This window comes from Phallusia mammillata, chromosome 6, assembly GCF_965637545.1.
Source record: "Phallusia mammillata chromosome 6, kaPhaMamm4.hap1.1, whole genome shotgun sequence".
NCBI classification, from domain to species: Eukaryota; Metazoa; Chordata; class Ascidiacea; order Phlebobranchia; family Ascidiidae; genus Phallusia; species Phallusia mammillata.
In genome coordinates this window covers 21,350,895-21,463,804 of record NC_137257.1, presented here as the reverse complement: position 1 = coordinate 21,463,804, position 112,910 = coordinate 21,350,895, and the positions used below count along the sequence as shown (strand labels likewise).

General features: G+C 37.2%; 16 protein-coding genes across 22 annotated transcripts; 10 read left to right on the top strand and 6 right to left on the bottom strand.

Annotated features, from left to right (window-relative positions):
- Nucleotides 1-2,644: 2,644 nt before the first annotated feature.
- On the bottom strand, nucleotides 2,645-15,089 carry LOC145233905 (uncharacterized). The gene is made up of 15 exons (XM_080098676.1): nucleotides 14,629-15,089; nucleotides 12,882-14,186; nucleotides 8,205-8,290; nucleotides 7,677-7,790; nucleotides 7,328-7,434; nucleotides 6,635-6,784; nucleotides 6,197-6,277; nucleotides 6,029-6,128; nucleotides 5,415-5,645; nucleotides 4,763-4,863; nucleotides 4,181-4,349; nucleotides 3,689-3,817; nucleotides 3,375-3,481; nucleotides 3,197-3,260; nucleotides 2,645-3,033 (listed from the first exon to the last, which is right to left on the bottom strand). The coding sequence occupies exons 1-15, from the start codon at nucleotides 15,087-15,089 to the stop codon at nucleotides 2,993-2,995; spliced, it is 3,246 nt and encodes a 1,081-aa protein (XP_079954802.1). The 3' UTR covers nucleotides 2,645-2,992.
- Nucleotides 15,090-16,347: 1,258 nt separating this feature from the next.
- On the bottom strand, nucleotides 16,348-43,558 carry LOC145233730 (uncharacterized). The gene is made up of 17 exons (XM_080098504.1): nucleotides 43,404-43,558; nucleotides 37,770-37,886; nucleotides 36,995-37,102; nucleotides 35,882-35,981; nucleotides 35,141-35,297; nucleotides 34,258-34,459; nucleotides 33,965-34,155; nucleotides 33,372-33,558; nucleotides 31,813-32,092; nucleotides 31,263-31,412; nucleotides 29,376-29,551; nucleotides 21,643-21,735; nucleotides 21,365-21,567; nucleotides 19,752-19,901; nucleotides 18,463-18,617; nucleotides 18,235-18,372; nucleotides 16,348-18,110 (listed from the first exon to the last, which is right to left on the bottom strand). Exons 1-17 carry the CDS (start codon nucleotides 43,489-43,491, stop codon nucleotides 17,690-17,692), a joined length of 2,916 nt encoding a protein of 971 aa, XP_079954630.1. The 5' UTR covers nucleotides 43,492-43,558; the 3' UTR covers nucleotides 16,348-17,689.
- A 5,810-nt stretch (nucleotides 43,559-49,368) lies between these two features.
- On the bottom strand, nucleotides 49,369-51,510 carry LOC145234018 (uncharacterized). Its single transcript, XM_080098791.1, has 5 exons — nucleotides 50,592-51,510; nucleotides 50,400-50,535; nucleotides 50,007-50,223; nucleotides 49,662-49,842; nucleotides 49,369-49,565 (listed from the first exon to the last, which is right to left on the bottom strand). The coding sequence occupies exons 1-5, from the start codon at nucleotides 50,776-50,778 to the stop codon at nucleotides 49,393-49,395; spliced, it is 894 nt and encodes a 297-aa protein (XP_079954917.1). The 5' UTR covers nucleotides 50,779-51,510; the 3' UTR covers nucleotides 49,369-49,392.
- Nucleotides 51,511-52,654: 1,144 nt separating this feature from the next.
- On the top strand, nucleotides 52,655-56,175 carry LOC145234492 (uncharacterized). The gene is made up of 8 exons (XM_080099220.1): nucleotides 52,655-52,824; nucleotides 53,392-53,505; nucleotides 53,771-53,833; nucleotides 53,991-54,009; nucleotides 54,131-54,311; nucleotides 54,623-54,827; nucleotides 55,617-55,810; nucleotides 56,104-56,175. The coding sequence occupies exons 1-8, from the start codon at nucleotides 52,716-52,718 to the stop codon at nucleotides 56,173-56,175; spliced, it is 957 nt and encodes a 318-aa protein (XP_079955346.1). The 5' UTR covers nucleotides 52,655-52,715.
- Nucleotides 56,176-56,243: 68 nt separating this feature from the next.
- Nucleotides 56,244-58,243, top strand: LOC145232530 (uncharacterized). Its single transcript, XM_080097162.1, has 4 exons — nucleotides 56,244-56,411; nucleotides 56,622-56,883; nucleotides 57,249-57,389; nucleotides 57,815-58,243. Exons 1-4 carry the CDS (start codon nucleotides 56,264-56,266, stop codon nucleotides 57,870-57,872), a joined length of 609 nt encoding a protein of 202 aa, XP_079953288.1. The 5' UTR covers nucleotides 56,244-56,263; the 3' UTR covers nucleotides 57,873-58,243.
- Nucleotides 58,244-60,474: 2,231 nt separating this feature from the next.
- Nucleotides 60,475-73,856, top strand: LOC145232527 (uncharacterized). Of its 5 annotated transcripts, none has more exons than XM_080097157.1 (17): nucleotides 60,480-60,596; nucleotides 61,578-61,691; nucleotides 62,578-62,640; nucleotides 62,798-62,816; nucleotides 62,945-63,125; nucleotides 63,605-63,809; nucleotides 64,253-64,446; nucleotides 64,837-65,008; nucleotides 65,331-65,592; nucleotides 66,867-67,007; nucleotides 67,448-67,608; nucleotides 68,675-68,734; nucleotides 69,464-69,666; nucleotides 70,913-71,062; nucleotides 71,606-71,760; nucleotides 72,119-72,256; nucleotides 72,729-73,856. In XM_080097157.1, exons 1-17 carry the CDS (start codon nucleotides 60,503-60,505, stop codon nucleotides 73,045-73,047), a joined length of 2,631 nt encoding a protein of 876 aa, XP_079953283.1. In that variant the 5' UTR covers nucleotides 60,480-60,502; the 3' UTR covers nucleotides 73,048-73,856. The 5 variants fall into 5 exon arrangements, with proteins under 5 accessions (XP_079953286.1, XP_079953283.1, XP_079953282.1 ...); XM_080097156.1 differs by having other exon boundaries at nucleotides 60,481-60,596; nucleotides 68,675-68,767; XM_080097160.1 differs by lacking the exons at nucleotides 72,119-72,256; nucleotides 72,729-73,856 and having other exon boundaries at nucleotides 60,475-60,596; nucleotides 68,675-68,767; nucleotides 71,594-71,655.
- Nucleotides 73,857-73,920: 64 nt separating this feature from the next.
- On the top strand, nucleotides 73,921-76,402 carry LOC145232529 (uncharacterized). Its single transcript, XM_080097161.1, has 3 exons — nucleotides 73,921-74,936; nucleotides 75,335-75,447; nucleotides 75,756-76,402. The coding sequence occupies exons 1-3, from the start codon at nucleotides 74,601-74,603 to the stop codon at nucleotides 76,339-76,341; spliced, it is 1,035 nt and encodes a 344-aa protein (XP_079953287.1). The 5' UTR covers nucleotides 73,921-74,600; the 3' UTR covers nucleotides 76,342-76,402.
- An 811-nt stretch (nucleotides 76,403-77,213) lies between these two features.
- Nucleotides 77,214-79,619, top strand: LOC145232400 (uncharacterized). Its single transcript, XM_080097010.1, has 3 exons — nucleotides 77,214-77,597; nucleotides 77,844-77,956; nucleotides 78,430-79,619. The coding sequence occupies exons 1-3, from the start codon at nucleotides 77,274-77,276 to the stop codon at nucleotides 79,031-79,033; spliced, it is 1,041 nt and encodes a 346-aa protein (XP_079953136.1). The 5' UTR covers nucleotides 77,214-77,273; the 3' UTR covers nucleotides 79,034-79,619.
- Nucleotides 79,523-80,750, top strand: LOC145232403 (thiamine pyrophosphokinase 1-like). Its single transcript, XM_080097014.1, has one exon. The coding sequence runs from the start codon at nucleotides 79,586-79,588 to the stop codon at nucleotides 80,303-80,305; it is 720 nt and encodes a 239-aa protein (XP_079953140.1). The 5' UTR covers nucleotides 79,523-79,585; the 3' UTR covers nucleotides 80,306-80,750.
- A 25-nt stretch (nucleotides 80,751-80,775) lies between these two features.
- LOC145232402 (thiamine pyrophosphokinase 1-like) lies at nucleotides 80,776-82,049 on the top strand. Its single transcript, XM_080097013.1, has one exon. The coding sequence runs from the start codon at nucleotides 80,789-80,791 to the stop codon at nucleotides 81,563-81,565; it is 777 nt and encodes a 258-aa protein (XP_079953139.1). The 5' UTR covers nucleotides 80,776-80,788; the 3' UTR covers nucleotides 81,566-82,049.
- Nucleotides 81,632-88,870, bottom strand: LOC145232398 (uncharacterized). Of its 3 annotated transcripts, none has more exons than XM_080097009.1 (14): nucleotides 88,563-88,870; nucleotides 88,339-88,394; nucleotides 87,494-87,535; nucleotides 87,318-87,379; nucleotides 87,046-87,123; nucleotides 86,776-86,922; nucleotides 86,577-86,642; nucleotides 86,043-86,444; nucleotides 85,347-85,495; nucleotides 85,121-85,197; nucleotides 84,633-84,779; nucleotides 82,465-82,590; nucleotides 81,894-81,998; nucleotides 81,632-81,817 (listed from the first exon to the last, which is right to left on the bottom strand). In XM_080097009.1, exons 1-14 carry the CDS (start codon nucleotides 88,633-88,635, stop codon nucleotides 81,710-81,712), a joined length of 1,638 nt encoding a protein of 545 aa, XP_079953135.1. In that variant the 5' UTR covers nucleotides 88,636-88,870; the 3' UTR covers nucleotides 81,632-81,709. The 3 variants fall into 3 exon arrangements, with proteins under 3 accessions (XP_079953135.1, XP_079953133.1, XP_079953134.1); XM_080097007.1 differs by having other exon boundaries at nucleotides 85,347-85,528; nucleotides 88,563-88,869; XM_080097008.1 differs by having other exon boundaries at nucleotides 81,894-81,995; nucleotides 85,347-85,528; nucleotides 88,563-88,868.
- A 434-nt stretch (nucleotides 88,871-89,304) lies between these two features.
- Nucleotides 89,305-92,327, top strand: LOC145232401 (trimeric intracellular cation channel type A-like). Its single transcript, XM_080097011.1, has 6 exons — nucleotides 89,305-89,747; nucleotides 89,867-89,994; nucleotides 90,359-90,500; nucleotides 90,780-90,936; nucleotides 91,065-91,182; nucleotides 91,411-92,327. The coding sequence occupies exons 1-6, from the start codon at nucleotides 89,630-89,632 to the stop codon at nucleotides 91,597-91,599; spliced, it is 852 nt and encodes a 283-aa protein (XP_079953137.1). The 5' UTR covers nucleotides 89,305-89,629; the 3' UTR covers nucleotides 91,600-92,327.
- Nucleotides 92,328-100,587: 8,260 nt separating this feature from the next.
- LOC145232409 (transmembrane protein 248-like) lies at nucleotides 100,588-103,586 on the top strand. The gene is made up of 5 exons (XM_080097021.1): nucleotides 100,588-101,040; nucleotides 101,418-101,646; nucleotides 101,826-101,970; nucleotides 102,261-102,426; nucleotides 102,737-103,586. The coding sequence occupies exons 1-5, from the start codon at nucleotides 100,885-100,887 to the stop codon at nucleotides 102,914-102,916; spliced, it is 876 nt and encodes a 291-aa protein (XP_079953147.1). The 5' UTR covers nucleotides 100,588-100,884; the 3' UTR covers nucleotides 102,917-103,586.
- Nucleotides 103,587-103,679: 93 nt separating this feature from the next.
- LOC145232408 (ubiquitin-associated domain-containing protein 1-like) lies at nucleotides 103,680-105,939 on the bottom strand. The gene has a single exon (XM_080097020.1). It carries the CDS (start codon nucleotides 105,867-105,869, stop codon nucleotides 104,718-104,720), a length of 1,152 nt encoding a protein of 383 aa, XP_079953146.1. The 5' UTR covers nucleotides 105,870-105,939; the 3' UTR covers nucleotides 103,680-104,717.
- Nucleotides 105,940-107,555: 1,616 nt separating this feature from the next.
- Nucleotides 107,556-109,284, bottom strand: LOC145232410 (replication protein A 14 kDa subunit-like). Its single transcript, XM_080097022.1, has 4 exons — nucleotides 109,051-109,284; nucleotides 108,461-108,535; nucleotides 108,292-108,397; nucleotides 107,556-107,946 (listed from the first exon to the last, which is right to left on the bottom strand). The coding sequence occupies exons 1-4, from the start codon at nucleotides 109,153-109,155 to the stop codon at nucleotides 107,879-107,881; spliced, it is 354 nt and encodes a 117-aa protein (XP_079953148.1). The 5' UTR covers nucleotides 109,156-109,284; the 3' UTR covers nucleotides 107,556-107,878.
- A 1,468-nt stretch (nucleotides 109,285-110,752) lies between these two features.
- LOC145232411 (selenoprotein W-like) lies at nucleotides 110,753-112,051 on the top strand. Its single transcript, XM_080097024.1, has one exon. The coding sequence runs from the start codon at nucleotides 111,250-111,252 to the stop codon at nucleotides 111,511-111,513; it is 264 nt and encodes an 87-aa protein (XP_079953150.1). The 5' UTR covers nucleotides 110,753-111,249; the 3' UTR covers nucleotides 111,514-112,051.
- Nucleotides 112,052-112,910: the final 859 nt, after the last annotated feature.

Below are 112,910 nucleotides of genomic sequence, written 5' to 3'. Positions count from 1 at the left end.
ACACTTTGGTACCTGTTTAATTGGTAGTGACGCGGTTATAGCCAGAGAAGAACCGAATACTCGGTTTGCCGAATTTATTCGGCCGAATCGACCATTTTTACAAAGATTCAGTTTCGGTCGATTAATTTGTTGTGTGGCGACCGAAACTGAATCTTTTACGAAAAGCGAAAAACGTTTCTTTTCAGCCTTGTAAGGCTTACTACACAATTGTTCACCTATGCCATAACTTAAATCGCGTCAAGTATTACATATTTCAATGCATTATTGTTTTTCGAACTTCAGACAACAAACCAGAAATTCATTGACAGGTTGGCTATCATGCCTGAAGCAATGTTAAACCCCACAGAACTAAAATTATGACAAAACACAAGTATTCTGATCTGTTTGCCTGGTTGGAAAAGTTATGTTTTCATATCAGAATTTATTCGGCAAAACTGCCAAATATTCGGTTTCGGCCAAACCGAAAATTAGCCGATTTGGTACATCTCTAGTTATAACCTTGAAACTCATTAGCGAACATTAACATAAACCACGCTCTCTCTCTCTCGATCAGCCAGCACCAGGAGCAGCTTGTGCTGCGGAGCTGCAGCACCCCCTAGATATTTTTACCTAATATTCCTACCACAATATTACAGATAACTTTCAGTTTCATAAACACAAAAAAAGATAACAGGAAAAAATGTAAAAATACATTTAAGCGTTGCAGATATTACAATCATAGCAGCCACTGGACATTATGTAATATTAGGTTGGTGTTGTGTCTAAATTAATACAGCGGGTATAGGGACAAAACACACAAATTGTCTGATTTTTACAAACTGGTGGGCTTTAACACGAAATTGATAGGCAAAATCGAATAAAATTTTGGGTTCTAACATTTGAGCGTGATAATGCAAATATTTAAAGTTTACATGAAATATAAGCGGCAAAGTTTACATGAAAAAAGACAATTTAGCTTTTAATATTACAGTGAAATGTTAGAACCGGAAAGTTTCATTCAAAGTTTAAGCTCTCCAGTTTGTAAAAAACAGACAATTTATGTGTTATTTTCCCCTACCCACTGTACCCACTCATTTTGGATAGTGATGTACCGAATCGGCTAAATTTCGATTCGGCCGAAACCGAATATTCGGCGGTTTTGCCGAATAAATTCGGCCGAATCAACCGAATCATTTATGACGTCACGCGAAGTCGTACGCTACGCGTTTGACGTGAAAAATGTTTATCTACCAGGCAACCAGTGCAAAACAGTTGTGCTTCGTCCTCATTTCAGTCCTGTGGGGTTAAAATTGCCTCAAGCATGATTGGCAATCTGCCAATGAATTACGAATTTTTTTGTCCACAGTGGGAAAAACGATAATGTGTTGAAAAAGACAAAAATTGACGCGATTTTCGTTATGTTTGGGCTTTTGAAAATTGCATTGTACCTTAATAAGCAGAAAAGACACGTTTAACGCTTTAAATTTGTGTTCGTCAAAGATTCGGTTTCGGTCGAAACCGAATCTTTGCAAAAATGACCGATTCGGCCGAATATTCGGTAAATTTAATTTTGGACACAAAATGGCTCCATAGGCTTTATTGCGTAACAATAGGTTGGACAACTTGTGCTTTATATAGACTTTGTAGAACACAAACTCATTGATGAAGGTAGAGCTACTAACACGATACCTCCTGGGTAATCCAAAAGTTCTTAATTTTTGATAGGTGGCGTAAAGAGCTGAATTATTTATTTAGCGGCTAAAGAGGGGTTGGTTTAGGATGCAAATGTTTGAAAATTTTACATTAGTAACTATTTTTTTGGGTTAGTTTTATTGAATTTTAAATGCTAATACCTTACCCGACCCTAATAGCCCCAACCGTTAGCATTTTTTTGAGATATACCGTTTTAAAAAGTAGGCACCTTTGGATCACCCAGGAGGTATCGTGTTAGTAGCTCTACCATTGATGAATGTAATTTGGAATCAAATCCAATTAGCGAACTGTTTCCCTACGCAAAATTAATTTGGGTACGGTTAGTTAATTGTTGTTTGTCTTGTGTGTAAGTTTACCGGAACAGAGTTAGTTCACTACAGCAGAAAAACATTTGGCTTGACATTGCAATTTTTAAAACATTAATCTACTCTAAATGATTTTGAATTTTTGTTTGTCAGAAAAAGTTTAATTTTGTTCACATACATTTCACTCCCGAATTTCACCAAATACTTCTACCTTTATTACGCTCAGTTTGTATGGTAAAAGAGATTGGTACCAAAGACCATGTAGCCAAGTAACAAACTTGCTTTATTTGCTTCGAAACCACTAAGATATCAAAATGCATTGCATAAAACCGGATTTTGATAATTTCACGATTTAAACCCAATCAGCGAACTGTTTTGTTTTTTTCTTTTATAACTAGCTTTCATAACTGTTTTGTTTTTACCTTGTCTGAATGTTTAAACATTTTACGCATTTGCGAAGAGATCCATTTCGTATGTTAACTGGGAAAATATGCTTTAAGCACATAAGCCAAGTCGATTCTCAAAAACGCCTGGCCGTAACATATCTTCGTTATAACCGAGTATTGCTCATTCAGCAATTTTATACTGCTGGATGAGCAATGCTTGGTTACATTATGCCTGGCAGCAATAGCTTATTTAGTTTCTTCGTTATGTTTTTTCTTTATTGCCGCTAAAATCGATTTTAAATTTCACAAACAAAAATGCAAAGATCAGAGAAATAAGAACATTCAGAAGTTAAAACAACATGTCGTGAATTTTAATTTGATTACAGCTAGGTTAGTTTGGAGACTAAAAAACAATTTCGAATTACGTCGCAAAACCAATATTTAAAGCACAGAACCACGACAAACAACAGCTCCAGTCGCATTACTTAGTAAGACAAATGAAAACGGTAATGAATTGCCTTGCACAAAACGCAATAATGTAAAAAAATTAACATTCAAGTTTGACATCACGCAGATGAAGGAACTTATCACGCTGAGATACAGACCATGTTAAACTGATTGTTGTTGATAGGAGGCGATAACTGGCGAACCTGAAATCAAATTGTAGTTTGAGACTCTAATAAAGAAGTAGCATTACCTAAAACAAGAGATTAATGTATCAACAAACTAGTATTAGATTTTATATGACTTTTAAATGCTTAACAAAAAAAATGAATACTAAAAAATCGGAACAGTTTTTGGGCTTAAACTTACTGGTTATTCCATGGTTACTTGGTTCTGCTTCATTGCTTCCAGGATTGTTGACGTCACCCAGCCTCTTAACACGAAACAATTAGCAATTTTTTTAAACAAACATAAGTTATGACACACATTACGGTAAAAGATTTATTTAACTATTTCTGCAACTTCTTTTTTAAACTCAAGTGTATACCTCCTGTAGACCATTTAGTGCGTAAGCAACTGCTCCTTGCTGGAAGGAGGGAAACTCTGGTTTGAGTTGAGTGGCCGCGTGAAAACTTTGGGTGGAAAGGTAAGGACCTGGAAGGAAAATAGTGCATGGTAAACAAATTTTGGACATAAAATTCTGCTTGTAAATCTTAACACGTTGATTGCACCATACACCCGAGACATAAACATATTATTTTACAATTACAATTATTTTGAAGTTAATAACTTAAATAAAGCTTAAGCTACTTATTTGGGGTTAAACACACATTAATGTTTTTAGGAATAAATCTTTTATACCTGATGTGTGGGGTTGCATATGAGCGTTAATCTGTTCGTGCACAACATGGGCTTGACCCTGGGGTTGTTTGATGGTTGTCAGTGGCGTGAACACTGGCATATGGTGCTGCGAAGTGGTCACGGTGGAAGCTGAACAGAAAGCCAAAAAAACGAATAAACTATAAATATTAAAGCTGTTACAAACAAGCTATAGCGAATAACTAAAGATTTACATCATATTATATATTGTGTTTAAAATACTACTACGGTTTCAACAAAATACACTTTGCCAGATTTGCATGGGCATTTATACCGATTGAACCAGTTTTTAATTTGTTTCTGTTTTGTAAGTAGCTATAACAAGAAAGGGAATCGGCTATGATTGAGTATACAGTTAGCACGTATAAGTGTAAGGAGGCACTTATCACTGGAATCATACCGGAATGGTTTTGAGTAACTTTTAAATCCAGTAAGAAACAAAACGCCAATTGCGAACAGTGTGAAATAACTCACGTATTAATCCAGCCGACAGTAACAGGCCTTGGGGCAAAGTTGTGTTCATCTGAACAGTTTCAAGCACGTTTCCTTCACCGTTCTGTATTACCGGGTGTTGGTGGAGCAGGGAAGTATTAACAATGGGTGAAAGGGTATTCACCGAAGGGAGACCCCCGTAGTTGGTAGCCTGAAAAACAAAACACCACTGAAACTTGCGCAACTTTTCTTTGTTTTCTACATACTGTCTCTCATAAAAGATTATGTAAGTTGCCCAAAGGCCAGCATATGATAGAAGCAAATTGAGGGTAATGAATTGTGGAAACAGTTACTAGACGACGTGGTACGTTTTGAAAAAAATTGATAGAGAAAAACTTACCATGCCTGGAACAGTTTATAAATGAAAAAAGTTTGTTCAAGGAGATTGCCTCTTGATAAAGCAATTTTAAACGATCGTGTACAGCGGGATTCAAACCGTTTTTGTTTGTGCTTTCAGTCGTAAATATGTTGTTTTATACAAAAAGAGTTTAAATACACGTGTGCATGTGGGCACTGTTTAGGTTACGATAAAACTTATGAGCAAACGAGGTGCTTATTACGCACCTTCACAGATTGAGCATTGCTTAGTCGAGTAAACATGTAAGCGTCACGTGATCTCGATTCCTCTAAGCCGGGATGAAGATTAGTAAATGAGGACGATGAAACTGAAATATATAAAGGACAGATTTACATGAGGTCTGGGCAATATACATTCTTATCTGTGTTTAAGTGTTTGATTACATAGTGTTTGTTGTTCTTGTGATGCACACTTTGTTTACTATTTTTTACCATGTATATGAACGATTGGTATATCTAGTGGAGTATTGAATTCGTAAGGGTGATGAAATTCAGACATCTTTACAATTTGTTTTAGACTACTAACCATGGGATCATTTTCGGGATTTTTTTAACAACTGGTTCTTGCAACTTATTTTTTCGACATGTTTTTCAAACACCTGTGCAAGCGGACTAAACTATATACAGTTGCATGCAGTTATTATGCATTAACTGCATGGGTTGTAATGTTGACCGGTTTAGGCTTTACACAAAAAACAAACGTTTGGGTCATGCAAGATGTTTACAATTTGTTCTATTTGTAACAGTCATCATGGCCCGAAAGTATAGAACCTTGTGGTTTTACAAAATATAGCGCTTCTTAACGCAAGGACGCCTGGAGTTCTTTGTCTTTGTTTTCCGCTGTCTGTAAGGTTCATACCTGGTAAATTTTGCATGTGACCTGCTGATGTTGGCAGACGCGTTTCGTCACGTGAATAGGGGCGTGGCCGATGACGTTTACCCTCCTTCGCACCATTCGAAGCTATGCGAGTGTTGTCGGATGTGCGGACGGCGATTGCCAAGTTGTGTTGATCGGGAATAGTGTGAGTTACGTGGATTTTAGCTGTGCTGCTGCTGTCACCGGATATATTGCGTGGCTTCATGTACTCCGCTGAAAAAACACAAATATTTAAGTTTTGACTAACCAGTGACTTCGTAAACCAACTATTTTTACAGCAGCAGAATGTCAAAAAACTCAAAAGTTGTTGAAAGAAAGTTGCTTACAGTTTACCACCCTGATGGATGAGACTCCTTTTGCTTTTGATTACGCATTTAAGGAACATAATTAAACATGCAAGTTTCCCTAATCAAAACCGCTTCACACTGCTGGTGTCAGACCTGGACATAATTAAGATCATACAATCAAACCACATTAAGATTATCGACACAAAATAAATGCATTCAACCATAGGTTGCAGAGTTCAATTAATCCTTGGTCCTTCCATTGAAAACAAAATTTAAATGCAAAACAAGCTTTTCTTGGTTTTTACTTACTTTTTGGAAAATCGTCTCCAATCACCTTGACTTTGGGTGGGGGAGGTCCCTGAGTTGAATCCGGCGACATTCGGCTGCTCTGAGACGACAAGTCGATGTCCTTGGCAAAAAATTTCAAAGTTCTAGTCAAAAATTATCGGTAATTTCTTGGGTGACAAAAGTTCTTACTTGGTATGTTGAATCTAAAGCAAGTTTGTGCTTGAAAGCATCTTCTTTACGGCGGTTTGCAAACCAATTGTACACGCGGACCTGCAGACAATAGTTTCATCACTTTTAAATGCTTTGTAAGATTAAAAAAGCATTCCAGCCAAAAACATTACACAATTTGACATTTAAACTCAACTATGTCATATGTATGTTTGGGCAAATACAACAAAACATTCTATCGTATTGACAGATTGGGTTTCTCACATACATAATACATTCTACCGAATCAGGCGGTCACCAAGCATTCACCATATGACAGGGTGTATGCTAGAAAAATCTAGACTGCGGTGGGATTCGAACCCACGACAGGAGTCTTTCCTGGACTATACCAACTGAGCTACACAGGTTCCTAAAAAATATTGTGTCACAACACATGTAGCAGATATGTGCCTCAGTTACCTCTGTCACTAGATTTGACCCCAGTCCGCTTGCATGTGACGGTGATACACCTCTCTGGCGACACTCAGCGGTGTTGCATTCTTGTACGAGGGATTCACGTTCCTCTTTGGTTGGGTTTCGTTGCCGTTGATAAGCGTCGTACAGGATTGTCTGGAAATTAGTTCACATTTTTGGTACAGCTTACTTAAAAAAAGAGGTAAATACGAAAATTGCCAATGAAACGTAGACATTTTACTGCTCAGACGTTTCGAAAAAAACTATTGTCATATTCCTAAAATAGTGCACATTCATCTGCTCAAAAGAAAAGTGGTTTACGGGTCAAGTTGTAAATTTAAACTAGATATTGCCTATCAGGAAAGACCTTAAAAAGGCTTCACTAAAAACGAATTGCCAACAATGTAGAACATACGTAGCCATTTTACGACAAAAACGATTGTCATATCACTGAAATGGTGCACAAGCAAACACAAACGAATTTCTATTTTCGGAAATAAAAGTGATGTACGAATTTAAACCAGATATTGCCTAAAAGCCCCTAAAAACAGTGAAAGAAAAAAACGTTACTTTTGTATAAGAAACACATTGACAAGTTGACAAATGGGTTTATACATATCAATGCAGATGGACATCACATAAAAACGCGTGTATGTAAAAGCAATTTGCACCGTACGGTTTCTGTGTGACAATTTTTACCTGTGAAGCTGGGCCCCATTTGAACCTATTTCTTCTTGCTCTCGGGCCCACTCTAGCGGCCTCTTCAACTTGTTCAGCTCCCATTCCAGTTTCAGCAATTCGAAATTCTAAATGAAAAGTTTTTTTTTAATATTAGCAACTACACACGCAATAAAATTTGAAAATTACAAAATGACAGGGTTTTTATTATCTGAAAAGCAATTTTTGTTCTACAGTCTTTGTTATATTTAAGAGACGAACTAAGCATACAATAGTTAAATGTTAGTGTCGAGCTGCGAACTAATTGTGTTAAAACTTATATAGAAGACAAAAAATATCACAAAGAATCAAATTTAAGTCCTATTCTCACGAGTGTTGACTTCGTCTTGTTTTTTCGTCCACCAAGCGTAAAGTAAACATCTCTTTTGGTTTTTCATCGGAGTTCCTTTGTTTAAATGCTGAGACAAATGACTCTGATTCAACCCTAAAAAAACAGTTTCATTTAAAACTCAGAAATAAGTAATTGCGCATTGCTAAAGCGCTGATGTACGTAATTTCGATACTAATGGCATTTTATTTACAAAAAGGGCTACTTCTTTTCTGTTAATAATTGGCTGTAAAATATTAAAACTCATGAACACGTTTCCAAATTATGGCGGCAATAGGGTGGTAAGTAAAGTAAAAATTTTCCGAAAACAATTCAAACGAACGTGCCACTGTATAAAACACGTATTTGTGTAAAAATGGAGCAACAGTGTTCGTAACACTGTATGCTGTGCCAGTTTGGCTGCAGGATGCAATTTGTACTTGGTAAAACTAGCGTTTTTGACTTCAAATATTATTTGTATATTTTGATCGCACTGCGTCACTTGTTTAAAATATAAGTTTTAATCCGTACCAGTGCAGTCGACCACCTCTCTCTGTGGGATGTTGTGTTGTCCCATGTATTTCTTGATGTGCTTTGCAGCCTTCCATGGGTCAGCTCTAATAAAAAAACGTACTTGAATTAAAGTAAATTTATTTTCAAATCAAATTTACACAATTCTCTAGGTTTATGTTTAGGCGATGTGTTGTTCAGTTATGTGTGAAAGCACGTTTCTGCGTGTAATCGCAATAACTTGGCACGAAAGGGCACATTTTGCAAAAAGTAAAAATTTTCCTAAATATGTTACTGATGTTATAGGTCACCCGCCACCCTAGTTGTAAAAACACAAAGTCATGTAAAAGATTCCAAAAGAATTTTAACGAAACCTACAAACTAAGCGTAATATCGTTGTCTCAAATTAATTATTTTTTCTTATGATGAAGTCACACATCTACTTACATTGTAAGAAAGTGTTGCACGCCCCAAGTGGTTTGAGATAAAAAGAAAAGAAAAAATGCTTCTTTGTGACAGAAATATTTTTTCAGTCAGGTTTATTAGATTTACCAGAGATTTTAAATTGCATTTTGGCACTTTGATCTTGCACAACCTTGAAGCAAATAGTAGTGCTATAATAAAATAAAGCAAGTACAATTGTATTGGTGTTGTAAAATGGTCGTCTTGTAAATCCTATTGATGGTTTTATTAGTACTGCAAAAACTGTCAGTTTTATTCTATGTACTATGGCAGGTCAAATTGCAAGCTATGCGAAACGCCAATAGCAAATAAATTTCAAACAGAGTATTTTACGCGCAAAACCGAACGAAAGTTTATGGCTTGAAACGTCTACAGTTGCGATGCGATAGAAAGGGAAGAGTTACATTTCATATCCCTGGTACGCGAACACATGTTTGTTTCCAGGTAAATGATTAATCGGACTGCGTCCGTGTTTGCTGTGTCATGAAGTGACACGACATCAAGTCACCAAATATTCAATGTGCTCTAAAACAGGCAAGAACCCACTTCGAACGCTGGCTCTTAGAACACTAAGAAATATGACCTGTTGCTGCTCTTAACTGTAAAATCTTAAGAACTAAATAACCTGTTACAATTATATCGTCTCTTGTGTCTTATGGTTTCAATACATCAGTAAAACCGCCATTATAAAAATGGCGACTTTTTAAGATTTTTCAGTGAAACGGTAGTCCACAAAAAAAATTTAAAACATAGGCGCGCTTAGTCGAATTTTCTACAAATTTAGACTTTCATGTCTATCAGAAAGGACTACCAAAATGTTATGCGAAACAGGGATTTTTTGTTGTTGACTTTACAAAGCTTGTTGCACAAATTTCCATAAAATAACTAATTTGACAATTTCCTAAATTTGGTGACAAAAAACAACAACAATTCATTTTAATCAGCGTACTTTGACGGAAGTTTCGCCTACGATAAATTTGCAGACAAAATGGAACCGCGAAAAACAACGACTTCGGACATCATTGCAATAATATTATCCGACATTCAGAACCTTCCTATAGCTCGTCTGCACTGCTAATGCGTGGATGTGGCGTCGACTCCACAAGGAAACTAAACGGAATTTTCAGCAAATCATTTACTATTTTGTTTTACAGTTTGGACAGACTCGCTTCTACGTATCGTTAATATTTCACTGAAGCCGGATTCGCGATTGGGATCTTCTGGTAAATTTTAACAGAACGACAACGATAGGACTTCTGCGGTCGAACCAAGACCCAATCGTATTTACATTTCCAAACGATAAGAAGTCCATACAAATAACCAACGTTGGAAGCGAATTGTGGATCTAGGTATTGCAATCAACGTCTTATAATTTTGTCTTATAGTTAATAACCGTTTAAAGTATTGCAAACGACTAAAAGATTGCGAACGCCGGTAAAATAAATGACTTATAAACTGGCGTAAATTGTTAACCGATTTTGTAAACAAGGTGCCCTTAAAATATCTTCAAGATGTCATTTTGGAAACCTTTAAATATTAAAAAAAAAATCTTGTTATAATTTGTCTACAATTGAAGTGGCGGACTTTCGGCTGAAAATGACAAACGGTGCAACTAAAGACAAGTTGCCGAAAAATACAGGCATTTCTCATCACTAAATTATAAACGGAGACACCAAAATTGTCAAAGTAAACTTACTTTTATATTTCATTGTGTGTTGTTTGTGTCACAAAGTGTCGAATGAATGTTTCATTGCATCATGACTTTCCACCAGAGAAAAATATTTAAACACGTGAACGGAAGGGGCGTGGTGGGAAATTTTGAGTTGCTCAAATTAAAAATAGCGACGTGACTTGAACTTTGTGCGCAATGGTTGGGCGAAGACCCGGTCTACGAACGAACGGCGGTTGTTCGGCAAACCTCCACTAAAGTTAATGGGGCAGAGCAAACACAAGCCGGAACAACGGCCTTGTTTGCCGAAGTCTACCCCTTTAGGACGGTAAACACCGGCGTTATCGGAAAACGTAGGTTAGACGCTGCAACGAGGTAAGCTATCACATTGGTACACAAACCCGAGTGTTGGATTTATATGCTTCGAAGGGTTTGCACGCAAGCATATAATGCATGGCAAACATATTTGTGCGCTGATGTTATAACACTTGCAAATAGTTGCAAGGCCTTATTAGGGCTGAATAACTTTGCCCGAAATCCTCTAATCTGTAATGTTTTGGAGTAAACATACATTAAACTGATTAGTCATGCAACAACACGTTTATAGCACATAGATATTCTAATAAACCATACTTTATAGATACTTGTTTATTTTCGCTGTATTGTTCACCTGGCGTAATAAATATGGAAAAAAATGAAGTTTTAACCAATATTTTGCCTTAATAAAAATTGGAAGACTTATCGTTAAAAAACTTTTATATTTGCAGGTTTATTGTTTGTGTAAAGTTTTACAGATCGACTCTTGTTAGCCCTGAAGAAATGCAACATAGTTGATTTATAAAGGGTTTTACCCATGACTTTAACCAAGTTTGCCTTCAATAAAACCATTGGCAAGTTGTAAGTTATAAGCTTATATGTGACTTAAAACTTGTATTCGTTTAAAACAGCGGTCATAACCCGGGCTAAAATTCTCGCTTGCTTTGGATTTCGTAAGCCATATGGACTAAAATGTTTTCCCGAAGCAACGATGTTCAGTTTGCGGCATTAAATATCGGCGTTGGCAATTTACTATGCAATCAGTAATCGAACCGGAGGTCGTGTACCTTTTACGAACGCCCACGAAGCGATAACAACGAAAATCGAGGCAAACGCGCTATTCTGTTTGCCCTTCGAAGTGCAAACAACGTTCCCAGATATTTTGTTTGACAGCATGACGAAAGCGTTACCGACAAAAGGCTAAAAATCTGATAAAGCGAGCTATTGCCTCAATACAAAAGCCCAATGTGACCCGCCGGCCTTTAGCTTTAGCTTTGGTATTACGTAATACGATCAACTAAACAGTTTAGATTTGGGTGTGCCCTACCCTTACGCAAACCTTTAAGTACAATTTTGGAAAATAAAACCTTCTTCAAGCACTAGAAATGCTAGAATGCGGAAAAGATCAAACACCAACATAAATGTATTACTTATGTTAAGCTGTCAAATGGGTCAACACGTTTTTATTACAATGCCTTCAATTTCTAGCCGTCAAACATGACATTTCCTTTACCTTTTTGAGACCAGAGCAGTATCCTAAAGCTTCTTGAATCACGCCTTCATACTGGTTTGGCATATAATACACGACTTCTACATCACGCGATCTTGTCTGTAGTTGCAACACTTACATCTCTCATTTAACAAAATGTTTTACTTTATCCTAATCGTTTAGGTCCAAAACATATTGATATTTTAGGCACTCGTTCAGGAGGCATAATCAAAATTTCTGTTCATAAGAATCAGTTTTCATTTCCACAAACGCTTCAAGCAACTCCAACCATCAACTAAACCATTCCAAAGGTGCCTGAATTCGAAAAGTCAGTTAGTCATTAATATGATTTCCTTTGTTGCTAAAACGGAGGTGGTCCTAGTAGCGTTGTAAGGCGTAATAGCGGGTTAATTTTTAGCCGGGAAACGTATTCTATTGTGAAGTCGTGAACACCGAGACGAGGACGACGCCATTCATTCACAAGCGTCAGTCCGTTAATACTTAACATATCAAGTCTGAAGACGCCGGAGCCCTTATCATTGCCTTGTGACCATTTGAAAGCCTGATGCCGCATGTGATGAATGAATAGACCGACGTGGAATAGTCAAAGATTTACGTGAGAGGATACGGGCTAATGATCTACTGGGAGTTGTACACGCATTACTACGATGAATGAATGAGTGAGTGAATGAATGAAGACGGCTGGCGAAAGTTAAAGATGCGATTCAGATTCGTTCAAATACAGCTGAGGGAGGTGCGGGTTAAAAATTACCTTACCAGGCGGACACAACCAGACTGACAACAAAACTAAAGGCGCGTCGAATCAAAACAGGGAAAGACCCCCAGTGATTGTCACGCGTTTCCTTCTGATTTTGTGGTTTAAATTACAAACAAAAAGTTTTGACCACAATTTAAGAATCAAATCATTGTATGGCAATGTCAGATTGTTGATTAGTTTGGTTTTAAGTAAAATTAACGATTTTAAAGTATTAAATTTAATCATTTCTATTTGCATAAATAAATTAGAACTCTTAACACTTACTTCAGTAACTCATCAATCTTCTTTCTTCTGTGTTCATTCCCTGGAGTTCCGTTGATAATATCTTCAATGCATTTTTCCGGAGCGTGCTGGACACCATCAAATCCGTCCTGCTCCATTTCATCTCTCTTCTCCGTCTCTCTCTTCCTTTCCCGCATATGTGTTCCTCCTCCCGTCCCTCTTCTCATGTGATGCTGCTGATCGGGATGCGGACGTCCACCAGATCCTCCAGAAGGAGCGTAAGGATCGCTTGGTACCTCAGTTTTTGGGATTTGCGGAAGAGTCATTTGATGAACGGGTCCGTGCATTCCTTGCATTTGACTTGGGTCTTGTTGGGCATCAATAGACCCGTTTGGGTAAATGAACAAGCCTCTCGTATGTTGATCGTACTGCTGGATCACCTCTTGTGATACGTCGATGCCTTGCGACTGCGCTTGAGCAAGAAGATCTGTGTCGAGTGTCTGCAGCTGGATGTGTTGGTACTGGTCGATGCCGTTAGGTCTATGGTGCACAACGTGAGATTGTTGAACTATTCCACGTTCGACGCTGTTCACTAAAGTATGATCATGTGGGAAATGAGAGATATAAGCTTGTGACTGTGTGGTTGTAGCGGTAGATACAGATTCACGGTTGTCGGTTGATGGCATTCCTGAATCGTTATCAGTCACAGATGCAGTGTAGCCGTTTAGCACCGAAGTGGCGAGCGAGTTATTGTTCACAGACGAATAATATTGCGACAAATCCTGGCTGTTGTACTCAGTTGCGCTGGTCTGGCTGTTACTTGTAATCACAGGGGGCGGTGGTAACACACCAAGGTTGAAACCATTTTCGTTTGTTTGCTGATCACTGTGCATCATCTGTCCGTGATATTGCTCCTCAGTAAGTTGCTGTTTTACATCGCTGTATTGCGTGTTACTTTGTAAAGCTGCTTCAGCCTCGTTGGACGTCGCCACTTCGACGCGTGACATCGAGTCCATGTTTTGAATTCTGCCCATGGCGGCTTCTGCGTTCTCTTGACCGAAGAATACCGATTCCTGTTGGCAATGCTGACTATCTGTTCCATCTTGGTTGTAGCTATTTGTGGAAAGTTTACGTTGTTGTAAGTTTCCATCCTCATAGCTCTGAGCTTGGTTGTAAATATTCTGTTCGTGTATGGGCTGTGGTAAGGCTGCAAAAGAGCCGCCAGACAAGTTTGTTTCCGACAGTTTATTCTCACTTGATGATGTTTCCCCACCGCTGACAAATGACGACTGTGGATTGCTTTCATTTTGAAATTGCTTTGAATCGTTGTTGTTCAACGGAGAAGCTCTACAGAAACAAAAATTTATACTGATGTTGTCTTGCAGTGATATTAGGCTTTCGTATTTTGTTTATTTATTTTTTACTTTACTCTCCAGAAACACCAACACCAACGTTAAAATTAAACAAACCGTCAATAGAAAACCAGCTTTGCACGAAAAGCACATTTAGTAGCGGCTTAAGCACCTTCTTTGCAGCAAGTGCGTTCTAATCCTGAAAGCAAAGCGCACTATGCTGCAAGCGTTTTTTTGAAAAAAACGCCGCGTTTTTACCCGAGGTTCGCTAAAACAGTGGCTTGCTACTTGAGGCAGATTATTTTGTAAGCCGTATTTGATTGTCAAGCATGTGTACCTTATGCAGGGCTTTTAACCCATTTTTCGCTGACATCTTTCAATATATTTATCATTTAGTTGCAAGCAGAACTGCCTATAGCAGAGGACCAAAATCTTACCTTAAAGTATCAACATTCAAAGTCTGGGTGCTTCTAGATTTTGTCTCAGGTTTTACATTGATTCCAACACTGGTATTGTTTAGGCCTTTCTTGCGTTCTACTTCACCGCACACTGGCTCCGTGCTCCGTTCCTTAACCTCATTGGATTTGCTTGTCAAGTCCTTTCTCTCACCCAGTTTGGAAGAGGGATCGGCTGCAAGTTCCTTAGAGCGAAGAAATCTTATAACAAGCGCTTGGGAAAGTCCGCTATCAAAAACTTCTTGCAGCAATTTCCGTTGTTGAATTGTAACTTCACTTCGCATTCGGCCAGGAGGCTTGCTTGTAGGAATGTTATTATTGTTATTGTTGTTGTTTTTGTTATTGTTGTTTTCGTCTGTAGCTGGTTTGTTAGGCATTGTTTCCATCCCAAGATTGGGTTGACTGTAATCTAAAGCCCTTTCCCCGTTGAGTTTACATTCCATTTCTGAAAAACCTAAAATCTTGCGATCTAAGGTTACCTGATAATTTTTAACATATTTTGGTCAATAGAATTCGCTGATTTTGCGTTAAGACCCAATACAGCTGTAGTCTTTTATGCAAAATGGCGGCAATTCGAAACTGCTAACCGAAATTTAATTTTACAGTTGAAACATCATATTTAAGCTATTAAAGACAAAAACAACGTTGTTTTATTTTTCTACAATCATTTTACACAGCTACGTAATGGAATTCACTTCGTTACGAACGCGTTAAACTTTCTGATGATCAATACCACAGAAAAATCACAAAAGATGGCATCACACCATACACACACTACTACAGTATAATCTTTAGATCTTTCTCTACATATGTAATGTGCTTCCTTACAGGTAGCTTTTTCCGCTAAGGTTAAGTTCGTAACACCTTTTGCTGTCTCACTATTACCATAGCCAAAGTAAGTTAGTTTACACAATTTCATATTCCAGTACAAATTGTTATTAGTTATATCAAATGCACATAGGCTTTGAAACAAACAACATAACTGAATAGACACCTCGAACGTTCCGCTGGTACGTATATCAACATTCAACACTTGCTACATTCGAAGGTAATCGCCCGCCAAAGCTGGTGACGCTTTTTCGACGCTTATCAGTTCCACGCATGCGATTAGCGTCGCGAAAACGGCCTACCTAGGTCCACCAGCAGCACATAGACGGTGCCAGGTGGGACATGTTTGCCAAGGGTACACACACCAAACAGCCTGAGCAGAAGAGGCAATAAACAGGTCCCGACACACGACGATATATTGGCCGGTTACAACCTTGTTTGCTGTTGCCTGCTCTTACTGTGAGGATTGACTGTGTTGCAGGTATTTATTTGTAAAAGGGTAAAAATGTAAAACTAAACTGCATTTGACATGTTTTTACACCAAAAGAATTCTCTTTTAAAAAATGAGTTAATGTAAATGAGTATATGCTATGTTTCTAATATTATCATGATTCGCAGTCCAAAACCAAGCTAAAACTTATATTCACTACAATATACTGACAAACAATAAAAATAATTTAAAATGAAAATTCTGTTATGTTCAGTAAACACGGATTGTAAGTGGAGCCTTACTACACACAAAATTGCCAACTAAGTAGCATCAAAACCGTAGTCATTTTATCAGTTAAATAATCAAATCAATGCATTGCTTTAAAAATTTTCCTTGCGAATTTCAAAAGCTGAATATAGCCTCACTAACAAACGACTCCAGCGCCACATATGAGGTATCGTATATTTTCCAGCAAATAATTACATCCTCCGAAACAGAGCGCGAGGTAGGGGCGATGACGTCACACTCGATGACGTCATGCCGCGAGAGAAAGCACGTGACACGAGGAGTGGTTGGCACAGCAAGAAAAGAAAGAAAAACAAGGCGCTACAAGATCATATACAAACAGACTACAGACAGATTGCTCATATTTCAAAAACAAATTATTTCGTGAGGAAAAGTGACATGCTCTCGTGCGCCATGTGGCGGTTTCCCATTAACAGATATTATTTGCTCAATTTGTGAGCTTTTTGCTCTTGGATTTCGTTTTGCAAACACCTTTTTGTGCAGAAGAAAGTGATTGTGAGGTATATCAGGAAAAGTGTACTGATGAAAAAATCATTAACGTCGCTAATGTAGGATCATTTTAATATTTGTTTGTATTTCAAAAAAATATGTATCCCAGTAGGACGCACTGGTGAAACGTGCAATGAGAATATTTGATTGTTAAAGCAAAAGCACCTTGCACAAGATACACTTTGGAGCAATAAAACTGTTTGTTAAACCATTGTGCTACAAAAAGTAAAAAGAATTAAACAAAAATCTTAGAGTAAAAGTCTGTGCTGCCAATATCAGCCACTAAATTTGTGCAACATGATTCAGATCATTGTGACATAACCATGTGTGGTAAGTTTGCGCTAAATTGGAAAATAGTTACCACAACCATGCCTATTTAAAATATTTTAAACAAAAAAGAGTTAAACAAAATAATTGCCACAATTTGCCATCAAAACCTGATAACTTATGAGGTCAAAAACGGGTGTTTAGGACATTGCGTTGTAACTTCAACACCGCGTTAGGAGCAATTCATACACAAACTTAACATTTCCGCGGATAATAGGGGGAGTGGAATGAATGTTACTTCCCTGAAAAAATACGACGCTAAACAATGACGCAAGATAAAGTCGTCTCATATTCAAACGCACAAAAGGAACAACATCGTAAAATCGAGCACTAAAACGTGCTGAACGTTTGTATGTTTGCAGTTAGTTGAAATTGTTGAAAGTGATTTTATTAGTTCCCTGAGTAAGTGTATTGCTTTTTGTTTTCAATAAACATAGTTCGTGTTACAGAACAAGCCCAGCTGTATTGGTTTGTTAGATTTCGAGTGTTTAATTCAAGAGGCATGACCAGTATCTTTTGCCAATGTATTCCCTGATTGTATTCTTGCAGGAGCAATATGTTTGAGTGAAAATGTACCGTTAAAAAGTACTTCTTTAAGGAATATGCCTCCAAGCAACGAGGGTCATATGGCTCTTCATTCCTACTTGTAACCATGACAACACTTCACACTGGTTCCGTGCCTGGGACAAAACCATTTGATCTTGCATCTGGTTCGCTTTGGACAATAATATTTCCAGCAAAAAACTCTACACCACCATTTGCTAGTGAACCATTTCCAATGCTGGTTTCGGATGTGTGGACCACATCCCCATTTTGGCCAGAGTGTGCAATACCGCCGTTAGTGGTGACACTGCCGTTTTCTAAACAACCGTTAGGTGGCTTTGTTGTCTGATCGTCCCGACGACCGATGTCGGCTTCGTATTGTTGAATGTCGAGGTCATCAGATGCATGAATTGATCGTTTCAAGGTCAAGTCTTCTGGGTCGGTGTGTTGGGACAAAGGCTTTGCCAATTTGGTTTTGAGATCTGTGAAGCTCGGCCGCTGGATAGCGCTCCACTTCCAACAGTCCATCATTATTTCATAGCTACAAAAACATCAGTTTCAAATTATTTATTTAAAAAAAAAAAAAAAAACTCCATTTACGGGTGATTATTCAACAAAATCGAAACAAATGTTTTTTTTTGCGCAAAATAATTAATTTCACTTACAGATATTCGTTGCACGATTCTGGCCTTGGCATCCTGTATCCGCTTTTTAGGGAGTTGAAAATCATTCTGGGGTCCATCGAGGGGTAGGGGGCAGCGCCTAAGGTCACCATTTCGTACAAAAGGATTCCAAACGACCAACTGTTATAAAAACAAGATTTGTTTAAAAAAACGTTTATAAGTACAGAAATTTTAAGCAACAAAATTTTTTTGCACTACTTGTAAACTTACACGTCACTGCGCCACGTAATAGGGACTTTCCCGCCCATCATGCGTTCAGGACTGACCCATTTGAACGGCACTCGTCGCTCGGTGGCGCCCTTGATCATGCCGTATCTGTAAACGTCATTTGCTAATCCGAAATCGGAGATCTTGCATTGTAGATTCTGCGAAAAGGGCGGTTCCAGTTTTACTCGAATTGTTAAAGGTTAAAAGTTTCATTTGCAAACGCTAAAGCTGTAAATAATTGCCGACAACAAGTAAACAACTGATCACTGAGCTGATGTTGAGGCTATGATTTCTCACATACTTCTTTGTTGAAATGTCACTAATAGTAAATAACACAAAGTGAAATAATTTGACCAAAAGAAAAAAAGTGCTGAAGAGTAGGAATGGGCCGAGCCGAGCCAGAACCCGAGTACTCGGTGCCGAGCATCGCTGTTTTTAATGCTCGGTGCTCGACCGAGCAGTTGTACAAACTGACCCGAGCGTTAAATTTGCATATTCACGCCCTGCTAACATACGTAACTGGTGTTCTAAAGGGTGTCTATGAACAAAAACGAATGATTTTTCAAATGTATTAGATAGTGGAAAAACGCGTACTTAAAAGGGCATGTACAGCTTAATAAAACACCGCCGGTGACGTAAGAGACCTTGTAGAGCTAAAACGTGGAAAGGGGATTGTTTGTGACGTCATAATGCACCGAGCGTGCTCGGCCGAGCACCGAGCGTTAAAGTTAGATGCTCGATGCTCGACCAAACAGAACATTTGCAGTTTTGGCACATCCCTACTGAAGAGCTTACGTGTAGTGAACATATACATTGGAATGTGGGTGTTTCGATAACTTCTATTGCTTGCATCGTAAGTGCAAAGTGAACTATAGCGATTATGGAAACGCCTTCATTGACGGTTTTGTTTTTGATCAGGTTACTTTCTAAGACCCTATATCGAGTTTTTTGAGAAATAGCTGTTCTTAATCGTTTGTATGTGACAATTGTAAAATCTGCAAGCAATTTTTGACATGTTTGCATGGCCGAAGTCACAAGTAAGTTTTATGAAGTTAAAACCAATCCAGGTAAACCCAACCATTTTATTTCTACTTCGATGCTGTAGTAACTTATTTCTGCTTTTACTTGATCATTTTCAAATTTAACAAAAATGTAAAATAAAATAAAAATAGAACAGCGGTCAAAAATAATTCAAAAGTACGTTTTTTTTTTCAAGGACTCGTACTGATACTTGCTAGGAAATAAAGCTATAAATATTTGCGTTTTTTAGACATATTTTCGGGGTAACTCACCTCGTCGACTAGAATGTTTCTCGCCGCTACGTCACCATGTATGATCTTCGAGCTGGAAAGAAACTGGAGCCCGCTCGCCACCTGGTGGCCAATATTGTACAAACTGTTTTCGGTGAAATCGTAAGCAGCGTCAGCTTCGCGTTTTGCAGGCTGCAAACACATTAACAATAGGGTTTTAGATAAAACGTTTTGGACAGTATAAATGCTTATTTGTGCAATACAGTATGACAAACAGTTGTTCCTTCGAAATGACGATGAGTTTTGTCAATTTTTGCTTTTAGTTTTAAAAACGCACATCGGTTTTATTTTTTTTGCGTCATAAGCACTGGCAATGTTTTAAAAAAACGTTACACACTAAAATGTTAGAGAACTATTTGGTTAACTGATATCAATTTGGTCATTTGAACCCGTCATGTACCAATTTCAAATCTTCTGCACGGAATTTCTGCGACTTAATGGTTAAATATTATTCCATTTAATATATACTTTAGACCGCGACTGCGTTTTTTGGCCAAGTTAGATCAGTATCGGTAAACAAAGAATTCAAAGAATCGAGCTTCAGGCAATTATAGAAACATTTTGAAGGTCAAATGCGTTTTTTCGCCGAGTTCTGCAAACCGACGCTTTGCACATAGACCGCAGCGAAACGATGGCAACGCATTTTACTGAGAAGCGAGTGGTGATAGAATTCCATGAAAAGGGAGGTGACCGCCTCCGCCGGTGTCAGGAAGAAAATCGAAATATTTACATTTCGGTCCAGAAAACGCGATCAAGCACTTCACTTTCCGCTTACTGGATTAGCAAGGTATGACGCAGAAAAAAATCATTTTTCTAATCTCTCCATTGCAGCGCTTTTGATGCTTAAAACGCCTTTCCTTTGTTCAACGACAAGCGACTTGTTGTAAAGTGGTATTTGTGTCAAAACTAAAGTACAGGCTTTTGTTCTTTTGATGACTGTTCGGGTCAAATCGCTTACGAATTTGTCGATTTTACATATCACATGCATTGCTTGCTTTAATTCGCTTGATCTGCAGGTTTTTTCCGCCAATCGGATTACTTGTTGTTGTAGCAACGATCACGTGTTTGGGAAATTCCCGAGCGCTTGCAAATTCTCAGTCATTTGTATTTGGCTGAACATGAAAGACTGTGTGTTGGTGATCCGTGTTAGATGGCTCCATAAAAGGAGAATACAAAAGCCGACAAGTTTTTAATTTTAATCGACTCTTAAACTCGGACGTTAAATACAACATACTTTACCCATTTTATATGTTTTTCCTATTTTGCACAGATCTTGTATATCGCGTAAAATACATTGTTTAGGAATTCAGCTAAGGTAGACATACACACGTACTGGATCAGCCCTGAAACGCCACTGCGGATTAGAGATCACGGCATACTCTTTCATAAATCATATTTGATTCAGTATAACGCCTTCAATAGACCAGGGGTACTATGATTGTTTAGGGATTCTTAGCTTTTTACAATAATACTTGAAGGCAATGTACGACCTGACCTCAAAAGAGATTTTTTTTTAACTTGAGCTAAACAATGTAATTTAATGTGAATAATTTATGTTAGCCGCCTTTGAAATATCAAACATCCGTGACACTTACCTCCCTGGCATCCCAGAGAAAATGCAGGAGATCTCCGTACGTCATGTATTCCGTCACAAGCAGGGGTGACATGTTTTCTTCGTCCGCCCCCATCTGTGAGGTGCAAGCCCCGATCATACCCAACACGTTGTCATGGTGACCGAGCGATATTAGAAGCGCCATCTCGGCAAGAAAGTCGTCACGGTAGCAGGTCGCATATGCGCCTGTTGGGAGAGAAAATTACTTTTAGCTTTTCCAAAAAAATGGAATCTTTACAAATCGAATATTACAATACTGACCTGTGAGGGATTTCACTGCTACATTTTTTTGTGTTCCGTCTTTGGTCAAAGTTGCCTTGTGAACAACGCCAAAGTTTCCTCGGCCGATTATATCTGTGAATAAGATGAAAACCGGTTACCAATTTTTCTAAAAGTTTCCTTTAATATACTGTAGTATATAGGCTTCCTTAAATTTGGTGCAAAGAGTTTCGGCTTAAAACAGGGTAAAATGACATGAAATTATTCCTTAAAAATAACCTTATTTAAAGGCTGAAACAGGATCACAAATCTTTTTATATGTATTTAGACACAAAAAACACGTATGCAACAACACTATTTACATGTGTTTTCCACTTTAAAGTTTGCGTGAGTTTTGTTTTGCGATGTAACCATACATTTTCCTAACACTCTTTTCCTTGACAAAGCGCCAATTATTCAATGCACAAACGACTGAACGGCCGGGGCAGCAATTACCTCCAGCTTGTGATCATTATCAAAGCAAATTCTTTCGAGAAAAACTGTGGTTTAAGATCGGGCAAACGATTTCATGGACAGAGCTTAAGAACAACAGCAAGGCAACGATTCTCCTCAGCAAAATGTCGCTTTGAACGGATAAAACCTTTTCCACCTGCTAATCATGCCTAAATCTTTTCTACGGTAATTATGAGCTCTAGCGAAAGTCATTGTGGCTGCCGACCTAATTCATCAGAAGCAAACTTGAACTATAATGATAAACCTCTAATTTCAGCAAACGCTTTTGTAAAAAATAAACGCACTCATCAAGAAAAATATAAAGCAGGAACCTGAATGTCTAAAGACTCACTGCAGTTGCCTGGCTTTTTCAATGTGTAAGATAAGTGGTATCTGGTCTCAACCGATTTTAAAATTTAAAAACTTTTCGCGAGGTTTGTGACCTGTTCGTACTGTATAATAGTTGTTGTATGGATTTTGTTCATAGATAAGCCTTTCTACAGAGATACAGAGACCTAATGGCAGAAACAAAAGCTGTTATTTTGTTATATCATAACCTTTCAATCTGAATTTGCCAACCATCGTTAGTCGTTTTATGGAATGTAAGAGGGCGAAACACATTTTAAATTTGTAGGTAAAACCGTTTCTTTGTTTAAAACACATAAAAGTAGAAATTCAAAGTGGACTCTACAGGAAAAGTTTGAAATATATAATCAACACTCTTGTGACAAGGAATTGCCAATGCAGTATAAAAATACTTAATTTAGAGCAGCGCTTTTCAGAATAACTTAAAAAGGTCAAGTCAAAATTCGAACCCACAAACTTGCGGTTTCATCGTCTCAAACCAAAACAGGTTTATAATAACAGCATTCAAACACAGAAAGGTTGCTATTTCTAAAATAATTAAATTGTCAAAATAATTCAAGTTCTGAACAAACTCGTACGTAACTTTGAAGCTTGCCGTACAACATATACCCGATTTATTTGCGGCAGATTTTCCAGACAAAACAAACAATACTTTTGCGTCTTTAATGTGAGTTTGGTATTACTAAGCACCGGTATAGTGCCAGCGGTTAATGATTTCAATACCAATCAATGAAAAGTCATAATAAATAGAATTGGAAAGCTATTTCTGATTCCTTATGTAGATTTTCATGATACTTCCAGAGCTGGTATAACCCCTACCACAAAATCGTGTCCAAAGTTGCTGAATCATATAACAATAGAACAAGAAAGCGATATACATATCAAGAGATGTTATGCACGATGTTCTTTGCTTAGTGGAGTTACTGCAATATGCATTGAGTGCGTCAAGGTATACAACCCCGTAACATCACGTTTTTTTCCGAGAACATTTCACGAAGATGCAAATAAATGAAGAGGATCGGATTTAAGCATCACGTTTGTCCCATTTGACTCCACAGTTTCGGCCGTCTACTTAAAAGATTGCTTAGTGCACATATGTTGATGTGCTCTGATGATATTTCAAAAAAAAAATGCCGCTGTGTTATTTGAACATCGATGTAAACAATGTGGTTTTTAATATATGCTGACAACAAGACACATATGTCTTAGCTCAGGGCTTCCCAAACTGGGGGTCGTGACCCCGAAAGGGGTCGCTTAATAAACTTGAGGGGTCGCAGAGAGCTGACCCAATTTTGCAGAAGATACTCCATACACTGGCGTAGAGTACGGGGTGCCCCACACACCCGGCCTTGACCTTTGTATAACGTCACAATGTCATTTTTGTTCAAGTTGCAACATGAAGATGATATGTTGAGTTATAGACTAACGTTTAAGTACTGTATGGCGCAATAACTTTCTCTAATAAAAATAGGTAATAAATTTACGAATTTTTGGCAGTGTTTAATGTCCGTTTGCAAAGCACTGCAACGGCCTAAACTTGGTCCAAGGTGATAAAAGTGCCAATTTGAAAAACAATGTGACAGAAACTAAAGGCGAAAGCACGTAAGAGGTATCGGGGATAAAGTAGTAGACTCCGAGTACCGGTAGGATGTTTTTAGTTTTCGCTGGAATAAGTCGTTTCAATAAATACAATAAACGTTTATCATATTATCCGCGAACGGTCGCGGAAAATTTAAAGAGATTAAAAGGGGTCGCTATCAAAAAAGTTTGGGAAGCCCTGTCTTAGCTGATGCTAGAAGCGGGTTAACGGCCGAACTTTAGCGGTAAAGTAAATAATATGGTTTATTCTATAAATTTATTCTAACTAACCTTTTTCCTAGCCTTTACAATAGTGCTAAAATCACATGGACTACGAAACAAAGACATATAACCGTCTGAAGGTAGGTTGTAGACTGTAAAGACAGCCAACGAGCTTTTTTTTACAAACTATTTGATTAACCATATTTTTTTGTCTGTGCAGAATATCTTGCACAACAACTTGACATGTTTCGTTTGTATGATTGTTAGACTTACACACCCTTTTGCTCCAATTTAAACCAAATCGTACGTCCACTAAAGGGCGCTATTGGTTTTATGTCAACTACAGTCGTATATGCAAAAAAGTTTTCCGACAGAGTCAAGCGCCGTAAGCAACAAATACATCCTTGGTTCTTGCTTAGTCGGGCAGGTCATTTGTCATCAAAGGAATTTTATCGTTCGTTGACGCGTTCGCTATCATTGAGTTGAATCAAAACTCGAGGTCATAAGTGCAAGTTGGGGGTGTACCGTTGCCAAAAAGTTGAAAATGTGAAACCCGAGGTGAAATAGATTGATAAAAATGGAATAAAATTCGAAATATTTACACCCGAAAAACTTGAGAAGCGTAATAAAGCTAGCGATATTTTTATTTAGAAAAAGAAAAATGAAAATTCATTCATTGTGTATGGGGCCATTGATTGCAAACAAAAAGCCAAACCGTCTAAATTGATGGCCTTGTGATTTTAATGGTGGTTCCAAAAAAATTAAAAACACAATATATGTTTGAAAATATTTCAAACATAAATCGGCTTAAAAACACACCAAGAGTGTAATATTCGTACGAACGGCATTGAAAACACTTGTGTAACAGTAAACCGACGAGAGGCCGACCAAACCGGCCCGCGATTGCCAAAAAGGCTTTGGGCGACATCATCAGCAAGCGATAAGCATAAGCAACACTGCACTTGCGGTCGCATTGTGACTACACATTTCCACTGTGTGACGTCACAGAGCGATCCGTGACGTCGCCGGCAAGTGCTCATCAAGGAGATTACAAGTGAAGACTCGGTCGGTATCAGTTGCGGCCGCACGCGACAGGCGACATGTTTTTTTGCGGTCTGATCAAAGCGACACGCCACATAATTCATGGAATGAATAAGTGTGTCATGCTGTTTAGGGAAACACGTTCTGATAGCGTGCGAAAATCTACAGTTTCGAGTCTGTGTTTATGAAATGCCCTGAAAGCAAAATGCTTCTGGCCTTTACACGTTCAAAAATGCACAAACTTCACCATGTTTCACACTTTGTAATAAGCTTCATTTCATTTGATCCTTATGCAAACAATTATTCATTTTTTGCAGTTTAATGCATTTGGTTGTCTTGGTCAGTTAAAACGAGTAAACCAAGTTAAGGGGACCTGATTTTGGCGAAACATTATTTACTTAAAAACACTTACAAATAGTGGCGTTTTTACTAGCGAAAGAAAATACCGCAAACTTGGAGGGACACTATAGAAAAAAAAACTTGAAAGGATTTGCGACCAACGATCTGTACTTATAACAATATTAGTTTTGCTTCACAAATTTATACCTCAATTTACACCAAGAGACCATTTCTGCTCATTAGGGTTATAAACTTAAGGACCCTAAGGCGTAAAAATCACCCGGAATTTGGATGTGTGGTGGGTTTCACTTGTCAGTTATCAAGGCTCATCTATGTGCTAATGCAAGACGCAGATCTTAACATCAACGACTCAAATAACTGCAAAAGATTTTTAAATGCATTTGCCCGTCAACAAGCTAAGCTTCGGTGCGTAGGTTGCAGTTACTTGTATACAACGTTCGGGAATCGAACACTTAAAGTACTATGGGCAGATAGCTAATGCGTTTTCGTGGTTAAAAAGGGGCGTGGCTTAGGAAAAGCGTAAAGTCACTACCGCTGTTATGCAAGCATGGAAGTTAGGGTACTTGGGTTTCATAACGAGCATTTAAAGCGAAAAATACCCAAATAAAGACATGTTGGCAACCAAGGTGTTTCAACTTCTTCGGAAAATATTTTTGGTGTTAATAAGGCATATGTATTAAATTCTATCCGCCATGAAGTTACACAGGGTCAGAAACCATATTTATTAGGGAAACGTCGTTGGTTGTTCAATTCTTTAGTCATTTGACAGCATTTGAAGATGGCGCTGAGTAGCTGTAGCGTTAAACATCTGTCCACGGTTTGTCCTTTACGCCATTTCCCATTTTTTAACGTCCATACGTTGTGCAGCAATTTCCAACTTGGTAACTGTTCTAGCGCAATTATACTGCTATACGTTCCTTTATCAAGCAAAATGAGCTTAATTAAAGAAACAAAAATTATAAATTACCAAAGTGAGTTTGATTTCATGTCTACGTGCACAATTTAAAGATATTTGGTGACTACTAATTTTACTGAAGTTTTAGTCAGCAAACAACCTTATAGGTTCAGCGAGTATCCGCTTAAAGTTAGATTAACGTCACTCACACCAATATGAGAAAATCTCATCCGAGACGGTCGTGCACGTAAACTTATCAGATTTTTTAACGGCGCTGATGTAAACACACAGAAATACTAAAAGATAACTCAGCCATGCATATACACAGACTTCGTTGTAAACTCTACACACATACTGACTTTTGCCTTCCACGTAATAAAATGCATCACTTGCATAATTGTATATTTCAATCGAAAAATATAATAGTAAACAATTTCGTACATCTCACGCATATTTTTTGTGCAAACTTTTAACTAAATGTGAGTTATACACAGGTTTTATACACATATTTGCTACAAAACAGCCAACAATTTATAAAAATTATTGTGTTCGCTTCGATGCACGATGCGCCGGAAATGCACGTCATCATGTGACGTCACAAATAAACACCCCAAGCAACAAAATAAACCGAGTCGCGTATTTTGCTTGACTAGAAAAAATTATCGGCGTGCTCACAAACAATAGAAGATCGGGCGATTAAAGCGATAAGCTCGGCGCTTCAGTCGTTGTTTGTGTGTGGTGTAAGCGAAGGCGTTTACTGCGCGGAGCCCGTACACCGATGCACTGTTTGTTTCTGCTCACAACAAGATGATGGCCAGCACACTTCTGCGAATAGCCGAACTGCTTCGAACCGGTTTGAACTGGTTTTTAATCAACCTAACGTGTTGGTATATTTGTTGTTTGGTCATGACTGTTAAGTAAAAGCGTTAAACAGGTCGGATACAAATTAAGTTTAAAGTTGAGAAAAATAGGCATTTCGTAAAAAGCCTCAACTTGTGAAGCCCCGATGACTGTGATCTTATGGCAGTGTAACGCTTTGAAAAATCAGGATCCTGTGTTAAATAAATTTAAAAATTTGTCAAATCAAAAAATGTTTCACAGGCAATTTGGAATGTTTTGTGTAAGGTTTTGAAGTGGTAACGGATGTTTGCACTCAAAAACCTTTGTGAGTGAGAAAAAAAAATATCCCATGGAAACGCCATTAAAATGTTGTTGCTCATTATTCCACAATCTATCAAAACGATTGATTTATGACTGAACTCTACTTCGAGCCAGAGTATGAGTTTTACAAACGACTGCAATCAATAAGCTTGTGATGTGAAATAAACAGTTGGCTGTTTCATGATATGAGATGGGTGTGCTGACGTTGTAACAGTAAACTACGTGGATCGTGGTCCCGTGGGCTTCTGATCTAGAGCAACGATATAAAAACCAAACTATTAACTTGTTTGTTCGGCGTAATTATCTCTAGTTCAACGGTTAAAGAAACCACTGCAAATTAAACGAAATGCAAATAGATGCATTCTCGTGATTTGCTGCTTTTCCCAGTTTTACCAGCTTTCGTGAGTTAACCTATCATATTAAATGACAAAATATTGTCGAAACGTAATGTCACATTGAAATAAGTGATTTTGTATTGTATGTTTCTTGTTTGGGTTTATTTTAATTTCCACAAGTATGCACAATAAACGGACGAAAAAGTGAATGCCTTTTGACGCAAAAAAATATTGGATAACACGTGTGTAATTTTACTTTTTTATCAATTTTATGCAAAAACTTTAAGCGTATTATGTAGCAGTCTACCACACCAATGTGCTTTGTATGTAGTCTTAGATTTTTGGATTAAATGACACCGCATTCCCCGACAACCAAACAAGGCATAGAAATCGTATGCAACAGCGTTTGAAATCGGATCAGCGCAAAAACCGCACCTCAGGAGGGACGCCTTTAGAGTCAAAGCCACAAACAACTATACGAAAATCTCTTACATGCTAATTTTACCACAGAAAAAATTAAAACAAGTCAGTTGGGAATGCTTAAGAAGTAGAAAATGCCCACAATTTGCATAAATTTGCCTTTGTGGGGTAATTTTTTACCGATAAACAACCACATATGCAAATTTTTACTTGGTACTAAGAAACAAAAACAAGAAAAACAGCATTTCCTGACTCATACAGTCACCACTAGTTTTGTTATATTCAAACTTAGATGACTTTCGCAATGCAGTGGCCAACATTCCGCATTAGCCGCAAGTTCACGTTCAAGTGTTCGCAGTAGATGAATGCTGCCGTTCTCAAATAACAAGGTTTGCGAACAAAAAACGAATTATGGTGTATTGAGTTCGACCATAGGTGCTTCACCCAATACTTGGGTGATCTACTGTAAACCTGCTTTTCAAACCAAATATCACCTTAATTAAATCGTTAGTGTTAAGTGGTTTAAATTTCTTACGATTGGTTGGTCGGAATGGCAGATTTATAAAAGTGAATTGGTTTGACACAAATACAACCAACAAAAGCTTTGCGACAGTTTTCGTAACTTTGGAGAATTTGGAAGATAAATTAGCAATGCTTGTTCTGCGAAAACTCCTTGTTTTTGTTTGCGCCTTTCTCTCGTTATGAAAATAAAATTAGATTTCTTAACGCGTTCAATCCACATGCCCTAAATAGGTTTGGCTCACTAAAATACGACCCCAGAGTCAGATTTAGTCCCGATGAAAAACCTTTTTAAATGCATTTGTAGTTGTTGTTTACATCCAGACGGATTCCTTTTCAAATTCTATTTTAAAATCCCTGTTGCAACAGAATGTTAGTAACTGTACCTTCTTGCACAATGTCTTTTCTCTGGAGTTCCCACTTTGCTCCAAACACTGCTCCGTTCTTTGGTAGCTGACGTTGTTCTTCCCTGTTAGCCACGTGATCGTTCCGCATCACTAACGGCGCTGTGTACGGGTTGGTTCGCATCGGGACGAATTTCGAAAGTTTTAAATCAAGCGATCTGAAATAAAGTAATAAAGAAGTTTATTTGGCGCAAACGTATTTTATATGAAATTACAGTACGGTGCATAATATGTCAAGGGGTATCTAGTAATAGGTGATTAAAATGGTGCCAACTATTTTGAGGCTGTAACACAACATTCAAAAAGCGCAAAACTAAATTTAAAACAAGACGCGTAAAGGTTGCTTTCTTATCTCGCTAGAAAAGCCATCACGAGACCCTGCGAACCGATCAACGATCGCCAACTGGACATGTCAATCCCAATCGCAAAGTTTGAAACGTATTTGTCACAAAAATAAGTATGGAAAGACATTTGAAATGGGTTAAATTAAAATTAAAAACAAACGTTTGACAAAACGGATGCACAGCTTTTAGCAAAATGCAGAAATCAGCCATGAAAATAAAAACGGGCAAGGGTGAATGCTATAACAGTTTGAGTTTATTTGCGCACTAATGTATGGTTAAAGGTTTGGTGGCCCACAGCAGTTTGTGACCTTTGTGTTGTTGATCTCAACAGCCACCACAAAATTAAAAATGCGGTGCAGTGTGTTTCAGCCAAGCAACCGCTTAAAGCTGTTTGTACCTAAAATACGCTTTCGGAATGTCATTTATTCGCAGTATTTGAAACTAAGACATTTAGAACAGAATTAAAATGTAAGACCTTAGAACAGATAAGGTAAATATGTTAGCTACATCAACCAAACATTTTAATGCTTTCAAAATTGTTTTATTCCAATCCCAACATAAAAGATTTGATAGATTCATTTATATATGTAAGTCTATGTCTAAAAGTTTCACTTTTTCTTGAATAGGCTTTCAAACCTTTTATTCCGAAAAAAATCACAGAAAGTGTTTTGATTTTAAATAATTCTTTTCTTTTAAATTTTTTAGTACGAAAATATAAAATATAAATCTTTCTTATACTGGGTACAGATATGCACACTGCAGTATAAAATTAAGAATTTGTTAGTAGTGGACATATAAAGCCACATACAATCATGTCGGTTTAAACGATTTAAATCCCACAGACCCACTGCATGTGCCACTATGACAAGTGTGATTGCGTGACAAACCATAAAAGCCATTTAGCCCTAATGTGAGGATTATAATATCAACCGTTTCCGCAAGCCATCAATTGTAATTACACTGAACAAATGTTGCTATTGATATTTTAAGCGAAAACTAATTCAGAAGCAATAAAAATATTTTTTTAAACATCTAAAATTGTTCCATGCAGTTGTTCACTCTTCCGTGCACAAACCATTTAAAACTAGCATATCTGTTTAATTGCTAATTTCTAAGAATTATAACTTTAAAAAAGATCACGCCACACCGAGCAAAGAAAAGGCGCATCACAGCATATTGTCACGCATTGACGTCATCAAGCGTGCAAAGTCAACGACTTAATCGTTTCGTGCGTGTAATAAGCACACGCCCCCCTGGCACACATTAGCAGCTTTCTTGAAATACATGTGCGGTGTACTTCGAAATTCAACTTTGCTCTGCCCTTTACAGCCACTTTGCACCACGATGACGTCACCCCATTGTTATTATTTTAATGACGTCATTTCGACCCGTTTTGGACAAACACCGCTATTTTAAAAACGCCAAAATTTTGTCGTGTTGGAGTAAAAAATGCCGTGATGATGTCACAGTCTTATGTAGATGACGTCACGTGCTGTAAGCAAACAAATCAACAAGAGATGCCTACCTTCGTCGACTGACTCTGCATCTTCTTAAAAGCAAGAAGGCTCCGATGATGAAGAGAAGAGATATAGGGATCCCGACAGCCACTCCAATCACCAGCGATTTGCTCGCACAACCAAAATCGCCCTTAAAACCATCACCGAAGAAGCCGTCCCTGTTAAAATATATGTTTTAAGTTATAACTCAATCGTGGTACAACATTGCTAAACCACTTTTTAACGAGAGATAAAATTGGCTTAACACAAAAGTTTGTTTAAAGGATAAAATTGGGTTAAAACCCATGTTAACTTTGAAAGAATAAATTAGGTTAACATTAACGCTTTTAAGAGGATAAAATTGGAACAAAATCAACGTTTTATTGAAAGGAAAATAGTTTTAACATCAATGTTTTTTGAAAGGATATTATTGGATTAATACTATCGCAATGTGTTTCGCAAATGTGATTTTAACCGTGGTTCAGGATAAATTAACAGTGAATCTGGACACACAAGATTTCTAAAGCCAAAGAAACAATTAAAACCAGGGAAAGTTTGTTTTTGCAATTAGCAACTTACTGGCATCGACAAGTGAATCCGGTTTCAGGCGCTTTACGGTCCACGCAGAAAGCATCCTGATGACAAATGGTCATTGTTTTGTTATAATCCAAACACGCGTCGGTGTCATAGCAACCGGTGCCGCCCGGCCAGATCTCCGCGATCCCGTTGCCGTGGTAACCGGTTCCGCATGAGCAGTTGGCGGGAAGCTCGCTCTCTGGCGGCAAATCGACACACGATGCTTGGTGGTCGCAATAACTTCGTTCATCCGACCAAAGGAGATTCACACAAGCGTCTACATCTAATTCAGAACAATAGAATTTGAAAGGTCTGTCCCAAAAATAAAATACTTATATTTCGCAACTATATTACTATTGCCTTGTAAAAAGCATAAATTTAGACCCACAATTGTCACCTTTATTCACAAGCAAACCTTTTTTCAATTATACATGTACAGAATGCGCATCTTTCATAAATAATTGTAAACATTTCACAATCAAACTTGTGGTGGTTACACAAACTCACCAAACGCAAATACGCAATTAAAAAAGCCGGACCAAGTGCTACTACAATCATTTTACGTTCCAGGAACCCACTTAACATAAGTAGGTGAGACCAGGACAACACGTTAACGCACTCAGTTGCACTTTTACCTCATTTGCATACAACCAAACTCATCACATTCACCTAATGGTGTTTGTGCGCCAGTGCGAATACATTTTTGGCAATTAGTGGAATTTGAATGTGCTGCAAACCATGTACACTGATCAAAACTAAAACGGTCAGAGGGTTGACTCCAGAGTTGCAAGCGGGCCCGAAATCTGAGCCCGAACCCGGCCCGAACCCGAAAGTATGAGCCCGAAGCCCGGCCCGAACCCGAAACGTTTTTGCGAAGCCCGTTTAGGCCCGAAATTTTGATTGACAGGATGAGAAAGAAAAAAGAGATAGACAACAAACACAATGATCAATAGTAGACCATGGGGTAAACAATACGTTTTAGAGTAGAGTGGGCATTAGGTCAAAGCCAGAGTTTCTTAGCCGAGTGATTTTATTTTGTTTGTTAAATGGCGGACACGGAACGTAAAGTCAGGCCCGTTTTAAGCCCGTTTTCTCACAAATACCTAAGCCCGAACCCGGCCCGAACCCGGCCCGAACCCGAACCCGGCCCGAAAAGCCCGGCCCGACTTGCAACTCTGGTTGACTCTATTTGTCATTTACAAGCGACAATAATGGCTTTGATTAAAATATATTTTCTGGGTGTAATGTTGCAAAGTCTTAAAGTAACGACACTTATTGCAATTTTGGGGAGTGATTGTGGGCCCTTTTGTCTAAGCTAAATGTCAAACTATTGCACTGAATCAGGATTTAAAAACATAAAATAATGTACCTAACCGTTATCACGATAAAGGTTATGCAATTTTAACCAATCAACACAGTCATGATCAATATGTCAAAGTTGATTGCCGCAATTTTCACATAAGGCATTTGGCCGTGAAAAATCTTCATTTTTGGACACCCATGACAAAACGGATAACGTTTTTATTCAGCTTCCGATAAATGATAATGATTTTCGTGCTAACCTGACACAGCGATGTTGATGGTGGCCCTCATACCATATTCTGAACAGTCTCCGGGAAATATACAGACATCATTCCCGCGCGGCACGTAAGGCATTACTCCCATCGTATAAGTCTGATTGAAATTGAGATTGAGCAAAGTGATGTTGTACCAAGGATTAATCGCAGCTTCTTCAGGAGTCTTGGCTTTCTGCAAAAACACAATGTAGGCTTTTCACCATATAAGTTGAGGTTGGCAAGACGTTGCACCTATGTCAATTTTGTTCATTTGTTTGACGTCTTTCACGCGTTGGAACCTAGGACGCTTCTAAGTAAGGAGACTGTATTTTGTTCAAGCGCCTGGGCCCTGCGTCAAAAGTGGGCCAAATTTGGGCCTAGACCTGAATATACCATCCGGAAACCCGTCCTGAACTTGAAGCCCGAATTAGAACGAGACATTTATTTACAAAAACTGTGGCACAACTGTGGCCTTGTTTGGAGTCAGGTCCGAATCAAACGCGTTTTGTTCAAACTGAATCTAGAAACCGGCCAGAAATGCGCGGCTCAAATTATAACTCTGCCTTAGCTACTCAGCGCACCATTGTTTTTAGGCTTACCAGCGCGTAACCACCGTTTTCTATCTCGATCCCTGCTGGAGGCCCTATTTCGTATTCCTCGATTGTTGCTCCTTTCACTACGTCATGTGGGGCTTTCCATCTTACAATGGCGGCTGTTTTATGGTTCACATAATCGGGCATAAAAGCGAAGACCTCCAAGTCTGCTACTGGACTCGAAGCAGTGTGCATTTCTGAAACAATAATTAAAGATTAAATAGATGTAAAACGTTGGTAATAGTTTGACTAAATTGAAGACACGGTCTCTGCCCACAAGCAATACAACTTAAACTTACCACTTATATTTTGCGCTTGATCACAAAACTGGTAAGCAAGTAAGTCGTTTACTCCTTTCTCGTTGATGAGATGTTCTCCGCAAAAGATGTAAAAGTTTTTCGTCGTGTACAGAGCTGGTGTCGTCTTATGGCCCACGTACGCTGCGATCTCAAATGTGTAATGTCGGCCGAAAGCAATGTCAAATGTCAATTCACGTGCGTCCTGAAATTCAATTGATTTGTGTTTCAAAAAATGAAAAACGTTTTACAGAACGCATTGAAGTTTAAAAATGTCTTAAAATAGACTATGAACATTTTTTTTTAACTATGAACAGTTGGGTCAATTTTTAGAAAGTTTAAACTGAAAAAGTTATCCAACTTGTTAGGAAAAATTGAACAAAAAAATAATTCTTTGAAAAACGAAAATTTTAGTAGTGGATCAATACCATCAACAACATGGCTTAAACTGACGATCACTATATGCATCACCTTTACACGTGCTTATCCTACTTTTTACGCCATGTCTTGTTTTTTGCTCCCTTGATTCGTTGCCCAGAGCTGCGCTTGTTTTGGTAGGGTTTTCAGATCGTTTCGGGCAGCTTTGGCAATTAGTAACGGCAATCCTTCGTTTTATTGTTATACTTTTTTGCTGCGTTTATTTATTTTACCGTATTTGATTTCGCACTCGTTTTTATATCGATTTGTTTATCGATTTCCAGGAACACATGATCCCACATGAGCGAAACAAATATCCCTTTATATGAACCAACTGGTTTCTGTTAAGGACTTTATCTTCCATTGGTTTTACAGTATTTCCATGATAAAAACGTTCAAAACTTTTTTTGCAATTTTAACAAAAAGCAACATATTTTGCAAGGTTTTACTGCCAAAATCTTGACTTTACCCGTTTCAGCCACTGGTGTCCATCCTTAAGCATGTTGCACAATCCAGTACCGGTCACACAAGGTAATCCAAAGTGGTCAAGGCAGGGAAACTTGCATTGCACGTAAGATCCGTTCTTGGCCACCGTCCATACAGACTCATTGAAATAGTTTTTGCATCTGAGAAAGCACGAATATATGAAATAATGGTTATGATCGAATACAAAATCAGTCAAAGCTCTTTAATATTTCTACTGGGTGTTCGGAAAGTCACTGTGCACTTACATATTTATTAACAGACTGTTTCAGTACAGAATCTAGGAGGTAAATACGAATAACGATTTTAAATTATGTTGAAAGTGACCCCCGTTAGCATCAATACAGCCTTAGATCCTTCTTTTTTTTGTTTAAACAAATTATGAGAACAGTGCAAATTGACTTTCAAAACACCCTATATATTAAGGTTAATTGTCAAGTCAACTTGATAAAAAAACAAATTTGCCATTAAATTAGCATTAGCTGTCTTGTGGATACGAACCGCCCAGGATTAGGCTCATGTCATGGGTTCGAATCTCACCGCAGACCTGATTTTCGAGCATATTCTTTGCTTTTGTTAGCTATTACGACAACGAATATAATCAGTCGTGATTCTGTTAACGGAAGCTTCAATCAATCGCCCGTTTCGTTGTCATTCATGCAATGCTTTTATCATGATATTGTTGAAAAAGTAGGTGTATGTGAAAAATCATTTGCACATAACTTACTCTGCTAGTCGGACATTAATATCTGTTGACGAGATATCGCTGCTAAAAGATGAAAATCCTGATGTACTGGGAAGTTCCAAAGGCGATAATGGGTTATCACCTGCAAAAAGACTTTTAGTAACAACGAAGTGAAACATAACTTTCAACTGAATGAAAAGGCAGTACACAGAAAAGTTGTTAGGGTAAATGAAGGTCAATGTTCATCAATTGCTTAAAAACTAGGCACAGTATACATGGACCTAAAAGGCAGCCCAACCAACAACAAAACTTCTTTGTACATAGTGGATACATTGTAACGGTCTATGGCACTTTCGTTTTTTCAAGTCTCACATTTTTGGTGTACAAATAATGGCAAACTACACACCGATACCGCTTTGAAGAAATTAACTGAACAAAACGCAGCAGTATAGGAAGAGTTACGGTCTTGCCCGGGGTCTTAATAAAATCGCATAGTTTATCTCCACATCGGCCAAAATCTGGTGCTTTCCGCAGCAAGATGGTAGATAACATAACAACGAGTCAAACAAAATGGCAGTGCTTCTGCTTTGAGACTAATCCGCCCACCGGCGTTCTGTTTTCGACGAAACGAAACGATTAAGGTAAGCAGAGATGCTGTCGCGTTCAGAGAATCGGTTGCGATTAAAAAGCTTGACTTGAAAGAGTCAAGAATTCGTCACATAGTTTTGGGAGCGATTTTGCGCGTTACTGACAAAGCCAAGACAATTGAAAATCTTCGGCAGAATTTCAACTATTCCTTGTTTAGTTTTTGTTCAGGATTATTTTAAAGAATATATATATTTAGTTGGCAAATCGCAACTTAAGTTATACATGCATTACTGGTATTAATACCTTATAACTATTCATCTTTTCAACAACATTTTTTAACCTACATGTAAACAAATTCGACACTATTTCATCTAATTAAGACATCAATTGAAAAGTATTATTGACTTTATAAATTAGGCCACCCATATAATGTTAACAACACGTTAGGTTAGTAGCTTTTCTATATTTTCTTCAATAATTTTGCTTCTGTTTGTTTGATTTTCTAAGTATGTGTAAATTAAAAAAGAGTTAAACAGCAAGAAAACGTGTCAGCATGATAAGACTTACTTAAAAATCGAAAAATAGGGTTCAAAGAAAGACTTCTTTTTCCCACGTTGGCGTACGAGTGTTGGTCGGTGTCATAAAATTTGTAGAGAAACCCGTCAAAGTGGTGGCCTGAAACAATCAACAAGCAAATTAATTGGGTGTCAATATTAAAAATGTTTCTCCGAAAACCTCGATCGCTTCTGCGGCAATAAGTTCGCAACATGGAACTTTAATTACAAGTTTTCAATTCCTTGTCCTGTAATTGCTGGAAGCTGAAGGCCATGAAAAGGCAGGCGCAATGTGATTGGTTAAACGACAAGGCAGGAAATTGGAATTGTAAGCTGATGTTCTCAATTGTTTTGACGTAATTGGTCTCATTACCTTATTCATTGCAAAATTTGAACATTGCATCAGTCGTGTTTTGAAGCATAATTGAACACAATATGCAGGCAAGTTTCGTTTGCATGATCAACAAAGTTGTTTTGAATGTACTATTGATAAGAATTGTTAATTGATTTTAGACACGTAAAGGCCACTTTTTTGACGAAACATCCTGTTTATTGGGTAGTTAAAACTACACAAAGTTAAGTTGTCAATTGAGACTACCTCTAGTGTGCACTGTTGCCAAAACAAAACGTGCAATATTTACCTTATAATATATTATTTTTTACAACTATTTAATAACTGAATACAAAAATACGTCGCAACAAGCAGAATCATTCGAGATTTTACCTAGATGACATCGTCATTTCCTTATTCAAATAGAAAGTGAACACACAGTATTTTGACAACTTACCTCCCTTTACTGACACATCCCACGAATAGGTAACGGTGATTTGGTGCGAGGACAGGTCGCTGGCGTTCGGAAGTTTAAACGAAACATGTTCGGTGACGTTTCTCACTGTGACGTCAGCTGTGGATACAACAAATACAATTTGGAAACAAGGAAACCATGCGGTTGAGACGATCAAAAAGGGGGTTTTGCGTCAGTATGAAAAAACATTTCTCCTTAGTTTTCGGCGAATGTTTTTGCCACATCTGTGTTGTGTTTTAAAAAGAGGTGAAGAGGTTTCACAACAACATCAACGTAATAGTTCTTTTTTAAGAGTTACATAGAAAATTGTTAAAGTAATAAAAGTCGAACTAATGTCAAAGATAACCAAAACGTAAGCATCAAAAATTTTCCACTAATCACACCGAAATTAACCAACGTTTGTGTTTAAATTCGTTTTTTTTAACTAGTTATATGTAGAATATTACGTAGACAGTCCTAGTGGAAGTTGTTTACAACAATGTTTAAAATAGAAACTGACTCGCAACTAATATACAGACCCATTACGCAGTGCGGTAAATTTTAAACATACGTTTCTTGATTTAAGATGTTAATAACTGCGTATTTGTTGAAGTTTCAAAGTGCTTGTTTAACAAATTCAATTTTCAGATAATTGAGCTTAGGAAAGTACCGCAGTCGCATTCACAGAATCGCGCGGGAACTCTCTGTAAGCAACTTTTCCGCAACTAATCGATCTGGACATCGATTGGCGCCCACACGTCAAGAGCTGGACATGTTTATGTGCGGGAGGTCATACTCCAAATCTTGCTCTTTGTTCTTCCAAGAAAAGTTCGCCTAAACGCCCGGACAAGCCGAGAAAGAGAGATATTATCGCATTAAGGCAACGTCATACCGCCAGCGCAGCGTAGTAAATCGCTCGGCGTGCAAGAATTTTTGCGCGAAAATATTTACTGTCGATAATCAATTGTGACGGGACTGAGACCATTGTTTACAGCTCGGTCAAACAAAGGAAGCCAAATCTCATCAGGAAGTGAATAAATTAAAAGTCATGTCTAGCAGTGGTAAAAAAACGAGAACCGTTTTTGCCTTATATCGACGATTAGGTACGTTTTCTCATTTCACAGTGTTGATTTATACTATAACATGAACATCTATCTTTTATCAATTTAAATCTGTGTACATTATACCATACATCTATAGTGAAAAATACAATTTAAATTACATAAACAAAACGTGATAACGAGCCAATAAAGTAACACGCGAATGAAATTCCTAATATACAACCAAAGTAATTACTGAGACACGTTCCACATTTTAAAACCCTAGCACCTAAAATAAAAATACATTTGGTTCGTGAGCCAATACTTCAGAGGCCCAATTTCGGCCCCAACGCATGCGTTTCTGACGTAAACGCTCTAATTGTTCCTTGAAACGCAAGAGTTGATTGGGGAAGCTTAGCCAATTTTTTAACGAGCCTTGCGGAAGCACCAAATCCCGTTGTTGCGTCATAATGCTCCCACGTAATTAGTATGATTGACAAAAACCTTGCAAAAAACGCAAACCGCAAAACCGTTGAAAAATCATCTAGATGATATTATTAAGTACATTTTCGTTTTTTCTCATTTTATTTAAATATTTAGTAATGTCGAACACATTTTGATTAACTCTTACATTAAAACATGTTTTTTACTTTGACTAAAAACCATAAAAAACTTCCCTCATAATATTGATAAATAAATAAAACTTCCCTCTTAATATTGATGACATTGAAAAAGACTGTTATCCAAACAGCGAAAAAACACTATATTAATGTTTGCAGATTATGTTGAGCAATATATTGAAACGTGAAGCAAAATGTCTCCAAAGAATCTGTAAAAATGCGTGACTACAAGACATTAACAGGTTTTCGCCAGAAAAGTACGCTAATAAAAACTGGGCATTGGCAGCATCGAAACACGATGTAGGGCTGTCGCTTCACGTATGCCTAATCACTACTATCAAAAAGAATCGCAAACAACTGCCAAACAGCAGGAAATCGTGTTGAAAACACCCACGGGAACCCAAACAACGCCTGGGTTGCCACACGGCCCAGACTGGGAGACTGTATTTAAGGATTTTTCAGTCTCGCTTTGTCTGTCCGAAAGCTATGGGTGAAACAAATTACAAAAGGTTGAACGATTTTTTGTGGCCGCTTCCACGCAGCGACGAGTCCGATGGCGCACGTTTTGATTACGTCAGAAAAAAGAGTCGCGACCTGTGACGTAAGCGTTTCCGGACCTTCAGAAAAGCGCCAGTCATGACAAGGAAGCGAGAATGAAAATCGACCTGCTATTATAGCGATTCGTAATATCCTTGCAAGTCATCCTTATTAAATGTGCTTCAGCGATTTCCAAATAAGTACAAACGCCGCAAACAAAAATGTTATCTGCCGTAAGCATTTTAAACGCCCTTTGACCCCGCCACAAACGTGCATGCTAAAGGGCAGTAACGTTAACACATTTACTTTAATTCAGAAAGGTTTGTTTTCAGCATTACGGCAGTTGTTTGCATATTGCGCAATCTTACGCTTTAAAAATCTAAAAAATAACAACTGCTTGCCACAAATGTTGCTAGAAAGTCGTGATGCATTGTCTCCGAGAACCCGAACCACGTTTCCGATGCTACAAATGCTGCGACCCATTGTTACAAATATCGCAACCTTTTAATGGTATTTGGTGACATACGACTGCAAGCGGCTGAGGTGGTAAAAATTGTTTTGTGCAGTTTCATCCGCGTCGAATAAACACGTGAACTCACCTGCACCGGTTACGTAAAAGTTGACCAGTGTGAAAACGCCCAACAACGTGTAAATCGCGTATTGGGCGAACTGATTCAAGTCTGTTGCCTTTAAAACCAAATCGATTCGGGCCTGACTTCACACTGGGTACCTTTAGTGCCACAAATTTAGAGATTTTAACCCAATTTGTTTGTTTTGAAAAAAAAAGTTGTTTAGGTCGGTTCCTGGCTTGTACTTTCGAATTTAGGCCACAATTTCGCCACTGCTTACAATTGTGGACCACAACAACAACACTTGGCAATTACAATACTTATTTAATGTCATTAATAGCTTAGTAGACATACCAAGTATGGGGCCACAACTAGATGCGTTATGCTTGTTATAAATACACCATCGATATTTTGGGATCTTAGGACTTTTTCAAAACATATAGCGCCCAAATTACTTGGTCTAAAAATTGAAAGAGGTCTGGTAGGGATTTAAACCAGTAGCTTTCAAAACATACGAGTTGTAAAAATAAGAGTTGTTTTTAGCGAAATGACTTCATAAACCAAGCAAAAAAGAACGGTCCGTGATAAACTATCCCTTATACTACAGGCAAGTCATGAACGCTGACATCCAAGCAATGTGCACAGATAAATATCTTGTTTACGCATTCCAAGCACTTTATCCTATTTGTCGCGGGTCAAGCAAGGGTTCAGGGTACAGGATTTGGAATGTGAAGACGATTTTGAGATAAAAAAAATCACCAGCAAAACGTTTGTTTTTGTTTTTTCCACAGATAATGTAACCTTTCTCCGGCAAAATTGTAGTAAACAAACAAGATTTGAAACTATTGACCCAACCAGGTGCTACTACAATTTAGCATATGTCCTAAAATTACGTTTATAATTCACTAACATTGGATAAGCAACACTGCTAGCCTGAGTTGGTTTATAACGTGGGGCTTTATCAAGTTTAGCTGGTTTTAAACAAAGATAGCACAAGGTTTATCTATTTTGCAATCACCGATCTCCACTGTTTGGTTTTAATTAGAAGATATGAGTAATTTCGGCAAGTTTTCCTAGAAGGACGTTACGCAACGTAAACTTCAGAAAAATCTAAAAGAAAATGGCCTCCACATTTTTTCTTCGGTTATGTTTTTACACCATATACAGTCATTGTTCGATCGCAAAACATTAAATACTGACAGAAAGTCGATTTTAAAGAAGAAAAAAGTTGCATATTTTTTGGCCACGCAATGTATATGTTCCAAATGAAGTCCAACATTAAGACTTTTTTGTCATTCCAGACAAAAGATAATACCACAACAGCGCCAACTTTCAAACGCAACGCAAAATTTTATTCTGGACATTTAGCTTGAAATGATGGCCAACACCAAGAAGCAAACCAGCATCGTGAATGCAATGGCCTTGGCACATGTTATCATTTCACACATTGGTTGCACACATGCTTGCGACAATGTGTCCCTCGACACGACCTAAGAGCACGCGCCTCTTAAGTTTGACGGCGTTTTTGTTGTTAGATGCTTATCCTATGACTTGAGCCGGAAAACCACGATAACAAAGAAAACACCTGAGGAAGAACGATTATGGACTTGTGGTTGGCAAAAATCGTGCTCGGATTATAATCGTGTTATAACCGTCAAAATTGCCTAGCAATTCAATCGGTTGTGTCAAACAAAGTTCAATAAATTCTTGTAAAACATTTACATTTATATGTTGTTTGAAACTAGTGAAATAATTACTCATGAGATAGCAAAACCGTGGTGCTTATAAATAGATCGAAAAGATAAGATTTTTAACCACCAACCATAACGTTTAGTTTTTGATCACAATTAAATGTAATATAATATATCTTAATATAACAAAGCAGAATTTTGATTTTAGCACATATGTTTTTTGAAACAAAAACTATCTACCAAAACTTATTTGTATTGTATCTCGATTTAAGAGAGGACGTTCTTATACTTAATGAGCGTGCGGTCTATATAAATGGCCTATGTTGCTGAATTTGTTATGCGGCGCAACTCGACGAAAATGGTTCATAAATCGGCGTTACAACCTTGTTACAATATCACAGCTGGCCATTTAAGAATGCATGTCACAACTCATGACACAGAATATTAAGAACGGTGCTTGGTTCCACCTAGAACTGCGGTACCAAGTAACCGATAATCTGGATTAGAACCTCAAGTTTTTTACTTCAAAGTTCAACGTCTTAACCGACGGGACGTTAACGCGGATTCAGAATATCGCCGAACTGGCCAAAAGTAAAAAAAAGAATAAACAACCAGTAACTTTAATTTGGCCTAAAAATTCAGTGACTAATTTGGTCCCAGGTTTTACCACAAACAGTAAAGTCAAATCCACGGAATCAATCAAGCTAGATTGTGGTTTTTCGGCGCACTGTCACATTTATCATTAAATACAGTGAATTCGTAGACACGGCACAGCCGCAAATAAGACATTAAAACGTATTGGCTAAAGTTACATAAGCATTATCTGCAGCTTTGGCTGCTTGACATCATATTGAAAAGTTAAATCCAATCGAACGTCATTTTTAAACAAATATGCAAATATTACAAAATTGTTAGTTTTATATTGCATTCCAAATCTTAAATTCAACAACTTGTGCTACACAACACTCCACGAGTGGCAAGTTTGAACTAGGCCTTAAGTTTGTTTTAGTTTTAACGCAAAGTCTCAAACGCAAAGAAAAAAGGATATATTGTTGAACATCCATATACAAGTTCTGAGTCTATGCTAAATGTATCCCTGTATTAAACACGGTTCGAAGCATTTTAGTACTGTACGTGACTTTACGTTTTAAACCCAGCAACAAAATAAAGTCAAACTTACCTTTTGTACTGGCACATGGATGGTCTTGGCCCCACGCCGAAGCAAATACGATTGTCAAGAATACAATTGAAACGCGCAAGGTATCCATAAATGCAAAACAATGTACAAATTGCAGAATAAGAATTTTTGGTCCCCAGAGTCTAATTTAGCAAGAACATTCTGTAAAACATAAAACAAGTCAAATGAAAAAAGTGAAACTAAATAGTAGGTCGTACAATATAACAATCATAATCAACTAAAAACATGAACGACTTCTGACTTACGCAAACACAAATTTTGTTTTTCAAGTTTGTACACTGGAACTAATTGATGAAATACTCCTTATTAGTTTAGTTCCCTGTCGCACCTTTCTTATTGAATAGTTGTGGTTATCGTTTTTCCTTAACCTAGATATTATTCCAGACGCGTTGTAACTTTACATGCATGACTTCGAAAAGCATCATGTACTGATGATAACATGCCAAGTCCAAGCATGAAAGTGCAAGGCTATGAGTAATATATTATTGCTAATCTCAAGAAAACAGGTTCGCGTCGAGTTACAGCTGCAAATTGTAACGCTTCTAAGCCTGATGATGTTCGTTTTATATACATCCGAGTTCAAAACATTTTCAAACAAACAAAAAAATCTTCACTTTTTCTCTCAATTCAGTAATAAAGATTCAAACTACAAAAAACCTGGAAACTAACGTGATCTGTTTGTATGCAAAGTACGCGTGCTTAGAAAACACAACAGCAACAGAACTTCTTTCGTAAGGCAGCTGGTCGCATTCCAACTTGCCAAAGTACCCGCCCAGCAACACACGTAAGTACAGTGTGTTTAGGAATCACAAAAAGCAGCGCAAAGCTGGAAAAACGCGAAACATGTTTGTCAGATCAATCAATGCCTCTCAATTAAGATTAAAGACTGACACGAAATGTCGCGAACCTGTTACGTCATAACGACAAGCGTTTGTTCACGCGCGCGTTTGAAGGCAGTTTAGGGAGATTCTTTAATTGCTGCTCACGCAAGTTTTAACATCACCGTTGTAGTATTTCGGCCGCATTACGGGCGCGAAAAACACAGCTTACAAAATATACATACTGGAAAGTGAATTAAAAAAATTGATTTGCGTTGCGACAAAATCAAATTACCTACAAATTTATCCGTCACAATACTTCATATATCACAGGTACATATGGTATCGTACAAACTTTACTTATAATTAAAAAAAAAACGAGAAACCGAAACATTCATGGTTGGGTGACAAGCACCAAAGATTTTTACTTTATATTCATAATCGAAGTCACAAACTTACATGGAAATAACAAACACTGCACTAAGATGTTTGTACTTAACAGTAAGCTTCTCCATGTAACTGCTGCAGTTTTTAGGGAACTTTCTGTTTGTGAAGTTTGAAAAACCGTTTTTCGCCCGCAAAACGCACTTCTTTTTAACTTACTTCTAACGTAGAAATGAAATAGCACAATGTTTGTTACATGACAGGCTAGTCCAAACGAGACTTGCTGAAAAATAATCCAATGAAACCAGCTACTTCATCAAAACAATTCAAAACACGAACCGAACTTTGATTGGTGCCGGAATATACTTTCGGTCACCACAGCATGCACTTGTTTTAAAACACTCAGTGACTGCCGGTGTTAGGTCAAATCGGAGCTGCCACATAAAAGCCCCAATTCAAACATTTAGTTTATCCAACAAACACGACAACAAATATGCTTTCAACAAATTTTGGCTGTGTTTATGTCTCCTGGGAGAAAGTAGTTTGTTTAGCCAACCACTAATAAACACAGAACTGGATTTGTGTGTTTAAAACCTCTTATTTGTCCGGCTTGAGACATCGTATGTTAAGTTTTAGCACCTCTCACACTACAGAGCTTTTTTGGTAAAGCTAAAAGGAAGGTGATAGGTAAACTGTTTTAACAGTAATTAAAAAGCATACTCTTGCGAACCAAGTATGCGATAAAGTGAAAAATATTACTTAAGACATCTGTGAGATGTTTTATGCTACTTATATGCATTACAACAAACACTTCCCTATTTGTACCTACATGTAAAACAGCTAAAACACAAAACAAAATCATTTAGCATCACAAAAGAGTCTTAACCTCCGTGCTGGTTTAATTTCCAGCTTTACATTTCTATGCTCAACTAACACAATCCATCTTTCCTCATTAAACTCACTAACAATTAAACTCGTTTACCAGCACTTCAACTTTTACTGCTGAAAATTTTAATGTTCTTTTTGCTGATATTGCTGATAATTTTAAGTACTCCGAAGTGGCTGTGTATGCTTTAAATGCAAGCAAGGCCGCGCACCCAAAGCTGTTTACCACTGAATGATCACTAATAATGCAGCACGTTTGTGGTACGGTCATTATCTTCTCAACCGCATTCAGACCAAACTGCGCCAATTCTTGAATTCCACTCGTATTGTTGCGTCATAAGCGGCTTAATAACGAGCATTGTTTCTTGTCAGTGCCTCGGAATGTCGCCTAGGCTGTTTTAACTTGCGAGATGGTTCGCTGAGATTAAACCAAGCAGGGCGCATAGGTTCATTACAGCAAATAGCCGGAGGCTTATTAAGCAACTCAATGCCTGGCTTGGAAGTCTCTCTGTCCAGAATGCGATTTTTGCGGCATTTTTAACAACGAATGTCAAATTACAATCTTCGATCAGTGGGCAGACAAAATTGCTTACCTGATGTGGCCCTACCAATATTATCACCGTTGGTGGTTTTTTCGCTATTCCCCGTAGCAAACTACATTCATTACCTCGTTTTGTAATCCTACAAATTGCGAGGCGATGATATCACAATTGGGCACGAAAACATGGCTGAACTGACATCAAACAAGCAAAAGTTTGTTAATGCTTAAAATATCATGTACGCCTCTTTAATCGAAAGCTGTTCACCCAACCATTTAAAAAGCAATTAAAATTCGAAACTACGGCGCAAACTATTTTTTTGGAAATTAGGAACAACAGTTTGTAAGTTAGGCTAAATAATTACAACTTTGAATGTTATATTTTTTCACAAGTACACAAAGAAGTGCTGTCGTCAACACAGAATCACAATTTATGTGGTAGTAGTCGGAGACAACGTTTTGCTCTTCAATCAACGCAATTAAGAATATTTTAGTTGACAAAAAGTTCAAAAATGACAAAAAGGTTTCGGATGGTAGCTGTACTTTAGATGATTTCATTAGATCAGGGGTTCTTAACCTGGGGTGCACGCACCCCCAAGGGGTGCGAGAACTGTTCCTAAGGGGTGCGGGGATGCTGAATCATTAAGGTTGGTTAGGTCTATTCTATTTAAGCAATTACAGAAGGGGGAGCGAAAATTGGTTAGTGATTTGTAAGGGGTGCGAAAATTGGTTGGTGATTTGAAAGGGGTGCAGCAAGGAAAAAAGGTTAAGAACCACTGCATTAGATGATTTATTTGAAACCTGTTTTCATGTTGAAGATTTTGATAAAACGCCTCGACCCAGTTCTATGGCACCATTTCAGCATGCATTCACCCAATTTACTCTGCGGCGTAGCTCTGCGTCAACAGTTCTAAATCTTGGTCAAAGCTCACCAGAGAGTTTTATGTGACATGCTGTGCGGGTAAATAAAAGCAAACACCTTTAGTTATGCTGAATTATTGCTTTAAAGAAACTTTGAGGAGGTATCTTCAAATTTTGCCAAAGGGGCATACCAATGCGAAAGGGTAATATTCTTCGCACTATGACGTTACAGCGCCACTGAGTGTACAACATCAATTTGTTTACCGCTAGAAATTGCAATAGAAAACTCCCTTTGATAAAAGGGTTTTTAAGGGTTTTTAATCTTCTAAAACTGGGCAAGAACTAGGCCGAATGGTCCAGGGCGCCAGACCCATGTACAGACATAAAAAAGAAGGATTCGTCCCAGGGAGTGTCCTGGGTTCGAACCTCGTGAAAAATAATAATTATCTAAAAAAATATTGGGGTAATTACTCACAAGTTAAAAACAGGAGTAGTAGCCTATCATATTTTTGCACCTAAAACGCCCTTGTACTTTTGTAAATGGTAGTGGCCAAAACTCATTGGGATCTCACTTTATAAACCTTAGACACAAATTGACTTTTTTAAAACAAGATACATTTTCCGACAACTCGCAAACGACGCTTGCTTACGAACTACATATTTCTTTGTCTTTAGATTATTTCCAAACTGTAAAAACAGTTTATTTTAAAGCTGTTAAAAATAAATTTGGTTTTATGTTTTACCATGCTGTCGCGAAAAAATACAAAGAAAAGTTATTCAAATTAAAATGTGGATCGTAACCAAATGCAGCGTTGTACAAATTGCAAGTTGCAATACGACTGAATCGTAGGACTGAAGGTTGCCCAAAACCGGAAATAATAATGATGTAGGAGCTATTAGAGCCAATGCAAGAGGTGAGTAAAGGTAATTGGAGATTGTTGACCTTCCAAGCAGGAAGCAAGCAGAACTTTATGAGGGAAGTTTCAGTTGACATTTGGCTTCCCACAGTTAAATATTTAACTTGTAATCTTTGCAAACAACCTTGCGCTGATTTGGAGTAAAACTTAACAAATACAGATGTCGCTACAAGGAATCTTTCCTTGATTTAAAGGATGTGTGATAAAATTAAATTTCTGCCTATAAAGATTCAAAATTGATTTAAAAAAAAATCCAACATGTAAGAAGGAAAGTGAAGTTTCATCAGCACAGTGCTATTCGAAAGAATATTTTCTGGTCCCTCAAATGTAAAAACACAAAGTTGGTTAGTTTAAACTAAGCTAATTAGCGCAGTAATTAGTTGCTGTGTTTTAAACCTATTTTTAAGAAGTTGTATCCCAGTCAAAAATTTATGTCCGGGCCAAGCATAATTATGTTTGGTAACGCTTGGCAGCCTCACATGGGCGGCACCTGGGTGCCTTGCTTAAGTTGGCATATATGTGTGGCGTATGTTCAACAATGAAACACTTCGAGCTTGGCGCCGAACGTTCCAGTTATGTTTGGTTCATACACGACGCCGTACGCTCGGCCTAAGATAATAACCACGTATGACGGCCCGGTTTTCCGCCATACTAGGTCCTCATTTAAGTATTGTTTGTACCACACATAACCAATCATATATTATCCTTGGCACTGCCAAACTTTGCCGCCTTTCAATATGACACTTCCAATAATATTTCCTGACAATGTATTAAAAAGAAGTACAAAACGAAATATAAAGGACGCCTGGATTTGATGGATGGCCTGGGCAAAGCATAAGACACACAGTTTGAATGCCCTGCGAAAAGCATAAGACACACAGTTTGGATGGCCTGCGAAAAGCATAAGACACACAGTTTGGATGGCTGATGCAAAGCATAAGAGTGATAAGACACACAGTTTAGATGGCCTGTGCAAAGTATAACACACACAGTTAGGATGGCCTGTGCAAAGCATAAGCCACACAGTTTAGATGGCCTGTGCAAAGCATAAGACACACAGTTTAGATGGCCTGTGCAAAGCATAAGACACACAGTTAAGATGGCCTGTGCAAAGCATAAGACACACAGTTAAGATGGCCTGTGCAAAGCATAAGACACACAGTTTGGATGGCCTGTGCAAAGTATGACACACACAGCTAGGATGGCTGATGCAAAGAATAAGACACACAGTTTAGATGTCCTGTGCAAAGCATAAGCCACACAGTTTAGATGGCCTGTGCAAAGTATAACACACACAGTTAGGATGGCTGATGCAAAGCATAAGAGTGATAAGACACACAGTTTAGATGGCCTGTGCAAAGCATAAGACACACAGTTTGGATGGCCTTTGCTAAGCATAAGACACACAGTTTAGATGGCCTTTGCAAAGCATAAGACACACAGTTAGGAGGGCCGGTACAAAGCATTAGACAAACAGTTTAGATGGCCAGCACATAGCATAGAACACACAATTTGGATGTCTCGGCCAAAAGCAATTATAAGTCACATGGCAGGCATAAAGACAATACTTATGCATCATCGCAAGAGTCAGTGTCAACACCTGGGTTTTCATTTGGCTGTTGGATTTTTACCCTTTTCACATGACCGCCATCCCAGTCACCAACCCCTGGAAGGACCCTTTTTACTGCAGTAGCAATTTCCTGGTGACTGGCACCATTATGTCTGGTGTATGGCAGCACATCTAAAAAAAGAAAAAAAACCCTAAAATTCATTGACCTGAATTTTAAAATCCACATCATTGCAATGTTAATTACAACAAAACATAATCATGTCTTACCTATAAAAAAGGCAAACAAAGGATGAGTTTTAAAAGAAATTTTTGTCTGTTTTCTTCCACAACCCAATCCACTCCAGGAAAATTTAAGTGCCAGATTTTTCGTCATGAACAACTTGATGAAGTTGCGTAATGTGCCTTGCAGGCCGTCCATATCAATTACTTTTCCGATTCTTTTCTTGTCCTTCAAGTATGTAAACATGCAATTATAATCAATCATATAAAAATGTTTAAATTGTCATTATTTGGTAGGGCTGGCATAGGTACAAAAACAGATTTTGTTAACACACAACCTGACAATTAAGAGTATTAAATTTTATTTCCATTTTAGGTGAAAATGCAGCTTACATTAATTTGAGTGATCAATTCTACCAGATCTTTTTCATTGTCAGCTGGCTCTGGAAAGATGGTTTCTGTCACAGCTGCACACACTACTTTTTGTTTCAGTATCTCCACAATAGTCTCCAGTTTGTCATCCATCCTTTCCATCTTGGCTATTAGGGATTTATATTCATTACCATTTAAAGGTCTTTGGTTTGGTGGTAATGGCCGTTTAAATGTATTTCTAAACACAAAAGAAATCATTTAAACCATTTGATTTGATTTTTCACAACAACAATTATGATAAAGAAATAATATGTTAAAACAAATGGAATTTTGTACACAACAAAATGCAGTCAACATTAATCCACCAATTAGATGTAACTTAGCAATATTGAGGAGCTAGTGATATATACATACATTTTTTGTGATGAGTCTGTTCTTATTAATGGTGAAATCTTCAATTGATGTGGTTCTTCTTCAATGGATATATCTGAATCAGAGTCCTCCAAATTACTTTGGGTGTATCCTTTTTTGATACATCGGTCATAAATACCTGCAAAGAAAAAATCAAGTAAACCATGCTTGTAACAAATATCTTAATACACTTACTAGCTTGGAAGAGAACAATACAAGGGCATGTGCACCATTCTTCTTCTGCCACAACTTCTTTTTTGGTTAAATCCTGCACATTACAAATCTCTGGTGGCCATTTACATGCATCTGTGCCAACCAACCATCCTTTAGGCACAACATCATTTGTGCCATCAGCATATTTTACGCACACAAAGTTTTTCATTTCGTAGCTTTGTAAAATCCTTTGAAACCGTACATAATTTTAATTTTGCAGTAAATTAATAGCAACAAATTTTTCTTTGTATGGCAACATAACACGCTTTCTTATTTCTTGGTTATCTTTTAGCAATTCAAAATCATTTTCATTTATATTCTGGGTCTTTTCAGCAATTATTATAGCTGCTGCTTGTAGTTTTCTTTTCTTCGAAGATTGCTTCCTTCTCCATTTCGAGTTCTTTTTAAGTTGCTGAATGTTTTGTGCGCTGTACCCTTTTCGGGTGGCATCATTAACCTACGTTTTTTAGTCAGATCCAAAATAAACAATATAGTCGTCGTACACTCGTAAACCTCCTTGATTAAAACTTTCCCGCCGCCAAGCAACACGTGATCGCTCTTAGTCCGGATTCAAAACGTTCAAGATTAGCATTAACCAATCACGACAAACAACGTTTCGTAAAGTTCATAGGTCAAATGATTGCGCAAGTATTGTGCAATTTGGGTTCGACTGCGTTTACTTAACAGTTGACATGATTTGTGATATGTGTAATATTTATGTTATTGAAGCCCTGAGTTGTCAAAGATTAGGCGCTAACGAACCGTCACGTCAACTTTAGGCTCGCTAAAGGTACAAAAAGATAATGATCACACATTAATTGCATTACTTTTAATTTTTTAATGTTCACCAATTCAAGTCGTCGTACGAATTGCTTTAAAACTATCGTTTGAAAATGGTGTCAATAATAACATTTGTCAAAAGCTTAATATTCTCTCACATACAGCATTTCGCCAGACCCGAACAGGTTTGGCGCCTCACTCTCGGCACCCAAGTATGGCAATTTCTTGCTTAATCTTTTTAACGCCAAGTGTAATTATACCACATTTGCCATTTTAGGCCCTAGTATGGCGAAACCATGTAAGACCCATAGATATAAATATGGCGTATGTTTTGTTAAGTATGAATCGGCCGATCCTGGCATAAACGATAGATAAACGAGTGTTGGTCGGGTATGGCCCGGGCGTTAGGTGTAGAAAATTTTTGACTGGGTACAACACTATATAGTACAACAAGTTCAGAAGCCAGGAATGGTTAAAGACAGTGGTTTTTGTTTTGTATGTGTCGATCTGGTTAATCTTGAGGTATTTAACAGATATTTTGTGCAATGAATAAGGACTAGACCAGGGGTGGGGAACCTGCGACCTAAAGGCCACATTTTAGGCCCCTAAGTGCGGCCTTCGATGTCAAAAATCATTTGAGGATGTTGATATTACAGCGCTAAAAAATAGACAAAAACGATTATTTTGACCTTTATTCTATATTACTACTTGATTAGTTCTAGGGCAGCGGTTTCCAAACTAGAGCCGAATGGTCCCGTATTGAAAAACGAAGCGATTTCCGTAAGACTACCAAGAGCCCAAGCTTCTGCAATCTTACTTGTGTTGCAAAAGGACAATTGTTTGCGCATAATCAAATGTCTTAAACTCGTCTGTGATGTCACAAGTTGCTCTTAGATCATTGATATTAGTAAACAAGCGAGTTTCCAGGTTAAATAAACCGATGTTGTAGTTAAGGTTGGGATGTGAGAGGAACTTTATTCAGCTTGGACCTTAAGTGCTACAACTCTACGAGGAAATACCAAAACAACCATTCTGTACGTCAAAAAGTTTGAACACCACTGTCCTTGGCCTGGGAAATAGTCTATGCGGCCTAAACGAGTGCCGATAAACGGTTTGGTGGCCTTTATAAACAAAAAGGTTCCCCGCCTCTGGACTAGACAATGCAAGTCTTTTCTGTTTCAAATTGTTCTGTGATTATTTAGTACACGAAAACTCGATAAAATTTTCAATGAGTTAACGTGACAGATTCTTTGCAGTTTTACAAAATCCCGCTTTAAAAGTTTGGTTGTTGCTGTAACAAAGACTAAAAAGTGTGGGTAGGCCAGGATGGAAAGACGATTATTGTTTCAATTGTTGCTGATTGTTGTTGTTGTTTCGACTTTGGCAGAATTTTCAAAAGCCCAGAAGAACAAAACCGAATGTATTGGACAAGCTGGTAAGTCGGTCGTTTAAAGTTTAAACATGTAATACCCCCCATCATGCATTTTGTAAACAAGACTATGGGTTAGAAAACCAAAAACCGTAACGTAAAATAATAAGTGATGCAAGTTACAAAATTGCTGAATATACGCAAGGTTCTCAAACACACGGCTAACCAAACACTATTGTGCGGACAGAAATTGCAAGTTATGTGTTTGACTTGAGGCCGAATGGCAGGATGGCAGTGATATTTGGAATAGGAACTGTTTTTGTGGAAAGAGGCCAAACTGCCACATTCTTGTCAAATTTACTTGCAGTGATTGTTGCGTCATATTTTTCCATTGTTTCGTCACTGTATGCAAATATCTTAAAATAAAATAATATAGCGCGGGTAGTTCTTTTTTTTGCTGTACTGTTTTTCTGTTTGTATATATAATACATGAGTTAGATTTTACTATACATTATTTTCGTCATGTCAATTAAGACCTTTAACTAATTGAACTAATTTTTTGGCCATCAAAGAAGTTTAAAACCCATTTGAACATATCTTAGTATTGCTGGGTATTTTACTTTTTGTGAATAGAAAACAACGTTGTTATAAACGTGGACGTTTATCATTATCCTGATCTTCGCCTGCCAGATCGGAACAATCTATCATCAGCAGTTTTGACTGTAACTTATGAATGGAAAGCTTCGGGTAAGTTACACCGTTACTTATCTGTGTAGTATTTCATACTCTCGGCTACATTTGCGAAAATCATTGATTTCATTTTATTATTTTGCTGAACAATATTTGCCCGTTTTCAGTATCAATGAGTTGTCTCATTGTTCTGTAAAATGTGTGATTCACTTTTGTATTATTGTTTAATTCAACTTTCCGATTTACTCTAAAGTACATGAAAGACCAACATACCTTAATAAAAGACAAACTATATCGTTTGCTCAACAAACTTGTTTTTCAGGGGAAGATTTCGACGGATTTCTTTATTGTTTTTACGACGGCGACACTGACTGGGTCAAAAAAGGTAAGTGACGTTTTTTATTGAACGAATTTTGACATTTTCTCCCTTGTTTCCTATCGTTCTTCCTTACCTAGTTAAGTATTTTCGCGAATGTGTTTAAGGTTGTGTTGACATTTCGGTAGAAGTGCAATCATCCTAATCGTTCTTGTTCTGTTTTTAGGAGAACTGTCCGACAAACAGTGAGTCATTAAACAAACCATGTTTTCTAAAATTTTGTCCAAGTAAACAAAATTTGTTGTGGTTCTCATAACTTCCAATCAGTCATCATTACAATATTTTGCAACCATGTTTTTTTTTCAGGATTTATAGGACGCATTGCGAATCCCTTACAAATCTGACCCTCTTCGTAATTAACAGTAGAGGTGAATATGTCCAGTCCAACTACCCATGTCAATCTGAGTTGGCTACTCAATGTGCAAAAGCTAACATGTGCAATGTAACCACTGATTGCCCAACCGGAGATTTGGCTTTTGCTCCAAAGGTATGTTTGTCATTTTCTATTTGTCCATGTTATTGTTGTCATTTTGTCTTGTTATTTAGTTTGTCTGTCTGGTTAGCAGTTTGTATGCTTTCCTGTCTGTCTGGCTTGTTGCATAGATTGTTTGCTAGTCTGTTGTTTCTGTCTAACGTTTGTCTGATTTGTTTGTGGTGGTTTATTGGCATCGGGTGCTTTGCAGGGGCGCATATGCCTGCCTGTTTTATCAGTTTTTTTAAGAATTTATCTTGCTGCTTGTAACTTCTTTGCCTACAAAATTTGTAGTTGTATGTCCAAAATAATTTTTTTGTTTCTAGAACCAAACCACTGCGACATTTTCTATCCGTTTTGGAAGACAATATACTTTCAATGTCTTTGCTTATCGTGGAACTCGCGTCCTGGGTTCTGCCTCCACTGTAAACCACGATGTGTATTTGTTCTGCGGTTATCACCTCATCAAAAATCACTCAATAGACAAACAAGTTGCTTACGAGTTTTGTCGTGATGAACAAGTCATAAGTAGTAAGTGCTTTTCTTAATGGCGAAAATAATCTGCCATAGGCAGGGTTGCCACACCGTCCTTATTTCTAAGATTTGTCCTTATTTTGAAAGGCAATGTCTTAGAAAAGTGACTTATTTTCAACAATTACAAGTCAAATCCCTGCTACAATTAAAAGTAAACCTGGACTCGAGTTGTCGTAAGATACACGAAGTATTTTCTACGAACAAGGAGTTGCTGGAACAGATTGTTTCTGGGGGAAAAATACGCATGTAATATGTCATCACTCGTATAACTGTAAAAATTATTTTTTTGCAAACGTTTAATTCCTTGTGGATGGAAACTTAATTTTTCGGTTGTCCTTATTTTCGGCTCCTTGTCGATGGCAAACCTGCCTATAGGTAATGTGGTGAACGGACGTGCAGCTGTTGTTGCTTGCAGTGGGCCTCAAAATAGTAGGAATGTATGTGTGTACGTCGGGATCAAACTTGTTGGTTGGCCCAAAAATTGGGGCCCGAACCCTCTTTTTGACAAAGCCGGAAAGTGATATTACGAAACAAGTGTAACCGGGCGTCAAGTAAGGCGCGAGTAAGGCCTGTTTGATTCAAACTCAAGCCCGACCGTGAAGCATGACCGGACCTACAACTCTGGTCATGACACATGAAACATTCAAAGAAACACTGCACACTATTTGTTTTGTACGGCTAATGGGTACATGTTAGGTTTTACACAATCGAGGTAACATATCGATATGGAATCAGAAAATAGAAGTATTTACCTAACGTTTGAAATGTGTCCGATCAATAAATCAGATCTTTCTTCTTCATCCGGACCACCAAGGAACTTCAGTATCGCTTCATATGAGAGAAACCACACAGACCACTCAGTTACAGTGACACTTCAATGGATGCCACCACATCTTATTGACAACATCGATCACAAGTATCCGGATTCTTACCGGATCTGGTACATAAGAAATGACGAGGATCCATCTGTAGCTAGCAAGGTGATGAAGCGTTTTTTATGTTAATATTGTAGTTCAACACTTGCCAGTAAAGTATCCACAAGAGTTGTTTTTTTTACTGAAGGGGGGAATTGTGTGTGGCTTTATACCAGTTGGTTTACCATAGTATGGTACTCGATGTGCCTTTTCGGGAGATATACGGTAATATCAAACAAAACAAATATTTTCTTTAAGCCTTGACCATATTTCTTAAATCAGGCCTAAACTTCTTTATTCCACTAACCACTTATAGAAAATCCATTTCACATTCTTGAATAATGTCTTTTTATTTTTAGCTGTATTTGATAACGTTGCAGGATAAAGCAAATGTTACTTGTGCTATAGCTCTAATGTTACTTGTGCTATAGCTCTGCAAATGTTACTTGTGCTATAGCTCACTTATTTGCCTTCTTATAACGCTCTTGTCTACAGGTAACATCAAAGAAACGAGACACAATGCATTACTACACTTACCGTAGACTGGCGGCCGGAAATCAATACATTTTCTATGTTTCCGCTTACATGTTATTGGATAGAATATGTGTTTCCGGACATTGGTGTCAAAACTACGGGACAGCAACTCATTACGAACTCTATGCTGAAGGTATGATGTTTAAAATTCTAGTCAAACTATTTTTTGTGTTTTCAAATTAATGACCGGCTCATTTGGTACTCATTAGTAATGTGAGTTGAAATGACTCGTAAAATGCACCTAATAAAGTCTGAAATTGTTAAATAACTTCAAACGGTAGATACCATGCAGCAGATAAAAACGTTAACTGAGTTTCCAAACTAACTAAAAACGTGTATGCAGATTGGAACCCTTGCCGGGGTGACAACATGACAGGTGACCGTCACTGTCACCCAGATGCCAATTGTGAGCTCATATCAAAGGACAGCTTTAATGTCAGCTGCTCATGCAAGCCGGTTTTTAAGGGGGACGGGTTGTCGCAAGTTGTTGGGGGGCGAGGGTGCTGGGACTTTAACCCCTGTTACGAAACCGTGACATACTGCGCCCCAACTGCCCAGTGTGTGGACCGTGCCCCACCAGATGAGGGATACGACTGTGTCTGTCCGTAAGTTGTGCGAAATTTAAGGGTAATCTAAATACTAAATAGTCTTTGTGAAGGATAATCTCTGTTTGCAATCACTTTGCTGTACCGTCGGCAGCAATCAGTTTGGACTTAGTGTAGACCTAAGCTCAACAATGACCATATTGGTATCCTGGTAACGCCTGTAGTAGAGCTGGTGCACTATGAAATCTAAGCTAAATTTGCGAAGTCATCTTAACAAACTAAGGATCCAATGGGGTTATTCAAGCTCAATACATTAAAGCTAAATAGGGTTCGAGCTTTATTTAATTTGTATGTATTGTCAACCTTTAATATAACAGTATGGTGACATTTGAAAGCCAACATCCATCAAATGTTGTTCTTTGCAGACAAGGTTACATCGGCAATCCGCGAAATACTTGCATCAGCATAAAGACCCTGATCCTAGCGTTGGTTTGTCCAATTATGTTTGTTATCGTGTCTTCGATTGTATGCTACTGTTGCTGCAAAAGAAGCGAACGTGTTAAAAGGTGAGTGACTTCCCAAAGAATTCACCGAGCGTTTGAGAATGCTTTGACAAATAATAAAATGCTATAATTTATGTGTTGCTATAGAATGTAAACCAGGAACATTTGCCTTTTGATATTACTTTAAAGAAGAAAAAAACGATTGAAGTAATTTAAACCAGTTTTTGTTCACTTTTTCATGTACAAACGGTCAGGACCAGCCTCTAACAAGGCCACTTACAAGAAACTGAGCGGGCTTATATTTGCAGTTTGCATAGTCTTGGTTTTTGTGGGTAGATTGTTGAAATAATGAGTGATTTTAAATTGGGGCAAACATCACACACAGTTTGCCTTTAGCGTTGAGAACCTTAGACTAAAACAACAAACAATAACCCAATTTTTAAATGTCGTTTTTAGAATCATAGTTTAATATAAAGCATTTTTTGTAGAAGACTCATTTCCAAGCAATCGATATGTTTGTGCCGGGCGAAACAGGATCTGATGTAATACCAGTTCTAAACCACACCCAGTTTGAGAATGACGTCAAAACAGAATCACAATTTGTTTCCTAGTCGTGGACAACGCTTTGCTCTTCATGTACCCCAAGAATGTTTTGGTTAAAAGTTCAAAAATTACTAATACGTTCCGGGTGGTAGCTGTACTTAGATAATTTCATTACATGATTCATTTCTAAACATATTTATATTGGAGTTTTTGATTAAATATATCGGCCAAGTAACCTAGCACCATTTCACCATGTATTCACCCAATTTACTCAGCGGCATAGATCTGCGACAAAAGTTCCAAATCTTGAGCAAAATGTACCCAGTGGATTATATTTCACATGCTGTTCGAGTAAATAAAAGTAATACACTGGGTTTTTCATTATAAGAAACTTTGGGGTGGGTATCTTTAAATTTTGCCAAAGGGCAAAACAAGAGATCAAAGGGTAAAAACATTTGCACAATGGCCTTACGGCGCCTCTGAGTGTACAACAACATTTTTTACGCATTACCGCTAGAAATTGCAACAGAATAAATAACAGTACTCTGGAATTCAAATATACAATGGTACGCATCACAAATACACATTTTACACATCTTTTCAAAAAACTTATATAAAGTCACAAAACAGTACTAAAAAATGATGATATAATTATACGTTCTGAAATATAGTTTACAAATTTTACACACAACTGCTTCGCTGGATTTGCCTATTTTTTTCTTTTCCCCGAAAAAGTTTATTCTGTACGCGAGTTAACTAGTAGTGGCTAAAGCTTAGCATTGGATCTCACTTTATGAACCTTGGACAAAAATTGACCATTTTAAAGTAAGATACAGTTTCCGGTATCTCAAAACGGAAGCTTGCTTACGAAATAGACATTTCGCTGCATTTAGATCAGCGGTTCTCAGGGGTCGGCTGCGCGATTTCGGAGGGACCGCGAGAAGCTTGAAGTATTTCAAACGTATGTAACTTTAGTTCTTGCGAGTATATTAGCAAAAATCAGACAGACAAATGAGTCTTTTGTGACAAGACATAGTTCTTCACTGCATTTTCAAGTAACACTAAAAAACGATTGTTCGCGCACAACTTAATCAGTGTTTTAGTCCTGTTTGTGACGTAATAAACTGCCATTAAAACATTCCCACACCACGTAATCTGGTACAAGCAAACTGAATTCAGCATGTTGTTGTGGGAATAGTTTCGCAAGGAATAAATTAGCTTCTAGTTGTTGCTGCAGCTTTTGTTTCGCTAATTTATACACTTTTTAAAGTTTTATAAATACATTTAGCTTGGACCGCGAGTGCTTGAGGAAATTGCTAAGGGGCCGTTATGAAAAAAAATTAAAAGTTTGAGAACCACTGATTTTGATTATTTCAAAACTGTTGTAAACAAATATGGTCTCATTTTTTACCATACTGTGGGGAAAAATACAAAGAAAAGTTAGTTATTCAAATGAAAATGTGGATCGTAACCAAATGCAGCGTTGTACAAGTTACAATAGGATTTTGAACTGTAGAAACAAAGGTTACGAGGCTGTATTGCGCAAAAACCGTAGGAAATAAATGTGTAGGAGCTGTTGAAGCCAAAGTTGAACAACTTTAACCATAAATGCAGCACTTTACGAGGAAAGTTTCAGTTGGCACTTGGTTTCCAACAGTTAAATATTTAACTTGTAATCTTTGCAAACAACCTTGCGCTGATTCTGAGTAAAACTTAACAAATACAGATGTCGCTACAAGGAATCTTTCCTCGATGTACAGGATGTGTGATATATACTGTAGGATGAATTTCTGCCTTTAAAGTCTTAAATTAAAAAAATCTGTAAGAAGGAAAGTGAAGTTTCATCAGCACAGTGCTGTTTAAAAAAGCAGAACATTTTCTAAAAGCAGGGTTTTTGTTAACTTGGGCAGGTCTGTAGATGTGTTCAAATAAATGCGAACATCGTTTAGGAATACTTACATTTCTGCTCTAAATTAGTACCGGTGACAAACTTTGGTTCTGGTAATAATGCACAACGCCTTTTCATCAAACAAGTGGTGTTACTTTTTGTTAAATAGTGTCTAAAACCAATACATTGGTCTCTGAATTTTGAACACAAAGTTGGGTAGTTTAGCTTAGTAATTAGTTACAGTGTTTTCGGCATGTTTTTAAGATGTATGGGTACAACAAGCTCAAAAGCCAGAAATGGTTAAGGAAAGTGGTATTGGTTTTGTTTGTGTCGATCTGGCTAATCTTGAGACTCAAATATACAACATATCAACATCGGTTACCATTGGATAAAAACAATGCACCCTATAAAACAGAGTGACATTTTAATGACATGAATTCTAACGCTGTGGTTTGGATTCATAGCGGTCTATGCTCACATCCTTTTTACAACATGACATATTATATACATACGACACTGATATAGTTGGGTATTTGATAGATATGTTGTGCAATGAATGAAGACTAGACGACGCAAGTCATTTGTATTTCAATCAGTTTTGTTAATAGTTAGTACACGAAAGCTCTATACAGTTTTTAATGACTTAATGTGACAAATTGTTTGCAGTTTTGCATAATCTACCCTTAAATTTGAACTGACATAACTGGTTGTTGCTGCAACAGAGGCTAAAAGGGTGTAGGTCAAAATGGAAAGCCTAATTTTGATTATTGTTGTTGTTTCGACTTTGGCAGAATTTTCAAAGGCACAGATGAACAAAACCGAATGCATTGGACAAACTGGTAAGTCGGTCGTTCAAACATCAACTGTGTAATAATCCCATTAACCGTAACGAAAAAAAGAGAAAAGATGCAAGTTAAACGCTAATTAAAATGCTAAGCAGACGCGAGGTTGTCAAACACCAGGCCATCCAAGGACTTTTTTGCGGCCACAAATTACAAGTTTAGTGTTTGACTTGGGGTCGAATAACGTGTCTTACCAGGAAGTTAACATGGCACAGTGAATGAATATCAGTGATATTTGGAATAGATTATGTTTCTGCGGCAAGAGGCTGAACTGTCTCATATTTATTTAAATTTACTTGCAGTGATTGTTGCGTCATATTTTCCCATTGTTTCGTCACTGTATGCAAATATCTCAAACTACAATGATATAGCACTGGTAGTCCATTCATGTTTGCTGTACCGTATTTATGTTTGTTATCACAGTTTTTTACCGGCTTAAATAGTTCAGAAGATAGATTTCTATTACCGTATTATACGGACCATAAGGCGCAATTTAAATCCTTTTTTCCTCATAAATTGATCGTGCGCCTTATAAGCCGGTGCGCCTAATGTATCAAGCAGTGCTTTATTGCCTACACTCAAAACCAGTACCGATACTATTATTATATAAATAAACCACCGTCTTACACACTAAACTACGGTAAAAGCAACTAGCAACTGTGATATTCACTAGGCTCATTTTTTCTTTTGCTCATTGTACTATTGTGACTTGTTTAATGAGCTTCATACGGTAACCCATACTCCTTAAAATACGTTGCGTTCTATAGCCCGGTGCGCCTTATGTATGAACAAAAAACTAATAAAAGCAATTTATTGACAGTGCGCCTTATAATCGGGTGGGCTTTATGGTCCGTAAAATACGGTATATATTATCCTGAAACTACTAACGAAGTATTTTCTCGCCATCAAAGAAGTTAAAGAAGCATTTGAACATATTTTGGTATTGTTGTGTATTTTACTTACAATTCTTGTGAATAGAAAACAACGTTGTGACAAACGTGGAGGTTGAATATTATCCTGATCTTCGCCTGCCAGATCGGAACAATTTATCATCAGCAGTTTTGACTGTAACTTATGAATGGGAAGCTGCGGGTAAGTCCCACCGTTACTTATCTGTGTAGTATTTCATAAAATGCGTTACATCCAGTGGTGGTATTCAAATTTTTTCTGTCAGTCGGTTCTATCACAAAAGTCATATTTTTCAGTCGGTTCTGTTACAAAGAGTCCAGTAACAGTAACAAGTAATGCTAACTGGTTCGCTGATCTTATAAAATTTCGTGAGACGGTTCTATAGAACCGGTGCGAATCGGCTGAATCTCACTACTGGTTACATCTCCAAAAATCGTAGATTTTGATTTAATATTTTATTTAAAAAGTTAAATGGTGAAAGTAACAGCCCTAATAGAGACGTTAAAGGCGACATGCTTTACTTTTCAAACGTTTCGGCAAATGTAAATAAAGCATGTCGCCTTTAACGTCTTTTTTGGTTAATTTCACCATTGAACTTAAGAACAGATTCGTATATAGCGTTACTGAAAAATATTTGCACGCATTCAGTTTCAATGTGTTGTCCCATAAACTTTTTGCTATTGTTCTGTACAATATATGATTCACTTTTGTATTATTGTTCAATTCAACGTTTTGTTTTTTTCAAACTCAAATGTACTCTAAAGCAGTGGTCGGCAACCGCCGGTCCGCGGCCCGGTACCGGTCCGCGAGGAGTTCGTTACCGATCCGTATAATTTTTCAGGTTAAATGCTATAAAGCATTTTGCCTATGTATCCCGGGGATGATAAACTAATTTAAGCGTTTTTATTGCTAAATATTTGTAGTCCGCGATAAAATTTCACTTTCAAAAACGGTCCGCAGTGAAAAAAAGGTTGCCGACCCCTGCTCTAAAGTGCATGAAAGACCAACATACGTTAATAAATGACAAACTATATTGTTTGCTCAACAAAACGAGACAACATGTTTTCAGGGGAAGATTTCGACGGATTTCTTTATTGTTTTTACGACGGCGACACTGAATGGATCAAAAAAGGCAAGTGAGGTTGTTTATTTCACGAATTTTGGCATTTTCTCCCTTATTTCCTATCGTTCTTCCTTACCTAGTTAAGTATTTTTGCGAATGTGTTTAAGGTTGTGTTGACATTTCGGTAGAAGTGCAATCATCCTAATCGTTATTGTTCTGTTTTCAGGAGAACTGTCCGACAAACAGTGAGTCATTAAACAAATCATGTTTTTCTAAAATTTTGTCCAAGTAAACAAAACTTGTTGTGGTTCTCATAACTTCCAGTCAGTCATCACGAAAAGATTTTGCAACTATGTGTTTTTTCATTTTTCAGGATTTATATAAAGCATTGCGAATCCCTCACTAATCTGACACTCTTCGTAAATAACAGTAGAAGAGAATATGTCCAGTGCAACTACCCATGTCAATCTGAGTTGGCTACTCAATGTGCAAAAGCTAACATGTGCAATGTAACCACTGATTGCCCAACCGGAGATTTGACTTTTGCTCCAAAGGTCCGCCTGTGATTTTTTTATTTGTCTATGGCAGGGGTCACCAAACTTTTTTCACTGCGGGCCGGATAAGTTGAATAATGATTGGCGTAGGCCGCATAGTTTCATGCCCCCGCGCCGTCTTTCCAAACTTAACCCGTAAGGCGATTTTTATAGGGACGCTAAGATATGGTCTTTGCACAATCCCAAAAGTCTGGTGATGCGGCCGAATCCGGCCCGCGGGCCGTAGTTTGGTGACCCCTGTGGTCTTGTTTGTAGTTTGTCTGTCTGCCTGTCTATCTGTCTGTCTGACTTTTTTGCTGGTATGTTGTTTCCGTCTGACGTTTGTTTGATTTGTTTGTGGTGGTTTATTGGCATCGGGTGCTTTGCAGGGGCACATACGCCTGCCAGTCTTACCATTTTTTTAAGAATTTATCTTGTTGTTTGTAACTTATATGTTAACAAAATTTGTAGTTGCATGTCCAAAAAGTTTTTTTTTCTAGAACCAAACCACTGCAACATTTCCTATCCGTTTTGGTAGACAATATACTTTCAACGTCTTTGCTTATCGTGGAGCCCGCGTCCTAGGTTCTGCCTCCACTGTAAACCACGATGTGTATTTGTTCTGCGGTTATCACCTCATCAAAAATCACTCAATAGACAAACAAGTTGCTTACGAGTTTTGTCGTGATGAACAAGTCATAAGTAGTAAGTGATTTTCTTTGTGGCGAAAATAATCTGCTATAGGTAATGTGGTAAAAGAAGTGGGCCTCAAAATACTAGGAATGTTAGTGTGTATGTCGGGATCTAAGTTGTTGTTTGAACCTTTTTTTTCATTGAGCTTGGAAGTGATATTACGCAACAAGTGTGACCGGGCGTAAAGTTAAGCCCGAATCAGGCCTGTTTTATTCAAACTAACGCTCAAGCCCGACCGTGAAACATGACCGGACTTACAACTCTTGTCAGGACACATGAAACATTCAAAAAAACATTAATTGCACATTATTTGTTTTGTAAGGTTAGAGAGTACGTGTTAGGTTTTACACAATCGAGGTAACATATCGATATGGAATCAGAAAAAAACGTATTTGTTGTGTCATTACACATCCTTTGCTAACTAAGGTTAACAATGTTTCAAATCGATAAATTAGATCTTTCTTCTTCATCCGGACCACCAAGGAACTTCAGTATCGCTTCATACGAGAGAAACCACACCGACCACTCAGTTACAGTGACAATTCAATGGATGCCACCACATCTTGTTGACAACATCCATCACAAGTACCCAGATTCTTACCGGATCTGGTACATAAAAAATAACGAGGATCCATCCGTAGCTAGAAAGGTAACCAAGCGTTTGTTTTTATCTTAGTTTTGTCGTTCAAAATTTGCCATAATGGACGGAAGAGTTTTTTTTTTCGCTGGAGAAGTCTAATTGTGTAAATTCATACCAGTTTTTACTTATCATCTGCTCCGTTTGAATGAAAGAGAGTTGGTTCAAAACAATAAGCCTTTAGGAATGTGTACGTTAATATCAAACAAGACAAGTATTATCTTAAAGCCTGGACAATATTTTGTTAAATCAGGCTGGTTTAGGCTTTTTATTCCACTACTCACTTATAGAAAAGTCATTTCACAATCTTGAATAATGTCTTTTTTATTTAAACCGTTAATTAACGCTCTTTCTGTGTACGGTCTTTTTAGAAAAGCCTATTTGTAACGCTCTTTTCTGCAGGCAAAATCGAAGAAACGAGACGCAATGCATTACTACACTTACCGTAAACTAAGGGCCGGAAATCAATACATTTTCTTTGTTTCCGCTTACATGTTATTGGATAGAATATGTGTTTCCGGACATTGGTGTCAAAATTACGGGACAGCAACTCGTTTGGAACTCTATGCTGAAGGTATGAAAATTCTAGTCAAACTAATTTTTATTTTATTTTTCGCTATTTTATTAAATAACCGGCTTATTTGGTACTCGTCGATAATGTAAGTTGAAAAATGGATCGTAAAACGCAACTAACAAAATTTATTAACCAGATAGACATCCAAATTTAGTGAAGTTTTCAGTTATACTTTCGTTTTAGGTTAAGCCAAAAACTACACTATTATTGGGTTCGAAATTGTTAACTAATTTCAAAACGGTTTAGCACCAACAAGGTTTCTACCTTGTAGTAGATAAAAACGTAAGCTGACTTTGCAAACTAACCAAAAACGTGAATGCAGATTGGAACCCTTGTAGGCATGACAACGTGACAGGTGACCGTCACTGTGACCCAAATGCAACTTGTGAGGTCATATCCAATGACCGTTCCATTGTCAACTGCTCATGCAAGCCGGGTTTCAAGGGGGACGGGTTGTCCCAAGTTGTTGGTGGCAGAGGGTGCTGGGACTTTAACCCCTGTTACGAAACCGTGACATACTGCGCCCCAACGGCCGATTGTGTGGACCTAGCCCCACCAAGTGAGGGCTACGATTGTGTCTGTCCGTAAGTTGTGTGAAACTTATAGCTAATCTAAATGGTAATTAGAATTTGTGAAGGATATGATCTCTTTATGCAATCACTTTGCTGTAATGTAGGCATCACTCAGTTTGGGCTTAGTGTGGACCTAAACAATGAACATGTTGGAATCCTTGTAACGCCTGTAGTAGGGCTGATGCATTATGAAACCCAGTATTGTAAAAAAGTATTGTAATTTATGTTTTTGATACTATGCTACATGAAACACAGATTATTTAAATTTTTGAAAAAAACATAGACAAAATTAACATAAGACTTGGGGAAGTTAAATAGTTGTTAGAATGAAACTGCATGAATAACTGCGCTTTCTCTACGGTTTGTTATAAATTCATGCAAGATGTTGTTTTCCACTGCACTAATATTTCCATAGCTAAGCGGGCTGCTTGCGGTTTTATCAATACGGCCCATGCTTTTGTGGTTGACACGCGTCATTCTTGATCTATTTGTAATTTCCTGAGGAATTATTGTAATCATAACCATCAATTTATGCTGATTGGTGTAGTTCAGTGGTTCTCAACCTTTCGTTGACCATGGCCCCCGAAAGTAACTTTTGGGCCTCGTGGCCCCTTCATACTACCATGTAAGACCTGTGGCCCCCTTAAAAATGTATATGACAAACTCGTGTTAGAATTCGGTACTAATTTCGGCTTTGAGCAGGTCGAATAGAGTAAAAAAGAGTCCGTATTCGTGAAAAACCTCAATATTGACAAATGGTATGTGAAAAGCCGAAAAATGAACGTATACCCGCGGCCCCCCGAAACACAGCTCGTGGCCCCCCTGGGGGCCATGGGCCCTGTTGAGAACCACTGGTGTAGGTGTTAACGATCGTGTTGTCTGCGACAGAACTTCGAAAATTTAAAACGTTTTCAATTGGTCTATGACATATCCTAAAAACAAGTTTTCTATAAAGCAAATCTTTTTGTCTCCAATATTCATAACATTTACAACAACAAAATTTTGCAATTTTTGGACTGAGTATAGCACGCACAAAAATTCGACTGCATTGTGCTACGGATTTAAGGTTTTATTTATAATCCTTTAAAACGTAGAATATTTCCGTCTTACACAAATATATTTGTCAACATACATATATAAACTGTTGCTACCGGGCACAACATACAAACTAAATATATGTACAATTGCCAGAAGAGGTTTATTTAGTTTGTATGTATTGTCAACCTTTAATATAACAGTATGGTGACATTTGAAAGCCAACATCCATCAAATGTTGTTCTTTGCAGACAAGGTTACATCGGCAATCCGCGAAATACTTGCATCAGCATAAAGACCCTGGTTCTAGCATTGGTTTGTCCGGTTATGTTTGTTCTTGTGTCTGCGATCGTATGCTACTGTTGCCGCAAAAGAAGCGAACGCGTTGAAAGGTGAGTGACTTCCCAAAGAATTCACCGAGCGTTTGAGAATGCTTTAACAAATAAAAAAAAACAATAATTCATGTTTCGCTGGAATGTAAACCAGAAACATTTGTCTTTTGATATCACTTAAAAGTGGAAAAATGATTGAACTAATTTGGTACATTTTTTGTTCACAATTTCACGAATAAACGATCAGGATCAGCCTCTAACAAGGCCACTAACTAGAAACTGAGGCTATTTGGGATTGGTGTTTGCAGTTTGCATAGGCTTGATTTTTGCAGTTACATTGTTTGAAATAATGTAAGAGTTATTTTACCTTGGGACAATCATCACAAACTTTTCGCTTTTGAGATGCTGAGATTTAAACAACAAACAACAACCTAAATTAAAAATGTAAATAAAAACGTTTTAAGAATACATAGTTGAAACTTGAAAGTATATTTTTGTAGAAGACTCATTTTCAAGCAATCGAAGTTTGTACCGGGCGAAACAGGATCTGACATTATGCCGTTTTTGAATTACACCCAGTTTGAGAATCATCTCAAGACGAATGTTGGTCCGGTATTTGGGAAAAAGTGGGAAATTGAACGTGACAGTTTACTTTTACAGGGTAGGTAATGACTGAAGGAACCTTTTGTCTGTTTTGAGTGATAATTCATGCAAATCATGACATTATTTTGACGACAAAAAATTCGGTCATTACCAATTTTTTTAGTGCTTAATTAATGAACTTTTTAGTGCTTAGTTAATTTACCTTATATATTCTGTTAAACAAGTTAAACTAGGCCCACATGTAAAAAGCCATTTTCTTTTACTGGGCAACTGTTATGTTGGAAGTGGGTGTAGTAATAACTCTGTCCTTCTATGTTGTTTGCGCGTAATTTTTCCTCAAAAATCCCCAATCTTTATTTCTTTATCTCGCCGATATAATAAATATATATATTGTGTCAGTTGCACCGTTATTGGCAAAACAACAGTTCCATAATATTGTCAGAAATGTTGATTTAACCATAAATCCTTGAACAGCTATATATTGGCATTTCCTTCTGACGCAAGCGTTTCAAATTACATCATCAAGGAATTTATATCCAGGAAATTTGCTGACAAGAGCACAACTGGATCCCCGTTTGATATATTTAGTTTAATTTCCAAACAATAGGTTCGGAATCAGCGCCGATATTGTTACAATGCATTGATTGTGGAACGTTTTCAAGTTAAAACATTTCAGCCAGATTGTGTTACGCCCCCCTTCCGAGCCCTTCATGTCCCACCTCGGGGGCGCACTCCCAGTTTAAGAACCTCTGTTTTATCTGGGGATGCATTTATGATTAAGTCAAATGAAAACGGCTTCCTAGTTAAAAATTAGTACGTTATGCAGCTGGAAACAGAAAAAATCTAATGCACAAAATGTTTATCAACTTTTAGATGCAAATATTTGAATCGGTAAGTTATTCATTGATGATATCATGACTGTGCAAATCAACATTTAACCTTCTTAACTAACATGACAAATTCACTCACAAAAGTTTGAAAAGATCTAAAGATCTAAAAATCATCCCATCGACTGAAAATTCGCATTTTATTTTCCACTGCTTGTTTATCTTCAAATCCAATTTTTGAGTATTTTGTCGGTAGCGATGGCAATTAAACTCACACAGGTTCATTTCTATTTTTAGATGTATTAGGGAGAGGAAATTTTGGAGTTGTTCACAAAGCTTTCTGGCAAAGTGACAATGGTGAGAAAGTAGTTGCAGTGAAGTCTCTTACAGGTAAATGCATTGATCTCAATAATATTATCAACTTGATAGTTTAACTGTATGCAGCTTCATTCTAACAACTGTAGCCACCAACAGATCGGATTTTCAATTTTTTTACCCCAACATCGTGCAAACTTTACTTGAGGGGTATAAACACCCTTGTTGACCAGACATTACTTACATTTTCATGATAACGTTTAAGTTTGAAATAAGGTTTTGGCCAAGTTCCTACCAAGCACACTTTGGATTTTATAAACTGGTTCACATTCTTACATAGATTGTGGCCCATAATTTGCCCTCAAAGCGCGTGGCCCCCACTAAGTACACTATAGTATCAGTACTCACTGCAAGTATAAATATCGAGGTGCAATTGAACTATTAAGTATTCGATAATGTTCTCATTTTAAAATCAGATTGAATTGATCGCTTCCAAGTCTGTCGGCACAATTATGCCGCAATTTGTTTTTGTCGGATGTTTTTTTTTTAATTGTTAAAAGTCACAAAGTATTTGCCTTCCCCCCAAAAATAAAAAAAATTCTGCTGCATAGGTCACTGCTTTCGACCCTGTCTTTTTTACTTTAAACGGTCTATATAGTTGTGGTCTACACATGTGGCTCCTTAAAAATCACCAGTCTTGCAATGATAGTTTTCAAATGTACACTTAAACATAAACTTACAAAACCTATACCAAACAAAACCTATTTGTAGCCATGTACGCCGTGTCGTTTCGTGAAGATTTCTTGGCCGAGATGGCTTTACTTATGACGCTCGGGCAGCATGAAGCCATTCTGGGCATCATAGGAGTTTGTACAGCCCAGTCGGCTCACAGTGACGGTTGTGAGTCTCCATTACTTGTCACCGAGTTCATGAAATACGGAGACCTGTTGCATTATTTGTGGGATTGCCGAGAGGTAAGTTGAATTGGATGTGGATAGATATCGTATATTGGGTTGTATTTTATTGTCTCTTCGGTGTATGGTAATGCAGTTGTTTCCTAATTGAGTTCACACTTTACTTTAGTATGTTACTTCCGTATTTGATTAAAAGCTTTTTTACATAAAGCACCTATCAAAAGTTAAAAAGGCCTTTCGCAATTATACGGCCATGTGGGCAGTTACATTCATATTCCGATTACTAATTTACATATAACGGTAAATCCCAGTACGCCAGACACGTCGTTGTCGTTTTACCGACACAGCCGGTCACCAAGCATCCATTCAGTTACATTTATATATGAGTGTACCGTGATCACTGGACTGCATAGACGCTTCAGGGATGATCCCAGTGGTGAATTTATGTTCCTCTTACACATAACGGGTTTGATTTCATTCGATACATAAAAGCGCAAAAACAGGTAGGCTCTCGGTGTGTTTAGCCATAAAATTAGTAATTAAATAAAAATTACTGTTGTGACAAATACGTTTAACATTTGAATATAGTTCGATATTAAATTTGGTTGCACATTTGCAGCTTTGTGACTATACAAAATCCCTGCTATCCACGGTTGTAGTGCATCCGATTTAAATTCCATTAAAACAAACTAAATATTGTTTCGTTGGGGATGGGCTTAAAATAAAAAGCGTGCAAAAACAAAACGTCTAATATGAGAGGATAAAATTCATTTTTAAATAAACGCGTTTTAAAGACAACAACAGGAAACACATACGCTCTTTAGAATCAAATTGCAAGAAAATATACAAGCCAAACCGCTCAACCGCATTAGGTTGTTTTAAATTTAGATTCATTTCCTCTCTAGCTTGTCTGTGGTTGCGTTTTGAGGGGGTGTTTGTCAACGTCGACAGAAAAAAAATTGAATAATGGGAAATTGGTTATGGCTAACCGTCGAGAAATGCACAGAAATTGCGGGTGCAACCACCAAATCTTAGATAAAGCGTTTTACTGCGGACCTTTCGCGCTCTTGTCTAACCTGCAATAATTACCAGAATCCGTTTGAATTGGAGATTTACCTAATCTACTCGGTCGAATCAGCTATATATTTACACAGATTTTATAACAAATCTTTTACGAACTACTCATTCTACTTTAGGGTTTGTTCACCAGTCTCAGGATGTAGTCTAAAACGTTTAACCGTATATGCTTTTTACGTCTGTTTGGGTCATTAAATATCTCTAAATTGTAATGTTGATTTTTTTGCAGCCTGACAAACGAAATCAAAATCCGATTTACAACTTTAGCGAGAGAGATTTGTATCAGATCGGACAACAGATTGCCGGAGGTTTGCACTTTCTCTCATCTTCTAAGATCATTCACGGAGATGTGGCTGCACGGAACATTTTGGTCGGCGAGGTATGTATTAATTTTCAAAGTGCAACTGCATTTCCAACATATAAAACTTGTATGAAACTAACTTATCTTGTCAACTCGAGTTGTAAGTAGGGCCGGGATTTTCGTGCAGGGTCCGGGCTTTGTTTTGTTAGCAAACGGGCATGATTCGGGCCTGACTTCACATTTTGTGTGGGCAATATTTTGCAATATTGGTTACCTAGCTAAGTAGTTGCTGGACTTAACCGAATGTCCAAAAGCCTTAAAACGTCTTGATTAGGCAACGATTATTGTCCATTGTGTAGGCTATGCCTTCTTTATTATATACCTGTCAAAAAATGTTTGAGCCTAAACGGGCTTCTCAAAAACGAGTTCAGGCTTGACTTTGGGCTTATACTTTCGGGTTCGTGCCAGGTTCAGGCTCGAATTTCGGGCCCGCTTACAACTCTGTGCTAACTACATAATAAAAGGATTGTACAGTTGGTTCTGATTTAAATTTAGGGTGTTTTCCTGCTTTTCTAAACTTGTACATTTTTATTACACTTTTTACCATAGTAGTATACGCAGAATCTTCGATGTAAGATCTCCGACTTCGGATTAGCAAATGACGTTTATAGATACGGCATGATCAAGGGCGCCACCGAGCGACGAGTTCCGTTCAAGTGGGTCAGTCCTGAACGCATGATGGGCGGGAAAGTTCCTATTACATGGCGCAGTGACGTGTAAGTAGTCAGTTTCCAATATATATTGTTAAAAAACGATTCTATTCTGCTCGGGGCCGAATTGAAACCTAAATATACTGCAACAGCAGCATTTAATCATAAAAACAATATAAAGTAGGTACACAATTCACGGTTTTAAAGATTCTGACAAGAAAGAGACAAGTCCTTAGCATAAAGGAACACAGCCCCGAGCTAAATGTGGATCAAAATTGAACCGTTCTCTACTTATTAAACACCTGGCCTTTTAACATTTATCGTTTTTTACTGCTTTTACTTGCTGCTTCTGTTTTAACAAAAAGAAACTTTTTTTCTGATAAGGTTTTCTTGCCATCTGAAGTATTGCTTGGTTTGTTTGTAGATGGTCGTTCGGCATTTTGTTGTACGAAATGGTGACGGTTGGCTCGACTCCTTACCCAACGCTGGAACAAAGTGTACTTTTTGAAACACTGGAAAGTGGATTTAGAATGCCAAAGCCATCGACATGTAATGAACAACTGTAAGTAACATTGACTGTAAGAATTATTGCAAAAAAACACAGACAAGATATATTGTTAATGCGCAAATCAAAGTGACATAAAAAGTCGCAATTGATACCTAAAAACAACCGCAAACAAACCTACGCAACAAACGTTGGCAGCTATTGAAGATTTTATCAAAATGTTTATCTAACACCGCAATTTTTAAACTGTGTATCGCAGCACACCCATGTTCCGTGGGAGTTTTCCAAGAGTGCCACGAAATATTCGCAATTTTATGGTACAAACAATCTCTAGTGAGGTTTTAGAACTTGAGGTTTAAAGGGCTATTTTCCAAATTTGTCATAAAAAGCAATCTTATCCACCACAATAAAGCTGCAAATGACTCGTTTTACAGCTGGCCGCGGAAAGAAAAGTTAATTTGTCAATGCGCCACGTGTTTGGAAAGTTTGAAAACCAATGATCTAACAAACCCCAAAACAACGCTTATAGGTATCAACTGATGCTGAGATGCTGGCAATGGAATCCCATGAATCGACCAAACTTTGCGAGCCTTGAGGAGCAGCTCAGCGGAGGAGAGAAGGGATTATGGGAAAACGGGAGAACCCTAAACGACGAGATCATGCCGGTCAACGAATCAGACCGAAATTGCTACGATAAAAATATAGGAATGCGCGCTAGTGCTCAGGATATTACGATACAAAACGGGAACACCGATATGCAACCGATTTCCCCGTTTGTTGAAACCGAATTCGGAAGCCGTCTGGTGGAAGGGGACTTGCTTGTTAGCTTCGAAATGGATGAAGTTTAATGTTCGGTATTCAGGGTTGAGTTACCGAACCAAATGCAAACACAAGTTTGGGAGGGGACAGAATAAACATTTCCTCGCCGAATTTGCAGTGGAGTATAAGAAACGGACTTTTTCGCCGGTACTGCTCTAGCCTGTATAAATGTAAATATCGTAATAATGTTACATTAGTTACAGCTGTCGCTTCGACCATTACTTATACTGTCTAGTCAAGGCCCACCACTGGTTCGAAGTTTTATTGCGTATGGCCACCGTTTAATTACCACCCTGATTCCGACTGCAGTGTTCTACTTTCAATCGGCTCCTTCTTCTCACAAATACTCTCGGTCACCTTTCCAAAGTGTAATATTTTTCATTTAAAATAGCATTATATGTTTTGGAGATTTCTTGTGGTGGATAGTTTATTGAAAACCAATTTGAAAAACATACATGTTGAAAGAAGACATTTTCATCCAAAATTAAAAAGAAATCGGTGAGCTAAAGCCTTAATAATGCCTCCACCAGAGCATCGAAATTCCGTTATTAAGCATTGTTCTGCATACCACACCATATTCTAAATCCATTTTCTCGTTGTATTTTCCAATCACACACACCACACATTTACCTTGTTGACGCGAAGTTTTTGCGCCCGTTTATGCCTGTATTAATTCCTCCTACGGCGTTTCTGGGTGTTGTTTTAGCAGCCGTAACCTAGTAACCCTTGTCGCTGATTTCTGGTACTCTCAGTGCGCCACTATTAGCAATGTTAACTTGTATCTAAATTTCCAAATTGTAGTTTCTAAAGTGTAAATACAAATCTCGGCCATGTTTAACATCCAACCAATGCAGATAAACGCAGATATAATGGAAATCTACATCTTCAATTCCGTGCTAAATAGTAGCTCTCAGATAACATACAGTACGATATGGAACAATAGGAGCCTGTCTCGAATGGACGAATACGAACAATAGAATACTTCGATCAAAAACACGCTCTTTGTGTGTGAATTGACTTGTTAAAACGCGGTCGGTTATCACAACTGGCATTGGTGTTTGCCTAAGTTTAGGTTCAGTTTCTGGAATGGGCTAGATATTCAGAAATATTTCTTGTCTACTTTTTAGAATGGCCTGATTTGATAAACTTAGAAACATCATTTATTGGCTTGATGCTTTTATATTGATTTAGTGACACTGAGTCGACATTACTTTGATTTACAAGCAGATGCTTGGCCGTTTTGAATCTGTTTCTTCTGTGGTTTGTGTCCAGTTGTGGCATCGAACAGACGTAGTCGAGGCTTTTCTGTCAGTTATTTTCAGCAAACTGGAGTGCTGTTAGATTGCTTTAGCCGTTAGATTTGCTTTGCAGATTACTATCATATAGTAGTTTGGTGCTTTTATATTTTGAAACATTGTTTAAAACTACTTAAAGACAGAGCAGTAACAAAACGCAATGTAGTGATAGCAGGGCCCTTCACGATTTGTTGTTGTTGTTTTTCTGCAGAAAAAACACTATGTTTTGTTGCTGACATGTTGGTTTAACTAAACAAACGTAATTATTTGTAATTTAAAAATGTGTGATGGAATCAAGAAACGAAATTCCAGCTGTGTTTAACCCTCAACCTCGCAATACTCAACACCGCCAATTAGTGGATGTAGCGACTGTAGAAAACCGGGCCACTGACGATGTTCAACTCAATAAGGAATTACAGCATAAAGTTTTCATCAATATTGTGTCAAAGTTTATCTGCAAAACAAAACAAGACAGATTGCATAGCGGAATTTTTGTTTTCTTCTTTGCTTTGTGGTTAACCGGTGTGCTCCGGCTGATATTAGGTGGGTGGTCCATTGCGAACGGAAATCTTGCGGCTGATTTGTCGCGAAACAGGCAAATGTACTACGCTGGTTTGTCGGAGGTAAGTGAGCATCATTGTATAAAGGGTCCGATACTGTTTGGTTTAAGCACTCTCAGTTTTATTGTATTTTATTGTAGTTTTATCGTTTCTGGCAATTATGTGACACTGATGGCCATATCTGTTTAAACCAAAGTTGTGAAACTTTTTGACCCAAATGCGCATCTACAGAAACCCAAAGTTTGAAGGCGCGCCACTGATAGTAATATGGAAAAATCAGTCATTAACTTTAAGGATCCTATCATATACTGGGCACTTCGGATTTTGTTTAAAACACGTTTTAAAGAAGTAAAAACGAAGCATCAAAGTAACACTTGCCAATCCTTTCCTTTCTCAACTTCCTCATGCTTAAGTAGTTCATTTTAACCCAAGATACATATACCAATGCATGTTTTTTTCAGGTCGTGAATGGCATCCTTAACCAGCTAATTTGCTTTTCTACGATCAAGTCGGCTTTGAAAACATTAAAGCATGCAGCGTTGACATCTACTGGCGTTAAAGCTGCGTCATTTGGGTAAGGTTTAAAATGTTCGCAATTTTTCTGCCTGGCGTCCTTTGGCTAACTTGGGCTTTATTTTTGAAAAAAAATCATTTAATGTATTGAAATATGCCTTGCTAAATCATTGTTCCTTTAGCAATAAAAAATGGTATCAATAAATAAGCTATTTCAGCTGTTAACTAAAGAAAAGTAAATTTATGTTCTATGTAGGTGCTACTGATCATTTTACTTGTATTGGGCCTAGTGATAAAATTTGCACACCCCTGCTTAAAAAATCCAGCGAATGACACTCTTTCTATTTCGCAACATACATTGTAACGCAGATTCATGCTTCTACTTATGATTGACATCGCGGCTATTATTTACATCAAAGATGTGCGAGATGCCGCATTTCATTCAAGAATCCAATTTGGAATGTTGAGAACACTTCAAAGAAATTACGGAACCAGCAATGACATCACTTTGGCGTGGGACAACCTTCAGACGAACAAAGGCTGCTGCGGGGCTATTAATTACTCAGATTGGTTTAATAGCACGTGGGCGTCTCCAGTAGCAACTGCGAGGGGCGATGGTGTTCTCCCCATTTCGTGCCTTATGGGACCCACCGGGGGTGCCTGCGAAGCTTTTGGGGGCGCAATTGTTACGTCACAACCGAACTACATTGTTACGTCAGAAGTGACGATGGTGGAAATATGTGACTCAGTACAAATGGTTTATATATTCTCTCGCGGGTGCGGAGAATTGTTCATACCGATCCTGGTTGACAATATGGAAGTCGTATTATTGTGTGTGATTGGGCTGTTGGTCGTAACTTTAATTGCGTCGATTTTCATGTTTGCCTTGGCGCGGTTATTGCCACGTCATCAGCGCGTGACGTCAGCGTACAGTCCTGACGAGTCTACTGTGTAGGATGAATCAAATTTCATCTAAAAATACGCAAATAAATTCTACCGACATTGCTGTGACCGAATTTTTTTGTATTTGGGGTTTGTTAGCTGTCTTTCATACTATAAAACAATGTTAGGTAAATAAATGTAGGAAGTTAGGCTACTACACCGTGAACCAAAACAATATATTTAATTGTTATAATCGAAAGCTATGATCAGGTAAAATTCCACAACTCGGCCATAAAGACACCAGGTTTGTTTTGTACGAGTAACTTGATCCTGAGAACAGAACAATACACCAAGGAAGTGATTTCATACAATAGAATGTTAGGAACAAAACATATCCTAGACAAGATGTCTTTTTATAGTCAGTGCAGATTTGACAGTTGTGTACATAAGCTAAAAAATGATATCTTACTAAAAACTGTCGCAAATCAGAAAATTGTAATTGAACTAACAATTTTGTGACATAATGTAATAAAAAATATAACTGACTGAGACTTTTGTAAGTAGAATACATCATGCAGACGTTTTAACATTCTGTTGTCGTCATCAGTGCAGGTTGTGGTGGGATTCAGCCGGTTCGTACCGGTTCTATAGAACCGTCTCACGAAATTTTATGAAATCAGCGAACCGGTTAGCATTACTGGTTACTGTCAATGGACTTTTTGTTACAGAACCGGCTGAAAAATATGACTTTTGTGATAGAACCGGCTGACAAAAAATTCGAATCCCACCACTGAGTGCAGGGTTCGAGGAAAAAAGGGTTTATAAAAACAAAAGGTGAATGCAAGGTGTGTAGACACGGAACTTGCGATTAGAAGGTAGCGTCGATGAAAAGAACAAAATGTTTATCAGCAGTGTCTACAATTTTGTTTGTTTCCTGAGGTCCAACTTAAGTATTTTACAAAAAATGAGTAAAATATAGTTGAACTGTCGGAACCAGGTAGTAAAATGGATTCAACCAAACAAATCCCTACTGTTACAAATCAACGACAAAATAGAGAGTTTTGTGACATCACAACTGTCGAGCAAAGAAGGCCAAACACTAACCAACCAGTAACAAACAAAAGACAAAACTCGATTCACAAATTCTTGTCTGAGTTTGACTGGAAAAAGAAGCAAGACCGTGAACATGCTGAAATATTTCTTGTTTTATTCGCAATTTGGCTATCAGCTTTATTGCGAATGTCTTTCGGGGTTTGGGCATTGTCAAATAAAAATAATGTGGTAGTTCTGACCGAAAATAACAAATTGTTCGTGTCTGGGATAATACAGGTAAAAAATTTGTTTGTGTTTGCATGTTTTATATTTTGTCTCCTTTTTTGTTTAGTTTTTTTAGTTTAAGAAGTAACACACTGTGGTAATAACTAAGCTTAGTTTGTACATGTCTTTGATTTGAGAACAAAACAGTATTTGCTACTTTGCGGCTATAGCAGTAGTGCCTTTTAGTCTTGTTGGACATATACAAAAAGAAAATTTGGTGTTTTACACTTGCAACTAAGCAAAAAAAACTTTTTTTAGATTGTTGGTGGTGCTCTGCTATTATTTGCAGTGAGCTTGATTCTTCGCTTCACTTTTAAAGCTGTCGCGTACCGTTCATTAAGAGCTCAACAAGTCAAAGGCTTGTGCATGGGGTGAGTTGTAAGTACCTGTGGAAACGCAAACAACAAAATGTGGAAAATATTTCAACGTTACACCTTCCACATGCCATGGAATGGGCTCCAACAGAGTAAAAGTGATACCACTTTGAAAGCAAATGTGCTAAACACCGCTGCCGAATTCCTATCCAGCTTATTTGTTGGACTCACTTGAATTTCGTGTCAACTAAAGTGTTAACCAATGCGGATAGTTTTTCTTGTGTGGCTAAGCCCTAAAACGGCATTTTGTTTGGTCGAACATTTTTCTTTTATATTTTCCATGAGTCACCACGCATAAGCGGGTTTTTGGTGTCATATACATGTGACAAAAACTAGTCACTGTTTTGTGTTTCCAAATTAAACATACTCGGTTAAACAACAGGCATCAATAATTTCGATGCAATGGGTAGTTCTATAGGTTTGCTATCCATTTTTTACTAACGCTATTAAGCACATTTGTGTTCTTACAGATTGCTGTACTATCTCATTCTCGACATCGTTGTGATAACGTCATCATTTCAAGTTCGGGACTTGACATTCGAATCCAAAGTTCGTTCTGGACTGTCTGGAACCCTGCAGACGAAATACGGCATCGAAAATGACGTCACTAACGCATGGAATGACCTTCTAACAAACCAAGGCTGCTGCGGGGCTAATAACCACACGGACTGGTTCAACAGCACATGGGCGTTGCCAATAGCAACCGAAGACGGCGAACGTGCCCTCCCAATATCGTGTTTTCTGGCAGCAACAGGGGGTGCATGTGAGGCTTTTGGGGGGGAAAGAGTTAGGTCCGAGACGAACTTCATTGTGACGTCAGAACTTGTACCAGTGAAAAAATGCGACTCAGCAGAATTGGTTTATATTCACTCGAATCCGTGCAGCGAAAAAATCTTGCCAGAACTTGTTAGTAACATGGAAGTCATGTTGCAGTCTGTAATTGTAATTACAGCCAGTTATTTAGCAATGCTTTATACCCTGTATTACTTGGCCACCTGTTTGCAAAACCGCCGTCGTGTGCCTACGGTACATTCTGATGCACGAAATGGGGCTGATATTTTTTACATTGTTTAACAATTTTATTATGTGGAAACGACGTGTTTTTTTCTCAATGGGTGTTATAGGAGTAACCTGGTGACAGGAACTCGGGCAAGAAAATACTGTACTTTGCTCTATGTATTGTTGAAAGCCTAATTAATTTTCTATTGAGCTTGGAAAATTCCCCAAATGTAACATTACATTCCAATGGCATACTGATTGTTTATTGGTCCGTTTTAGGGGCGTTGGTTGGGCGGAAAAGTTTCAAGTGAAAATATCGTGGCGGGTGGACCGTGGAATGATGAAAGGTGATGAAATACCGGACATTGTAAATCGTAATACATTACTCAGTTGTGTTACGTGTGTAGTAACTGACGAATCCAGTATAGCAGCAACAGACAGAGAAAGCTATATACACAGCACCATGCTGACAAAACAAGCTAAAAACAGATATGAGATAACAGAGCAGACATACGTTTTAGTTACATAATCAAAATGTGCAACTTTAATGCGACAGTTTTAATGCTTTTGTGTGTGTGTTTTTTTACATTTTTTTCATACTTTTTTCTGCAAAAAAAATTAAACTGAATGTCTGTAATAATATATACTGTATCTGATTTTAAGTGGTTTGATGTCAAGTACCATATACCAGATGACTATAGCTGCTTGTTGCTTGATTTTCTAAAAATGGGTTCGAAACCAGACACCATTCCTTGTCTTTGTACAAGCAAACAGAAGATTGCAGTTTTGTATTTGGATGATTGTATTGACAAAAAATCCCAATATGTTCAACAACTTAACAACAATGCCTGTGTTGCTGTAAAAATTGAGCAACTAAATGGAACATCATCAAAGAAAACTAATCATGCAATCAAGAATGGGTCAACAGAAACTGCCCTAAAAGACTATTTAGTACAACTCAAGCGCCAGGAAAATATTTCTAAACTTGTTTTGCTTTCAAACAAACCAGCCTCATTTGTTGACACAATGTATTATGTGTCTGTTATGTGGAGGCTCAAAAGCACAACTAACATTGAGATATGTGCAGCTCTGGGTTCTTCTTATATACAAGTTTTGCCTGCTGGTCATACAGAACTTGAAGCTAACACTGGAAATGAGGGCAAATATTGTGGCTTGATTCCATTGGGTCAGCCATGCAAAGTAACTACCACTGGTTTAAAGTGGAATTTAGATGAAACTGTCATGGAGTTCTCTGGCCTTGTAAGCACATCAAATGCTTTGGATGGTAGCGGAAAAGTTACTGTGCATACGGATAACCCTCTAGTGTGGTATCTTGATATTAAATAGTTAATCAAACAAATGTAGTCATGTTGCAATTTCTACTCATAAAAATTAAATCTTGCCCTTTATTAGGAAATTACACTTTACTTTGAATAAAATATTTTAAAGCCTCAATTTGCCGGCTAAATATAAATGCAAAAACATACACAACAAATAGTGGTAAACCAAATTATCTGTTTTGAGTTTGTTGTTAATGTCATAGGTAACTGGTGTAAACAAAACAGGATTGTATATATTTAAAACTGCTTCCATTTTAAGTTATTGTCCTGAACGTTTTTGTTTATACTGGTATGGAGTTCTGATTATATTTGTAACCTTTTGTTATGCAAACACTATCCTCAGTTTCTAGATAAATTTGTGAACAATGTTCAGTGGGTTTTGTGTCGCAAAACTGTTATTGTGTAAATTTATGAAGTTTTATGCACTTAAACTTTGTTTTTTACATAAACAGGATCATACCCTATTTAAGTTTTATTGCCTTGTTCAACAATGAAGACAGAAAGTTGTGTGCTGGAACCGCTGAAATTTTTGAACGACATCAACTCTAAATTTGTCATTGTTGTTCTTAACCACGATGACAGCCCAACACAAACAACTGATGACAGATTTAAGCAACTGTGGAACAAAGCACTGTTTCGAGCTTGTGTTGATGGTGGCACCAATTTTGTTAATGAACTGAATAAAAAAATGCTGCCTGAAACTGATGAAAAATTAATTCCGAATCTAATTTCTGGTGATTTTGATTCGGTCAATGCTGAAATATTGGAAGAGTTTCGGACTTTAGGTGTTGAGGTCATTCCAACCCCTGATCAAGATCACACAGATTTTACAAAGTGTCTTACAATACTTGAACAAAAGTTTCAAAACAAAGAGATTCCCACAGAAGCCGATGTGATTGTTACTGTGCCAGACTGTACACAAAGGTTTGATCATGCCATGGCAAATGTTAACACTTTACACAATGCCAGAGAAATTCTGTCTGGAGGAAATAAAGTGTTTTTACTCTCTAACACAACACTTCAGTTTGTGATCTTTGAGGGAGAGACAAATATTAATCTTGGCAACAATTTGCAATGCAATTCGTTTTTGCTTCTTCCTGTGCATAGACCTGCTTTGGTGTCAACATCGGGTCTGGAAAAGGATTTAAACAATGCCAGCTTGGAATTTGGTTTACCTTTTTGCACTTTTCAGTTTGTTCCGAACAGAACAACATTCAAAATCAACACAAACAATAGTTTGCTTGTGGTTTCAAACATGATTGCCTAGCATATATATGCATGCTTTTTTGTTTAACCCTGTTAAAAATGAATTGTTCACAATGTAACACAAACATTCATCTTAAAACGAGTTTATTTGCACAAAAAATTGACTGTACATTCGGTAAAAAATCACAAGAATTTTAAATGTAAATCATTTGGCAACTGGACTGGTTGATGTCCCAAGTTGTTGGCTGGCTTGCTGGACAGCTGCAGTGTTTGGATTTACCATTGTAGATGAAAAACCAAGACCCACACCACGCTACAATGAGAAGTTTTTATAAAGCAACAGTGTTAACATCCTATGTTGTGTATCATAACAGATTTATTTATATTACCTGTGTATGTGTCGTAACTCTAGCTTGCTGGTACTGCATGTCAAGGTTGGTAAAGAGTTCCTGTTGTTTTTTAATTGTTTCATCAGCAGAAACAGTGGCAGCCTGCTTTGCAAAACAACCGGTAAAATAAAATAATCTAGTAAAGTTTACAGACAACATTGCATACAAATTGCAAACAACGCATGTAATTATTTAATCATTTCTGTTGCACTTTCGGCAAAATACCAACAGGAAGTCAATGACACAACATGATGTATTGAAAAGCCTCAAGCCATTAAATGATAAGCTGCAGACAGTGCACACTATGGGCTACACTAGCCAATACAGCCTATCTCTCGTCACCAGTTAAACTGATGAGACCTTATAGGTCAAAACAATGTGCACTCTCTGCAGCTTATGATATATATATTGTGTTAGTTGATGTGCCAATACATGATAACTGAAAGGTGGCTACATTAGCTGGTACGGCCAATCTCTTGTCACCAGCTGCATTGATGAGACTTTATAGGTCGAAACGGTGTGCACTTGTCTGCAGCTTATCAACTAAAATATGATTTGACTATTGTAATACCTGCTCTGTCGGTTTAATGCCCATGAGTTTTGCAAACTTTTCGTCATTTTTCTTGTCACCCAAAGACATTTGACTCCACAAGGCCGAGTTGTCACTTTCTGGTTTTGCTGTTTCTTCTTCACCCTCCTAAAAGAATAGGAAAATTAAATAGAGTGAACTATTCACAACATTTTCATACGCACTTGTTCTAAGCAGCATGTACAAAAACATAACGTGATAATGCACAATCTTACAATAATCTTGATAATCCTAAAATTGTAACTAAATTGAAACTAGAAGGGTGGCTTAGCACATATTGCCCTTGCATATACACTATAACCTATTTTAAAACATAAATATATTTCCTATGCTTATTTGGTATTGGGTCCCATATTAGCCATCGTCTTTTATAACCTTGGTCATTTCTGCAGGCAAAAACTCATGGGTTGAAAATGCAAAGTTGAAAATAATGCAATTCAAGATAACCATGAGAAAAGTTTTTCAAGATAACCATGAGAAAGTCGGGTGTTGTAAGGTAAAACACAGTGATCGGCACTGGGATTAAATAATAATACTATGTAGAATACAAACTATAAAATTAGATTCACCCCAGATATTGTTTGAAGTATGTCCTATTTAACGTTTTAAAAAACTGACCCATTTTAGGGGGCTAGTAGGGCAACTAATTGGGTTCGACACACAAACTAAAAAATATATAAAACCACAATGACTCAATCAATAGTACTGCAAAATTTCAGCCCAATCCGCCAATGTTTAAAATTTTGACCACTAGAGGTGTTTTGACCAACAACCGTTAATGTTTCTGACGTCATAAGGCTGTTAACAAGCCCCTAACTGCCATGGCGCAAAAACGACCACCAAGCAACCCACCAACGAGCAACATACAACTGGTTGCCCTTGTAACACTATTGCTCCAAAGAAATCTTTCGTTTGTGGTGCCCAGTAACATACAAATACGTTTTACACTTTAGGGCAGTGGTTCTCAACTGGTGGTCCATGGACCACTAGTGGTCCATCATGACATTTTGGGTGGTCCACAAGACGTCCACTAAATTAAGTATTAAACTAGAGATGATTGCATATTACATGTTGAAAAGAGCATCAAAATGTTAGCTGTTAATAATTGTATCTCACTTCTCGAAAATCGGTTTAAAAGAATTATGTTTCAAGTTCAAATGGTTGTTTCGTATGCGTACTTCAAACTTGCTCAAAAATGAAATGGTCCACGATTTTATTTTAACTGGGCCGGTGGTCCATGGCCTAAAACGAGTTGAGAAGCACTGCTTGTGGGGTAAATGTTAGGACTACAGGGTTGAACACAACAATCGACACCTATAAATGGCATACTATACAAGAAATCCAAATTTCAGCCAATTCTGACACTGTTTCAAACCTCACCCATTTTAGGGGGCTAGCGGGGTAAATACTGGGGTTATCAACAAAAACAAAGTGGGATGCACATCTACATAAATATATCTACCATCTGTGTAAATTTTAGCCAAATCCATAAAACATTTGATGGAAAAACGAGTCGGACAAACTTTGGGTAAAAACACACATTTTAGGGGGCGAGCGGGGTAAATACTGGGGTTATCAACAAAAACAAAGTGGGATGCACATCTACATCACTATATCTACCATCTGTGTAAATTTCAGCCAAATCCATCAAACATTTGATGGAAAAACGAGTCGGACAAACTTCGGGGTAAAAATACCCATTTTAGGGGGCTAGCGGGGTAAATACTGGGGTTATCAACAAAAACAAAGTGGGATGCACATCTACATAACTATATCTACCATCTGTGTAAATTTCAGCCAAATCCATCAAACATTTGATGGAAAAACGAGTCGGACAAACTTTGGGAAGAAAACAAAACAATTCGAGTAAAATCAATATGTGTCCCCTTCAGGAAAGGGGACCCATAATTACCAATTCACAGCAAAAGCAAACAAACTAGACAGTGGCATCGGCCTAAACTAGAAATTTAAATTAAACAAACAACAAGTTTTAATCAATGCACAAACAACATTTTTAAAAATCAGTTGTGTTTGTCAATAACTTGTTCAACATAAGTACATGTATCTTCAAGACAAAAGCCTTAACTGAACAACATGTCATTGTTCTGCTTGCTACAGTACTGAATGAAGCAGTTTAGCTGCAAACTTACATTTGCTTTGGACCAAAGCTTTTTTCTCTTTGCCTGTTGCTGTGCATAAGTCATTGGATTCACAACTAGTGGGTTGTAGTAAGTTGGAACAGATATCCCAGTTTCTGCTTTAGCTTTGGCACGAAGTTCTTCCATCTGGGCAGTTGCCTACACATATTTTGAAGTTTACAGATACAAGTATAAGAGCAGTCACATATAAGGGTTTAAATGTTGAAAAAAGCATTTTATAAGAGCTATGTCATGGTTGCGTCCAGTTAAAAAGCTTAAATTAAACAGTCAATATGTTGAGTTAGAGAAAGTTAACAATGGTATAATGTATTTTTTTTATCTTGCATACTGTTGACTTTATACTCTGAAAGTATATGTACAAATATTGATTTAAGTTTTGCATTTTGGAGACAGACTATTGGGGAAAATATTTTGCTTTATGTTAAGCCAACAAACATATTTATGTCCCAAACACACTCAGACAGTTCTTTTGTACTTACTGCTGCACTCATAGCAGAATGGTCTGTTAGTGGTTGCGCGGATTGCACCAACATCTTTGCAGCTTTCTCAATTGCCTCTGAAACACAACTATTTGTTATCGTGCATTTATAAATATAAAGTTAGAAGTCAACACATGCTTTTAAAAACTACTTGTTTCAACATAAATCAAATCATCCAAAGAGAAAAAAACTGAAAATTTAGTTTACCAAAAATTTTGATCACTACCTTTTAGCTGGTCATCTTTTAACCCAAGCAGTCCATTTTCTTGCAATTTCTTTTTCTCTTCCTCGTGTTTTATTTTAGTGAGCTCCTTGGCTCGTTCCAATCTTCTTGCAAGACGCTCTTGTGCGTCCATTGCTTTGTCATAACCAAATCTGTAAGGTGAAGTTGAAGATGAACGACGTGATCTAAAAACAACTCAATTTTATTTTCTGTTTTCTTTAAAACCATGGTTCCCAACCTGGGGTTCATGGACCCCTTAGGGAGATGTTTTCAGGGGGTCCATGGAGGCAAATATGTTTAGTATCATTACCCAGCAGAAAAAAATATCCCAAGTTTGTATACTGTTTTTACAATCCTGCATACAAGTCCAAACCGTTTATCACACTTCAATTGTGCCAAGAACAATTACATTTTGTGATTGTTTTCCCTATTGTGACATCATAACGCAAACAGACAATATAGTTTATGTGATAAACGTTGTGTCTAGTTATATATATTAGAAAATTTCATTTATTGATTTATTATCTTGACCGCTACAATACAGAAACTTCATTGAAATTAAAGGACCGTGCAGGTGAATGGGAAAGCTTCAAAAGCGCAAGAACTTATAATACATGAAACATCTTACGGTAAATTACGTTGGGGTTCCTACAAAAAGGTTGGGAACCACTGCTTTAAAACCACATGAGGTTAACAAACCTTCGAGGTCGCCGTTCTCCTCTAGAGCGAGATCTAGATCTTCTTTTCGAGCTTGTCTTTCTGCTCCTTGATCCCTGTCTTCTACTTCGAGACCGGGATCTTTTGCGACTACGGGAGCTCCTTTTTCTGCTTCGTGATCTGGATCTCTTCGGAGTTCTTGATCTCCTTTTTTTGCTTCTTGATCGGGAGCGCCGCTTTCTACTTCTGGATCTTGATCTGCGTTTTCTGCTTCTCGATCGTGACCTCCTCTTCCTGCTGCGCGATGTTGATCGTCGTTTGCGATCTCTTGAATGAGAGCGACGCTTTCTGCTTCTTGATCTAGATCTGCGCTTTTTGCTCTTTGAGCGTGATCTTTTGCGTTCCGGACTTTTTGATTTGTTTTTAGTTACTTCTTTATTGTTACTGCAAAATCAAAAAAATTTTTTTATTATTTTTTTATTTAAAACTTGTTGAACACTTCTAATTCATTCGAATACAATGAAGTATGAGCAACATCAATGTTACTGTCAAGTTGCAGCATTTAATGTTACCAACCTGGTTTTAGTTTCATTGTCATCCTTTTGTTTTTTAGTTGGAGACGATTTACTTCTTGAAGTTGATCTGCAAACAATACAGGACAGCATCATGGTAAATGTAACTGTAATGGGATCCATAATTCAAGGTGCATATGGCATGTACTTTACATACCTCATGTACTCATATACATGCATCACATATACTTCAATTTTCTTACCTTGATTTTGATCGTTTATGGCTTTCACTTTTACGTCTCTGGGATCTGAGATGTCGGTCTCTGCTACGACTGCGTGTTCGGCGTTTATGGCGACTTCTGTCACGATGGCGACTGTCACTTCGGCTGCGGCGCCGACGCTTGGGAGATCTTAGAAGTGCATATTTCAATTAAACCATTGTCCATAGCCCAGTATATTATACATGACCAGAAGAGAGAAATAAGCCGGTGCTAAAGAAAAATCACATTGTTTGCATTTCAATATTTATTCACCTTGATCTTTTTCTATCTGTCCTTGACTTTTTGTTTTTTTCATCCGATTCCTTATCAGAATCATCATCAGAACTTCTCCTAGAAAAAAATGCACGTTTTTTACTTTGGTGATCATATTCCTCGCACACATAAAAATTATTACACAAGTCTTCTCCCAGTTATTATGACAACTATACAGTAGCTTTCCATAATCACAGTAATTATCTTACAAAAACAAAATGTAACACACACAATTTAAAACAAATTAAATTTGAAATGTTTGGAAATCATACTTTCTTAAATTTTCTCTCTTGACTCTTTTTGTTTTGGTGATTGCTGCAGGTCTGTCATTGTCCTGAAATGTATAATATTACAAGAATTTAACAACACAGTTAAAAATGATGAAATCACACATGCAGTAAAAAATATTTATAATTTTTAGGCATAAATTTCAATTTAAAGGCATTACCTCGGAGTTGTTGGAATCACTATTTTCCTCACTTTCTTCAACCTAAAAAATTAACCATCTTGAAGGATTTGTAACCACTGTCCAAAAGAAAACAACAGACAACATTTGACATTACTATTACTGAGAAACTTAATATTTGCAGTAACTTAAAATTGGGATTAGGTAACTGTGGACTAACATACGAAGTTTAGGACAAGAAAAGTTCAGAGAATAAATCCAATCCTATGAATTATCAAAGTTTCAAGAGGTTGCATCAGTTAAGTGTTGATAGAGCGGAACAGGCATTTATGACTTAAGCAATGAGTGAAAAATCTCTGATCTTCTACACTTACCAGCAGGCCTTTCACAAATTACTCGGGACAGCCAACAAGTGAACAGTATTATTACACCAAGCTTTTGGTACTGCAACCAAATGTACTGATACACTGTAACTGTCTCTAAATTTGTGAAAATCCTGAAACAGCCGTAAACCGCATAGGCCGATGAGCAAGCACGCTCACTAACGCTGTCTTCACCTGAGGCCAATATTAGTTCCGTGTTTCCTCTTGTCATTTGTTTGGTACGCAGACGGAGAACGTCAAAAGCTGAGTTTTTAATTTTGTTCACACAATAAAGTGTTACCAAGGGTTGCAAAAACAGTTGGCAGAAAGCAAAAAAAAAACTTACACAAGCTAGCACGCTTTTAATGTTTTATAGTAGCTGTATGATATTGGAGTAAATTCATGAATGGTGCATTGCTTTATCTTTTTTATACTTACCTTTAAGCTATATTAATCAGGGACAGTTTAACATGCAAATGAGGGGTTTTAAAGCACACAAAATCAATTCAATCTTAAAGCACATACCACTTTATCTGGTTCTTTCACAATTTCTTCTTCTGGACTTTCATTGTTGTCTTTTTCTGAAAAAAAATTTTTTTTTTGTCACAATACTTAATCGAAGTGTCATTGCAAATTAAACATTGCTATGTCTGTTTGTGTAATTTTCACTTTTACAAAAAAACATTCACAACATTTTTATTTCTTGTCATAATGATTATAAGCATAAAAATTGTGTTTATTTAGTGTACCTGTGTCATTATCTTTAGACTCCCAATCGTTTTTCGCCGTCCAACCATCCGGTCTTGTGTTGTTGTTTGACATCTCTCATAAGAGCTTAAAATAATGCAATTTGGTGACTAAACTATATCCAGAGTCCAGACAAATCAACCAACTGCTCACTTATCTCGAGCAATTAAACCAAGCAAATCTACTACAAACATAATGTATTATAATGAAAACAGCATGGGTAACATTTATATCACCATCTGCAAGCAACGGGTTCAAATTGCACATGATATTAGGCGGAATTTGTCGCGCATCTTCAAAATGGCGAAGACAAACCAAACTTTTATGGAAGTGACGTAAAATGTCGATATTCGCTGCAGCGAAAAAACTTGGCTGAAGCAAAAATGTGTTTGAAAACAGATTTAAACTGATGAGGCAAAATGGCAAATGTGAATTCACCAAAGAACAAACACAGTTTTTGCGTGTTGGCAAAGGAAACATTCGGCTAAATTTCTGCATATTATCTACTAATGTTTTTAGTTAAGTCAAAAAGCAGATTGCAAGATCAGAGAAAATTAGCACCTTAACTTGCTAAATTTCGACCGGAACTTCTCAGTTTGCATGCAAATTGCAACAGCTGCTTGTTGTTGTCTAGAAATTAGACACATATCGCTCCTTCTTCAATGCTTTGACCTTGACGTATATAAACACAGTGAACAATTACATTACGTAAAAGAAAGAGACAGAGTCGACAAACAGGAAATGTCTATGACTGTGCAAACAAATCAGCGATTTTGCAATGTTCGTGGGTTAGAGCGCTTGAAGATGTATAAACTGGGTTTCAGGTTCAGCACCCGGGATGCGGTTGGTAACATTTCTGCTGCAATAATATTTCGTATTTTAATTTTTAACCATTTGGTTTTGATTTCTGTGTTTTTGTTAAGTTAAGGGTGTGTGATGGGCGTGACTAAAATTATTTTGTAAATCAACTCTTTTAACTAAAACAATTTGGCAACATCTGACATCAAGTTGGTTATTTTACTGTTTTAGGAGACTTTGTATAGCTGTTTGTAAAAATATAGAATACGTAATGGAGTCTTTAGAAATTGTTGCAAATCAGATGGACACTTTATTGTCTACAACTTTAGCAATTCCATGTGAAATCGCTCATTATATTGTGGTTATTTCAGCACTAAAGAAAATTTGGGGTAAGTTTGTATAATATATTTAGTTATTTGTTAAGTAACATATTTAATGTCATCAGTATTTTATGTATCCTGAGAAAAATAAGTTTTACATTTTGTTCATTGGGATTTTTTTGTTATAGATGCAAAGAAATCGAGATCCCAACCAATGACAACATGGGCAATGACAATGTTATGTTGTTTTGGCGGAACCGCAGTTGTCAATTTTTTGTGTGGCAATCCTGTTTTAAGTTCTTTTACAAACAACAGGGTAAGTTGTTTATATCTGTGTATAGTTCAACCTTTAAGATATTTAATGCACTCTGTACATCTTAATATTTTAGCTGGTAATTTTGGTGAACTTTTACTGCATTAATGAAATACTACATCTATACATTTCTAACAGTAGTGTCAGGGGTGGGATTCAGCCAGTTCGCACCGGTTCGATAGAATCTATAGACCAGCGAACTGGTTAGCATTACTGGTTACTGTCAATGGACTTTTTGTAACAGAACCGGCTGAAAAATTAGACTTTTGTGATAGAACCGGCTGACAAAAAATTTGAATCCCACCACTGAGTATTACAGATATGATTTATTTAAAAATTGAAACCTTACATTTATCATTTGTTCCAGTCACTTCTACTAGCATCAACTATCTGGTGGTTGACCTTCTACTGTCCAAAAGCCCTATTTTCTTCTGTCACTGAATGGATGCCAGTGTCAGTAGTGCTACTCGTTATGAAAGAAATTATTCGCACCAGGAAAATTCAGAAAGGTGACATTAACTTAAAGCTTATATTTTTTGTGTTATGTCATTTTGCTACAACAAAACATTGGGGTAAGACAAACTTAGTCTTATTATTAACTGACTAAAATTGAGTATACATATGTAAAACTAGGTTCAAAGGTCAAGAGTACAATACAATTAAAAAATTGCAATGAGCTTAAGAGCAAATCATTGCTAGATTAAAAACAGGCTTTTTCTGTTTAGTTTTAGATGAAGTAAAAAAGGTGTTTTGGTAAAACACTGTTTCAACTCTATTTCATCTATAAGGTATTGCGCTGAGTCGACCGATCTATCCATCATCCTTCATACTCTGCAGCATACTTGGCATGATTGGGGCTTGTGGAGGTGGCTTTATTAAAACTGGGGCTTTGGTTTTAGCCTCACCATGGGATAAGGAAACTATCAAGACATTCTCCTTTTCAACGTATGCACCCTTATCATTCTTTTGTTTAATACATGTGATTTTCATAGTTCTTAACCAGGCACCCTTATATTTGTTCAAAAAAATATGACATTTGGATTTTTATACCCATTGCTTTTTTGTCTTTGCAGTGTCACTAAAACTTGTTTACTGTTCTCTGTGGCTTACAACCTTCAAATTGATGAACTACTGCAAACAAACTTCAAAATCATAGCTCTGTGCCAAGCCTCATTTCTCTCAGCAATTGTGGTAGGATATTTTGCAGAACAAACACTATACATTATAATGCATTACAAACTAATGGTAAAACAATAATTAAAGTACAAAACATTTCGAGATTTTTTTCTATTAGTATAAAATTTGTTTTGTTAATGCCTCAAGATTACCTTAAACTATTAAAACAGCTTATAGCTAATCTAACTATTCTGTTATTTTGGTTATAACAGAATATATGTGTAACAGAGTGTTACTTTACAGCTTAGTGCAAAGTTTGGAATGCCATTCAACCCCTATGCAGCAATAGAAAAGTTGATTTGTAGCATTTTCGTTGACTACGAGGCATTTTCTGGTGGAGAAGTCGCACCGAAAGAAAAATCAAAGTCAAAAGAAAAGAAGGCAACCTCAAATGTTGTTGAAAAGTCCACCAAGGATAAGAAGAAAGAATAAGTCCATCACTGTTGATTAGATATTAAATATGACAAAACATTAACAAATACCATTTGCGCACAGAACAAAGTTTACCAATGTAGCATGCTGATGTGTATAGTTTAAATCTTCCAATAGTACATTTTTGTTAATTGCCTTATTATTCGATAATTGAAAATCTTCCAGCTTTGTGAGTATTAGAACATTTTAAATCAGGGCTTCTTAATCTTTTACCACTAACTTTTACATTATTATTTTTTGAAACCACGTCACTTGTTGTATTTTATAAAATGCTTTCAGGGGTATGGTGCAAAAAAGTTAAAGAAGCTCTGTTTTAGATCAATGTTAAATAAATTTGTGTTGCTATATTTTGTTTTAGCAGTAAGAGTTTTTCTAATTGCAATAATGCTGATGAGGCGTTTTACTGGTCGCAATGGATGGTTGTTTTAAAGATGTGTAATTATTATTGTATTGTGTTGCACTATGCAATTTCACTTCATCACTGTCAATTAAAGCAGTAGAATAAGTTATAGGAACTTAATTATTGTAGACCTCTATATTTTTGTGTCTGATGGTGTTGTCAATTCAAATTTGGACTATTTGTTTGTGGTATTGGCGCAAATTGGGTACAAATGTTTGTCTGCAATTATTTATGTGAAACAGCCTACCTATGGTGTTTATTTCTTCATGAAATTGTACTAAACCTTCACATAATAATTTGTGCTAAAAAAATACACAAAGCTTGGCAACTGTTGGTGGTCAGAATGGTTTAGTTTTGTTGATTTCAGAAAACGGTAGAAAGTGAAGCGAAATCTAAATTTTAGGTTCTAAGACAAAACGACCCGATTTTCGTTGTCCTGATTTAAAATAAAATTAAGGGCAAAAGTTTAGTACCTTTGACGTCATCGCGAGGTGAAGTGAACCGTGAAGTTTGTGACGCATCAACAATCAAGATTGTTTTCAACATGGTGGACGCCGGACGGACGGGTAGAGCTACTAACACCATAACTCACTTGACACCCAAAGTCGATTTGGTTATATCTCCAAAAATGCTTACGGTTAGGGCTATTAGGGTCGGGGTAAGGTATTAGCACTTAAAATTCAATAAAACTAACCCAAAAAATGAGTTACTAATGTAAAAAAATTAAAAACTTATTTCCCAACCCAACCCATTTATAGCCGCTAAATAAAAAATTCAGCTCTTTACGCCCCCTAATCGACTTTGGGTGTCAAGTGAGTTATGGTGTTAGTAGCTCTACCGGACGGACGGAGGGTCACACTAAAAACACCATTATCATTTCGCCGAAATGCGAAGTACAAAAATTGTTAATGAGCGTTACGCATCACTGCGTGTAATTTCCAAAAAAATTTTTAATTTTTTTTGAACAAAACGCAAACGTGGTCCAGGTAAGTACTAATAACGACATTGTGAGGTATGGGAGAAAACGTCCCATACACAAACGTGTAGATAGGGTATATTCAACGAACACTATAACCAGGAAGGCCGACTCAGTGTTCTCGTCACGCATGAGTGACACTGGATTAAATGCATAGTGTCCAATGTTTAGAACAAAATAAAAATACATTCCGCGCCTAATATTTTTCTATAAATTGGCACAGATGTGTGTTAGAGCAAGTAGTTTCGACTCGTAAAGCCCAATTTATGGTCTCTTTTCGTATTTGCCAACGAAATGACTTTTACCGATGTATGGTCGCAAAAGTCGCTCACACCTAAACGCATGTACAGTATAGGGTCCAATGTTCAGAACAAAATAAAAATACATTCCGCGCCTAATATTTTTCTATAAATTGGCACAAATGTGCGTTAGAGCAAGTAGTTTCGACTCGTAAAGCCCAATTTGTGGTCTCTTTTCGTATTTGACAACGAAATGACTTTTACCGATGTATGGTCACACTCGAAAATGTCGCTCACACCTAAACGCATATACAGTATAGTGCATAATGTTCAGAACAAAATAAAACTACATTCCGCGCCTAATATTTTTCTATAAATTGGCACAGATGTGTGTTAGAGCAAGTAGTTTCGACTCGTAAAGCCCAATTTGTGGTCTCTTTTCGTATTTGCCAACGAAATTACTTTTACCGATGTATGGTCGCAAAAGTCGCTCACACCTAAACGCATGTACAGTATAGGGTCCAATGTTCAGAACAAAATAAAATACATTCCGCGCCTAATATTTTTCTATAAATTGGCACAGATGTGTGTTAGAGCAAGTAGTTTCGACTCGTAAAGCCCAATTTGTGGTCTCTTTTCGTATTTGCCAACGAAATGACTTTTACCGATGTATGGTCGCACTCGAAAATGTCGCTCACACTTAAACGCATGTACAGTATATAGTGCATAATGTTCAGAACAAAATAAAAATACATTCCGCGCCTAATATTTTTCTATAAATTGGCACAGATGTGTGTTAGAGCAAGTAGTTTCGACTCGTAAAGCCCAATTTATGGTCTCTTTTCGTATTTGCCAACGAAATTACTTTTACCGATGTATGGTCACACTCGCAAATGTCGCTCACACCTAAACGCATATACAGTATAGTGCATAATGTTCAGAACAAAATAAAAATACATTCCGCGCCTAATATTTTTCTATAAATTGGCACAGATGTGTGTTAGAGCAAGTAGTTTCGACTCGTAAAGCCCAATTTGTGGTCTCACATATTGCATCCGCTTCCGACATTTTATGTATTGTGTTGCACAGAAACTTAGGTGGTTCGAAGAGTTGCAAGCGTGTAATACTCGATCGATTGTTGTCATTTTGCTCTGATACTAAAAAAGTCACGTATACTTTAGCGTCAGTTGTGGTTCATGTTGGTTTGGATGTTGATTCTGGTCACTACGTTGCCTACAAATTTAATGAATGCGGTGCAATGGAGTTTGATGACGATACAGTGAGACAAAGGACGTGGGCAGATATACAGAATAGCGTTTTAACTGGAAGTTGTATTTTTTACTACAAAAAAACTAAAACCGATATTATTACCACCCCTGTTGCTAAACACCAACCAGTGAAGGTAGTTCGCAGAAAGCGCCGCCGAATTGACCAAAATGCCATTAAATCTTCGGAACGAATTATTTACAAAGACACTGATTTGGAGCTAAATGGTGTTCAAATTTCTGGTCTTCACAGTTTTTCTGGGCAACAAAAAGTAGTTTATGAATATATTACCAACAATATATCAGATCTAATTTCCACAACACCCGAACAGGCCTGAAGCAGACCTGATTGTTATCGTTTGTGTTTATTTAGTAAGGGATACAGACAGCGTTTGAGAGGTTACAATGCACAATTTACAATAGATAAAACCAGTTTGACTCCAAATTGCATGACAGATCTATTGCGATTTATTGACTATTACTTTTGCGACCTTCGTCTGCGACAACAACTGATTGGAGATCAAGTCATTCGGCAAACGTTCCAGGGAAGACGCATAAGACCTCAGTTTGTTGTTAAGCACTCCGTACTTGACAAGTTATTATTGTACACTAAAACCTTAGATATACCTTTTTTCTTCACCCATGTTTTAAACATGGAAGCAATCACATATTTTGTGATGAAAACTGACAGTTTAACACACCACGATGCAAGCAGTAAAATTGGATGCGATCAAGATCAAATTTAATATACCCCACCTAAGTCCAGAAAAGGTTAAAACTGATTGTACAAAAGTCATTTGCATCACTAACAAACGAGTAATGTTTAATTATTGTAATTATTGGGTTTATTCTGTTCGTAATAACAGTTTTTTTGCCTCGTTTTGTTTTGGCCAAAATGAGGATTTTATCTGTAAAATAAAACCACTACAATTGCCGGAACCTTGACGTGGTGTAGTGGCTTGCAACCAATACCGGCTAATTAAATGTAGCAGATAAAGGACTCTGAAGGCAATCTTGTCTGGTACAATTCTAGCGAGCAGGGTCGTCGCTCAGAATTTTACAACATTTGGGCTTTACGAGTTGAAACTACTTGCTCTAACACACATCTGTGCCAATTTATAGAAAAATATTAGGCGCGGAATGTAGTTTTATTTTGTTCTGAACATTATGCACTATACTGTACATGTGTTTAGGTGTGAGCGACATTTTCGAGTGCGACCATACATCGGTAAAGGTCTTTTCGTTGTCAAATACGAAAAGAGACCACAAATTGGGCTTTACGAGTCGAAACCACTTGCTCTAACACACATCTGTGCCAATTTATAGAAAAATATTAGGCGCGGAATGTATTTTTTTTTGTTCTGAACATTATGCACTATACTGTACATGCGTTTAGGTGTGAGCGACATTTGCGAGTGCGACCATACATCGGTAAAAGTCATTTCGTTGTCAAATACGAAAAGAGACCACAAATTGGGCTTTACGAGTCGAAACTACTTGTCTAACACACATCTGTGCCAATTTATAGAAAAATATTAGGCGCGGAATGTATTTTTATTTTGTTCTGAACATTATGCACTATACTGTATATGCGTTTAGGTGTGAGCGACTTTTGCGACCATACATCGGTAAAAGTAATTTCGTTGGCAAATACGAAAAGAGACCACAAATTGGGCTTTACGAGTCGAAACTACTTGCTCTAACACACATCTGTGCCAATTTATAGAAAAGTATTAGGCGCGGAATGTATTCTTATTTTGTTCTGAACATTATGCACTATACTGTACATGTGTTTAGGTGTGAGCGACATTTTCGAGTGCGACCATACATCGGTAAAGGTCTTTTCGTTGTCAAATACGAAAAGAGACCACAAATTGGGCTTTACGAGTCGAAACCACTTGCTCTAACACACATCTGTGCCAATTTATAGAAAAATATTAGGCGCGGAATGTATTTTTTTTGTTCTGAACATTATGCACTATACTGTACATGCGTTTAGGTGTGAGCGACATTTTCGAGTGCGACCATACATCGGTAAAAGTCATTTCGTTGTCAAATACGAAAAGAGACCACAAATTGGGCTTTACGAGTCGAAACTACTTGTCTAACACACATCTGTGCCAATTTATAGAAAAATATTAGGCGCGGAATGTATTTTTATTTTGTTCTGAACATTATGCACTATACTGTATATGCGTTTAGGTGTGAGCGACTTTTGCGACCATACATCGGTAAAAGTAATTTCGTTGGCAAATACGAAAAGAGACCACAAATTGGGCTTTACGAGTCGAAACTACTTGCTCTAACACACATCTGTGCCAATTTATAGAAAAGTATTAGGCGCGGAATGTATTCTTATTTTGTTCTGAACATTATGCACTATACTGTACATGTGTTTAGGTGTGAGCGACATTTTCGAGTGCGACCATACATCGGTAAAGGTCTTTTCGTTGTCAAATACGAAAAGAGACCACAAATTGGGCTTTACGAGTCGAAACCACTTGCTCTAACACACATCTGTGCCAATTTATAGAAAAATATTAGGCGCGGAATGTATTTTTTTTGTTCTGAACATTATGCACTATACTGTACATGCGTTTAGGTGTGAGCGACATTTTCGAGTGCGACCATACATCGGTAAAAGTCATTTCGTTGGCAAATACGAAAAGAGACCACAAATTGGGCTTTACGAGTCGAAACTACTTGCTCTAACACACATCTGTGCCAATTTATAGAAAAATATTAGGCGCGGAATGTATTTTGTTTTGTTCTGAACATTATGCACTATAGTACTGTACATGCGTTTAGGTGTGAGCGACATTTTCGAGTGCGACCATACATCGGTAAAAGTAATTTCGTTGGCAAATACGAAAAGAGACTACAAATTGGGCTTTACGAGTCGAAACTACTTGCTCTAACACACATCTGTGCCAATTTATAGAAAAATATTAGGCGCGGAATGTATTTTTTTTTGTTCTGAACATTATGCACTATACTGTACATGCGTTTAGGTGTGAGCGACATTTGCGAGTGCGACCATACATCGGTAAAAGTCATTTCGTTGGCAAATACGAAAAGAGACCACAAATTGGGCTTTACGAGTCGAAACTACTTGTCTAACACACATCTGTGCCAATTTATAGAAAAATATTAGGCGCGGAATGTATTTTTATTTTGTTCTGAACATTATGCACTATACTGCACATGCGTTTAGGTGTGAGCGACATTTGCGAGTGCGACCATACATCGGTAAAAGTCATTTCGTTGGCAAATACGAAAAGAGACCACAAATTGGGCTTTACGAGTCGAAACTACTTGCTCTAACACACATCTGTGCCAATTTATAGAAAAGTATTAGGCGCGGAATGTATTCTTATTTTGTTCTGAACATTATGCACTATACTGTACATGTGTTTAGGTGTGAGCGACATTTTCGAGTGCGACCATACATCGGTAAAGGTCTTTTCGTTGTCAAATACGAAAAGAGACCACAAATTGGGCTTTACGAGTCGAAACCACTTGCTCTAACACACATCTGTGCCAATTTATAGAAAAATATTAGGCGCGGAATGTATTCTTATTTTGTTCTGAACATTATGCACTATACTGTACATGCGTTTAAGTGTGAGCAACATTTTCGAGTGCGACCATACATCGGTAAAAGTCATTTCGTTGTCAAACACGAAAAGAGACCACAAATTGGGCTTTACGAGTCGAAACTACTTGCTCTAACGCACATTTGTGCCAATTTATAGAAAAATATTAGGCGCGGAATGTATTTTTATTTTGTTCTGAACATTATGCACTATACTGTATATGCGTTTAGGTGTGAGCGACATTTTCGAGTGCGACCATACATCGGTAAAAGTCATTTCGTTGGCAAATACGAAAAGAGACCACAAATTGGGCTTTACGAGTCGAAACTACTTGCTCTAACACACATCTGTGCCAATTTATAGAAAAATATTAGGCGCGGAATGTATTCTTATTTTGTTCTGAACATTATGCACTATACTGTACATGCGTTTAAGTGTGAGCAACATTTGCGAGTGCGACCATACATCGGTAAAAGTCATTTCGTTGGCAAACACGAAAAGAGACCACAAATTGGGCTTTACGAGTCGAAACTACTTGCTCTAACGCACATTTGTGCCAATTTATAGAAAAATATTAGGCGCGGAATGTATTTTTATTTTGTTCTGAACATTGGACCCTATACTCTACATGCGTTTAGGTGTGAGCGACTTTTGCGACCATTCATCGGTAAAAGTCATTTCGTTGTCAAATACGAAAAGAGACCACAAATTGGGCTTTACGAGTCGAAACTACTTGCTCTAACACACATCTGTGCCAATTTATAGAAAAATATTAGGCGCGGAATGTATTTTTTTTTGTTCTGAACATTGGACCCTATACTGTACATGCGTTTAGGTGTGAGCGACATTTGCGAGCATATCGGTAAAAGTCATTTCGTTGCCAAATGCTGTTTGAAACCTGAAATGTGATTTTACAAGCTGATCGTTTTTCTCCCAGACCTCAAAATGTCGATTTGTACCTACATTGACCACGTTTTATGGTTTTAAAAAAAATGAAAATAAAAAAAATTTTGGAAACTACACGCAGTGGTGCGTAACGCTTATTAACAATTCTTGCACTTTTCATTTCGGCGAAATGATGATGGTCTAAAAACAGAAAAGAGGGAAAAGCAGGAAATCAGCACTAAAAGCAGAAAAGAAAGGAAAAGCAGAAAAAAGGGAAATTGGAGTTTTCTAAAACAGGGAAAAAATAATTCCAGAAAAACAGGAGAAGAGTAAAATTTCTTGTTTCATTGCGAAAAGCAGAAAAACGGGAAATGTTTCTTTATTTGTTTTTTTATACCTTTCTAATGGGCTACTCTAAAATACGCAATCTACGGTTATAAGGGTCAAGGTGAGGGATTGTAATACAAATAACTTTATAATTTAATTTAGATACCTTTTGGACCTAATTTTCTTAGTGTTAACATGTGGTACCATACAGTGCTTAGTACCACTTTCAACACATATGAGAATATTAAGTCCAAACTGGGAATCTAAAACTAAATTATAGTGTTATTTTTATTATAAACCTTTACCTAAAAGCCCTAACCATCAACATTTTATAGATTGCGTATTTTGGAGGAGCCCCTTTCTAACTCGTAAAAACCATTTGAATGGGATCTATTAGCGTTCTACATCGATTGTGTGTTGTGTCCAATACTGAAAAACAAGAAATGTTTTCTATTTGTTTATTTCCCGTCTTTTCTGTATTTTGACACAATCAATGTAGAACGCTATTAGAACACTTTCGAATGGTTTTTAAGAGCTAGAACGGCAATAAAACAAATAAAGAAACATTTCCCGTTTTTCTGCTTTTCGTATTTTAAAATCTTATGAAACAAGAAATTTTACTCTTTTTCTGTTTTTCTGGAATTATTTTTTCCCTCTTTTAGAAAACACAAATTTCCCTTGTTTCTGCTTGTCCTTTCTTTTCTGCTTTTAGTGTTGATTTCCTGCTTTTCCCGCTTTTCTGCTTTTAGTGTTACCCACGGATGGACGGTGGTTCGCCTTGTTTTTGTCTGGAAAGATGTTGTTTTTTATTGTTTCGTATTTTTGAGGTGCAACACCCGACTCGCATTGTGCTTATGTATTAAATTCAAAATTCAGGCTGATAGGAGACAAGAATTTAGCAATTTCTAGTTAACAATAAACTTAACTTAATCGGGTCTTCGTTACAAAACCGCTATTTAGGACTAGCGAGTCATAGACAGACTCGACATTATTTTTGACTGCATGTTGCTGTGCGAAGCATAAAATAAGTACAATACTCCAGTATATAAACTGTTGCTGCCAGGCATAATCAACTATATCTAAAGAAAGAGCTCTTTTGGGAGCTGTATTTTTTCACTGACTGTTTAACGGGGTCATGTCTAAAACTGCGGGTCCATTTGGAGCGCTAGGCCCAGCACTTGGCCCGCCACATGCAATAGAAAAAACTGTGGGCCTGCTTCTTGCAAGTATAAAAACTGCGGGCCCACTATATCCAGTGCTTGGCCCGTCTCTCGCAGGGAATAACTCTGGGTCCAATATATCCAGTGCTTCGCGCAGCAGCAAAGAAGTGGGCCTGCAGTTTTTCAATTGCATGAGGCGGGCCAAGTGATCCAAGTGGGCCCACAGTTTTAGACATGACCACTGTTTAACGTCCTATACAGGTCGCCTTCTGTGGTTATACCATAAACCAGTGTCTTAGTCATTTTGTTTTCCAAGCACTATACAAGCCTGGGTTACATTTCAATACTTTTTGCAGATTTATAAACACAAAAATGAGTTGCATGGTTACATAGATGTTGCTATATATTTGATAACTTTACATTGACTTTGATTGAAAATGGCCGTGAGTGTGCTGTACAATGTGAGGTCATTCCTTTCATCGCGTCCTCCGTTGGTGGTTTTTATATTCTGTCTTGGCATGATGGCCATTGCATTTGTTTCCTTTGCATATTATATCAAACTCAATAACATACGAAACCCTGATATACAAAAGGTATGAAGCAAATAATTCTGTGTTAATGTATGACCATGATGGGTTGCTACATTACCATGATACCAGAATAAAATTTCAAAAAGTTTTATCCTGAGTAGGGATGTTCAAAGTAGAATAACGAATCCTTTGGATGCCAGTCTACACAATATGGCAGCTGCACACGCTATTTTTATTTTAAATGTTTGTACGCCAACTTTTTGGGGTTGCACACGGACTTAAGAGTCATGCACATGTGTGTGGGAGATGTTAGTCTTGATTCTAAGTGGCTGTACACAGATTTGCTAACTTCTCCGCACAATAAAGAGGCTGTCATAAAAAAACTGACCGATGTAACTAAAAAAACTTCATGCTAAATTTTTTTTTAATGTCTACAACAGGATTGGAACACATTTATGGAAAACATTACGAAGATCGACTTTTGTCTCTCAAATGACACAATCTCAGATGCAGATCTTAACAGGACCATTGATGTAATGCAAGGAATTCATGTGAAGAATGTGTCTTTACATCTTTCAATATCCGTGCTTTTGCATGTGCCTATGAATGGAAATGTAACATTTTCATCTTTCACAACAATTGTTAATGGGTCCCAACTTGGGCTGTCAGGTAATGTCATTTATGTGTATATTTATTATTTACAGCATAACCCGTTGATAAATTCCAGAAACATTTTGTGTAAAACAGTGTTAAATTATTGGTAAAACTGGGAAGTTTGAAAATGCAAAAGTCTCTTCTATTTACTTACATGACAGCTGGTATTTTATGACAAATTCGTTTTCAATCAGGTCCTCTCAAAAATCAGTCAATTCAAATTAGTGCAATGCCAATACAACCCTACTCCCCATACTGTGATGAAGAGCAAGGCTGTTTATGGACAATGCCAGCCTGTCTTACTATCACTGGACCACAAGAAATCTTTCCTTTTACTCCGTAAGTTTGCTAGCAAAGAATTGGTTGGCATATTTTGAAAGTGTAAATGAAAGGCAAGTTGATTAAAGGGTTAACAATGACCCCAAAATTTAAAGTTAGTAATTGTATTTTTGAACTTTTTTTGTCAACAGTTTGTACATACATATTTGACATTTAATAGGCTTACGTGTTGTTTGTTCAAACAACAAAAACAAATTTTGCTGTAACAATAGTGCACACAAAAAATTGTTTTAAATTGCTCTGAAAACTATATTATTTTGAATTACAACCGTTTTGTATGTTTGTTACAGGCGACCTGTGTCATGTAAATTTAAATCAAACACCACAGATAAAGCATACAAAGATGGACGATTGGTCTCTTCAGTCCCAGGAAAAGCAACCACATCTCAATGTCCGTCACTACTGATGAAAATTATTCATGAGGAAGATGAACAACTGTTTGTAGTTTTAACAGTGGTAGGTTTATTCACAAAAAATCGGACTTGGTGTATATAGATTGTTACTTGTGTGAATTTGATGGTCCAAAGAAGTAAACATAAAAAGTTATTTTTTAAACATACTATTTATACATCTACAACTGATTGGAGTAACATGTATTAATTCATGTAGCATATTATTGTTAAGTTAAGTTATTGCCTCAGTGACAGTGAAATATAAAATCAGGAACAGTTTTATACGTCTACTCAACCGACAGACCTATGCAACTTTTTTGCCGTTTCAGCTTTTGATGTTTCATATACAATCTTGATTGTTTATTTTTTTGAAGGAAACTCGATCAAGAGTTCAGGTTCGATTGCTGCATAGTAGCTACTTCCTTTTTGTTGTAATCATCACTGTTATACTGTTCGGAATTATCAGAGGAGGCCGTCATTACCATATCGAATCTCCAGCGCATTCCAACCGACGCAGCAGGTCACCATTACTCAGTCGACAAGGCTCCCCATGATTTGTTAAAGTTATATTGGCTGTTTGATAAATCATCTAACATTACTGCTTACAGTCACTGAGTTAGCCTGTTTCTATAAGGCAAAAAATATTTATGTATGTGTGCTTTGGTTATAGTGCTTGCTCTGAGCCATGCTATTGTGAGAATTCTTCTTGTGTTTTTTTGCTGCAATGCTAACATTCAATGCACTTAAGAATGCAAGTTCAGTATGCCTGGACATAAAAGCAACAGAGGGTTTGTAGTGAGTGGCCATGAAGTTTTCCTGAGCTGGGACAAAAATAGATTGGCTACAATGAAAAATACGGGTGGCAGCAAATTATACGGACAGTCAAATGTTAATTAGTGATGTAGAAGCCCATAAGGTGCCTCAATTTGTGTTACTGTTTTGATGTGTTTGTTTGCTCTTGATGTGCCTTCTTTTGCTGTTTTAGTTTCATTTAATTTCTTCCTTCATTTTGCAAACATATGTGCTACAAATTTATAGTAAGTGTGTCAATATATTTTGAATATAAATTTGAGAAGTAACTTATACAAACTTGTAAACATGCTTATGTAAAGCTTAGCCTAAGTTTGTTTCTGCACAAACCAAATTTTTTGCACAATGCATGCAGTTTTTTGTTGTTAAAAAATGGTCGAGCGTAATAAAAATTGTTTCATTTTTTGCTTTTAATTCTTTAACTGTTGTTTTCTTTGTTTAAATAAAACAATCATTGCAATTGCAAAATACCAGTAGTAATGTGGCAATATCCTGAGTGATCCACAATCCTGTTTTTGAACAATTTATTTTGCACAGAAACAAATACACAACGGACCTCAACTTTATAAAGTGAAGCTACACAGACCAAAATAATTGCACAAAGGCTATGTTTAGGTACAATGTGCATGAATACACAAATAAAAATGTGCGTTGGCCATTCACAGCCAATATTGCAAACAATAAAAATTATAGTTTGTAAGTATATTGGCTGCAACCTTCAAGAAAACTTCTATCAGAGCAATAAATATACATCAGTGATAATGTTGCACATGCAAAATAGTTTGTGGGCAATAATCTTTTAGTTCAGGGCTTCTCAAACTGTGGACCCCAAATTGGGGTCGCATAGCATAACTTTGGGGTAGCGAAACATTATTATGTCAGTCACAATAAATGGCATACTTCTGGCTGCACCCGGGATGCACAACCTGCGGCCATAAACATGTTTATTAGAATATATGTAGCCTACTGGCGGCCGTGACGTAAATAAAAACTCTTTTACCAAATATTTTGATTTTTAAACTGCTCTAAACACATTTTGTGGAACTTAAAAAAATATTACCAGCATAGTAGCCACATGCACCAGACTTTTTTATGCCTATTGTGTGCAAACAACACGAAAATGCAGATACCACAAACGTCACAATATAGATTATGACGCCATAAAAGCTAAGACTGTCAATCTGTGTATCAAGTTAGAAATTAATTTTGAATTTCTTAACATCAGTAATTTTAAAACACAAGCAGGCAATAAGCGGCCGCTGGTCAAATAAAGATGTGTGATGTGACCGGCATAGCAAAAAGGTTGTGCACCCCTGGGCTTTACCCATCATGGGGTCGCATAGAAATTTCTGTTTTAAAATGGGTTCGCAGAGCAAGAAAGTTTCAGTGGACCTGCTTTAGTTGAATAAATCCATCTGAAATGTATTGTTGTTTGGAGGTACATTTAAAACGAACTATAAAATTGTTCTCAAAAACTAATTTTTTAAACTTGAAGTAGTTGTGACAGATAAACCTGCTAATAAGAAAAAAAAAACAATTATTGTGTCAGTTTTGTGGTGCAGTTGTGGAGTATTTATTGTACAGCTTAAGGATTTGCAAAATGACATTACCAACTGCACTTTCATAAGCCCAACTGTTACGGCGCATAGGGTTTTCTACCATATCTTCAAGTGCCTCCAATACCTTTCTATCATGCAAACCGATGTGAATTGTAGGATTTGATACAAGAGCTTTATACAACTCACTATTCTGATCTAGTGGTTCATCAGAGCAATCTTCACTATCCATTTTCCTGTCGCTTAGCAACCAATCACAGGCGCTATTTGGGTTGTTGCCATTAATTTTCAAAGCCTGTATGCTTTCCTCTTCAGTAAAGCCCATATCCAGGAGGGATGCTAAGTGTATTGGATTTGGTTTGAATGACCGAGTGCGCATTCTTGGCCTGGCTGCAGAGGTAGTGTCCATTGGTTCATCAGCTATTGCTGAACTTGTGCCTGCTTCTTCCATTGGAGTTTCATCCTGATGGGTTAGCAACCATTCCAAAGCCTGCTGTTTATTTGATGGATATAACAGTAAAGCTTTTCTGGCCAGACTTTCAGAATATCCCATATCAGTAAGCTCCTTCATCTGTTGCGCATCCACTGGGTCTGGTTTTTCTTCAACAGTGCCTTTGTCAAACTCTACAAACTTGTAAGATAAATCAAGCAATGCGAGCAAAACGCGCCGAAGAGTTTGTTCCACTTGTGTCGATGTAGAAGCAGTCAAATCTGAACTTGATTTCTTTATTTTTTCATCAATTACACCACCCAATGAAGGCAAACCTTCAGTTGCCCTGGCAATGGCAGACTGTGAAGGTCCATCATGTGAAGCAATACCATCTTTGACTAAAGAACTGACAGGCTGTTTTGGATTTCTATTTTTGATTAAAAGTATGCAGTCTCCGTCATCCACTGTCTCTTGTTTTGCAGTTTTTTCATCGCACAAGCTTCTAGGCATGTCCTGGATTAGGACCAACTTGTATTGGCCATAGTTTGAAGCATTTTCACTTTCAGCTGTGAGCTGCTTGATAATCACTTCCTTTACTTTTTCTATCAACATATCAGCGGAAATGTTAATATTTGCTTCGTTACCAAACATATCAGATGCTGCCACTTGCAGGCAAGATGGAGGCCTTGGGCTCATAAGCTTTGTATCCATTGTTATAAACTGTTGTCAATCAAATCCAGAAAAAAATACTCACTACTTCAAAAACATCAAATGAAAAATTAGCATGTAAAATTGTAAATATAAAAAACGTCTAAACTCTAAAGTAATGCCATTTTCACTTTAATCGTAATTATTGTACACTGGCTTTTTGTTTACCGGTTTCACATCAACAAAATGTCTCTATTCTCTACATCTTTTTAATACCACTTTATTCAACCTGCTGTCTAGCATCAAACAATAACAAAACAAAACCGGTATTGCAGTTTTGTTTCATTCAATATTACCGATCAGCTGTCACTATGCGAGAGAAAGAAAAAAGTCTGTCGCTACGCCGCCATCAAATTGCCTTTTTTGTAAAATTCTCTTAACTCTAAACAAATAAAATGAATATATTTATCAGGGAGTCGAACCGAGACTAAACCAGAACCCACGAACCGGTTTGAGCGTTTAATTTCCTAAAACCCGAACCGCTAATTACGATTTTCTAAAAACCCAAACCGGAGTCGCACCTCATATTTTGTTTGGCCCGAACCAGTAAAAAATCCGGTCTGTATAATATTTTGTATTTTTTTCAAAACATCAAACTGAAGAATAGACGAGATAACACTTAATGGCGTGCAAAAAATAGCAGGGCATGGGCAAAATTCTTTTGGAGTTTAGTAAGGCCGGGTAGATGATGGGTAGAATTAAATTAACCAATAAAAATTTGAATCGGTTTAAAAACCGATAACCGGTTCGGACCGGATAATTTGCCCAAACCGGAACAGAACCCAAACCCAAAAATATACATTTTTAAAAACCTGAACTGAACCCTTACGAACAAAACCGCAAGTGAACCTTAACCGAACCTGAACCATTATATGACAAGCGGTTCGTCTTCCTGATATTTATATGGGATCAGCTCCGAAGCGTCGATGCAGACCAGCGATCACAATAGTATTTGCGATTAAATATTTCCATAAATTTGTTTTTTGGCGTTTCTTTACATAAAACGTATGAAGTATTAAAAATGTTGACAGGGATTTGCTGCAGCTGCAGTACAAAAAGCCGAACTGTTACAGCGACTTTTGATAGTAAATATATGATGCTCACATTCTGTTAGTTATTGTGTGTTTGTAAAGCAGTCACATGGTGTTAAAAAGCCTCCAAAGAGGGTTGCAAAGTAAGAAAGGTGACGAACCACTGTTCTATGAATTGCGTTACCGTCTTTGCGTTAGCGATCTCTAGTTTGCTCTTTTGAGTTTAATGAAATCTAACAGTTTAGACTTTAGACAGTTAAGTCACCAACTGCCCAAGACCGAAAAAATCAAATAAAAACGGACTTGTAATAAAACAGGCAGCTCGACGGCGGACTCATTGTGAGCATAACATAACGCATTCAGGCGTTGCCCGCCCATCGAGGGTAAAAACGAAACAAACAAACAAACGATCTAGATCAGCGGTTCTTAACCTTTTTTGTCCACCCCCTAAGAGGTTTGTCCGGCACTTCACGCCCCCCTGAAACAGGCAAAAACGGCTGTTTTTCAAACACTTGCAGCAATAGAACTACCAGAAGTCTCTCATGCCTATGTTGTAAACCAGGGGTCACCAAATTGCAGCGGGGGCTTTAAAGATAGTGCAAACATACAGAATACATTTTAGTAATTATTTTACCTGGTCTAACAGGATTTTACAAGGCATAAGTGTGATCCAAAAGCAGTTTGTTACGTCACAGATAAAAGCAAAGAACAGTAATTGTATGCAAACAATTGGTTTATTTGTTCCTTGTGATAGAATAAAGGTGCATTAGTTGGTAAATGAGACACTTTTATGTTTTTCATAATATTACAATAAAACAGCGGCACAACCTGAATGCTTTGAAATTATGAAACAAAATTTGTAATTCTTGAACTTTTGTGACCACTTAACGGATTTTTCACCATATACACCACAGAAGACATACATTTTTACAAGCACTCACACAAAGGGCAAATATCAACTAAACTTTGCAATTTTCAAGTTCATTTGTAGGTGCACAAATTTGGAAAGCGATGCATCAAATCAATAGTGTTGTTGTATTCTTCAAAATCTGTTGGTATGAAAACACAATAAAAATTGAAGTAAGAGTGTCACAGACTATGAAAGATTAAGAACCACTGGTATATAGAGTACATTTCATCACACACAAAGTTAAAAAGTCACAATGGCAGGGATTCTTATCGGACTCTGACTTTCAAATTTTTGTTTCCAGTGTGCTCAACCTTTACTTTCACCAAGATCATAAGTGACCCATAAGATAAGTATCTTTATAAACAATAGAAAAACATATTTAATCTTGTTTTTGTAAAGCTGTTGTTAATGTTTTGGCCTTCTTAGCATTGGTGCTCATTTTCTAAAATGGCCTTCAACCTTATTGTTCTAAATATTTACTTACCAAAAGGGACATTTGAGGACACCTTGTGGTAGACAATGCCCGAAAGGTTGCACTGGTTGTCAACAGTACCAGTCACTTCCACCAAGTCATCTAACATCTCATTTAGCTTTAAACATAGTGAATTAAAAAAATACGGAACCTGACATACAGTTTGTTACAATAAACTTACGGGTGCATTTAGTGTTACTCTTACAGCTGTCTTCTCATCCGTTTGAAGCTTGAATGAGCTTCCATCAGAGGAAATCTAGACCCATTAATATTTTTGTACATATTATTCATGTATTACAGCAAAAAATCTATCAGTGTTAACATGGTACAACTACAACATAAATTAGTCACAGTCAATCTTAAACCGGGCCATCACTTCTCCAGGGAATTTCCTAATCTTTATTCAGTCAGAACTATGTGTGAATAAAATAAATAGGAATATGAAAATGCCAACACAATTATTTTTAAAGAGTCATTATTTGCTCAGTTATATCAAAAGTTGATGCACCAGTGAATTTTTATGACATCATATTTTATTACACTGCACATAAAAGTAAACACTTGGCATATGCGAGACCAGGAAATTAAAGAAATAGGTAAAAGCTAAACTGTGGTTCAATGGGTTCAGAAATGGTAAGGTGACTGACAAGATTATAATGTTACGCAATAAACCAACAAACAACAATATACATTTTTAGTATCTGTTATTTAAAAAGTTCATGTTTTTTAAGTTTTCTGTTTTTTACCGTGCACAAAATTTATGTGTCTTACATTTCCAGGATCTACGGTTCCAAGCATTGTCACATTCTTTCCAACAAATCTTGGCAACATAGAAGCAGTTATCCTGGGCCTTGGGTTGTCATACAACTCAGTCATTTTATCCAATATGACGTATTTTGCAAACAAAGCTTGAATATGAGTCCCAAGAATCCAAATTTGTGATTAATTTAGCTGAGGCAATTTTTTTACAGATTTTCACACAAGACCTGTATGAGATAAAAGATGGTTGTTTATATTGGATATGCACCAGTCAGAACACTAAGAAACATTTATTTTAGTTACAACTACAGATAGAAAAGTCACATGATCTAAAAAAAACATAAACATTAGGAACAAAAAGTGCTTGTGATTTAAAAGAAATCTGGCAATAGTATTCATTGAAATTGCAGTAGTTTACAGACAAAACAAAATAATAGGGACCAAGTGTAAGTTCATACAACCGGTTACTGGCCGGTATGGATAGTATGGCAGCTGCACACCTGAGACTATTTTTTTCAAGTTTGATTGCACACTTGAACAACCCCTCGAAAAAAGCCTTCGGCAAAAATTTTCTATTGTTTTCTTGCGTTATTGACAAAACATTAGGCCTGGGCGCTAAATAACTTCTGTTTTCCAGATTAGTTAACCAGTGGCGCAATTGTATTTGACGGTTATTTTGAGATTTTGTTAAATATTTGTAAATCGGTTAGCTTTTTCTTGATAAGGTGCACACTTGACTGGTTCGTGCACACCCTAAAATTTCTTCTTGCACACTTGCAAACTTGAAAATTCTTCGTGCACACCCGAGATCTCGGCGAAACGTGCCATAAAATCCAATGTGGGTTACTGGACTGTACAAATCTTAGACCATTTGTTCGTAAATAAATGTCAAGTAATATAATGATGAGAACTAACACATACACTTGGTGTTATTTTTAATAAGTTTAATTGACTTAAGATCATCACAACATTACATGGATTATGGAATATGAAGCTATACTAATTTTCTATAACCATTAAGATAAGCGTCATTAATAAACAGGTTAGCAATATAGAAAGTTTAAAAATAAATTTCAAAAGGATGCCTTTTGGCAAAAGTAATTAATGCTTACATCCGTCCATCGCAGCCTAACCTACAACTAGACCTTACGCAAGATTAAAATCCCTAAGAGCCTAAACCCTAATCCCCACGGCCCACATTCCCATTTCCCACAATTAACTTGCCACAAAAATTATTTCGCGCCAGATGGATGTCACGCTTCAGTGCATTATATAACATATCATAGAAATCATGTATTGAACCTATTAAATTTTTGGAATTTTGCAATAAATAATACAGTCATTTTATTCAACATACCTTAGTGAACTATATAAGACGGGAAAAAATATATTTAAAATAAATTACTATTGACTACAAGTGATTATTAATATTTCATTAAGAAACTTTTTGTCTTTAGAAATCACGTTTCGTTACATATTTTAAAAATTGTAAAAAAAAATTTCGACATTTAAATTTTCATTTTGCAAGTAAAAGAAAATATAACCTAGTACAAAACAACATACACGGAAATAAACGTTGTTTTTTTGAAACATTTTCTGTTTTGTTGCGCCTTTTTTTCAAAAAATATTTTTTTGGTCAAGTCACGGTTTACGACCGTTTTATAAATGATGAGTCATTGTTACCCATCTGTCATTTGTCAAAAACACAAAAGTCGGAAGTGGTGATGGTGAGGTAAAAAGGGCGTCATATATCAGCATATGTAACGAAAACGACTTTTTATTTCTCTTGTTGGAACTAGTTGCCGTATTAAGATGTTATTGACTAAATTGGCAAATTGGAAATAACTTGACTAGGACTGAAGTTTTTCATAACAGACTTAACTTAAACTCAAAACTTAATTTAAAACTCGCAAAACTAAACTTAATTTATCTGCAACCTACGATGTTTTTTTGGGCTAGCTTGTATTTTAACAATTGCATAACTGTGCGAGAATAAGAAAAGTGAGACTTTATTTGACTTTAAACACTTCTTACACGTTAAAGACTTCATATGCCTGGCACTCAGACCAAATCGTTGTTGTCTCGATTTGAGTGTGTGGACTAACATGACTTATATAGTGCGATCAAAGTGTAAAAAGACACCATTTAAACATTGTTGTGATTGCTCTTTTTCAGTTATCTGCAAATTTGCATTCAACTACATTCATTGCAATGTCTAAACAAGTTAAAATCAAAGTAACATACTGTGGTGGATGAGGGTACCTAAGGCATGTTAATGCTCTCAAGAGCGAACTTGAAAATGAGTTTCAAGGAGAGTTGGAGTATGAGGCAGCCTCGACACCAGGGATCACTGGCTGGCTTGAAGTTGAAGTCAATGGAAAGCTCATTCACTCCAAGAAAAAGGGAGATGGCTACATTGACTCAGACGCCAAGCTCCAAAAGATCTTTTCGGCAGTTGAGGCTGCTTTAAAATAGAAGACTATTTTGTTCTTTAAAATCCTGGCGGTAAATAAAGTGCATGAAACCAGAAAATTGCTCACATAAATTCTTTTGCTTTTTCCGCATTTTTTTTGTCTGACAGTGTTTTTGAACTTTGCCATGGACCATTTTGTCTGGTCCTTTTCCAATCAAGAAATGCAATTTGTGTTTTGAAGCTAAAATCATTAATTACTTCTACTGTTAAGTTATTAATTTAAGTTACTTGTGATACTTAAACCTTACTGTGGTTATACTATGCTGACATGTATGTACTTTTGATTTTTGAGTTTGGCTTAAGACTTACACAGTTTCAATTTTTATGGCCAGGTTAAATTCACTGAAAGCTTTTTGTATTTTGTGCATGGACATGAAATCATGAAGACTATCACTTAAACCTTTGGGGTGATGGTTGGAATTTAATCATGACCATACAGATTTGCATTAAGTAATTTATTGAATTTAGTGTGTATGGTGTTGGTGTACATGTGTTTAAAAAAATGAAAGAATTGTGCAAAATAAACAAGTTTCTCAGAAATGTTATGCTTGTTAGTTAGTTTCCTACAGCTTAAAATCATAATTGGATTGGGTACTCATGGGTATAACACAGGACAGTGATTGGTATTCTGTACAATGAAGTATTCTAGGAAAATCATAATAAGGTTTGTGTAGAACACTGATCCAAGTAAAGTAAGTGGCAAATAATATGAAAATAATAAAAATTCATTGAACAAGCAAGGCCAATAATCACAGCCACAAAACCAAAACTGGAAGTGTTGCTTTCCAATATATTGCCATTTTTAATCTGCTAGCTTTTGCAAGCAAAAATAAATAGGTCCCTACCATATTACCTTTACATTTTTTGTTGTATTTTACAAAATATTTTTACAAAAGTAGTGAAAAAGAACCAATAAATACTTCAGAAAAGAGCCATCTTGTTGGATTCATGTCTAAAATGCTTATAAAAGCACGAAAACTACTTATATTGCACAATAAAACATTTATTACTACCCAGTAATGATTTATTTCAACACTAACTTAAAAACGTATTCCCAGTACACCTACACTAAAACACATCACAGTCAATCTACGCATATTTATAGGTTATTGCACATTGGAATAGATGCGTCCTATTAAGCTACAAATCATATCTGCAAAAATCGCTGTACAGATGCCTGAAACAAAATTTATCGACATATTTCCACTCTCTCCCCATTGCCCGCAATGCATTTTTGGAGCTTCCTTAGCAGCCGCCATTACGCTTCAATTTGCTTCAACCATGACGACCAGTAGCGCAATCCAGTGTTTATAGAGATCAGTGGGCCTACCATACTATGTTGTTTTTGTTGTTTGTATAATATTATTTCATTACAAATAAACTGGGGAGCGAAAACGCC

Coding starts and splice junctions, on each gene's coding strand:
- LOC145232402 (XM_080097013.1), top strand. CDS start 80,789: ATGAAGACAGAAAGTTGTGTGCTGGAACCGCTGAAATTTTTGAACGAC.
- LOC145232409 (XM_080097021.1), top strand. CDS start 100,885: ATGGCCGTGAGTGTGCTGTACAATGTGAGGTCATTCCTTTCATCGCGT. Junction 101,041..101,417: donor GAAACCCTGATATACAAAAG/GTATGAAGCAAA, acceptor TGTCTACAACAG/GATTGGAACACATTTATGGA. Junction 102,427..102,736: donor TGTTTGTAGTTTTAACAGTG/GTAGGTTTATTC, acceptor ATTTTTTTGAAG/GAAACTCGATCAAGAGTTCA.
- LOC145232398 (XM_080097007.1), bottom strand. CDS start 88,635: ATGTCAAACAACAACACAAGACCGGATGGTTGGACGGCGAAAAACGAT. Junction 87,124..87,317: donor AAGAGAGAAAATTTAAGAAA/GTATGATTTCCA, acceptor ATTTTTTTCTAG/GAGAAGTTCTGATGATGATT. Junction 86,643..86,775: donor CATAAACGATCAAAATCAAG/GTAAGAAAATTG, acceptor TATTGTTTGCAG/ATCAACTTCAAGAAGTAAAT.
- LOC145232401 (XM_080097011.1), top strand. CDS start 89,630: ATGGAGTCTTTAGAAATTGTTGCAAATCAGATGGACACTTTATTGTCT. Junction 90,501..90,779: donor CACCAGGAAAATTCAGAAAG/GTGACATTAACT, acceptor TTCATCTATAAG/GTATTGCGCTGAGTCGACCG. Junction 90,937..91,064: donor AAGACATTCTCCTTTTCAAC/GTATGCACCCTT, acceptor TTGTCTTTGCAG/TGTCACTAAAACTTGTTTAC.
- LOC145232403 (XM_080097014.1), top strand. CDS start 79,586: ATGTCTGTAATAATATATACTGTATCTGATTTTAAGTGGTTTGATGTC.
- LOC145232530 (XM_080097162.1), top strand. CDS start 56,264: ATGCATTACTACACTTACCGTAGACTGGCGGCCGGAAATCAATACATT. Junction 56,412..56,621: donor TTACGAACTCTATGCTGAAG/GTATGATGTTTA, acceptor ACGTGTATGCAG/ATTGGAACCCTTGCCGGGGT. Junction 56,884..57,248: donor GGATACGACTGTGTCTGTCC/GTAAGTTGTGCG, acceptor TGTTCTTTGCAG/ACAAGGTTACATCGGCAATC.
- LOC145233730 (XM_080098504.1), bottom strand. CDS start 43,491: ATGGATACCTTGCGCGTTTCAATTGTATTCTTGACAATCGTATTTGCT. Junction 35,982..36,994: donor CCCTATTTTTCGATTTTTAA/GTAAGTCTTATC, acceptor GTCTTTTTGCAG/GTGATAACCCATTATCGCCT. Junction 21,568..21,642: donor AGCAGTGAAATCCCTCACAG/GTCAGTATTGTA, acceptor CTCTCCCAACAG/GCGCATATGCGACCTGCTAC.
- LOC145232527 (XM_080097156.1), top strand. CDS start 60,503: ATGGAAAGCCTAATTTTGATTATTGTTGTTGTTTCGACTTTGGCAGAA. Junction 65,593..66,866: donor GGCTACGATTGTGTCTGTCC/GTAAGTTGTGTG, acceptor TGTTCTTTGCAG/ACAAGGTTACATCGGCAATC. Junction 71,761..72,118: donor ATTACATGGCGCAGTGACGT/GTAAGTAGTCAG, acceptor GTTTGTTTGTAG/ATGGTCGTTCGGCATTTTGT.
- LOC145232410 (XM_080097022.1), bottom strand. CDS start 109,155: ATGACTGAGTTGTATGACAACCCAAGGCCCAGGATAACTGCTTCTATG. Junction 108,398..108,460: donor GAGTAACACTAAATGCACCC/GTAAGTTTATTG, acceptor CTATGTTTAAAG/CTAAATGAGATGTTAGATGA. Junction 107,947..108,291: donor GTCCTCAAATGTCCCTTTTG/GTAAGTAAATAT, acceptor TCATACCAACAG/ATTTTGAAGAATACAACAAC.
- LOC145234492 (XM_080099220.1), top strand. CDS start 52,716: ATGGAAAGACGATTATTGTTTCAATTGTTGCTGATTGTTGTTGTTGTT. Junction 52,825..53,391: donor CGAATGTATTGGACAAGCTG/GTAAGTCGGTCG, acceptor TTTTGTGAATAG/AAAACAACGTTGTTATAAAC. Junction 54,828..55,616: donor TGATGAACAAGTCATAAGTA/GTAAGTGCTTTT, acceptor TCAATAAATCAG/ATCTTTCTTCTTCATCCGGA.
- LOC145232408 (XM_080097020.1), bottom strand. CDS start 105,869: ATGGATACAAAGCTTATGAGCCCAAGGCCTCCATCTTGCCTGCAAGTG.
- LOC145232400 (XM_080097010.1), top strand. CDS start 77,274: ATGGATTCAACCAAACAAATCCCTACTGTTACAAATCAACGACAAAAT. Junction 77,598..77,843: donor TCGTGTCTGGGATAATACAG/GTAAAAAATTTG, acceptor AACTTTTTTTAG/ATTGTTGGTGGTGCTCTGCT. Junction 77,957..78,429: donor GTCAAAGGCTTGTGCATGGG/GTGAGTTGTAAG, acceptor GTGTTCTTACAG/ATTGCTGTACTATCTCATTC.
- LOC145234018 (XM_080098791.1), bottom strand. CDS start 50,778: ATGAAAAACTTTGTGTGCGTAAAATATGCTGATGGCACAAATGATGTT. Junction 50,536..50,591: donor TATTGTTCTCTTCCAAGCTA/GTAAGTGTATTA, acceptor TTTTCTTTGCAG/GTATTTATGACCGATGTATC. Junction 50,224..50,399: donor ACAGACTCATCACAAAAAAT/GTATGTATATAT, acceptor TTTTGTGTTTAG/AAATACATTTAAACGGCCAT.
- LOC145233905 (XM_080098676.1), bottom strand. CDS start 15,089: ATGGAATGTAAACTCAACGGGGAAAGGGCTTTAGATTACAGTCAACCC. Junction 6,785..7,327: donor AATGGGGCCCAGCTTCACAG/GTAAAAATTGTC, acceptor ACTAATTTCCAG/ACAATCCTGTACGACGCTTA. Junction 6,278..6,634: donor GGTCAAATCTAGTGACAGAG/GTAACTGAGGCA, acceptor TATTGTCTGCAG/GTCCGCGTGTACAATTGGTT.
- LOC145232529 (XM_080097161.1), top strand. CDS start 74,601: ATGGAATCAAGAAACGAAATTCCAGCTGTGTTTAACCCTCAACCTCGC. Junction 74,937..75,334: donor ACTACGCTGGTTTGTCGGAG/GTAAGTGAGCAT, acceptor TGTTTTTTTCAG/GTCGTGAATGGCATCCTTAA. Junction 75,448..75,755: donor GTTAAAGCTGCGTCATTTGG/GTAAGGTTTAAA, acceptor ATTGTAACGCAG/ATTCATGCTTCTACTTATGA.